At 44.6% G+C, this 144,179-nt stretch overlaps 1 protein-coding gene and 1 long non-coding RNA gene across 2 annotated transcripts; both read right to left on the bottom strand.

Annotated features, from left to right (window-relative positions):
• Window positions 1-45,167: 45,167 nt before the first annotated feature.
• LOC126106115 (shematrin-like protein 2) lies at window positions 45,168-75,462 on the bottom strand. Its single transcript, XM_049912361.1, has 3 exons — window positions 75,378-75,462; window positions 63,849-63,992; window positions 45,168-45,460 (listed from the first exon to the last, which is right to left on the bottom strand). Exons 2-3 carry the CDS (start codon window positions 63,970-63,972, stop codon window positions 45,168-45,170), a joined length of 417 nt encoding a protein of 138 aa, XP_049768318.1. The 5' UTR covers window positions 63,973-63,992; window positions 75,378-75,462.
• A 33-nt stretch (window positions 75,463-75,495) lies between these two features.
• On the bottom strand, window positions 75,496-99,372 carry LOC126106099 (uncharacterized). The gene is made up of 3 exons (XR_007523321.1): window positions 99,336-99,372; window positions 78,464-78,629; window positions 75,496-75,563 (listed from the first exon to the last, which is right to left on the bottom strand). It is a non-coding gene; the product is annotated as an uncharacterized LOC126106099 (long non-coding RNA).
• Between the last annotated feature and the right edge of the window lie 44,807 nt (window positions 99,373-144,179).

Genomic DNA, 144,179 nt, shown 5'->3' with positions numbered 1-144,179 from the left:
AAAACAAATTCTGTAGGCTGAAGAGCGGCGTAATAAGCTGCTGCCAGCCCGCCCCCTTTAGGGGGAATCGAAACCCAATAAAGGAAAAAAAAATGAAACCTCTGACAGTGGACTGGTTGTACCGGTACTGTAGTTGCTAAGACTGTATGATAGGTATTTTTCAGAGAAGTCAGTATGCTCCAAAATAAGGAAAAAAATGAAGAGTAAGCATGGGCTTTAAAATGCATACCTTAAGAGCTATGGGCACTTGTTCAGTGAGGAGATGTGTTTAGCAATATCGGAGATGAACAAGTGCTCATAGCTTCTCAGGTATGCATTTTAGAGCCCATGCTTACTTGTCATTTTTTTCCTTGTTTTGGTCCGTACTATCACCTCTGAAAGTTACCGACCCTACATTCTGAGCACCGACGGTGCCTGTAGATGTATTCCACTGCCAGCGGTATCAGAATGATTTTCCCTTGTAACTTTCGACTCATTCGTTTCCGTTTGAAGGAATCTTACCTGGAATTAATAGATTTATCCTTCTCTAACACCCTAGAAAATTTTTAACATCATCACGGGATCACCATGTATATACATACATTTACAGCCACCCGCTGTAGCGTCGTTGGATGGCATTTCAGGACATGGCTTCCTATGCAAAACTTGATCTACTAAGTCCCCTCTGTAACCTCTAGAAGTGTGTAACATGAATTGAGAAACACTCTGTATTTCGTTTTTTTTTCATTGTTATACTAAGCATATGTTTAACCATTGATCTGTGAAATGTATTTTTATGTTGGTGTCTACGTCAAGAAGAATTTCGAATAAGATTCTGAAAATTTGAAACTGATGCTTATAGGTTTTGTTAGACATATTTACGTTATGACAGTTAATTCCATATGGGCATTCGACTTCAACAGTGAACTGAATTTTGCAGTGTAATTTATGAATTTATCCGGATAGACTTTCTTTTTCTCATCTTCTTTCGTTAAACAGAAAAAGAGTGTCATCAGAACAGCGTTTATGGTGAAATAGCTTACCTTTCAGCTATGTCTGAGTTCTAAAACATTTCTCGTCAGGACTGTCAACAGACATCCACGTTACTGAACATAATGCTTGTTGTTAGACTGGGTGTAACTGTGGAACAATACACTGAGGCGACAAAGGTCATGGAACAGCAATATGCACACATACAGATGACAACAGTGTCCCATTTACAAGATATAAAAGGGCATTGCTTTCGCAGAGCTGTCATTTCTGCTCAGATGATGCACGTAAAAAAGGTTTCCGACGTGAGTATGGGCCCACAATGGGAATTAACAGACCTTGAAAGCGGATTGGTAGTTGGAGCTAGAAGCGTGTGGCATTCCATTTCGGATATCAATGGGGAAGTAAATATTCCGAGATCTACCGTGCCGACACCAAAAAATATCAGGCATTATCTCTCTCCACAGATATCGAAGTAGCCGACGGCCTTCGATTAACGACGTTTATATATATAGAGTTTGTATAAGGTTTGGATCCTAGTCGACTGGAAAACCGTGGCCTGGTCAAATGAATACTGATTTTCGTTGGTAAGAGCTGATGTTAGGGTTCGAGTGTGACGCCCATTCCTCTAGGCCATGGACCCAAGTTGCCAACAATACGAGGTGCATTCAAGTTCTAAGGCCTCCGATTTTTTTTCTCCGGACTGGAAAGAGATGGAAACATGCGCATTGTTTTAAAATGAGGCCGCGTTCATTGTCAATACGTCCCAGAGATGGCAGCACCGTACGGCAGATGGAATTTTACCGCCAGCAGCGATAATGAGAACTGTTTTAAATACTTTAAATGGCGACGTTTTCCATACTTGAACAGCGTGCAATCATTCGTTTTCTGAATTTGCGTGGTGTGAAACCAATTGAAATTCATCGACAGTTGAAGGAGACATGTGGTGATGCAGTTATGGATGTGTCGAAAGTGCGTTCGTGGGTGCGACAGTTTAATGAAGGCAGAAGATCGTGTGACAACAAACCGAAACAACCTCGGGCTCGCACAAGCCGGTCTGACGACATGATCGAGAAAGTGGAGAGAATTGTTTTGGGGGATCGCCGAATGACTGTTGAACAGATCGCCTCCAGAGTTGGCATTTCTGTGGGTTCTGTGCACACAATCCTGCATGACGACCTGAAAATGCAAAAAGTGTCATCCAGGTGGGTGCCACGAATGCTGACGCACGACCACACGGCTGCCCGTGTGGCATTTTGCCGAGCAATGTTGACGCGCAACGACAGCATGAATGGGACTTTCTTTTCGTCGGTTGTGACAATGGATGAGACGTGGATGCCATTTTTCAATCCAGAAACAAAGCGCCAGTCAGCTCAATGGAAGCACACAGATTCATCGCCACCAAAAAAATTTCGGGTAACCGCCAGTGCTGAAAAAATGATGGTGTCCATGTTCTGGGACAGCGAGGGCGTAATCCTTACCCATTGCGTTCCAAAGGGCACTACGGTAACAGGTGCATCCTACGAAAATGTTTTGAAGAACAAATTCCTTCCTGCACTGCAACAAAAACGTCCGGGAAGGGCTGCGCGTGTGCTGTTTCACCAAGACAACGCACCCGCACATCCAGCTAACGTTACGCAACAGTTTGTTCGTGATAACAACTTTGAAGGGATTCCTAATGCTCCCTACTCACCTGACGTGGCTCCTAGTGACTTTTGGCTTTTTCCAACAATGAAAGACACTCTCCGTGGCCGCATATTCACCAGCCGTGCTGCTATTGCCTCAGCGATTTTCCAGTGGTCAAAACAGACTCCTAAAGAAGCCTTCGCCACTGCCATGGAATCACGGCGTCAGCGTTGTGAAAAATGTGTACGTCTGCAGGGCGATTACGTCGAGAAGTAACGCCAGTTTCATCGATTTCGGGTGAGTAGTTAATTAGAAAAAAAAAATCGGAAGCCTTAGAACTTGAATGCACCTCGTACACTATGTCAGTTGGCGGTGGCCCCAGAATGTTGTGGGCTGTGTCTACATGGTATGTAGTGGGTCCTCTGGTCGAACTGAACCGATCATTGACTGGAACTGTTTATGTTCGGCTACTTGTACACCGTTTATAAGACAGTGTGTGCCATGTGATCGGGCAACAACTGTTTGTGATTGGTTTGAAGAACATTCTGGTCACCCAGCTATGAAACTCATTCCACATTTTTGGGACATAATCGAGAGGTCAGCTCGTGCACAAAATTCTGCGCCGGTAACACTTTCGCAATTTTGGACCGCAATAGAGACAGTATGGCTCTCTATTTCTGCAAGAGACTTCCATCGACGTATTGAGTCCATGCCGTGTCAAGTTTCTGCAGTACGCCAGGCGACCGGAGGTCCGATCCGATGTTGGGAGGTATTCTGTGACTTTTGTCAGTTCACTGTATAACCTCCAGAATCTTTGAGAGCCCACTATAAACATTTTTTCATGTTTTAGTACGTCGTCTGTCATTATAATGATTGTGTCCTCGCCGGCCGCTGTGGCCGAGCGGTTCTAGGCGCTTCAGTCCGGAACCGCGCGACTGCTACGGTCGCAGGTTCGAATCCTGCCTCGGGCATGGATGTGTGTGATGTGCTTAGGTTGGTTAGGTTTAAGTAGTTCTAAGTTCCAGGGGACTGATGACCTCAGATGTTAAGTCCCATAGGGCTCAGAGCCATTTTTACTTGACTTCTTTGTTTCGAATGGTCATTCCTGTCACATCCTTGAACATTGACCATCACTTCCGAAACGCCCTGTGTTTTAGAGTTCCAAATATTTCTAAATTACCAAGAGACACGAATGGTCATGAAATAAATATAAAAGCAAGGGAAACGCACTGATAAGCTACAACCTATTCACGAAGAAATACTTTCGAATATCTGTATAATAGCAGCTTGCCCCGCTGAAAGCAAGAGAAAAAATAGCATATTATTCATGCATAAGAAGGATATAGTCGTTTGTTTTCTATGTTTATTACGATAGGCACTGCCTTGATATACCGGGTGTTCGAGAATTTCTATTAGAAATTTCTATGAGCTATAGAGGGGAATAAGTACATAACATTTTGAATAGGAAGCCATGTCCGGAAACTCAGCCAACGACACTGCACAGCGTCAAAGTTATGTGTGCCGGCGCCTGTAAATGATTCCGTGATAACGTTACAAAATTTCTAGGATGATGGAGAGGGATAAATGTGCCAATATGAGGTAAGGGTCGCCGTACCTGAAACGAACGAGTCGAAAGCTTTAACTGAAAACCGTTGTGATACCTCTGACACTGGAATACATTAGTGGTACTGTTGTTCCTACGACTGTAGGGTATGCAACTTCAGGGATGGCAGTATAGACCAAAACAAGGAAATGATATCCACTAAACATAGGTCAGTAGCTATGAGCACTTGATCATCTTCGCTATTGTGAAACACATTTTTCTGTTGATCAAATGCTCATAGTTCTTAAGTTATGCATTGTAGCGCCTATGATCCACGCACATTTTTTCTTGGTTTGGTCCATACTGCCACCTCTGAAAGTTAACTACCCTACAAATTTAGCATAACAGGACCGGTATGTGCATTCCACTGACTGAGGTATCAGAACGGTTTTCGCTTATAACTTTCGACTCGTTCGGTAGTGTTAGAGGGCCCTTTACCTCAATTTCATACGTTTATCTTTCTCTATCATCCTAGAAAGTCTGTAACATCATCACACAATCATCCTGTATGTAAATATACATACGAGGCCGTTAGAAAAGTATCTGTCCCTTGCCTGGGACAAAAATCGGCTTACTTGGAGTGTTGGACACCTGATCAACCTCACGGTAGTTCCCTTGGGACTCCATACACTCCTCTCAGCGGTGCCGCCATTGTTGGAGGCATGCCGAGAAAGCCTCATTCAGGATGGAGTTTAGCTCGGCTGTCGTTGCTGCAGTAATGTCCTCTCTTGTCTGGAGAGTAAGGAGCTCGTTGAAGCACAGGAATCTGGTTTTTCGCCAAAAAAAAGTCTGAATGAAATGCGAGGAACGTGCTGGAGTATTGTCGTGTTGGAGGCGCCGATTTCCTGCTGACATCAAGTCTGGACTCTGCGATTTCGCCGTTTTGTCAAAATAACACCTGCTTCGGCGGCAGCTGCTGTTAGCAAAGCAGACATCTTGTCACACTTGAGGTGTGAATCGAATCACACATGCGGACATGTGCGGAAAGAGGCATGAACTTACCGCTGTCTGCTTCACGAATTTCAATTTCCAATGCATCTGGCTCACATGAAGACCACCTGACAGTCAGATTTTTATAAATTTTTATGTTTATTGTAAGTGAAGTTCAAACACAAAGATTAGTTTCTCAAAACAGTTCGACGCTATGCTCGTAATTTGTGGAGAAAATTGACCTTGAAGTTTTTCGAGAAACTTTACCTGTAATTCTCTAAAATGACTGCAACACATACAACAGGCAGCCTGGCCCAATCGGTAGCGTTCGAGAACAGTAAATTGGTAACCCATCTATCGCTGGTTCGAATCTAGCAGAGTTCTTATTACCTTTGTTCATTTAGAGTTTCTGCATCATATTATATAAAATTCATGCACATCTTCTTGTTTCTAATTGTATATGAGCCACTGAGAGCCAAAGTGGTATAACTCAATTTTTGCCACTTCTGAGATATGAAAGACTTTGTATTTCGTTTAATATAAATTCATGCTTTACAATAATTGGTTATTCATTTGATGAAATATACAAATTAAATATAATTACATTTTCTACAGACATTTCAATTATTTGTACCTTAAATTCCATTTTATCGTCCTTAAAACTTGGAGTACCACTTTTCCTTTAAGAAACTTACTCACAGTGAAAGATAAAGTGGTATAAATCAAGGGTGTTACCACCTTTCTTATAAATGTCTTGCTGAATACCTGAGAAGGAATACACTATCTTTTAATCTCCATAATTGCAATTTATTTATAAAACATAAACATAATGTGATAACAGTAAATGTGAGTGTGCCCTTATTGCTCACGTTAGCTAAAATAATTGCATAATTGTTGTTAATTACGAGAATGCTACCTACTGAGTCTGCCTAATAGCTCAGCACTTCGTTTATCTACGGATTATAGATAAATTGTTGTTTCTAAATATCGAAACTTCTTAAAATGTAATTTTCTCATGCTGATATTTGAAGAAGCTTATAATGGAGTATTTCTGTTTACTCAATTTCTCCGTCCAAAGGGTCAAAACGTCCAGATCCAGATCCCTGAGCAGGCCGGAGTGGCCGAGCGGTTCTAGGCGCTACAGTCTGGAACCGCGCGACCGCTACGGTGGCAGGTTCAAATCCTGCCGCGGGCATGGATGTGTGTGATGTCCGTAGGTTAGTTAGGTTTAAGTAGTTCCAAGTTCTAGGGGACTGATGACCTCAGATGTTAAGTCCCATAGTGCTCAGAGCCATTTGAACCAGATCCCTGAGCCGAACTTTCAGCTGTCGGTTGAGTGAAGAAAGCATGGTACACCGGTGGGATGTACGCGAGAAGTGTCATCGTGTCTTTCCTTTTCGCCTCGGGGGCAGGTCGCACAGCACTGTTGAGAGGGATGAGTTTTATGGTTTATGTACTTAATGTGAGACATCACTGCTTGTTTCGTCTGGGCCTTAACCTAGACTTCGAGGTGGAATGCAAACTTTCCTTATAAAAACAATTTCTGCTTTAATAACATTTGGGTGTTACAAATCTAAAAAAAAAACAAAACAACGCTAATACTTACTAGCACTGCTGCAATGCCTTTTTGATTTTAGAGCGTAAATAAACACGGAAAACACAGAACAAGAAGACCACGCGGCCTTGCCGCCTGACTTATCACCACTACTCTCACTCTGGCGTGGGAGGCAGAACGCATTTGGAGCTCCTGTGGGGCTCATCGTTGTACCTCCTCTCCACAGCAAATTTCCGTGCCTTGTGGGTAAACCGAGTAGTACAGCTCAAAAAATAAAATTTTTGGCTTAGACTACTTTCGTTATCAGCGGCTCATATCTCACAAAAAATTCCAGTTTTAATTACAAATGTAGATCGTTAACTATCGATATTATATAAAAAAATTGGTAAAGATGGTTACATTAAAAACATTATGAATTTATTAACAATCTTTTACAAAATATCGATAAGTGAGGATTTGCCTATGCAATGTGATGTGTTGGCAGAAGAGCCAACACCGTGTAGCTAGAGGAGGCCGAAATGCACGCGTTTAAGCTCACGCAAACTGGCGTGAGGTCTGGAACAGGACAACGTAATTAATATAGCCCATAAGGTACGTTGCTGCTGGAATACTTAACTTTAATCCATAATTGGTGTACATCGCTCTTGACGGTACATTAATAACAATCTCAATATAAACTGGTAATGGCGCCTTGCTAGGTCGTAGCAAATGACGTAGCTGAAGGCTATGCTAACTATCGTCTCGGCAGATGAGAGCGTAGTTTGTCAGTATAGCATCGCTAGCAAAGTCGTCTGTACAACTGGGGCGAGTGCTAGGAAGTGTCTCTTGACCTGCCGTGTGGCGGCGCTCGGTCTGCAATCACTGACAGTGACGACACGCGGGTCCGACGTATACTACCGGATCGCGGCCGATTTAAAGGCTACCACCTAGCAAGTGTGGTGTCTGGCGGTGACACCACACAATGAACTCTGGAATTTTGCGTTTGAAATGGAACAAGAAGTCATGCGTCGTAGGTGTCACCACCGGCGCCAACCTTGTACGAATGTTGTGAAAAGCTAATCATTTGCATATCGCAGCATCTTCTTCCTGTCGGTTAAATTTCGCGTCTGTAGCACGTCATCTTCGTGGTGTAGCAATTTTAATGGCCAGCAGTGTAGAACGAGAATGAACAAGCCTTTACAAAGCAAAATACAAAAACGTCTGCCAAGTTCTCTACTACGCTGGGAATTATGTATTCATACACCAACAGAAAATGACACTTCCAACAAAGCCAGAACATGTTTAATATTTCGTATGCATACCTTCCCGATGTATTACTTCTCGCAACCTCCGTGGCATGGAATGGACCAATTTTCTTGTAGTTTCCGACGTGATACCTTCCCATTCTCGAAGGAGAGCCTCTTTCAAAGAGGCCTTACTACGGATGTCTTGTTTTCTCACCCGTGTTTCCAGCTCACTCCACAAGTGTTCGATGGGATTCAGGTCCGGACTCTGAGCTAGTGTTTTAAGAGTGTGGAGTGTTGTTGATCAACCACAGCCGGACAATTTGAGCCGTATGTTTGGGATCATTGTCCTGTTGGAAGAAATAATTTCTAGGACGACGCAAGGCGTCAACACTCTGTAAGCTCTGTTTGAGAATGTTCATATACACAAATCTGTCCACGGTACCTTCCACAAATAATGATTTTCCGACACCGGAGGCTGACATAGAGCCCCATACCATCACTCCACCACCTCCGTGCTTCACCGTGGGTTGAATGTTGTTTCGGTCAAGGTCTGTATTCGGTCTTCTCCAGACCAAGATCCTACCATCATTGTGCACGATATTAAATTTGCTTTCATCACTAAACAATACAGTATCCCAGAAGTCTGCTGTCTTGGATACATGCTGTTTCGCGAATTCCATCCGTCACTTCCTGCTCTTTTTGCTGATGTAGGGCTTTCGTCTCGGGACGACTGAGAATGGTACGAATTGCCCTTGGAGTGATGTCCTTTCGAAAGTGGTCAGCCATGTACATATGCGGATAGTGCCGACGCTGTCGCTTTCGGGTTTTTATTGATGATTCTTAGTAGCATTCTGGTCTCTCTTGTTGTAAGCTTCTGCGGACGACCGTGTCGTTCTCTGTTTATTACTACGTGTCTGTCCTTATATCGCTTAATGATAGATTGCACAGTCGCTCGGCTTCGTCCTATGATGTTCGCAATTTCGGCATACCACTTGTGTTAAGATATTGTAAGATATTGGGCGACAACGATGATTCGTTCCGCAATGGTCGTTTCCTTCCCCTTGCGGCCCATTCTGCCGTTCCACGGTGCCCACGTACGACGTGCTGTTGCTTCACGGCCGCCACACGACTACACAAGTGTGGCAGGCACTCAGGGGCTGCCTCAGACATTTGTTTGGTTGAAAGTAGTCCGCCGTATGAATACATTTTGCCCTTATGGAACAGTTCTGGGGTATCCGACCGGGTAGCTTCGTAATTTCTCCACAATATTTCGGCAGACATATACGCCGGAATCTTTAGGTGGTTCCTGACGAATGCTGTGCCGTTCACTTCACTTCACTTCGCACAGGGCTGAGGGGTGGACCCTCTTCAGTAAACGAAGTTCTAGCGCTTATGCGCTTCTCCTTCTGAAATGGTGTGGTGGTAATAAGGGTTTACATGGTGGGTGGTTTTTTGGTCTTGGCTTTTGTGCTGGTTTTTTTTTTTTTTTTTTTTAATTAAAAGTTGAAAGGATAGTTAGAGTGATAGTGGAAGAAGTGGGAAAACGAATGGCCCAATTGACTGGCCGTGGATTACTACTAGGTTACAGATTAAAGGAGAGGAGGAGGGATAGTGAGAGATAGTGAAAGCGAAAGGCCATTATCCTGGCCTCTTCTTCTTCTTCTTCGTCTTCTTCGTAGCGGCGTCTTGATGGTGGTGGTAGTCGGTCTTGATGTGGCGGGTTGGAGGGTTGGGTAAAGAGAAAGAAGTCAGAGAGTGACAGATGGAGAAGGGAAAAAAGGAAGGGCCTGTCATGATTAGGCCAGCATTTGTGATGGTGTGGGTGTGGGGGGATGGCATGTTAGGGAGTGAATGATTTGACATATTGGGGGAGAGTTCTATGGTGTGAGGGTGAATGATAGTCATGGGGTGGGATGGCTATTGTGTGTGAAGTCATGGGGGGCGAAATAAAAGGTCAGGCCATCGAGTGGTGGCTAGTCGGTGGATACGGGTACCCAGGGATAGGATTAGGGGATTAGGAGAGTGACGGGTTTGTTGGTAGAAGGCGTTGGCTGCGGAGAGGATGCGGGTGCGAAGGAGCGGCACTTCGGCCAGGTTATGGAGCTCTTGGGTTGGGAAGTCGAAGGGGAGGCGGAGGGCACGCCGGAGAGCCCTGTTCTGGACGGTTTGAAGTCGGCGGAGGTGGGTGGGGGCAGCATTGCCCCACACCACCACCGCGTATTCAAGGATGGGGCGAACAAGGGAGGTGTACAGTCTAACAGCAATGTGTGTGGGGAGTGAGGAGGTTGGGTTGATGAGAGGGTAGAGCAGGCATAGCCTCCCTATTGCCTTTCGACGCACGTCATCGATGTGGGGGCGCCAGGTGAGGCGTTGGTCCAGGGTAACCCCCAAGTACTTCGCAGTACGAGTCCAAGGGACTGGGGTCCCAAGGACCGTCACCTGAGGGAGCCGAATGGGTATGTGGCGTCTGCAGATGATGAGGGCTTGGGTTTTGGTGGGATTAAATGCCAGACGCCAGGTCCTAGCCCAATCGGTTAGGGAATCTGTAGCCCCCTGGAGCCGCTGTTGGAGAACTGCCGCACTCCGAGAACGAGAGAAGAGTGCAGTGTCATCTGCATAGAGGGCTAAATGTACCCTCGGCGCAGAGGGCAGATCGGCTGTAAAGAGGGAGTAGAGCAGCGGTCCAAGTACGCTGCCTTGTGGTACTCCTGCCCTGATTCGTCGTCGTGTAGATTTCCCGTCTGGGATCCTAACATGGAAGGTGCGACCTTCCAGGTATGTGGCTATTAGCCGGACATGGGACACTGGAAAGCCAAGGGCAAATAGTTTGTAGAGCAGCCCCTCGTGCCAGACCGAGTCAAACGCTCTGGACACGTCGAGGAGTATGGCCCCGAAGTACTCCCTACGTTCCATGGCGTCCAGTGCCTCTTCTACAAGGCGCAGGAGTTGGTGGGTAGTTGCATGTCCCTGCCTGAATCCAAACTGCTCGTCAGGGAGGACTCGTTCTCGGGCAATGTGGATGAGCAGTCGTTTAAGGTACAGCCTCTCGAACACCTTGGAGATGGCGGGCAAGAGGCTGATGGGACGGTAGTTGGCAGGGGAACGAAGATCCTTCCCAGCCTTGGGTATGGCGACCACTTCAGCATGTTTCCAGGCAGAGGGATATTGCCTGGTTGTGAGGATGTTGTTGAATGTGGACGTCAGGATGGGGATAGTAGCTGGGGGAAGCTGTTTGAGTAGGGCGTTCGTCAGCTTATCGGGGCCACCAGCTTTCTTGGATTTGAGGTACCGCAATTGCAGTTCAACCTCCTCTTCGTTGATGGGGGTGATTTCATCCTCAGGGTCCTGGACGGCAAGGAGTTGAGGGAGGCGTGCCGTTACCAGGCGAATATGGTTGGGGTCAACGGGGTCATTGACCGGTGTGAAGTTGTGCGCGAAGGCATCAGCCAAGGCGTTGGCCTTAGCGTCTGGTTCGGACACAAAGTCATTGCCAACCTGGAGTGGGGGGATCCGTTGCCCTCGTCTCAGAAGGCTTTTTGTGAGCCGCCAAGCAGACGGGTCACTCAGGTCGATGGCAGAAATTTTGTTCTGCCATGCCTGATTGCGGTGGTCTTGCACCGCAGCCTTGATTTGGCGCTGTAGTCTATTGATGAGGCGCTTAGTTGCCGGGTTTCGAGTGAGCTGCCATTCTCGAATGATCCGGTTTTTCTCTGTGATGAGAGCAACGATGTGGGGGGGGGAGTGGACGCAGATGGTCTGGGGGTCTGTGTGGGCGGCGAGGGGTCGCTGCTGTTGCTGCGTCTAGGGCAATGGTGGTAAGGTGTATGAGGGTGTTATCTGCGTCCGTTTGATCGGCAGCAGGGATTGTGGGTAGGGCTGCTTCGACCCGTCTCTGGTAGGACTGCCAGTCAATACCGCGGATGTTCAGGCCTTCGCTCGGCGCGGTCGGAGTTCCATCGAGGTCGATGGAACAGATGACCGGCCGGTGGTCCGAGGCTAGGGCAATGCGGGTGGCAGCAGTGATGAGGTGGGGTAGACCTTTCACCACTGCGATGTCCAAGACATCGGGGGGACGTCCTCCAGAGGGGTAAATGGTGGGTTCGTGCGGGCTGATGGTGCGGGCAAGATGCCTCTCAGCGACCCGAAGGAGTCGACGACCAGATGTGTTCGTCAGTCTGCTGTTCCAGGCAGCGTGTTTAGCATTGAAGTCGCCACCAACGAAGACATCGTTGCCGAGCGACAGTAATGCTTCGTAGTCCGGTGCTTCAAGAAGGCCTCGTGGTGGTCTATATAGAGCCACGAACGTGATGGGACCCCTCACTGTGTGGACAACAACGCCAGTGGCTTCCACAGTGTTGAGTGGGGGAAGGGGTATGGGGTGGTGGCGGAGGGAATTACGTACGTACACCGCCGTGCCACCGTAGGCGGTGGGCCTGTCAGTTCTGTAGCAGGAGTAGTTTGCTACACGAACAAAAACACCGGGTTTGAGGTGCGTCTCAGCAACAAGGCAAATGTCAACCCCCTCATCTAGGAGGAATTGTCGGAACTCGCCCTGTTGTTTGTGGAGACCATTGGCGTTCCAGATCATGGCTGTCAAACCGTGATGTCTAACAGCCATGACTGTTTGGGATGGGGATGGTGATGTGGGACATGGATTGGGAGAGGGCGGTGGCAAGCTGTTGTGGGATGGTTTGGAGGAGGGAGGTAAATGTGGAGGAGTTCGCGGTGGTCAGTGCCTCGACGATATTAGTGATGATATCGCCTAGTTGGGTGGAATCAGTGGAAGGGGTGGGGAGAGGGCGTTGCTGCGACTGTACCGGTGTGGAGGAGGGGGAAGCAGTGCTTAACGCCTGCCGGTGGGGTGGGGAAGGAACAGCGGAGCGTGACACCCGCTGTGGGGAGGGGGAAGCAGTGCTTGACGCCTGCTGGGTGGGGAGGTGAGGGAAGGATGTTGTGGGGGGTTGGATGGGGATGGAGAGGAGGGGTGGTGGATAGGAGCCCAGAGGGGCGGGATGGGTGCGAGACGCAAAGAGGGGGGGGGGCCGTGGCGCCGGACCCACCAGGGCACCGGAGTAGCTGGTGCCCGGGCGGGCCGACGCCGATGTTCCTGCAAATCGCTTTTGGTTTGCCTTAAATGACTTGATTTTTGGGCAGCCCATATAACTGCCCGTGTGACTTCCACCGCATCGGGCACAGGTGGGGGGGGGGCGTCTCGGGGTTTAGAGCACTCCGAGGAGGCGTGACCACCAGCACACTTAACGCACGCACCTCGCGGGTGCAATCACCCGCGAAGTGCGCCAGTCCCTGGCAGCGATAGCATACCAGGGTCATCCTCCTGGAGCGCGGCTTCTCCATCGTCACGCTAACGTGATCGATGAGCGAGAGGGAGAGGAGGTTGCGGTTCTCCGGCGTGTCAGGAGCGGAGACAAAGAAGAGTGGGGTGGGGCGTCGGGTTCTAGGGGAAATGATTCGGGATATGACTGTAGTGGTGATGTTGAGTGATGAAAGTGCCTTCCTCAGGTCATCGCCAGAGTACACCATGGGGAGCCCTCTGACAACAACCCGTAGGCGACGGGTCCTTTTAGGGGGAGTGGAGAAACCTATGTTAAGCTTGCTAAGGATGTGGAGTGTCTTAGTAAGATCTGTGGGGGACTGGAGATTCAGGCGGAAACTTTCATCGCCTTGCCATTTTAAGCGGAAGGGGTGTTCGGTGTGGGTAGTTAGGATTTCTAGAAGCTCTTGGAGGGGTCCTTTGTGTTGTATGAAGATGGGTGGAGGGGCGGGAGGGGTGGCTGAGGGTGCGGGGGTTGGGGGAGTTGGCGGGGTGTCTGCGGCTCCATCAATAGCCGCATAGGTATTGCTGACAGGCACGTCTGACAGTGACGTGGTGAACTGGCGACGAGGTGCCGTTTTGCGCGGCACCTGGAAGCCCTCTGCGTCAACAATGGCCTTCTTTTTCTTTGTGAGTCCGCGTTCAGCGGGCTGAGTGGCCTCAGAGTCCGATGAGGAGGCCAACTGCCGCTTCCGACGTTCAGCGACCGGGCGCCGATGGTCGTCATCATATTCCATCGTGCTCTCGTCATCGCTGTCGTCGGGCGCGGCAGCCATGTTCGGGTAGAAGATGGCCTGGCGCTGCACTGGGTCGACCAGTTGGCCTACCTCCTCTGCAGCGTCTTGGAGGGCAATCAATTGCTCCTGTAGTCCCTCCTGGATGTCAGCGTCTGACATCAGAGACGGCGCAGTGCGCTCATCGTGTGCCGGTATCGGTTGGAGGGGGGGGGGGGGTACATACGGCATCCCGTATGTCCGGCATATCGAGTGGTCGGCTAGTGGGGGGGGGGGGGAGGGGGGAGCGGGATCTAGATCGCGGCGCACGCGGGCTTGTCCCACATGAAGGGGGCCCTGATGCGCAGATTTCCCTAACCCTGGGTGCCGTTTTATTGATGGCTGCATCAATAAAACTGCAACCGGGAATGGCAGGGGAGGGGCAGGTGACAGTGGATATGGTGGTTGTGGTGGTGGTGGTGGGGGTGCAGTTCATGGCGGTCAAATGCAGCGCAGTAATGTCGCCACCGGCAGCTGTCGTGGTCCTCTTCACTTGCCCAGTCGTCACCGTAGACGTGTGCGTGGTCGTTGTATGTGGGGGGCCGGATGGGGCCGCCGACGGAGCAAGCTCCGCCGGACGGCGATCCGCCACACCCGTCGCATCAGAACATACGTCTGTCTCCCGCGGCATCCCAGCTCGGAATGCTGTGCCGTTCCTCTCGGCGCCCTTTATATACTAGCCGTTACCCCCTCCACCGTTCCTCTCCTGGTGTCTTCGGTGCGGCCAGCGCGGCGGCTACTGGAGGTGGTGGGGGAAGCGGCGCCTGGGTCTGCAGTAGAGGTGGGCCAAACGGTTATTCTGGAGTAACCGTTATCACAGTTCCAGTTATTCTTTGATAACCGTTATCGTTACCCGTTATTAATAACTGCCAAGTTATTTTTCGCTAGCGAATACCGATAACTCCGACAGTTAAATAACGACATAGTTGGAATCCATCAGTTTAGTTATCAGTATAACTGCGAGTAGTGTGAAATAGCAGGAATGTCGTATGTATCGTGTCATAACCTTAGCTTATTAACTCCGGGTACATTTTAGTTGATGTTAGAACGATTATTAGTGTTTCATATTATATGTTTGTAGGTTATCGGTCGCTATTAGAAATATTATCTTCGCAGCTGCGACAGAAAGTACGCGGAACTTCGCCAAAGCACTGTTTAAGTAAAATGTTAACAACGTGCGTTTTTAAGTATGAAGTAATATGTAAACTGAGTACTGTAGGTTAAATTCGAAGCTTAATTTCTTGTGCTGCTCACATAATAGAATAAAGTGTACAGCCTTATAATACAACAAAAAATATACGTAATGTGACAAATTCGTTTACTCCTGTGCTGTAAAAGCTAGTCCTATTGGGGAAAGTGTGAGTACGCTAATCCAAGTTTTATGTCAGATTTGCAAACTGCTCGATTTCTCCAGCGACAGCATGTTTATAACATATGAAGACATGCAGATCGAAAAGGTTGACAGTGTTACATTTCTGGGACTACAACTCGATAATAAATTCAGTTGGGAAGGGCATACCACATTTTTTCATTCTGTTATTTCATAAGGGAGCATATTCTGTGGGAACTTATCAAACATAGCAAAAGTTTTTCGCATGTAAAAGCATGTAATAAAAATCGTTTGTGGTATCAATTCAAGAACATCATGTAGGAACCTGTTCAAGGAACTTTGTATTCTAACCACTGCTTCCTAGTATATTTATTCCTTTATGAAATTTGTTACAAGTATTTCCAACCAATAGCTTAATACATAATATCAGTACTAGAAATGGGAACAGCAATCTACATAAAGACCTAAAATTACTTACCTTGGTCCAAAAGGGGTCCAATATTCAGGAACATGCATTTTCAATAAACTGCCAGCAAGTCAGCAACCATTAAAAACTAGATAAGGCACGGTTTACAGTGTGTTTGAAAGACTATTTGATACAGAAGTGTCTGATTCCACCCGTCATCAATATGCCGGAAATGGCTATTTTAAGTGTGTCTATGACGTCACTACATACACATGGCAACAAACACGAAGATACATATAAATAATACAATAACATTTCCCACCAAAAATACAATCAAACCAATGGGACAACTGCGGGAAGTTGGGGGTTTTAGGGTGAGGACAAGCTAGTAAAAAAAACACACCATGATCCCAAAACACAAAATGAAGAACAAAAAGAAAAAAAAATTACAGCATTCTGCTACACCAACAAAAATCTGCAGGAATCGGACACTTCCCTTGAACAATATAGGTCAACTATAGGTGACCATACCAAAACACCAATACTCACAACTAAAAGTACGAAAATTGGAATCAGACATTTCCCTTGACCTATATAGGTCAACCTCAGATGACGATACTAAAACATCAACACACACAACTATGAAAATGGGAATCGGTCATTTCCGGTGACCTATATAGGTCCACCACAGCTACTGATGCCAAAAAACCAACTCCTACAACTGCGAAAAATAAAACCACAATCCCAAAAGTCCACAAATCAATCACCCCTACATAAATTAAATCACATTCAATACATCATAAATACACAAAACATCACAGCTAGAAAAAAAAAATTTAATTACCACCAGCATATTCCGGCACTGCAACCTAGATCGACAGCCCCCCGCCCCCACACCCACACACAAACCAACTCATAAACACCGTGCCGTAATGACATTCACACACCACAACACCTTTACGTCGAAGCAGGCGGGTGGAATCAGACGCTTCCATTGAGCCCTCCTTCTACTCTGTAGATGAATATCGTAACAGAGACTGATAGACCAGCTTAGGTAAAAATTCTGCTATATTTCAGTTTTGACAGCACTTGGTTGCAACAGTCAAGATCGGGTATTCTGTGTACGATAAATTTATTAAAAGTACGTAACTGTGTTTTATTCTGTCAGTGTACCAATTCTGTAAATATTAGCAGTTACTGTGATATATTCACATATTTTGACAATCTCCTGACAAATGATGAGGATAATAATTATTATTATATTCCACTGTATTATGTTATACTTTCTGACATGTTATTTGTCCCCCCCATGAACCATGGACCTTGCCGTTGGTGGGGAGGCTTGCGTGCCTCAGCGATACAGATGGCCGTACCGTAAGTGCAACCACAACGGAGGGATATCTGTTGAGAGGCCAGACAAACGTCTGGTTCCTGAAGAGGGGCAGCAGCCTTTTCAGTAGTTGCAGGGGCAACAGTCTGGATGATTGACTGATCTGGCCTTGTAACATTAACCAAAACGGCCTTGCTGTGCTGGTACTGCAAACGGCTGAAAGCAAGGGGAAACTACAGCCGTAATTTTTCCCGAGGACATGCAGCTCTACTGTATGATTAAATGATGATGGCGTCCTCTTGGGTAAAATATTCCGGAGGTAAAATAGTCCCCCATTCGGATCTCCGGGCGGGGACTACTCAGGAGGACGTCGTTATCAGGAGAAAGAAAACTGGCGTTCTGCGGATCGGAGCGTGGAAAGTCAGATCCCTTAATCGGGCAGGTAGGTTAGAAAATTTAAAAAGGGAAATGGATAGGTTAAAGTTAGATATAGTGGGAATTAGTGAAGTTCGGTGGCAGGAGGAACAAGACTTTTGGTCAGGTGATTACAGGGTTATAAATACAAAATCAAATAGGGGTAATGCAGGAGTAGGTTTAATAATGAATAAAAAAATAGGAGTGCGGATTAGCTACTACAAACAGCATAGTGAACGCATTATTGTGGCCAAGATAGACACAAAGCCCATGCCTACTACAGTAGTACAAGTTTATATGCCAACTACCTCTGCAGATGATGAAGAAATAGATGAAATGTATGATGAAATAAAAGAAATTATTCAGATAGTGAAGGGAGACGAAAATTTAATAGTCATGGGTGACTGGAATTCGAGTGTAGGAAAAGGGAGAGAAGGAAACGTAGTAGGTGAATATGGATTGGGGGTAAGAAATGAAAGAGGAAGCCGACTGGTAGAATTTTGCACAGAGCACAACTTAATCATAGCCAACACTTGGTTCAAGAATCATAAAAGAAGGTTGTATACCTGGAAGAATCCTGGAGATACTAAAAGGTATCAGATAGATTATATAATGGTAAGACAGAGATTTAGGAACCAGGTTTTAAATTGTAAGACATTTCCAGGGGCAGATGTGGATTCTGACCACAATCTATTGGTTATGAACTGCAGATTGAAACTGAAGAAACTGCAAAAAGGTGGGAATTTAAGGAGATGGGACCTGGATAAACTGAAAGAACCAGAGGTTGCAGAGAGTTTCAGGGAGAGCATAAGGGAACGATTGACAGGAATGGGGGAAAGAAATACAGTAGAAGAAGAATGGGTAGCTCTGAGGGAGGAAGTAGTGAAGGCAGCAGAGGATCAAGTAGGTAAAAAGACGAGGGCTAACAGAAATCCTTGGGTAACAGAAGAAATATTGAATTTAATTGATGAAAGGAGAAAATATAAAAATGCAGTAAATGAAGCAGGCAAAAAGGAATACAAACGTCTCAAAAATGATATCGACAGGAAGTGCAACATGGCTAAGCGGGGATGGCTAGAGGACAAATGTAAGGATGTAGAGGCTTGTCTCACTAGGGGTAAGATAGATACTGCCTACAGGAAAATTAAAGAGACCTTTGGAGAGAAGAGAACCACTTGTATGAATATCAAGAGCTCAGATGGCAACCCAGTTCTAAGCAAAGAAGGGAAGGCAGAAAGGTGGAAGGAGTATATAGAGGGTTTATACAAGGGCGATGTACTTGAGGACAATATTATGGAAATGGAAGAGGATGTAGATGAAGACGAAATGGGAGATAAGATACTGCGTGAAGAGTTTGACAGAGCACTGAAAGACTTGAGTCGAAACAAGGCCCCGGGAGTAGACAACATTCCATTTGAACTATTGACGGCCTCGGGAGAGCCAGTCATGACAAAACTCTACCATCTGGTGAGCACGATGTATGAGACAGGCGAAATACCCTCAGACTTCAAGAAGAATATAATAATTCCAATCCCAAAGAAAGCAGGTGTTGACAGATGTGAAAATTACCGAACTATCAGTTTAATAAGCTGCAAAATACTAACGCGAATTCTTTACAGACGAATGGAAAAACTTGTAGAATCCGACCTCGGGGAAGATCAGTTTGGATTCCGTAGAAATGTTGGAACACGTGAGGCAATACTGACCTTACGACTTATCTTGGAAGAAAGATTAAGAAAAGGCAAACCTACGTTTCTAGCATTTGTAGACTTAGAGAAAGCTTTTGACAATGTTGACTGGAATACTCTCTTTCAAATTCTGAAGGTGGCAGGGGTAAAATACAGGGATCGAAAGGCTATTTACAGTTTGTACAGAAACCAGATGGCAGTTATAAGAGTCGAGGGACATGAAAGGGAAGCAGTGGTTGGGAAAGGAGTAAGACAGGGTTGTAGCCTCTCCCCAATGTTATTCAATCTGTATATTGAGCAAGCAGTAAAGGAAACAAAAGAAAAATTCGGAGTAGGTATTAAAATTCATGGAGAAGAAGTAAAAACTTTGAGGTTTGCCGATGACATTGTAATTCTGTCAGAGACAGCAAAGGACTTGGAAGAGCAGTTGAACGGAATGGATGGTGTCTTGAAGGGAGGATATAAGATGAACATCAACAAAAGCAAAACGAGGATAATGGAATGTAGTCAAATTAAGTCGGGTGATGCTGAGGGAAATAGATTAGGAAATGAGACACTTAAAGTAGTAAAGGAGTTTGGCTATTTAGGGAGTAAAATAACCGATGATGGTCGAAGTAGAGAGGATATAAAATGTAGACTGGCAATGGCAAGGAAAGCGTTTCTCAAGAAGAGGAATTTGTTAACATCGAGTATAGATTTAAGTGTCAGGAAGTCGTTTCTGAAAGTATTTGTATGGAGTGTAGCCATGTATGGAAGTGAAACATGGACGATAACTAGTTTGGACAAGAAGAGAATAGAAGCTTTCGAAATGTGATGCTACAGAAGAATGCTGAAGATAAGGTGGGTAGATCACGTAACTACTGAGGAGGTACTGAATAGGATTGGGGAGAAGAGAAGTTTGTGGCACAACTTGACTAGAAGAAGGGATCGGTTGGTAGGACATGTTTTGAGGCATCAAGGGATTACAAATTTAGCATTGGAGGGCAGTGTGGAGGGTAAAAATCGTAGAGGGAGACCAAGAGATGAATACACGAAGCAGATTCAGAAGGATGTATGTTGCAGTAGATACTGGGAGATGAAGAAGCTTGCACAGGATAGAGTAGCATGGAGAGCTGCATCAAACCAGTCTCAGGACTGAAGACCACAACAACAATGTTATTTGTCATTCGCGATTGCCAGCGGCTATTTCCGCAGCAGTACAAAAATATTTGTTCGCTCCAGTTACTATCCTCTCTGGAAATATCACCTGGAACTACGACCTTTAACTGGAGTCACCGAGTCAGGAACGTCTAGACACACAGTTATTCCGTTACCAGCTTCCAGGTTATCTGTGGTGGTAGCCCGATAACTACCAGAGAACTAGAACTACGAGCCAATAACGATAACTGCCAGAGGAGAATACCGGTCTCTGACAGTTATTTCCATAGTCGCTCGAATTCCTAAGTAACTTTCCTTCTACTACCCGTCCAAGCTAAATTAACACGTAAGGCGGTGGCTTAAGGGAACGACCGTACTTGTTAATGCCTGTACTGCAGCTCCTATCAGCCACGGCTCGGACATTAACTTTATTTAATTGTTATGCTAAAAGTAACGAAGGCCCACGAAATAGTACACAGTTCTTATCAAAAGATGGCGCACAGTCTCACAGTTATTCCCATGGTCTATAGAACGCCTTCCAAATGCGCAGTACGATCATCGGTCAACAGATGGCGCGAGGCACTGTTGACACTAAACAGTTATTGAAATAACTGCCAGAATCAGAGGAACGGTTATCGCAGTAACCGTTACTTCTCAGTAACCGGTTATTTCTATCAGTTACGTTATTTTTTGCCACCTCTAGTCTGCAGTCTCCCTGCTGCCGCCGTCGGGGGCGGTCCTTGATCTCTGGGACCGCATCTTTCTCTCCAGGCTGAGTGCAGCTTCCAAGCCTGACTTAGCTGAAGGCCGCTGTCTTTATTAATTAGATCGTCCTGTAGTCGGATTTCGATGGCCTCTTTAGCAACGCAGTCCCAGAAGTAGGAGGATTGACGTATTTTTGTTTTTTCATACATAGCATGGCCAGTCTTTATACAATGGTCAGCCACGGCTGATTTAGTGGCCTGGCGTAATTCGGTGTGGCGCCTGTGTTCGCGGCACCTCTCTTCTACAGTGCGGACTGTCTCCCGAATGTATGATTTTCTCCACTGACGAGGAATTTGATAAACGCCTGGTTTTCGAAGGCCTAGGTCATCTTTCACTGAACCCAGTAGAGTCAAGGTTTTTGCAGGGGGTCGGAATACACATTTCACATTGCGTTTCCCCAGGATTCTACCGATTTTTCTTGAGGTGTTTCCGACAAACGGAATGCACGCCAATGACTTGTGTTCTTCTGTTTCTTCTTCTTGTTCTCTTGGCGCAGTCTGTCTGACTGCGTGTCTTATTTGCTTCTGGTTGTACCCATTTTTCCGAAATGTTGTCTCGAGATGCTGCAGTTCTGCTGGAAGGCTCTCCTGATCGCAGATCGATCGTGCCCTGTGAACAAGTGTTCCCAAAACGCCTTCATGCTGGGAGTTGTGGTGGCAACTGAAGGCATTCAGGTACAAATAGGTGTGTGTAGGTTTTCTGTATACACTGTTTCTCAGCTTGCCGTCAGGTTTCCGTTTCACCAGGACGTCAACAAACGGTAGGGCACCTTCCTGCTCCACCTCCATCGTGAACTGTATGTTGGAGTGTAGCGAGTTGAGGTGTTCGAGAAATTCATTTAAGCTGTCCCGTCCATGTGGCCAAACAACGAACGTGTCATCCACGTAGCGGAAGAAACAAGCTCGTTTTTGTTTGGCTACCCGTGGTCTAGGAGTAGCGTCGTGGGTCATAATCAAAACGTCTTCGGTCCCGGGTTCGATCCCCGCCACTGCCTAAATTTTGATAAATAATCAGCATTGGCGGCCGAAGACTTCCGGCATAAGAAGTCAGCCTCATTCTGCCAACGGCCTTGTCAAAGAGGGCGGAGGAGCGGATAGAGGTTCAGGGCACTCTCTTGTCCTAGGGGTGGGAAATTGCCCCTAAAGGCGGAACAATCAGCAATGATCAACGACATGAGGATGCAGAAGGCAATGGAAACCACTGCACTAAAGACACGTAACGTGTATCCACAGGACATGTGCCTGTAATTGAAGAAGTGTCATGATGATCTCCCCATTGGCAAAAGATTCCGGAATAGTCCCCCATTCAGATCTCCGGGAGGGGACTGCCAAGCGGGACGTTACCATGAGAAAAAGATTGAATAATCTACGAAAGGATAACTTTCTACGAGTCGGGGCGTGGAATGTCAGAAGCTTGATCGTGGTAGGGAAACTAGAAAATCTGAAAAGGGAAATGCAAAGGCTCAATCTAGATATAGTAGGGGTCAGTGAATTGAAGTGGAAGGAAGACAAGGATTTCTGATCAGATGAGTATCGGGTAATATCAACAGCAGCAGAAAATGGTATAATAGGTATAGGATTCGTTATGAATAGGAAGGTAGGGCAGAGGGTGAGTTACTGTGAACAGTTCAGTGACCGGGTTGTTCTAATCAGAATCGACAGCAGACCAACGCCGACAACGATAGTTCAGGTATACATGCCGACGTCGCAAGCTGAAGATGAACAGATAGAGAAAGTGTATGAGGATATTGAAAGGGTAATGCAGTATGTAAAGGGGGACGAAAATCTAATAGTCATGGGCGACTGGAATGCAGTTGTAGGGGAAGGAGTAGAAGAAAAGGTTACAGGAGAATATGGGCTTGGGACAAGGAATGAAAGAGGAGAAAGACTAATTGAGGTCTGTAACAAGTTTCAGCTAGTAAATAGCGAATACCCTGTTCAAGAATCACAAGAGGAGTACTTGGAAAAGGCCGGGAGATACGGGAAGATTTCAATTAGATTACATCATGGTCAGACAGAGATTCCGAAATCAGATACCGGATTGTAAGGCGTACCCAGGAGCAGATATAGACTCAGATCAGAATATAGTAGTGATGAAGAGTAGGCTGAAGTTCAAGACATTAGTCAGGAAGAATCAATACGCAAAGAAGTGGGATACGGAAGTACTAAGGAATGACGAGATACGTTTGAAGTTCTCTAACGCTATAGATACAGCAATAAGGAATAGCGCAGTAGGCAGTACAGTTGAAGAGGAATGGACATCTCTAAAAAGGGCCATCACAGAAGTTGGGAAGGAAAACATAGATACAAAGAAGGTAGCTGCGAAGAAACCATGGGTAACAGAAGAAATACTTCAGTTGATTGATGAAAGGAGGAAGTACAAACATGTTCCGGGAAAATCTGGAATACAGAAATACAAGTCGCTGAGGAATGAAATAAATAGGAAGTGCATGGAGGCTAAGACGAAATGGCTGCAGGAAAAATGTGAAGACATCGAAAAAGATATGATTATCGGAAGGACAGACTCAGCATACAGGAAAGTCAAAACAACCTTCGATGACATTAAAAGCAACGGTGGTAACATTAAGAGTGCAACGGGAATTCCACTGTTAAAAGCAGACGAGAGAGCAGATAGGTGGAAAGAATACATTGAAAGCCTCTATGAGGGTGAAGATTTGTCTGATGTGATAGAAGAAGAAACAGGAGTCGATTTAGAAGAGATAGGGGATCCAGTATTAGAATCGGAATTTAAAAGAGCTTTGGAGGACTTACGGTCAAATAAGACAGATGGGATAGATAACATTCCATCAGAATTTCTAAAATCATTGTGGGAAGTGGCAACAAAACGACTATTGAAGTTGGTTTGCAGAATATATGAGTCTGGCGATATACCATCTGACTTTCGGAAAAGCATCATCCACACAATTCCGAAGACGGCAAGAGCTGACAAGTGCGAGAATTATCGCATAATCAGCTTAACAGCTCATGCATCGAAGCTGCTTACAAGAATGATATACAGAAGAATGGAAAAGAAAATTGAGAATGCGCTAGGTCACGATCAGTTTGGCTTTAGGAAAAGTAAAGGGACGAGAGAGGCAATTCTGACGTTGCGGCTAATAATGGAAGCAAGGCTAAAGAAAAATCAAGACACTTTCATAGGATTTGTCGACCTGGTAAAAGCGTTCGACAATATAAAATGGTCCAAGCTGTTCGAGATTCTGAAAAACGAAGGGTAAGCTATAGGGAGAGGCGGGTCATATACAATATGTACAACAACCAAGAAGGAATAATAAGAGTGGACGATTAAGAACGAAGTGCCCGTATTAAGAAGGGTGTAAGACAAGGCTGTAGCCTTTCGCCCCTACTCTTCAATCTGTACATCGAGGAAGCAATGATGGAAACAAAACAAAGGTTCAGGAGTGGAATTAAAATACAAGGTGAAAGGATATCAATGATACGATTCGGTGATGAATTTGCTATCCTGAGTGAAAGTGAAGAAGAATTAAAAGATCTGCTAAACGGAATGAACAGTCTAATGAGTACACAGTATGGTTTGAGAGTAAATCGGAGAAAGACGAAGGTAATGAGAAGTAGTAGAAATGAGAACAGCGAGAAACTTAACATCAGGATTGATGGTCACGAGGTCAATGAAGTTAAGGAATTCTGCTACCTAGGCAGTAAAATAACCAATGACGGACGGAGCAAGGAGGACATCAAAAGCAGACTCGCTATGGCGAAAAAGGCATTTCTAGCCAAGAGAAGTCTACTAATATCAAATACCGGCCTTAATTTGAGGAAGAAATTTCTGAGGATGTACGTCTGGAGTACAGCATTGCACGGTAGTGAAACAAGGACTGTGGGAATACCGGAACAGAAGAGAATCGAAGCATTTGAGATGTGGTGCTATAGACGAATGTTGAAAATTAGGTGTACTGATAAGGTAAGGAATGAGGAGGTTCTACGCAGAATCGGAGAGGAAAGGAATATGTGGAAAACACTGTTAAGGAGAAGGGACAGGATGATAGGACATCTGCTAAGACATGAGGGAATGACTTCCATGGTACTAGAGGGAGCTGTAGAGGGCAAAAACTGTAAAGACAGAGATTGGAATACGTCAAGCAAATAATTGCGGACGTAGGTTGCAAGTGCTACTCTGAGGTTAGCACAGGAAAGGAATTCGAGGCGGGCCGCATCAAACCAGTCAGTAGACTGATGGGAAAAAAAAAAAAAGACAGCGGCCTTCAGCTAAGTCAGGCTTGGAACCCTGCACTCGGCCTGGAGAGAAAGTGCGGTCCCAGAGATCGAGGACTGCCCCCGACGGCGGCAGCAGGGAGACTGCAGACCCCAGTTCAGACCCAGGCGCCGCTTCCCCCACGACCTGCAGTAGCCGCCGCGCCGGCCGCACCGAAGACACCAGGAGAGGAACGGTGGAGGGGGTAACGGCTAGTATATATAGGGCGCCGAGAGGAACAGCACAGCATTCGTCAGGAACCACCTGAAGATTCCGGCGTGTACGTCTGCCGAAATATTGTGGAGAAATTACGAAGCTACCCGGTCGGATACCCCAGAACTGTTCAAATTGGAAATACGCCGGGAAAACTTCAGATCACATTTTGCCCTGTTGTAGACCATGCGGAGTGTAATATATTTTATATTCCCAGAATAGATTCATGGCATACGGGAAGCTTCATTACCAAGAACATGGTTATCTGACGCTACATCATCGTACTTATTCGTATCGGCGCTGTGGGTGATTTACTATCCCAACACAGCATCGTAATTTGTCACCACCTACTGTATGAATACTTATTTCCCTAACTGTATGTTTACAACACAAAAATCTGTTCTGCGCATTCGAATGCGCACTCCAGAGGTTTCTCTATTCTATGGGTGTAACGCGACCGAGCAGGCAGCAGCCAGTAATCAGTAGCCGGCCCCTGAGCTCATCCTCAAAGATATCCCAGGCCGGCGCGCCGCCACCGCCTGCTCCTGTTTGCGCGCCGTCTGTTTACACGGCGAGCGCCTCTGTATAGCGGACGGAGAGCGGCGGGCCGCTAACCGCTGCCTTTGTTGCCGGCACAAGTGGGCTCTTCACGCACACGCACTCACACGCACACGTGTGTAGCTCTAGCGGCCACCGGCGTCGCTCTGGCAGGCACTCCATCAGCGAAGCACTCCGTCCAACTGAAACATCCTCTCTCTGCGCCGCCAGACACACTTCTCGCTCAAGGAACAGTTCTATTCATCTGCTGATCGCTTTAGCACAGTTAGTGGACGTTATAACAGAATGCCGTGAATACGGTAGCTACCTAAAGGACGTCCTGGAACAGTATATCGGGCAGCTTACCAAACAATATCGTGACACACTAGACCGGGTAGATTACTAAAGCTTGAAATGATACAGCCCATCGTGTTGTTGTAGTCAATAACAAGAGCAGTCTGAGGTAGCTCCCCACGCTAATCTGCCCTGTGTAAGACTCCCCGCGTCTGCATAATTGCTGCCGCAGATTAAGGCCTCGAAGCGACGAAGTATCTATAATCAATTATTCAAAATTACAGTCACAATCGCATTATTTATTTCGCCGCCAACCGGTTTCAACCCGCGATGGGGTCATCTTCAGGCCAATTTACACTCTACAGTTATAATATTAGTAAGTAATCATATACGTAACCCACAAGCAATTAGTCAAAGTTACATAAATAAACAGATTTTTAAACTCATTTGGTCGCTCGCTGGAGTCGTCATCTTCCCTGTGGACGGTTGGTAACTATGCGTGGTTGGCTTTTTTTTTTTTTCCTTTATTGAGTTTCGATTCCCCCTAAAGGGGGCGGGCTGGCAGCAGCTTATTACGCCGCTCTTCAGCCTACAGAATTTGGTTTAAAAAGATGAAGATAATAAAAATTAATAACAGTTGCCTATAAAATCGGTGACTTAAAGGTAAAATGGCAGAAAATTCTGGAGCTTAAAACATAAAACACAGGGTTGATGATGCTAATAAAATACACAGGAAGCAGGAAAATAATAGACAGACAATTAAAAAGCACGGCGACAGTCTGGGTTCTGTTCGCAAGAGATAGAAAATGCACACCCAGCGACAGCATGATTTCTGTTCGCAACACTGTGGAAAGACGCCCAACACTGAACACTCACTTAAACACTGCACTAAAAAGTTGGCACGAATATGAGATACCACACCCGAAAGCAGGTGGGGGGAAACTGGTCAGATGACGGGAAAAAAAGGGGGTGAAGGAGAGGAAAAGTGAAGGGGGAGCGGGGAAAGGAGCCAATGGAAGATGAGGATCCAGAAGAGTGGTGGGGGGTGGTGAGCAGACGTGTCAGGGAGTGGGGAAGGCAGTGGAGGGGACTACAAAAGGACTCGGGCGGGGGGGGGGGAGGGGGAGAAAGGAACTAGGGAGAGGGTAGGCGGGGAGAAAACACAGGATGGAAGGGGGGAGGAAGAGGGAGCCCAGGGAAAGGACGGAGGAAAGGAGTGGGGTGAGGATCAGAGTTGATAGGAGGGATAAATGGAGGGAGAGAGGGCACCATTCGGGAGGGGGAGTTGATGGAAGCCACCTTGGGAAAGGAGATGTAGGGTGTAGAGATGGAGGGTAGGGGGCGTGGTTGGCTCTCTGCAAGAGCTTAAATAACGGCCAACAGCACGTCGGCAGACGGCAACGCCTTCCACGCCCTCCACTATGACCACGGAATCCTAGCCAAATAGACTAAGGGGCACTTGATGTACTTCTGTTTCTAATATGTTAATTTTATAACGGAGAATACACTGATTTTGAAGTTTTTTACTAATTACTAGGAACAACTTTTGTGGCTAGCAGCCAGAACACAGCGCGACAACGCATGCTGTGCAAAGATAACACCGCAGCAGAAGACCACATGGGTTGACAACAACATGGCGGAAGAATGTTTATGGTACGCCGTTACCGTAACAACGAACGCCGCGCAAAGATGGCATTACAGCAGACGACTTATATGAAGAGCCTACAATGACGACAGCGTCCCAGCCACACAGGCTAGGGGGCGCTTGATATATACTATCGCCCATGGAAACGGAGTCCCTACCAGAAAAGATATAAGGCTCTGCTCTACCACAAATGATGTGAAAAATGAATGGGACAACAGTTACCAGAATTTTAAATAATTGTAAATTTCTCGAGGTTTAATTAGTTACACACTCCTGGAAATGGAAAAAAGAACACATTGACACCGGTGTGTCAGACAACCATACTTGCTCCGGACACTGCGAGAGGGCTGTACAAGCAATGATCACACGCACGGCACAGCGGACACACCAGGAACCGCGGTGTTGGCCGTCGAATGGCGCTAGCTGCGCAGCATTTGTGCACCGCCGCCGTCAGTGTCAGCCAGTTTGCCGTGGCATACGGAGCTCCATCGCAGTCTTTAACACTGGTAGCATGCCGCGACAGCGTGGACGTGAACCGTATGTGCAGTTGACGGACTTTGAGCGAGGGCGTATAGTGGGCATGCGGGAGGCCGGGTGGACGTACCGCCGAATTGCTCAACACGTGGGGCGTGAGGTCTCCACAGTACATCGATGTTGTCGCCAGTGGTCGGCGGAAGGTGCACGTGCCCGTCGACCTGGGACCGGACCGCAGCGACGCACGGATGCACGCCAAGACCGTAGGATCCTACGCAGTGCCGTAGGGGACCGCACCGCCACTTCCCAGCAAATTAGGGACACTGTTGCTCCTGGGGTATCGGCGAGGACCATTCGCAACCGTCTCCATGAAGCTGGGCTACGGTCCCGCACACCGTTAGGCCGTATTCCGCTCACGCCCCAACATCGTGCAGCCCGCCTCCAGTGGTGTCGCGACAGGCGTGAATGGAGGACGAATGGAGACGTGTCGTCTTCAGCGATGAGAGTCGCTTCTGCCTTGGTGCCAATGATGGTCGCATGCGTGTTTGGCGCCGTGCAGGTGAGCGCCACAATCAGGACTGCATACGACCGAGGCACACAGGGCCAACACCCGGCATCATGGTGTGGGGAGCGATCTCCTACACTGGCCGTACACCACTGGTGATCGTCGAGGGGACACTGAATAGCGCACGGTACATCCAAACCGTCATCGAACCCATCGTTCTACCATTCCTAGACCGGCAAGGGAACTTGCTGTTCCAACAGGACAATGCACGTCCGCATGTATCCCGTGCCACCCAACGTGCTCTAGAAGGTGTAAGTCAACTACCCTGGCCAGCAAGATCTCCGGATCTGTCCCCCATTGAGCATGTTTGGGACTGGATGAAACGTCGTCTCACGCGGTCTGCACGTCCACCACTAACGCTGGTCCAACTGAGGCGCCAGGTGGAAATGGCATGGCAAGCCGTTCCACAGGACTACATCCAGCATCTCTACGATCGTCTCCATGGGAGAATAGCAGCCTGCATTGCTGCGAAAGGTGGATATACACTGTACTCGTGCCGACATTGTGCATGCTCTGTTGCCTGTGTCTATGTGCCTGTGGTTCTGTCAGTGTGATCATGTGATGTATCTGACCCCAGGAATGTGTCAATAAAGTTTCCCCTTCCTGGGACAATGAATTCACGGTGTTCTTATTTCAATTTCCAGGAGTGTATTTATTATGTTTTATATTACAACTGGAACAAACTTCAAAATTCACGATTTCTTGCTTAAGCATGTAACTACTGTTGGTCACCGTGGAGGGCGTTACCGTCTGCCCACGTGTTGTTGGCCGTTATTTAAGCTCATGCAGAGAGCCAACCATGCAGAGTTACCAACCGTGCACAGCCAGGGTGACCACACCAGCGAGCGACCAAATGGGTATAAAAATCTGTTTATTTATGTAACTTTGACTAACTGCTTGTAGATTACGTACATGATTACTTACTAGTATTATAACTTTACAGTGTAAATTGCCCTGAAGATGACCCCATCGCGGGTTGAAACCGGTTGGCGGCAAAATAAATCATGCGATTGTGACTGTCATTTTCAATAATTGTTATAAATAAATTAATAGCGGTTTATCTCCATACAACAATGTTATCTAAAAATTTTGACTACGTATCTACTATCGGACTTGTTTTTTATTATGGGGATAACATTACAAGCGAACCAAAAGGCCCATCGCAAAATGAGTTATAAAAAAATTTTCCCCGTTTTATCCTGCTTTAAGCTATGTGGAACAATTTGCTTTTAAAGGTCAATATCTATATTTTTTATTTTACACTGAATTAAGGACTGTCCGGTTTTCGATGTCACCGCTAAGAACTGCTCAGCTTAAAACTATATGCCTTGAAATTTATTTCTCCGATATTAATGAAATTTTAAGAGGTTATAGGCACATGTATTGTTAGTGAAAAGCTCATATTACAAAATTTTTAAATTGTCCAGAAAAAGATCGTAAGGTTATTCTAAAGTAACTGTTTATCAGGAATTCTAAAGTAACTATTTCTCAAGATAAACACATAACAGAAACCGTGTGTTTGTTTTCAAGGTCTCTTCTGTAGCTGTAAGAAGCTACAGTATGATGCGGATTTTATGAAGAGTGATATTTGAGACTGGTTGAGTGCGTGGTGAACGGTGGGAATAACAGTGGCCGAAGTGGCGGAACCAGGCGCTGCTACGTTGCCAGACACAGGCAGACCGTTTTCCGACAGCCCGGAGTTTCGCGGCAACGAGGCATTCATTTTCACAGCCAGGCACGCTGTTAATTGCGAGGTGCAGCACGGATAGAAGCAGTCTTAAATATCACTTTATAAAAAACTACGCTTTCGGTTATGTGTTTATCCCGTGCTGTTAGAAATTTACTTGAGAAAAATCGCAAGAACTTAATTCTGTGTCCTTTAAAAATTCTGTTAAGTTGGGATTTCCACTAGCAATGTATGTGCCTATAACCCATTAAAATTTCGTTAACATGGGACAATATAGCTATAGAGCTATAGAGGTTTGAGGTGAGCAGTTCGTAGCGAAGACGCTGAAAACTAGGTGTAGAGATTTGAAGCGTGCAGTTCGTAGCGAAGACGCTGAAAACCGCTTTATCCTTACTATAATACGAGTGGCATTTGAAAAGTACGTGCAAAAATAAAAACTACTTACGTGTTTGGGGTGATCCTTATTTATTTGTCGACATAGTCTCCTTTTAGACTTATACACTTCGTCCAACGCTGTTCTAAGTTGTTGATCCCTTTCGAATAATAGGAATTGTCCAAGTTCGCAAAATAGCTATTAGTTGCTGCAATCACCTCCTCGTTTGAATAAACTCACTGTTCCGCCAGCCATTTCTCCAAATTGGGGAACAAATAGTAGTCCAAGGGAGCCAAGTCTGTAGAATAGGGGGGATGTGAAACGGGTTGGAATCCTATTTCCATTAATTTTGCGACCACAACTGCTGAGGTGTGTGCTGCCGCATTGTCGTGACAGAAAATGACTTTTTTGTGGTCCAATCGTCGGCGTTTTTCTTGCAGCTCGGTTTTCAAACGGTCCAATAACCTGCACCATTTTCCAGATAGTCAATGAGCATTATCGCTTGCGAATCACAAAAGACAGTCGCCATAAACTTTCCGGCCGAAGGAATGGTCTTCGCCTTTTTTGCTGCAGATTCTCCCTTGGTAACCCATTGTTTAGATTGTTGTTTGGTCTCAGGAGTATAGTAATGTGTCCACGTTTCATCCACAGTGACGAAACGATGCTTAAAGTCTTGCGGACTCTTCCTGAACAGCTGTAAACCATCCTTGCAACACTTCACACGATTCTATTTTGGTAAAGCGTGAACAATCGCGGAACCCATGTTGCGGATAGCTTTCTCATGTCCAAATGTTTATGCAAAATATTATGTGCCCGTTCATTCGAGATGCCCACAGCACTAGCAATCTCACGCACCTTAACTCTTCTGTCATCCTTCACCATATCATGGATTTTATCAATGATTTCTTGAGTCGTAACCTCCACAGGGCGTCCAGAACGTTCAGTATCACTTGTGCCCATATGGCCACTCCGAAAATTTTGAAACCACTTATAAACTTTTCTAACAAGGGAACCTCCCCATCGCATCCCCCTCAGTTTTAGTTGTAAGTTGGCACAGTGGATAGGCCTTGAAAAACTGAACAAGGATCAATCGCGAAAACAGGAAGAAGTTGTGTGGAACTATGAAAAAATAAGCAAAATATACAAACAGAGTAGTCCATGTGCAACATAGGCAACATCAAGGAGAACGTTGGCGCAGTAGCGTCGTAGTCCCGTGGTTAGCGTGAGCATCTACAGAGCGAGTAGGTCCTTGGTTCAAGTCTTCCCTGGAGTGAAAAATTTACTTTCTTTATTTTCGCAAAGTTATGATCTGCGCGTTCGTTCATTGACGTCACTGTTCACTGTAATAAGTTTAGTGTCTGTGTTTTGCGACCGCACCGTAAAACCGTGCGATTAGTAGACGAAAGGACGTGCTTCTCCAATGGGAACCGAAAACATTTGATCGCAAGGTCATAGGTCAACCGATTCCTCCACAGAAAAACACGTCTGATATATTCTATACGACACTGGTGACGGCATGTGCGTCACATGACAGGAATTTGTTGTCCACCCACCTACCTTGTACACTTGGCGAATGGGTAAAAAGATTCTTCTACCTTGCCCGATTTAGGTTTTCTTGTAGATGTGATAATCACTCCCAAAAAACTGATGAAAACATAATAGTTTGTTACATAAACTGAAAATAAAAAATTAAACTTTTCACTCGAGGGAAGACTTAAACCAAGGACCTCTCGTTCCGCAGCTGCTCACACTAACCACGGGACCAAGATGCTCCTGTGCTCGTATTATCCTTGATGTTGCCTATCTTCCGCATGGAGTATTCAGTTTATATGTTTTGCTCATTTATTCATAGTTCCACACAACTTCTTCCTGTTTTCTCGATTGATCTGTGTTCAGTTTTTCAAGGTCTGTCCACTGTGCCAACTTATAACTAAATCTGAGGGGCGTGCGATGGGGAGGTTCCCTTGTAAGCGATGGTGCAGGGCCACCGTAATGTTTATCAAGCTTCTCTTTAGTCTCATGAGGTGGTTTTCCTTTCATAAATTAATGTTTAATTACCACACGAAATTCTTTTTCGTCCACTTTGTGACAATCACTCGACTTCCTTGATTCACACGAATGCCAAACACAAAGAAATAGACCAATATGACTGAAACTTGGCGTGAGTTCTTTCCAAAGATGCTACTAACTAAACATGACCACGATACGCGCCGGTGGTACCACCTGTCGGACTTCACACGGACTTATCAAACGCCTATATGGAGATTCGAATTTAATCTTTAATTACAACCAAACCAGTAGGCCTGTCGCAAAATGTGTTACAGCAATATTTTTCTCGTATATATACGTAGATTGGAACTTAAATAGTGGCAACACTGCTGAGACACTATGCAATGGAATCTACTGTTGTCGCTGATAGCACACGTTGTTGCCATACCTACCTTACCTCCGAGCAACTGGACTCGCCCGTCCCGCGTCACTGGGATGCGCACAATCGAGGGAAACACAGCCACTTGTGAGGGAGCGGTCTAACGTAACGGTGTCACTACGTTTTCGAAACAGGAACAGCGGAGTTGAATCAAGATTGAATGTGCCACAGGTCGTACAGCACGACAGTGTCAAAGACTTCAAGAGGCGTGTGGGGAATCGGCATTGCCCTACAGAACAGTGGCACGTTGGGTAAAAGCCTTCAACGAAGGTCGGCAAACTGTGGCAGACGTGCATCGGGCAGGGCGTCCTAGCGTCGCTGAAGAAGAACTGCATGCTGTTGCGCGTTATTGCACAGTGATCGACGCCATACGATTCGTGAGCTCGCCCACGAAACCGGATTAGCGCATACGACCGTGCTTCGCATTCTGAAGGAACGCCTTGGCACGCGAAAAATTGCATCACGATGGCTGCCGCATGACTTGACGGAAATGCAGAAATGGATGCGTTACGACGCTGCTCAGACGCACTTGGAGCGCTATGAGCGCGAAGGAGAGGCTTTCTTACGGCGTATCGTAACACTGTATGAGACATGGGACACATCGTACGAGCCGAAACTGAAACGACAGTCCAACGAATGGCGTCATTATGGGTCGCCGCGAAAGGCGAAAGTGCGTCAGAGCTCCAGTATGGTGAATGTTATGGTGATTCCCGTGTACGACTGTGATGGTGTTATCCTAACGCATTACGTTCCTCCACGGCAGACCGTCAGTGCACAGTATTACTGTTCGTTTTTGGAGCATCACCTGCGACCAGCTTTGCGAAAAATAGCAGCGACACTTTCTGCGCAACCCACCCATCATTTTGCACGACAATGCGCGGGCGCATACAGCGCAAGCTGTAGCTGCTCTGTTCGGTCGATGGGACTGGGAAGTACTGTACCATCCACCATACTCCCCGGACTTAAGTCCTTGTGACTTTTATTTGATTGCGAAGATGAAGGAACCACTTCGTGGCATTCGCTTCAGAACTGTCTCAGATATTCGACAGGCAGTAGACTGCTCCATTCGCACCATCAACAGAACAGGCTCTGATAACGGTATACTACGCCTTCCACATCGCTGGCAACGGGTTCTACACAACGCTGGTGACTACTTTGAAGGACAGTAACAGGTGCAGACATGTAACTCTTTTGAATCGGTTGTGAATAAATAGTTGCCACTATTTAAGTTGCAGTCCTCGTATACGAGGTGCATTCAAATTCTAAGGCCTCCGATTTTTTTTCTAATTAACTACTCACCCGAAATCGATGAAACTGGCGTTACTTCTCGACGTAATCGCCCTGCAGACGTACACATTTTTCACAACGCTGACGCCATGATTCCATGGCAGCGGCGAAGGCTTCTTTAGGAGTCTGTTTTGACTACTGGAAAATCTCTGAGGCAATAGCAGCACGGCTGGTGAATGTGCGGCCACGGAGAGTGTCTTTCATTGTTGGAAAAAGCCAAAAGTCACTAGGAGCCAGGTCAGGTGAGTAGGGAGCATGAGGAATCACTTCAAAGTTGTTATCACGAAGAAACTGTTGCGTTGCCTTGGTGAAACAGCACATGCGCAGCCCTTCCCGGACGTTTTTGTTGCAGTGCAGGAAGGAATTTGTTCTTCAAAACATTTTCGTAGGATGCACCTGTTACCGTAGTGCCCTTTGGAACGCAATGGGTAAGGATTACGCCCTCGCTGTCCCAGAACATGGACACCATCATTTTTTCAGCACTGGCGGTTACCCGAAATTTTTTTGGTGGCGGTGAATCTGTGTGCTTCCATTGAGCTGACTGGCGCTTTGTTTCTGGATTGAAAAATGGCATCCACGTCTCATCCATTGTCACAACCGACGAAAAGAAAGTCCCATTCATGCTGTCGTTGCGCGTCAACATTGCTCGGCAACATGCCACACGGGCAGCCATGTGGTCATCCGTCAGCATTTGTGGCACCCACCTGGATGACATTTTCGCATTTTCAGGTCGTCATACAGGATTGTGTGCACAGAACCCACAGAAATGCCAACTCTGGAGGCGATCTGTTCAACAGTCATTCGGCGATCCCCCAAAACAATTCTCGCCACTTTCTCGATCATGTCGTCAGACCGGCTTGTGCGAGCCCGAGGTTCTTTCGGTTTGTTGTCACATGATGTTCTGCCTTCATTAAACTGTCGCACCCACGAACGCACTTTCGACACATCCATAGCTCCATCACCACATGTCTCCTTCAACTTTCGATGAATTTCAATTGGTTTCACACCACGCAAATTCAGAAAACGAATGATTGCACGCTGTTCAAGTAAGGAAAACGTCGCCGTTTTAAGTATTTAAAACAGTTCTCATTCTCGCCGCTGGCGGTAAAATTCCATCTGCCGTACGGTGCTGCCATCTCTGGGACGTATTGACAATGAACGCGGCCTCATTTTAAAACAATGCGCATGTTTCTATCTCTTTCCAGACCGGAGAAAAAAAATCGGAGGCCTTAGAACTTGAATGCACCTCGTATTACCTAACAGAGAAGAAAACGAGAAAAATTTTGGTATGACTGATTTTCCGACAGGCCAATTGGTTAGGTTGTAATTAAAGATTAAACTCGAATCTCCGTAGTAAAAAATCCGGTAGTGAGGTCGTCAGTTCCTTATTCACACCCCACGACCGAATCTGTGTCCCCCAACTGTCAATGTCCAGACTTAACCATACATGCAAGTGTGAGGACGTTTTCTGAGTGTTAGACAAAAGTGCATCTTAGGTAGGACTCGGTACCAGTCCAAAAAACCACTTCATTTTAGCCGATTCAGCACCGCTGGACACTAATCTGCGAAGCGCATTCGATACGAGTACGCTCCCCTCCCCCTGTCACAGAAGCAGTGAATTATGCGCTCGCCTATCTGAGCAGGTAAATCCTGTGACTTACATCCAGTTCAACCTGCCAACTTTATTCATGTTTGTGTTCCTCTACAGTTTTCACCCCCCACCCTTCCATACAAAACCAAACTGACAATTCGTTAATGTCTCAAAATGTTTCCTATAAACTAATTCCATTTTTCTGTCAGCCTGCCGGCCGCAGTGCCGTGCGGTTCTAGGCGCTACAGTCTGGAACCGAGCGACCGCTACGGTCGCAGGTTCGAATCCTGCCTCGGGCATGGATGTGTGTGATGTCCTTAGGTTAGTTAGGTTTAATTAGTTCTAAGTTCTAAGCGACTGATGACCTCAGAAGTTAAGTCGCATAATGCTCAGAGCCATTTGAACTATTTTTTTCTGTCAGCCTCTGCCATAAATTTCTTTTCTTCTCAGTTCTGTTCACTACCTCCTCTTTAGTTAATCTATACACCCATCTACCTTTCAACATTCCTCAATAGGAAAGGTGTTCAACCTATTCAGGCTTGACACCTACTGGATGCAATTTAATCCATTTAGAGATATATTCACAAGGTCTTAAATACAAAACAATACAGTAGCGAAAATGAACCATTCTAAATATACAAAATACATATAAGTTAACTTTATCTCCTGAAATGTTGTAGGCCTACTATTCAGGTTTCGAGATATTACAGTTCTGATCAGTCGTCCTCCAGCGTGATGCAATCACTCCACAAAATTGGTCAAATGGTGTGCAGGAACAGAATTAAAACGTGTGATGTTTTTAGTGCTATGTTGCAACATCCTCAGGAAACTGATGCAGAGAGTTTAGGTTCAATTAATGGCTTTTTGGCACATCTAGTAAATTTCAAATTTATTATTCTGTTGAACACATTCGACAAAATATTTATCTTAAGCGATGTGTTGTACAACATTCTTATAGGACCAAGAAAGTGAACATTTTGTACTGTAAACAGAAAACTCGCTGCTCCATAACCATTGAAAAATAAGCTGACTGTGGTGTACAGTACTGAAGAGTTTAGAAATGAAACCACGAGTGAAGACTACTCACCATTATTTCAATCCTAAAGAAAAGTATCGACAATTTAATATGTTAGCGTCATTGCTGTGTACAATTCGCGTGATTACATTTGCAATGGAAAGGTGCCCTTCAGCGCTGGAGAGAAACAAAAGTTTCCGTCGAACTTCTACTGGAGAAGACAGATTCTCTCGTTTCCTTATTATGTCAATTGGAGCTCACCTAGTAGAAGAGTCCCGAAAAAGAAACATTTCCTTGAGGAGCTGCTTATCAAATTTGCTTCTGTAATACCCGTTTTATAAAATCTGTATTTTATGTAAAAATTTGTCCAAAAATTTTCCAGTCAAAGAGTCGATGGTTTTATTGGTATTATCTGTGTAATAAAATAAGGTGCAGCCTTCAAATTTTTTGAGAGCAGCTGGGAAAGGTCTGCTGTTCGCACTTGCCTTTCTACCTCCAGCTTCACACACGCAATCGTCGTGGGATGTAGTTGTAGTAATTTCACATTATACTATTAATTACGTGGTATTTTATTACTAATTAATCAGTTGGCATGTTTAATTTCGTTATTCACTATATCACGAGTTGTACGTTTCAGCATTTCTAATACAGAGGACGCAACACTTCGATGTGGTACTGAACCACCACTGGGTGATTTCATTAGTAATTTAAAATGTCCATTATTATTCATTATATGTGCGGAACTTGCAGTCGTTCAGAAAAAAAATCCGGATTTTTCAAATCAATCATACAGCACAGAGCGACTACTAAATCGCGATTTGCAAATTACCTCTATTCCTGTGCAGCTCCCTACATCAATCTGGGCTACAGTTTTAAATCTGGTAACGAAATTGTAAAATATTTGCGTTGACGGAGGTGGAAGCTAACGGACACTTCCTCGAAGAATTCAGTTCCGTTGATCTTGCAAAGGTATCTTCCGAAGTGTCAAGGATAAACTTGAAGCCTTAAACTAACAATCTTCTATAACATTTTGGTTATAGTAATATAAATTGATCCTGGATCTATTTATTTAAATATCTATTCTTTCAATTTATCTATTACCACTTGTGGTTTCACTTTCAATAATTTTTCTTTTGTTTTAAAATATCACTAGTTGAGAGTGTTACTGAGATGATACTGTCCATTGATTTATTATTTATTTTTTACTTTTAATTATTATATCAATATTATCAACTAATTAATTGAAAATATAATAATAATTAATGTATGACATACAACAATGATGTAATTAATAATAGAATTATAATATTCAGTGCTTCACTTATTTGTATGGCCACTGCACGCCACTGATTTTTTGTTTCTTAAAAGAAAACGACGTTCTTCTGTAAATATCTGTACATTACAAGTGAACTGTAAGTAAACTGACCTGTAACGTAAGGTCCCATAGCTCCCATGGTCCTTAGGAAACTAAAGAAACACAAATGTGATGACACTTTTCAATTAGTGCAGATCATCATGGCATAACATAGGTCCCTGTTGTAAAGGCTATGTTACAAATCAATATAAACGATACAATTCGCGCTCGTTGGCTATCATATTCGGGAGTGTGATCTTCTGTCCGCGTGGAGAGCTGCTGACGCAGCGTATGACCAGAGCCTAACATATGAATAACGACTGTATCAGAGATTTTCTGCAACTCCGCTACTGCAGCACTGCGAAGCGGCTGGCCTACGTGAACATAACGTACTGCGAAACGATTGTGTAGCTGCACATGGAGGGGACAAGCACATTAAAATGCAGTTATATTTCGGCGCTTATTGTGGCGATGTAAGTTATAGCACCAATCAAAAGTATAATCCGGAAATATCTCTTTTTCGACTTTCAGAGGATGCTGAGAGGTAAGTTAATAACGTTAACCATAACAAATACTCATTTTAGGGATGGCTAGTTACAGTTTCTGGAATGAGACAAAATGTTTATCGTTTCCACTCACTCGTAGTGTCTGCAGAACTTAGGCGCTTAGTGAGAATCGCAAATTCTTAACCACCCTTTCGTGATGTATAAAAATGTCTGTACAGTTGCCGGTTGCGGATAAGCAGTCGACATCTTTTTCAATAGGCCCTACTTAGTTTCCCACTTTAAGTGCAAAAACATGTATATATCGCTATATTTTTGTGGTCGGTCATAAGAAGTTGATGAAAGCAAAGAACCGTTCTGGATTACATTACGCTACATTACGTCGGTATAAACTAAGAGATAAAGGCAATATTTTACGGGTGGTGTAAGACGTTTTGTTGTCCAATGTGCATGCGTTATGGTTTTCTTGATAAGAGATTGTTTTCAGAATGAATCATCCCCAGGCTGTGGCAAAGCCATATTTCCGCAATGTCCTTTCTTCCAGGAGTACTAGTTCTGCAAGTTTCGCAGGAGAGCTTCTGTGAAGTTTGGAAGGTAGGAGACGTACTGGCAGAAGTAAAGCTGTGAGGACGGGGCGTGAGTCGTGCTTGGGTAGCTCAGTTGATCAAAACACAGAACATTAAAGCTGCATTATTGGTTTATATTATAAATATGGAAATTGACAGTTTTTACGGAAATGTCCTTACCGATTGGTTAAAACCATAATATAATATTCAATGGCTGGCACATTGCCCTGTTCATTTTTGTACTGTGATGTGTAAGTTTTGCAGTGAAAGACTTTTTATATAGGTCTGATCGCTTCAGATACCTAACATTCCATTAATGTCCAGAAAGTGCAGTTGGAAGGCTAGTCAACTTTGCCACATCTCTTTTCGGCCATTCTCAATTTTCTTCAGAAATTGTCTAATAAGCATATTTAATTGTTTTTTGTGCAATGGGCGTAAATCTTCCATATTTTGTATTTGGTGGCTTCCATACATTTGTGTGCTCGTAGCTAGTCTGACTGAGCTAAGAAGGTTAAAGATCAGTTTCTACCATTAACCTGTCTCTCACGGAGATGATTTCCTTGAGTACATTAATATATTAAAAATTATCCCACCAACTTTCTCATATCCTTCATAGAGAGCTATTTATGCTTCTGTAAAGATTGGAACCCATGTAATTCAAAGTGCAGTTTTTATTTACTCACGTTTGAAGTTTAAATGTCTTTAAAAAACTTTTCTTGATGTGTAAATTAATTCTTTCTGATAATTTAGTTGGTTGGTTGGTTGGTTGTTTTGGGGAAGGAGACCAGACAGCGTGGTCATCGGTCTCATCGGATTAGGGAAGGAAGTCGGCCGTGCCCTTTCAGAGGAAGCATCCCGGCATTTGCCTGGAATTATTTAGGGAAATCACGGAAAACCTAAATCAGGATGGCCGGATGCGGGATTGAACCGTCGTCCTCCCGAATGCGAGTCCAGTGTCTAACCACTGCGCCACCTCGCTCGGTGATAATTTAGTCAGTAACACAATCTTCTGTTGTATTGCTTTAACATCAGCATAATTGCATGATCAAACTGTTTTTGTTTAAATCATTTCATGTATAACATGTGTAAATTGTTAGTATAGGTGTTCTTCAATAAAAGTTTTTTTAATTAAAGAAAACATCAGCCGTGCACGGCTCCTTCGAGAAGAGTGGCGCATTCTGCGTTGTGCAACTTTTCGTTGTATGGGGTAAGTTAAACGTAATTTTTCATATCACTGAATATTACCTTGTCTCTGTTTATAAACTGTCTGTATCTTACAGTACAGTATCCTTCAGACACTGCTTTGACGTTTATAACTGTTGTAAATACTACGAAATTTCGTGCCTTGCAGCGTGGAAGGAAAAAAAAATAGAAATTCCCGCTATAAAGAAAGTTCATTTTCTCTGCGAAAAGCATTCCTACATTATAAAAGCCAATTTATGATTCTATGTTTTTGTAAATTGTATACATTAAATTGTATGGAATTGATGTTCCTTATTAAATTGTATTAATTTTCGTTTAGTACAATTTTGCATATTGCAGTTTTATAATAGAGCTCCAACTTGTTTAAAAAAAATGTTGGTAGAGCACTTGCCCGCAAAGGGCAAAGGACCCGAGTTCGAATCTCGGTCCGGCACATAGCTTTCATCTACCAGGAAGTTTCATTAATTGTTTATCTTCACTCCAGAAGGGCAAGAAGTGTCTTATAAATACCAGGAAGTACCGATGTTATGAAGAAGGATATGCAATAATTTAAGACATGTACAGAGATAAGAAGAAAGCCTCACAGGTTAAACATGATCGGTTCACGTAACGCATAGAAGGCGAAAAGGGCGTTTACAAGGCGAAGTAGCGTCTAACCTCAAAGAATGTAAAAATCGTATCCATTTTTCAATGTATTGAAATGAGTCCGGAATCCGAAAAACATCTACTATTGGCGCAGAGCACCTGAAAGTGTGCGCCAAGTACGCGGATATAATCGAAATCAGTTCTTTTTGAACTTAAACACATCCTGTTACTCTGTCTTACACGATTTTCGACTCTACTTTACGATTCTGTTACTGTGATCCTTATGTATCACACTGCACTGACATTTTATTACTATAGACTTACGTTACCAGGAAATGGGATATTACTTTGATTACATTTTCCTATTCGTATTGGGAAATTCACCACTACCTTAAATGACCAACAAAAACAGCATTAAAATTACCAAATTCTCCGTTTGTATCACAACATTCTTGTGTCACTACCAAAGAGATAAAGAATACGTAGAAAGGCTGTGACACGTTGTTCAGCGCTCCTTGCGGTGGCACACAGTACTATAAACCGCCATACCCTTGGAAGTCGTTGTGTACGAGTGACTGAAACAAGGAACTATTGCCGCATGCAATTGGCGTTCAGAACCGGCCACGTGGCGTCAGTTGCTTGCTGTGTGGTGCGATATTTGTCTCGACCGCCAAATTTACGAAATCGTTGTTAAGGATTCGATGGCAACTAAATATTTGTGACAAATAAGACTATGGCTACTGCTTGTTTCATTCGCACCAATTCAAGCTGTGCTCTTAGGTTCCTTCCTACTCACACTGTCGGAAATCGCAACATATTCGGGAATAAATAGCCAAATATTAGTGCCATGCTAGAATATAAATGTCAATGCTGCTCATTTCACTCGCACTAATTGGATTAGACTCCTGCCTAACCATAACCTTTCAATCGCTAAATATTTTGAAAAAAAAATGAAACGGTCACATATTTGTGACAAGAAAGAATATAAAGGTCATTGCTGCTTGTCTCACTCGCAGCGGCGTCGTCTTTCGCTTTTTAATCCGATCGAAGTCACGAAATAGAAGAAAGTCACACCTGTTGGAACATGCTCTTACATGCGGATGACATAGAATGTTGCAGAATACAATTCTTATGTGAATAAAAAATTGTACCAAAGTGTGTTATAAACGCGAAAATGAAAAAAAAGCATATAGCAGGACGCGAACATACTTATTTCGACTCACATCTCTAACCGCGTACCACAGAGATGGGTTACAGTTTCGAAAGTTAATATAGTTAGTCTTAGACTCTCCCAAGTACTTTTACACTTGATGTGTCAAAAATGTTCAAATGTGTGTGAAATCTTATGGGACTTAACTGCTAAGGTCATCAGTCCCTAAGCTTACACACTACTTAACCTAAATTATACTAGGCACAAACACACACACCCATGCCCGAGGGAGGACTTGAACCTCCGCCGGGACCAGCCGCACAGTCCATGACTGCAGCGGCTTACACCGCTCGGCTAGTTGACGTGTCCCTTACTGATATTTAATCATAACAAATCGTAACTAGAGTGACGTGTTTGTGATAAATCTTCAATGTACCGTTGGCCTGAAATAGCGTACTGTCTTAACACTCAAGTTACAATACGAAATACGATGAATCCTCTGAAAATCAACGAGCCTAACACGTCACGTGACCGATTTCTGATTTCAGACGAACGCCAGTCGAAAGTGGTTGTGGCTTTCTCAATTTCGTCACTCGTCATTCTAAGGTTGTTTTAAAAGCGAGATAGTACCTTTGCGAACTTGTAAGATATGCAGTTGCCGTATTTCTTTTGGAAATCATGCCTAAAGTTTGTGAGTTGTATAAGTGCACGTACAAAAGCAGTAACACTACGAATATATCTCATTTCGTGTGCGTCCAGTGTAAAAGTACTATCTGCTGGTGGTTTTGTTCATTTATGTTATATACTAGCACAGAAAGAACGTTTCTATGGTACTGAGGCGGTCACAGAAACCTCGCCTGAGTATAAATAACTCCTTTACGTGAATGTGTGAACTTATTATTTTAGGCCAAGTTTCGTAATTTCCTTCTACACTACTATGTATTTTGCCCGTTTGTTTTGCCTCCCGAAAACATGGCGGACAGTTGTTGAATTTGATTTTGTCTGGTCCCGGTGTAGTGTCTCTATGGTATTCCATCTCTTTGGTTACTAAGTGCGCGTCATTTATGACGGCGGCTGAGTTTAGGTTCGTTCTGCGCATCTGACGTCACAAAACACATCAGCCAATGAGTAGAGAACGACGTTGCCAGAGACCTACTGCAGTACAGAGCACGGACGAGTGTCTTCAGTTTTAGAAACGTTCAGTCATAGATAAAGTAACTAAACGAAAGTAATGTCTTGATAGAAGAATTTCTTTTATAGAAAGTTTGGAAAAAGCATTCTTTATACCAGATGCTTCATAGTCTGTTATTTAATTAAGCCAAACAAGCAATAAGCCTCCTAATTCAGGCGATAGCAAGGTAAGGTGTTTGTATCATTCTCACTAACTGCTTTTTCGCAGTAAAGAACAGCGGTAATTGTTTATTTCCTATTGTACTTCGACGAAACGTGAGTAATTCATAGTCATACCAACAATGTTTGTCGGTATTTTGCGTCCTAGTTTGAAGTCCTCCATGAAGGATGTTTAGCAATAGGTTGTGGCAGCGTAGTGAAAGGTTCTGAGTTCAATCCTTGTTCAGTGCTTAATATTTTCTTTATTTAAAAACGATATTGAAGTGTCTTACTTCATTAATTTTATTCGTTTGAATGTAATTTTTTGAAATTTCTAGTGGCAACTGAAATCAGCCATACGGAAAATATACGCTATGGACTTTTACATCTACAAACTTCAAAATTTCGTGCAGTGGTTTACTACATTTAATGTTGCACAATAACTGCATAGAACATCGAAACAAAATTAAGTAATTTATGGGGGGAAGGTATCAGTCAAGAAGATGTGTAAAAATCAAATTTTTGGGCCAAATAGTTTTTGTGAAATCGAATTATAAGTGTGTCAAAGCAGTCGGAACACCACGTGTCTGCACAGGCGAGCAGTGCAGTGATGACAAAATCGCGCACAGCGCGGAATGCGAGGAGCACGTCTCTGTGGCAGCGAAAGGGTTAATGCGGCCGTGGTGGCGTTACTTCATAAACTGCGCACTCCCCCCTAAACGTAAGTTTGCTTGGCGCGTGCAACTGGCAACGCAGCAATCTCCCGCGTCTGGGAAGGCATGCGTGAACCGCCAAGATAAAATAATTGAACTATAGAGCGCTTGGAGCGCTAGCATCGCTTCAGCTGTCAAAAGGTTGTACTTTTTGCCCTACAGAGATCCGCGACTGTTTGTGGTAGACTGTGGTATAACAAAGAAGAGCGGTAGTGTCGCGACTGTGTGTGTATATATATGTGTGTGTGGGGATGGGGGGGTGGGAGACTCCTGTTGTCTCTCAGCCGCCTCCCTGTGTCCATGCGACTACGGAGCAGGCAGAGAAGCCTGGTGGTGGTTGCCTACAGCTCCAGGTGGCGGTGGTGGCGCGCACGGCCCCCGACGTATCCTTCTGCGAACGCGAGCAGCGCGCCGAACATGGCGTCCGCGGTGCCGCCCCCGCTGGCCGCCCCCGGCTCTGACCGCCCCCCGTCGCGCCGCCTCCGCCGCACTCGACCGCCGCCCAGGACAATAGGCTGCAGTACCAGCGCGGGGGGAGGAACTCCGCCCCCGATGCTGCCCCCGACGCCGCCGATGCTGCCGCCGACGCCACCGACGCCGCCTCCGACGCCACCATCCGCCCCTCCAGTTCCTCCTGCGGAAACGGAAAAACAGCTTTCACATTCAGCATCGCGACTTCTGCATACACACGCGGGTGACGAAGTCATGGGAGAGCGATATGCACATACGAGGGGTGGCCAGAATGTAAGTTACGATCGGTCGGGGAATGGAAACAACTATAAAAATCCGATAAAGCTTTGCACAGATGTGTTGGGCAGTGGCTCTAATATGACCCTAGATAGCGTCGCTCTTCTCATTTCCGAGCTCACAGTGAGCGCGTAAAGATGTCTAGAAAATAGTGTCTCCCGCCATGCTGTTTCACAGAGGAAGGCTGCACTGTAGTACCTTCTCTAGATCGTCGCACAGTTGACAAAATGGTAGATATCGAAATAGATGACAGAGGGACAGAACACAATTAAAATCGCTCAAAATAGGAAAGGCCGCTGGACATGATGGGATACCAGTTCGATTTTACACAGAGTACGCGAAGGAACTTGCCCCACTTCTTGCAGCGGTGTACCGTAGAAGAGCGTAGCGTTCCAAAGGATTGGAAAAGGACACAGGTCATCTTCGTTTTCAAGAAGGGACGTCGAACAGACGTGCAGAACTATAGACCTGTATCTCTAACGTCGATCAGTTGTAGAATTTTGGAACACGTATTATGTTCGAGTATAATGGCTTTTCTGCAGACTAGAAATCTACTCTGTAGGAATCAGCATGGGTTACGAAAAAGACGATCGTGTGAAACCCAGCTCGCGCTATTCGTCCACGAGACTCTGAGGCCATAGACACGGATTCCCAGGTAGATGCCGTGTTTCTTGACTTCCGCAAGGCGTTTGATACAGTTCCCCACAGTCGTTTAACGAACAAAGTAAGAGCATATGCAGTATCAGACCAATTGTGTGATTGGATTGAAGCGTTCCTAGATAACAGAACGCAGCATGTCATTCTCAATTGAGAGAAGTCTTCCGAAGAAAGTGTGATGTCAGGTGAGCCGCAGGGGAGTGTCGTAGGACCGTTGCTATTCACAATATATATAAATGGCCTTGTGGATAACATCCGAAGTTCACGGAGGCTTTTTGCGGATGATACTGTAGTATATCGAGAGGCTCTAACAATGGAAAATTGTACTGAAATGCAGGGGGATCTGCAACGAATTGACGCATGGTGCAGGGAATGGCAATTGAATCTCAATGTAGACAAGTGTAATGTGCTGCGAACACCCAGAAAGAAAGATCCTTTATCATTTAGCTACAATATTGGAGGTCAGCAACTGGAAGCAGTTAATTCCATAAACTATCTGGGAGTACGCATTAGGAGTGATTTAAAATGGCATAACCATACAATATTAATCGTCGGTAAAGCAGATACCAGACTGAGATTCATTGGAAGAATCTTATGGAAATGCAATCTGAAAACAAAGGAAGTAGGTTACAGTACACTTGTTCGCCCACTGCTTGAATACTGCTCACCGGTGTGGGATCCGTACCACACAGGGTTGATAGAAGAGATAGAGAAGATCCAGCGGAGAGCAGTGGGCTTCGTTACAGGATCATTTAGTAATCGCGAAAGCGTTACGGAGATGATAGATAAACTCCAGTGGAAGACTCTGCAGGAGAGACGCTCAGTAGGTCGGTACGGGCTTTTGTTGAAGTTTCGGGAACATACCTTCGCCGAGGAGTCAAGCAGTATATTGCTCCCTCCTACGTATATCTCGCGAAGAGACCTTGAGGATAAAATCAGAGAGATTAGAGCCCACACAGAGGCATACCGACAATCTTTCTTTCCACGAATAATACGAGACTGGAATAGAAGGGAGAACCGATAGAGGTACTCAAACTAACCTCCGCCACACACCGTCAGATGTCTTGCGGAGTATGGATGTAGATGTAGATGTAGAAGTATGAGGGCCTGGTGAAAAATTTCGCCTGAAGCTATGCAGCCAACATTACGTAAGCCTCGTGCGGTTTCGTCTTCCAGACAATTCCCAGCCGCAGGGGCAATGAAGATGCTCCTGCACCGTTTTCAATTGTAAATGTTTGATTACCCACAATACAGCCCGTAAGTTTCTCCCTCTGAGTTTCATCTCTGCTCACATGAACCGCTGGCTATGAAGACAACATTTTGGCACGGACAACAAGCTGTAGGCCAGAGTCGAGAAATGGCAGAAAGCACTGGCGGCTGCCTTCTATGACGAGGGTATTGGAAAGTTGTTGCAACGCTACAAGTGTCTTAAGTCAGAACGGCGACTACATAGAGAAATAGCTGGAAGGTGTAGCTAACTGTTGCAAATAAAGCATTTCTGATTTTCACTGTTGTTTCAATTTCGCGATCATTCGGAACTTACTTCCTGGACAGCCTTTGTATATAGTCGGCGGTATACGAGGTATAAAACGGCAGTGCGTTGACAGAGCTGTCATTTGTATTCAGGTGATTCATGTGAAAAGGTTTCTGACGATATAATGGCCGCACGACGGGAATTAACAGAAAGCGGAGTGGTAGTTGGGACTAGGCGAATAGGACATTGCATTTCGAAAATCGTGTGCGGAGAATACCAAATTTCATGCATTACGTCTCTCCACGGGCAGGGCAGTGGCCGACGGCCTTCACTTAATGATCGAGAGCGCTGGCGTTTGCGCAGAGTTGTCAGTGCTAACAGACAAGCAACACTGTCTGAAATAACCGCAGAAATCAACGTGGTACGTACGACAACTTATCTGTTAGGACAGTGCAGTTAAATCCGGCGTTAATGGGCTATGGCAGCAGACGACCGCTAACAGCACGACATCGCCCGCAGCGTGTGACCTTATCGGTTGGATCCTAGACGACTGGAAGATCGTAACCTGATCGATGAGTCCTAATTTCAGTTGGTGAGTATAGACCCAAGTTGTTAACAAGGCACTCTGCAAGCTGGTTGTGGTTCCATAATGGTGTGGGCTGTGTTTACATCGAGTGGACTGCGCCCTTGGTTATGTTCAGCTACCAGACCATTTTCAAACACTCATGTACTTCTTGTTCCTAAACAATTGGGGAATTTTTTGTGGATGACAGTGCGCCACGTAATTGGGCCACAGTTGTTTTAAAGAACGTTGTGGACAATTAGAGCGATTTATTTTGGCCACACATATCGCCCGACATAAAGCCCATCTAATATTTGTAGGACACAATCGAAAGGTCAGCTCGTACACAAAATCCTACTCTGTCAACATTTTCGCAATTATGGTCGCCTATGGAGGCTGCATGCTAAATATTTCTGTTGGGACATTCGAACAAGTCTAGGGCACGCCAAGTTGCTGCATTACACCGGGCAAGACGGATGTCCGATACAATATGAGAAGGTATCTAATAACTTTTGCCACCTGAGTGTATATCTATATCCACACTTTTCAACTGGTGCAGGATACTTACGAAACCATTGCCCATTCTTTCCTTCCCTGTTTCATTCGAAATTGGTTTCCGGGAAGAACAACTGCGAGGAATCCCCTGTGTGAGCTACAATCTCCCCCATTTCTTTTAGTGAAATGTACACATAAAAAGTGAACCACCGAGAAGACATGGCCAGATGTCAAAGTAACTTCGTAAACATACCCATGATTGGTTGATATTTGAATGATTAGAAGTTACAAGTCTCTGTGGCATGTAGAACAGCCACCAAAGTGCATTAGGATTATTCGCATTTACAAGGGGAGGCCGCCAATTGTGAAATTCAGATCCGATTTATACTGCGCATAATAAAAGCTCATGGCCAGAGGTGTAGAGTGGCAAAGCACCAAGATGCACTTCTCAGCCGTTGTTGAGAAAATCGACAGTTAAAAGAAACCGTTGCGGTGAAACACTCTCTTCGATTAATAGTTAACTACAGCGTCGTGGCGCAGCGGTAAGCGCTCGGGTTCGTAATCCGAAGAGCGCCGGATCGAATCTCGCGCTATGCAATTTTTTTTTTAGTATTTGTTTTTTGTAATTCAAATGTGTGTGTATACACACACACACACACACACACACACACACACACACACACATATATATATATATATATATATATATATATATATATATATATATATATATATATATATATACACTCCTGGAAATTGAAATAAGAACACCGTGAATTCATTGTCCCAGGAAGGGGAAACTTTATTGACACATTCCTGGGGTCAGATACATCACATGATCACACCGACAGAACCACAGGCACATAGACACAGGCAACAGAGCATGCACAATGTCGGCACTAGTACAGTGTATATCCACCTTTCGCAGCAATGCAGGCTGCTATTCTCCCATGGAGACGATCGTAGAGATGCTGGATGTAGTCCTGTGGAACGGCTTGCCATGCCATTTCCACCTGGCGCCTCAGTTGGACCAGCGTTCGTGCTGGACGTGCAGACCGCGTGAGACGACGCTTCATCCAGTCCCAAACATGCTCAATGGGGGACAGATCCGGAGATCTTGCTGGCCAAGGTAGTTGACTTACACCTTCTAGAGCACGTTGGGTGGCACGGGATACATGCGGACGTGCATTGTCCTGTTGGAACAGCAAGTTCCCTTGCCGGTCTAGGAATGGTAGAGCGATGGGTTCGATGACGGTTTGGATGTACCGTGCACTATTCAGTGTCCCCTCGACGATCACCAGTGGTGTACGGCCAGTGTAGGAGATCGCTCCCCACACCATGATGCCGGGTGTTGGCCCTGTGTGCCTCGGTCGTATGCAGTCCTGATTGTGGCGCTCACCTGCACGGCGCCAAACACGCATACGACCATCATTGGCACCAAGGCAGAAGCGACTCTCATCGCTGAAGACGACACGTCTCCATTCGTCCCTCCATTCACGCCTGTCGCGACACCACTGGAGGCGGGCTGCACGATGTTGGGGCGTGAGCGGAAGACGGCCTAACGGTGTGCGGGACCGTAGCCCAGCTTCATGGAGACGGTTGCGAATGGTCCTCGCCGATACCCCAGGAGCAACAGTGTCCCTAATTTGCTGGGAAGTGGCGGTGCGGTCCCCTACGGCACTGCGTAGGATCCTACGGTCTTGGCGTGCACCCGTGCGTCGCTGCGGTCCGGTCCCAGGTCGACGGGCACGTGCACCTTCCGCCGACCACTGGCGACAACATCGATGTACTGTGGAGACCTCACGCCCCACGTGTTGAGCAATTCGGCGGTACGTCCACCCGGCCTCCCGCATGCCCACTATACGCCCTCGCTCAAAGTCCGTCAACTGCACATACGGTTCACGTCCACGCTGTCGCGGCATGCTACCAGTGTTAAAGACTGCGATGGAGCTCCGTATGCCACGGCAAACTGGCTGACACTGACGGCGGCGGTGCACAAATGCTGCGCAGCTAGCGCCATTCGACGGCCAACACCGCGGTTCCTGGTGTGTCCGCTGTGCCGTGCGTGTGATCATTGCTTGTACAGCCCTCTCGCAGTGTCCGGAGCAAGTATGGTGGGTCTGACACACCGGTGTCAATGTGTTCTTTTTTCCATTTCCAGGAGTGTATATATATATATATATATATATATATATATACACTCATGCATGTGCATGCTAAATATTTCAGGCACACTTTATCCCTTTCACATCTGTGCCTGCCATCCGGGAACAAGCAATGGACTCCACGGTCAGTGAAGCATGGATTGCTGATGAACAGTGTCCCATTCCCTTCAGGGATGGATCTCCTTTGTGCACTACCCTGGATTACCATTTTCGGCGAGTGTGGAGGCACCCTGAGGAGGTGCCGTTCTTTCAATCATTTGCAGAGCCATAGCGGTAGTACTCCTGGCATAGCAGTATGGGGAGCCATTGCGTGTTGTTTTAGATCCTGGCAGGAAGTGACTGAGTGAGCTGACTCCACAGAGGTATATCATGGATAACCTGTGCCCTCGTGTGTTATCTCTCGTACAACAGTTCTGTGGTGCCGTTTTTCAACAGGACAATGCTCGTCCACTCATGGTACGTGTCCGTCTGAAATGTACCAGGGGGTATACGAAAGAGACATATTTTTTTAACTTATTTATTCACATTTTAAGCATAAACCTTCAATCCACTTCAAGATACTCTCTACTTGCACCAATAGACATGGGCAACTTTTTATTCCACTTTTAAAAATAGTGTTTAAATTCATTTTATGTAATGATTGACAGCGTCTTCGTCGCTTTCGTCTTCATCTTAATTAAAACAGAAAAAGCCTTTCCTTTCATACACTGTGTGATCAAAAGTTCCGGACAACTCGCTGAAAACATCCCAGAGGTGTTCTATATATATATATATATACACTCCTGGAAATGGAAAAAAGAACACATTGACACCGGTGTGTCAGACCCACCATACTTGCTCCGGACACTGCGAGAGGGCTGTACAAGCAATGATCACACGCACGGCACAGCGGACACACCAGGAACCGCGGTGTTGGCCGTCGAATGGCGCTAGCTGCGCAGCATTTGTGCACCGCCGCCGTCAGTGTCAGCCAGTTTGCCGTGGCATACGGAGCTCCATCGCAGTCTTTAACACTGGTAGCATGCCGCGACAGCGTCGACGTGAACCGTATGTGCAGTTGACGGACTTTGAGCGAGGGCGTATAGTGGGCATGCGGGAGGCCGGGTGGACGTACCGCCGAATTGCTCAACACGTGGGGCGTGAGGTCTCCACAGTACATCGATGTTGTCGCCAGTGGTCGGCGGAAGGTGCACGTGCCCGTCGACCTGGGACCGGACCGCAGCGACGCACGGGTGCACGCCAAGACCGTAGGATCCTACGCAGTGCCGTAGGGGACCGCACCGCCACTTCCCAGCAAATTAGGGACACTGTTGCTCCTGGGGTATCGGCGAGGACCATTCGCAACCGTCTCCATGAAGCTGGGCTACGGTCCCGCACACCGTTAGGCCGTCTTCCGCTCACGCCCCAACATCGTGCAGCCCGCCTCCAGTGGTGTCGCGACAGGCGTGAATGGAGGGACGAATGGAGACGTGTCGTCTTCAGCGATGAGAGTCGCTTCTGCCTTGGTGCCAATGATGGTCGTATGCGTGTTTGGCGCCGTGCAGGTGAGCGCCACAATCAGGACTGCATACGACCGAGGCACACAGGGCCAACACCCGGCATCATGGTGTGGGGAGCGATCTCCTACACTGGCCGTACACCACTGGTGATCGTCGAGGGGACACTGAATAGTGCACGGTACATCCAAACCGTCATCGAACCCATCGCTCTACCATTCCTAGACCGGCAAGGGAACTTGCTGTTCCAACAGGACAATGCACGTCCGCATGTTTCCAGTGCCACCCAACGTGCTCTAGAAAGTGTAAGTCAACTACCCTGGCCAGCAAGATCTCCGGATCTGTCCCCCATTGAGCATGTTTGGGACTGGATGAAGCGTCTTCTCACGCGGTCTGCACGTCCAGCACGATCGCTGGCCCATCTGAGGCGCCAGGTGGAAATGGCATGGAAAGCCGTTCCACAGGACTACATCCAGCATCTCTACGATCGTCTCCATGGGAGAATAGCAGCCTGCATTGCTGCGAAAGGTGGATATACACTGTACTAGTGCCGACATTGTGCATGCTCTGTTGCCTGTGTCTATGTGCCTGTGGTTCTGTCGGTGTGATCATGTGATGTATCTGACCCCAGGAATGTGTCAATAAAGTTTCCCCTTCCTGGGACAATGAATTCACGGTGTTCTTATTTCAATTTCCAGGAGTATATATATATATATATACGACAAACGACTTTCAACAACTTACTATATGCATAATTGTTGCAACTGATTGCCGGGAATTTTATATATATATATATATATATATATATATATATATATAAAATTCCCGGCAATCAGTTGCAACAATTATGCATATAGTAAGTTGTTGAAAGTCGTTTGTCGTGGAAAAACTGGCGACTTCGAACATCATTATGTTTTCCGCAAACAAAGTTGCATTTCACAAATGTTATTAATTGTCTTCGTAATGTTAACCATGTATAGTTAACGGAAGACGTAGAAACGATATTCCGAAACGAAAAAGTATAGCGTAAGTCAAACGTTCGAATTAGACTAGAGACCCCACGAACACAAATTTGCTGTGGCAGGTATGAAATATAAACTCCGTTACTCGCTCGTTACACTTGAAGGACAGATGCTGAATGGGTCGAAACTAGCCGCCTTATAACAGCGTAGTTGCCTGCTAACTTCGAAAGAAGGTAGATGCGGTCCCTAGCGCAACTTATAACATCGTCGAAAATCAGTGCGGACGTGAGAGCTTTGGTACATCCTGTTAAACAAACGGAAAAATGGAGGCGGTACAATTGGAGAGCGACCCGCCTTCACCAACATGCATAAGCAATTCATTAATAGTTTATATATATGTATATATATTACAGAAAACTAATAATAAAAAAAATTGCATGGCGCGAGATTCGATCCGGCAACTTCGGATTACGAACCCTAGAGCTTACCGCTGCGCCACGACGCTGTAGAAAAATTTTTTATCGTAGAGAATATTTCACCACAACGGTTTCTTTTAACTGTCGCTTTTCTCGACAACGGCTGAGAAGTGCATCTTGGTGCTTTGCCACATTACACCTCTGGCCATGAGCTTTTATTACGCGCAGTATGAATCGAATGTGAATTTCACAATTGGCGGCCTCCCCTTGTTAGTGTTGTTAGGTGTACCTCACGTAAGGTGTACGAGGGGCGTGGACAGCGTCAGACGTTGAGGGATCACTTTTAAGGACACGGAGTTGCCGTGCACTCGTGTGAGACAGCGTTATCAGCACCTGGTAAAGTGTGAATGGGGCCTCACTGTGGGTGTCGATTTGGCCAGCTGGTCGAATCTTCCAGTATCGAAATTTGTGGAGTATCCTGATGTGATAGTCGGAGTGGACGGGAATGCGAGGGCAGGCATATTAGTGTCGAGGTTCTGGTGGACCACGTCTGACGACCACAATGGCACAGAGCATCAGGCACACTTTATCCCTTTCACATCTGTGCCTGCCATCCGGGAACAAGCAATGGACTCCACGGTCAGTGAAGCATGGATTGCTGATGAACAGTGTCCCATTCCCTTCAGGGATGGATCTCCTTTGTGCACTACCCTGGATTACCATTTTCGGCGAGTGTGGAGGCACCCTGAGGAGGTGCCATTCTTTCAATCATTTGCAGAGCCATAGCGGTAGTACTCCTGGCATAGCAGTATGGGGAGCCATTGCGTGTTGTTTTAGATCCTGGCAGGAAGTGACTGAGTGAGCTGACTCCACAGAGGTATATCATGGATAACCTGTGCCCTCGTGTGTTATCTCTCGTACAACAGTTCTGTGGTGCCGTTTTTCAACAGGACAATGCTCGTCCACTCATGGTACGTGTCCGTCTGAAATGTACCAGGGGGTGCACGAAAGAGACATATTTTTTTAACTTATTTATTCACATTTTAAGCATAAACCTTCAATCCACTTCAAGATACTCTCTACTTGCACCAATAGACATGGGCAACTTTTTATTCCACTTTTAAAAATAGTGTTTAAATTCATTTTATGTAATGATTGACAGCGTCTTCGTCGCTTTCGTCTTCATCTTAATTAAAACAGAAAAAGCCTTTCCTTTCATACACTGTGTGATCAAAAGTACCGGACAACTCGCTGAAAACATCCCAAAGGTGTTCTATAGGGTTCACGTCAGGACTCTGTGCAGTACAGTCCATTACAGGGATGTTATTGTCATGTAACCACCCCGTAGCAGACCGTGCATTATGAACAGATGTTGGATCGTGTTGAAAAATGCAATCGCTATCCTCGAATTGCTCTGGAACGCCGATTTCGTGCCAGGTCTCACTGACCGACATCGATACCTCTCCTCAGTGCAGCACTCCGTGAAGAATGGGGTGCCATTCCCCAAGAAACCTTCCATCACCTGACTGAACATATGCCTGCGCGAGTGGAAGCTGTCATCAAGGCTACGGGTGGGCCAACGCCATATTGACTTCGAGTATTACCGATGGAGGGCACCACGAACCTGTAAGTCATTTTCAGCCAGGTGTCCGGATACTATTGATCACATAGTGTACCTTTGTCATTTGGCCCCATGGCAGGGAGAAGCTAGATGATTTTCTGCAACATCTGAATTCACGCCACCCGAATATAACATTCAAAATGAAGCTGGAAAAGGATGGACATCTCCCATTCCTGGATTTATTAGTCAAGAGGAAGGCTGATGGCACATTTGGGCACAGTGTGTACCCCAAACTGACACACACTGAATTATATCTGCAAGCCAACAGCTGCCACCATCCGGCACAGAAGAACGGAGTGCTCAAAACTCTAGTCCACAGAGGTGGCAGATGTGTCACAAATTGGCATTTGATGGAGCGATGGGTGTGTTACGTGTGCGTTTAGTAGCTAATGTGAGTCAGTTCTGACGGCTCAGGGATGATTTAGTACGAAATATCAGGCTAGAGTGCCAACAGACAAAACAAGCCGTGGGTGATCCAGCACATTCCATAAGGCGGGCTGCTTATGTGGAGCGAAGAAAAGAACTTCAACAGAGGAGGACGAGCGTGTGTGGAAATCGAGACTGAATAAGTCCAAAAGGCACCTGCGAGCAGAGGACTGCAGATGTCTCGGTCAGCTGACTGACGCATTATGTGCAATCATCTACTTGTAGAACAGTGCCAACTGCAGTTGTTACACTTGTTGAGTGCTTGGGACAATGATCTTTTCTTCCTTAATGACTTGCAACGGCTATTGGAGTAAAACCGTTTTTCTCAGAACTTAGTTTCCAACGATGAAGTCACGTTTTATGTGTCTGGAAAGGTGAAGCCCAGAACATCCACACGAGACATTCGTGGTTCACCTAAAGTTAACGTTTTTTGTTCCACGTCCTCTGCAACAGTTTCTGGACAACTTCTCTTTGGGAAGAAAAATGTGACTGAATGTGCGTATTTTAGCCAGCTGCAGCAATGGCTTCTGCCAAAATTACTGCAACAGTCTGCACCAAGGCAGTGCTCCACCACACTTTCTCCCCACATCCATGATCATCTCGTCAGTGCCGGACTGCCTCGGCGCTGGCTTGGTATGCTTCCCACCGTGAGTCTCCTCTTGACTAGTGGTTCACAAGGCGAACTGAGATAGTGCCATGTTACCAAGTGAGGTGGCACAGTGTAAGCACACTGGAGTCAGGTTCGAGAAGATGACGGTTTTGCTCCTGCTGAAGGCATGGTGTACCCGTTAACGGGTCACGGTGCACATCTCAAATACTTGCATCGAGTGGGATGTAGTTACACACTGTGAGTGTGGAGAGGTTGGCTCTACTCATCACGTTTTCAGACGTCACCTTTATCAGGAAGAGAAAGACTGGAGACAATTAGACTGTCACCTGCAAACAATTGTAAACGACCAAAACTTGTCAACTACAGTCAATATGATAGCACATCGAATATGTAAAAGGCAGCTGCTTAACTTTCAGTCTACAGGAACAAGTGGGCGCTCTGAATATCAAAAAATGCGAAACGTCACAAGAAGCATTTCCTCAATCATAGGTACAGATAGGCACCTATAAATTTAATTAAGCCGGCCGCGTTGGCCGTGCGGTTCTAGGCGCTTCAGTCCGGAACCGCGCTACTGCTACGGTCGCAGGTTCGAATCCTGCCTCGGGTATGGATGTGTGTGATGTCCTTAGGTTAGTTAGGTTTAAGTAGTTCTAAGTTCTAGGGGACTGATGACCTCAGATGTTAAGTCCCATAGTGCTCAGAGCCATTTGAACCATTTGAACCAAATTTAATTAAGAGGAACGTCATATACAGGGTGTTACAAAAAGGTACAGGCAAACTTTCAGGAAACATTCCTCACACACAAAGAAAGAAAATATGTTATGTGGACATGTGTCCGGAAACACTTACTTTCCATGTTAGAGCTCATTTTATTACTTCTCTTCAAATCACATTAATCATGGAATGGAAACACACAGCAACAGAACGTACCGGCGTGACTTCAAACACTTTGTTACAGGAAATGTTCAAAATGTCCTCCGTTAGCGAGGATATATGCATCCACCTTCCGTCGCATGGATTCCCTGATGCGCTGATGCAGCCCTGGAGAATGGCGTATTGTATCACAGCCGTCCACAATACGAGCACGAAGAGTCTCTACATTTGTTACCGGGGTTGCGTAGACAAGAGCTTTCAAATGCCCACATAAATGAAAGTCAAGAGGGTTGACGTCAGGAGAGCCTGGAGGCCATGGAATTGGTCCGCCTCTTCCAATCCATCGGTCACCGAATCTCTTGTTGAGAAGCGTACGAACACTTCGACTCAAATGTGCAGGAGCTCCATCATGCATCAACCACATGTTGTGTCGTACTTGTAAAGGCACATGTTCTAGCAGCACAGGTAGAGTATCCTGTATGAAATCATGACAACGTGCTCCATTGAGCGTAGGTGGAAGAACGAAACTAAAATGAGCTCTAAGATGGAAATTAAGCGTTTCCGGACACATGTCCACATAACATCTTTTCTTTATTTGTGTGTGAAGAATGCTTCCTGAAAGTTTGGCCGTACCTTTTTGGAACACCCTGTATATAGGGTGTTTCGCGTAGGACGTAACACCCCTATTATTCCGGGGGCGATTGCACGTATCGACAAGTGGTGTTCGGCGAATCATAGCCAACTATGGGGCACATACTTTGGTACATGCACAATAATCACAACGTTTATATTGACCGAGATAATGAGGCAAGTCATGTTTTTTAAATTTTTCGCTAAACTTTTTTACCATCATTCGAATGCTCTGGAAAAGACGCGTATAGTGATGTAACGCATGCTACTATTGTGATTCAAACTTCGCTTAAAAGACGCTGGGAAATATTGTACGATTGAAGGTCGAGGCGGTCGGAAGCGGCTGCAGACTGTAAACGCTCCTCGCGCGACCCGCAGGCCGAGTTGCCGTGCTCTGTGCAGCCTGCACGGCCTACGCTACGTAGGTACATCCTCATCCGCCCTCTTTTAAGCAAAGTTTGAATCACAATAGCAACATGCGTTACATCACTATACGCGTCTTTCCAGAGCGTTCGAATGATGGTCAAAAAAGTATAGCGTCCCATCTAAATTATCTCGGACAATATAAACGTTGTGATTATTGTGCATGTACCAACGTATGTGCCCCGTAGTCCGCTATGATTCGCCGGAAAGCGCATGCCGATACGTGCAACCGCCCCCGGAATAACGGGGGTGTTACGTCTTACGCGACTCATCCTGTATATGTATGTAAAGAAAAAAAGATTGCTACGGCTACCCACAGGGGTATGCGTAGACTTCAGGATTGAAAGCGCACACACACACACACACACACACACACACACACACACACACACACACACACACACACCAATGTGGGTGATGAATAGTGTAGCAACAACAGGTTTAGAAGTAGCTGTAGCTAGCAAACTTGAAGTTGTTCAGGAGCTGCCAGTAACACATCTAGTAATGTAACATGGAAGTTATTCACATGGAGCTTGAGTTGATTCCTTTTATTTTATAATCTTTTGATTTATTCTTATTTTCCAAATATTTCGTTACTACATCTACGTCTACATCTACATTTATACTCCGCAAGCCACCCAACGGTGTGTGGCGGAGGGCACTTTATGTGCCACTGTCATTACCTCCCTTTCCTGTTGCAGTCCCGTATGGTTCGCGGGAAAAACGACTGTCTGAAAGCCTCCGTGCGCGCTCTAATCTCTCTAATTTTACATTCGTAATCTCCTCTGGAGGTATAAGTAGGGGGAAGTAATATATTCGATACCTCATCCAGAAACGCACCCTCTCGAAACCTGGCGAGCAAGCTACACCGCGATGCAGAGCGCCTCTCTTGCAGAGTCTGCCACTTGAGTTTGTTAAACATCTCCGTAACGCTATCACGGTTACCAAATAACCCTGTGACGAAACGCGCCGCTCTCCTTTGGATCTTCTCTATCTCCTCCGTCAACCCGATCTGGTACGGATCCTACACTGATGAGCAATACTCAAGTATAGGTCGAACGAGTGTTTTGTAAGCCATCTCCTTTGTTGATGGACTACATTTTCTAAGGACTCTCCCAATGAATCTCAACCTGGTACCCGCCTTACCAACAATTAATTTTATATGATCATTCCACTTCAAATCATTCCGCACGCATACTCACAGATATTTTACAGAAGTAACTGCTACCAGTGTTTGTTCCGCTATCATATAATCATACAATAAAGGATCCTTCTTTCTATGTATTCGCAATACATTACATTTGTCTATGTTAAGGGTCAGTTGTCACTCCCTGCACCAAGTGCCTATCCGCTGCGGATCTTCCTGCGTTTCGCTAAAATTTTCTAATGCTGCAACTTCTCTGTATATTACAGCATCATCCGCGAAAAGCCGCATGGAACTTCCGACACTATCTACTAGGTCATTTATATATATTGTGAAAAGCAATGGTCCCATAACACTCCCCTGTGGCACGCCAGAGGTTACTTTAACGTCTGTAGACGTATCTCCATTGATAACAACAAGCTGTGTTCTGTTTGCTAAAAACTCTTCAATCCAGCCACACAGCTGGTCTGATATTCCGTAGGCTCTTACTTTGTTTATCAGGCGACAGTGCGAATCTGTATGGAACGTCTTCCGGAAGTCAAGGAAAATAGCATCTACCTGGGAGCCTGTATCTAATATTTTCTGGGTCTCATGAACAAATAAAGCGAGTTGGGTCTACAACTTTGATTCTGCTGTTTTTTCTCTAAGTTTGCGGCTTTATTATTAAAAACTTACAAAAAAATTATGATTCATAGTATTGCTCATCACTGGCCACTACATTATCCCATCTTTCGGATAGAATACGAATCCCGTGGCGGAAGAACTGGGCGTCTTTTGTGCGGATCCATGAATCGATTCAACTTTGCACTTGTTCATATGAACGGAAGTGCTGGTCAGCCAGACTGTATGCCACTGATCAATAAAGGTGGTAGTCAGAGAGAGCATCCTATGGAGAATGCGGCGGGACGTATAGCACTTCTCATTTCAATGTTTCGATGTATATTTTGAAGGGTTTTGCGACGTGGAGTCGAGCACTGACCTGCTGCAAAATTACCTTTACGTGTCTGTCGCTGTATTGTGGCCGTTTGTATTTCAGTGCTGGGCTCGAACGCATCAGTTGCTTTCGATAATGATGTCCTGTGACTGTCTTCGACTTTTTCAGTAGCTACGAAAACGTTCTGTCTTCCACCGCCATGCCGGTCTTCGACATCAGAATCACCATTCTTAAGGCGTTGAAAACATTCTCTGCTCTTTGTTCCACTAATAGTTCCCTCGCCATTGGTCAAACCCACTATTTTAAGAGCCACAGCCGCAGATTTCGTCATGTTTAAGCAGAAAATTAAAACTTCCCGCAAATGGCGAGAAATGGGTACGCAAGTTGACGTACTTAATCGAGAATAACCTTATGATGCATTCACATATCGACTAATATTTTTATGGGGTTATGTTTACACATGCCTAAACTTATTGTATTACACCTACGACCAACCATCTGAATCACACTTGCCGCTAGTGCCGTCTACTGCAAAATGGCGGAAGCAAAGTTGTAGACCTAATACATTGTTCATTTCTGAGGAAGAGGATGTGGAACAAAAATGGAAAAAATTCAGAAACATCGTCCAGTACGCCTTAGATAAGTTCGTACCGACTAAGGTCCAAAGCGAGGGTATAACAATCATGTACGAAAGGTACTACGGAAACAAAGAAAGCTTCATCATAGGTTTAAGAGTAGTCGAATCATAGCTGATAAGGAAAAGCTGAACGAAGCGAAAAAGAGCGTAAAAAGAGCAATGAGAGAAGCATTCAACGAATTCGAACATAAAACATTGGCAAACAATCTAAACAAGAACCCTAAAAAGTTTTGGTCATATGTAAAATCGGTAAGCGGATCTAAATCCCCTATTCAGTCACTCGTTGACCACGATGGCACCGAAACAGAGGACGATCGAAGAAAGGCAGAAATACTGAATTCAGTGTTCCGAAACTGTTTCACTGCGGAAAATCGTAACACGGTCCCTGATTTCAGCCGTCGCACGGACGCCAAAATGGAAAATATTGAAATAAACGATATCGGAATTGAAAAACAACTGCTATCACTTAGTAGCGGAAAAGCATCCGGACCAGACGAGATACCCTTAAGATTCTACAGTGATTATGCTAAAGAACTTGCTCCCTTTCTATCAGCAATTTATCGTAGATCGCTGGAAGAACGTAAAGTACCTAGCGACTGGAAGAAAGCGCAGGTCGTTCCCATTTTCAAGAAGGGTCATAAATCAGATGCGAATAATTATAGGCCTATTTCGCTTACGTCAATCTGTTGTAGAATAATGGAACATGTTTTGTGTTCTCGTATTATGACGTTCTTAGATAATACAAATCTCCTTCATCATAACCAACATGGATTCCGCAAACAGAGATCATGTGAAACTCAGCTCGCCCTATTTGCCCAAGAAATTCACAGTGCCGTAGACACTGGCGAGCAGATTGATGCCGTATTCCTGGACTTCAGGAAGGCATTTGATACGGTTCCGCACTTACGTTTAGTGAAAAAAATACGAGCTTACGGAATATCGGACCAGGTTTGTGATTGGATTCAGGATTTCCTAGAAGAAAGAACACAACATGTCATTCTTAACGGTTCAAAATCTGCAGATGTAGAAGTAATTTCGGGAGTACCGCAAGGAAGCGTGATAGGACCTTTATTGTTTACAATATACATAAATGACTTAGTTGACAACATCGGTAGCTCCGTGAGGCTATTTGCAGATGACACGGTTGTCTACAAGAAAGTAGCAACATCAGAAGACTCGTACGTACTCCAGGAAGACCTGCAGAGGATTAATGCATGGTGCGACAGCTGGCAGCTTTCCCTAAACGTAGATAAATGTAATATAATGCGCATACATAGGGGCAGAAATCCATTCCAGTACGATTATGCCATAGGTGGTAAATCATTGGAAGCGGTAACGACCGTAAAATACTTAGGAGTTACTATCCGGAACGATCTGAAGTGGAATGATCACATAAAACAAATAGTGGGAAAAGCAGGCGCCAGGTTGAGATTCATAGGAAGAATTCTAAGAAAATGTGACTCATCGACGAAAGAAGTAGCTTACAAAACGCTTGTTCGTCCGATTCTTGAGTATTGCTCATCAGTATGGGACCCTTACCAGGTTGGATTAATAGAAGAGATAGACATGATCCAGCGAAAAGCAGCGCGATTCGTTATGGGGACATTTAGTCAGCGCGAGAGCGTTACGGAGATGCTGAACAAGCTCCAGTGGCGGACACTTCAAGAAAGGCGTTACGCAATACGGAGAGGTTTATTATCAAAATTACGAGAGAGCACATTCCGGGAAGAGATGGGCAACATATTACTACCGCCCACATATATCTCGCGTAATGATCACAACGAAAAGATCCGAGAAATTAGAGCAAATACGGAGACTTACAAGCAGTCGTTCTTCCCACGCACAATTCGTGAATGGAACAGGGAAGGGGGGATCAGATAGTGGTACAATAAGTACCCTCCGCCACACACCGTAAGGTGGCTCGCGGAGTATAGATGTAGATGTAGATGTAGATTGTTGTTGTTGTGGTCTTCAGTCCTGAGACTGGTTTGATGCACCTCTCCATGCTACTCTATCCTGTGCAAGCCTCTTCATCTCTCAGTACCTACTGCAACCTACATCCTTCTGTATCTGTTTAGTGTATTCATCTCTTGGTCTCCCTCTACGATTTTTACCCTCCATGCTGCCCTCCAGTACTAAATTGGTGATCCCTTGATGCCTTAGAACATGTCCTACCAACCGATCCCTTCTTCTAGTCAAGTTGTGCCACAAACTTTTCTTCTCCCCAATCCTATTCAATACCTGTTCAATAGTTATGTGATCTACCAATCTACATATACAATACAAAACATTGTACATATGTCACCATGACTATTGAATATGTACGACCTGTTTAGAATTTCCTGATAACGGGTCTAAAATTCGTAGCAATAAATGGAACTGAACTGAATGTGCAAGCACCCAGATTTCCCTAAACTGCTCTAGTCAAATCCTGGGATCATTTTGTTGAAAGGGCGCTGCCGATTACTTCCACATCCTTGACCCAATCCAAGCTTGTCTTCCATCTCTAGTGGCGTCGACGTCGATGGGATGTTAAACGTAATTCTTCATTGCCTTTAGCACCACGTTCTTGTACTGACGCTGGCCGCATCGCAAAAGCTTCCATATTGAACAACTCTAAGAAAAGTTAAAATCTTGGAGAGATATCCTATCGCCTGACACGTGTCATTTTTCTCTCTGTAGTTTCCGTGCAGTCGTCTTCTGAAACGCCAGTGTCGCTCAGGTCCAGCCCTGTACTGCTACGTACTCACCACTGGAGCGGATGGCGTGCACCACGAGGCAGACGATGTAGCCGGCGAAGGCGAGGAAGGCGAGCGCCGTCACGGAGCCCTGGAAGATGTCCGCCATGCCCTTCTGCTTGCCCTTCTTCATCATGCCGGCGCTCGGACCGTAGCCTGCGGAACGCCAAACACTGCCCAACCACACAGCAATCACTGTACACATACAGACACACACACACACACACACACACACACATATTCGGGGTACACCGCATACGACAAGTGCCGTATGTGGTATTGTCTGGCAACTTGTAATCATGCAAGTATCTTTATGGCTCTGTTTGCCATCATGTTTCAGTCACACAAATTTTTTCACAATAGTTTCATTACAACAGTTGGCAACGCGTAAGCATCTCGTAATGCTATTGTAAATATAACACTGCCATTAATCTGTATATTTAAATTTTTTTTGTTCTGTAATAATTTTGAAAAATTAAGCAAATACTATAACGAGAGTAAGATTTTGTTAAGTGTAGTTTATCTGTTTAAAATAACCTCTCTGAAGTAGATGGAATAAATGTATAAAAACGTATTTTGTAGATAATTACGTAATATTTCAAGTACAATTGTAATTAATTATGCCAATTTTATATGTATATGCTGTCATGCAATTGTAGATGGTACATACTTAGGGTTTTTGTAAGCAGAAGTGTAAATTGAAAAGTTATAGGGATCATAGGTAGAACGGAACTCGGTTCTATGGTGGAATGGGAAAGGTGGTGGGGCGCGCGAGTGAGAATTGGCGCGCAAGTGGCTCACACAGTCGGTAGCTGCACTGCAAGTGGTGAACACGCATTACGTTGGTCAAGCACTAGGGGCCCCGAATTTACCTGCAAGACTGGGTTTTGGCCTCGGACGTGTTCTACACGACTGGTGCAGTACGGCAATAAATTAATAGCTCAGAAATTTGCAATTTTATCGTCGCCACCAAGAGAAAGACAGAGCTAAGTACATCAAGAGCCGTACCTGCGCAATGTTACTACGCAGCACCGCCTCACGCCACCTTCGACATCAGTAACAGGCAAAGTACTTTATTTAGAGGTGTATCGCATTATGAACCATCCATCTTCAATCAGCAGAATATAAGTGTTAAATGTACCTTTGTGTTTAACCGTAATTTTCCTATTTCATTTACCTCAGTAGGGTCCTTACCTAAACGAATTTATTCTGAGTATCCTGATGTTTATTGAAGCTTGAATAATAGTAAATTACTGGAAATAGTACTGTTTTGGTAGTAAATTCTGAAAATCATTATTAAATACTAAAGTTTGCACGTATCAGTTTAAGGACCACCTCTTTGCGTGACCATGAGGATAAGTTTTCAATAGCATTTCTGAAAGTAAAGTAACAATTGTTTAACTGCAACAATCTTAACAGCAATTGTTCGTGTTGCTTCTCCATGTCAAAGAAAGCCAGACAAATATTGGTGTTAGTAAAACGTTAACAAATAACAGTCCTGAAGAAATGAAATTTAGTCGTGTTAAATAATAGTTTTGATCATATGAATGATAGCTACAAGTTTAATATTTTTTTGTATCCTTGTTGAAACATATGTGTGTCTTCTTTAAATAATTACTAAAGTATAGTGATAAATTCCAGAAGTAACAGAAAGTGGGATTAATAGCACTTACTGCCAAGTGACCGTAGTAAACAGAAATTAAGTGGTTGTGTTTAAATTACGAAGTAAGTGAAAGTATTTATTTATTCAGTGTCGAAAATTGACTTCATCTTTTTGTGTAGACACTGTGCCCGATTTGGGCTGGTGGCCGTTTTATTAAGCGAAACAGTTTATTGTTATAACAGGCTTTGTCTGATAAAAGGTTTCCAGAAGTAATTATTCTCACTGCTTTTCCCACAAACTGTATGATTCGGTGAAAAATAGTTCGATACTTTACCATTAGGCTGAACACTGTTAAAATCTCTCTCAGAGAGTCGATGGTTTGGAGTGTTAGTGCTGCGTAATTTTGTGGTGGTGTTCCCGCTGCTACTTACTACACAGTTCTGACATTCCGAATCGCGGATCCTCCGTCTTTACGGTGGTAGAACTTAAACGTTCTGGTACCGTATTGACGATGACACGAAAGAACCGTTGCAATCTGACTGGTAACAAAAGTGAGAGGGGCGTCAGAAAACGCCTTATACTAAGCGTATGCCACCTAGAGGCAGTAGTAAGAATCCAGCAGACTACAGTTAGTATCCTGGAGCGTGCTGTTACCAAGCAAGTAACTATGGAGTGTTAAGTGTTATGCACATTTGTGAATTATACTGTTTAAATAACTGTTTGCACTTTGTTTTATACATTGTTAGAGAGACTATGTTATCTGAAATACTAAAAAGCTATGTAAATATTAACGTACATGGTCATGGCTTTAGTATTCAGTCAGAATCATTAGGCACATCCCCACAGATGCCTTTAGGCGCCAAATTTACCGCCGGTTTACATATCACGAAGAGGTTCTAGGAGAAGTAGTGCGTACATTTTTTTAGTGACGCACGCATCTACTAATTAGCAGTCTGTGGTTGAATTCTGAGCTTATTAGCGGGGATGGTCCATGTTGAACTAGATATAAATGCTGCTCGTATTTCTGCAGTGCATTATTTAAGCAGCGGTAATCCACTGAAGGAAAGAGGGTGTAATTAATCGTTACTTCTAAGCTCTTGTATGTTGGGTAATCTTAGATTAGATTAGGTTAATTATTCATTCCATAGACCCACAAAAGAGGAGATTCTGCTGGGTGTGGAACATGTCAGATAAACACATTAAGAATGAAATTAGAAAGACTTGAGTTTCATTACTTTTAATGATCCTCAGTCAATAAACATTAAAATTATGTACATGAATTAAAATTAAACTTCTAATATTTACAGGTTTAACTTACATCTGTTTTTATTAAATCCATCATTCACACAGTAGCTAATTACTTGGCTATTACAACAAAGTATTGCCAAAAATTAAAGTAAATTATTCATTTCAGTGATCCTCAGTTAAGAACAGTCAAATTATGTACAAGATTTAAAATTAAACTTCCACTATTTGCAGACTTAAGACTTACATCTGCTTTCCATACATCCGTCATTCACACAGTAGGTAGTCACTTGGCTGTTACAACCAAGTATTGTCAAAAATTAAAGTATAATAAATTGTCATTAAAATGTTCTATTGCACTTGTTGAGAAATTCATGGATTGAATAGAAGCAGTTGGCCAACAAAAATTCTTTTAAATTATGTTTAAATTGTGCCTTGTCTCAAACTAAACTCTTAATGGTTGCTGGTAACTTATTGAAAATATGCTCTTGCTGAATACTGGACTCCTTTCTGGGCAAGAGTAAGTGATTTTAATTCTTTATGTATATTGTTCTTATTCCTAGTATTGATACTGTCTACCAAGCAGTAAATTGGAAAAGAAATGTATTATTTACATCAAACTTCAATAAGGAATAAAAATACTGAGAAGCTGTGGTTAGTATGCCCATTTTTTTAAATAGGTTTCGACATGATGTTCTTGGATTTACACTACACATTACTCTTATTATACGCTTCTGTACTCTAAACATTTTTTTCGGTTTGTGGAGTTACCCCAAAATATGATACCATATGACATAATGGAGTGAAAATAGCAAAATATGCTAGTTTTTTTATATTTGTATCTCCTATGTCTGACATCATTCGCAATGCAAACACAGAGTTGTTTAGGCGCTTCAGCAGTTCCTTAGTATGTTGCTCCCAACTGAATTTATTATCAAGTTGTAATCCCAAGAATTTTAAACTCTCAACTTCATCATATTTTATAGACACACTAGAAGGAAATCTCTTGGAAGCTCTGAAATGCATGTAGTGCGTCTTTTCAAAGTTCAGTGACAGTGATTTGGCTATGAACCACTTATTAATGGCAGTAAAAATTTGATTAGCTGCCCTTTCTAAATTTATATTTGATTTACTATTTATTGCAATGTTTGTATCATCTGCAAATAAGACAAACTTGGCATCTGGTAATGTAACAGATGACAGGTCATTAATATACACAAGAAAAAGTAGTGCACCTAGTATGGAACCTTGGGGAACACCACATCTAATTTCTTCCCACTCAGATGATGTCCGATAGCCTACTGCTGAAGTGTTACGTGATGACACCCTTTATTTTCTAGTAGTAAGATATGACTGAAACCACTTTGCAGCACTACCAGTGATGCTTTAATATTTTAATTTACTTAGAAGAATGCTGTGATTCAAACAGTCAAAAGCCTTTGACAGGTCACAGAATATGCCAGTTACCTCTAATTTGTTGTCTAATGAATTAAGGGCATTTTCACTGTAAGTGTAAATAGCCTTCTCAATATCAGACCCCTTAAGAAACCCAAACTGTGACTCTGACAGTATGTTATTTTCACTAACATGCTTAAGTAGACGCTTGAACATAACCTTTTCAAAGATTTTTGAAAAAGCTGGCAAAAGTGAGATCGGTCGGTAATTTGACAGCATTTCTTTGTCCCCTTTCTTGTGGAGAGGTATAACTTGAGCATATTTAAGCCAGTCCGGGAATGTTCCTGTGATAAGTGATTTATTACACAAATAACTTAAGATACGACTAAGCTCACATGAACACTGTTTTATTAACTTTTGTTGATATGTTGTCATAACCACTAGAATGCTTTGATTTCAAGGACTTTATGACGGTTTCTTATTTTCTGGGTGAAGTAAGTGTCAATTCCATTTTACTGAGATTGCTTGTGTGCACTGGTCTCAGATATTCCAATGCATTATTTACTGACCCTGACAACCCCATGCTATCAGTAACAGAGTCAAAATACGTGTTTGCAACACAATATGCGTTTGTTACCAGGCTTTCATTTATTTTTAGAGTTATTTGTTCCTCCTCATTTCTGGTTCTACCTGCCCCTGAGTTAACTATATCCCATATAGTTTTTATTTTATTGCTGGATGTCTTTATCTTCTTCTCTTAATGCAGGTGTTTAGATTTCTGGATAACCTTCTTCAATATTTTGCAATAATTTTTGTAATGAGCTATAATGCTAGTATCAAAGGTGTCCCTAGATATCAGACAGAATTTCCTTTATATCTCACATGATATCTTTATCCCTTGTGTGATCCATGGTTTCTTATTAGCCTTCTGCTTAATTTGAGTTTCCTTCAGGGGAAAACAATTTTCAAATAAGATGCCAACTTTATTAATGAATGTTTTGTATTTTCCATTTGTGTCTTGGATGCTGTAAACATCCATCCAATTACTTTGAGCAATCTCCTAAATTTCTCAGTTTTTGACTGTTTTATTGGCCTTCTGTACTCAGTTCTGATAGATGTTTTACCCTGAAAATTTTCAAAATTTAATGTTAGGTGTTGCATGTCAGATAGCCCATTTACTACTGGTTTTGTAATGTGGTTTAGTTGCCTAGAATTGTCTATAAAGATGTTATCAATGGCAGTCTTGAACATTTGTATACCCTAGTTGGGAAATTTCCAGTAGAAATTAAATTGAATGACAATGTAACTGATTTCAGTAACTGTTCACTGACGGTGTTTTTCGGGACATCTATATTAAAATCACCACCAACCACTAGTTCTTTGTTTTTTAATTTTAGATGAGATAATAAATCTTCAAGACCGTTTACAAACAAGTTGAAATTTCCTGAAGATGGTCTGTATGTGGCTACTATTATAAAGGACCTATTATGAAATTCTATCTCTGTTGCACATGCTTCTAAGTGCTGCTCTAAGCAAAATTTATTAATGTCAATATTCTTAAATTTCTAACTGTTTTTAAAAAATGTGGCAACTCCTCCTTTCTCCACTGCTGTATCAAGACGCGTTATACTTGATAAGAATAATACTGAAGTAACGACGTCGCTTCAGACCACAAATGTATGCTACTGATTTTCGTTTTGTGGCATTTCTCACGAGAGCCTTGAAGATATCCCACCACCAGTGCAAAGGATGAAAGTATATTTTTCTATTTGTGCAGTCAGTTTAATGCGGACTTCATACAAGTAAGACTTGACTTCATACCAGTAAAATTCATTGTTCTGCAAAAGCCATGATCTAACTGCTGTTTAAAAATAAGTAATTTACATGTGAGTATTGTTTAAAGCAAAACTTTCCTTCCATCTGTTTATTTACGTACTGTGTCTCAGTGTTCTTTTTCCTGCCAAGCGTATATTGCAAATCTTGCAGTTCCCTGCTATTTGATGAGCAAGATGCATGAGACACTTCGAGAAGAATATAATAATTCCAAACCCAAAGACAGCAGGTGTTGACAGGTGTGAAAATTACCGAACTGTCCGTTTAATAAGTCATGATTGCAAAATACTAACACGAAATCTCGACAGACGAATGGAAAAACTGGTAGAAGCCGACCTCGGGAAAGATCAGTTTGAATTCCGAAGAAATGTTGGAACACGTGAGGCAATACTGACCCTACAACTTATCTTAGAGAATAGATTAAGGTAAGGCAAACCTACGTTTCTAGCATTTGTAGACTTAGAGAAAGCTTTAAACAATGTTGACTGTAATACTCTCTTTCAAATTCTGAAGGTGGCAGGGGTCAAATACAGGGAGCGACAGGCTATTTACAATTTGTACAGAACCAGCTGGCAGTAATAAGAGTCGAGGAACATGAAAGTGAACCAGTGGTTGAGCAGGGAGTGAAACAGGGTTGTAGCTTACCCCCGATGTTATTCAGTCTGTATAATGAGCAAGCAGTAACGCAAACAAGAGAAAATTTTGGGGTGGGAATTAAAATCCAGGGATAAGAACTGAAACTTTGAGGTTTGCGATAACAGAGTAAAGGACGTGGAAGAGCAGATGAATGAAATTCACAATGTCTTGGAAGGAGGGTATAAGACGAACATCAACAAAAGAAAAACTAGGATAATGGAATGTAGTCGAATTAAATCAAGTGGTGCAGAGGGAATTAGATTAGGAAATGAGACACTTAAAGTAGTAGATGAGTTCTGCTATTTGGGGAGCAAAATAACTGATGGTGGTCGAAGTAGAGAGGTATAAAATGAAGGCTGGCTATGACAAGGAAAGCGTTTCTGAAGAAGAGAAGTTTGTTAACGTCGAATGTAGATTTAAATATCAGGAACTTTTTCTGAAAGTATTTGTATGGAAGTGAAACGTGGACGATAAATAGTTTAGACAAGAAGCGAATAGAAGCTTCAGAAATGTGGTGCTACAGAAGAATGCTGAAGGTTAGATGGGTAGACCATGTAACTAATGAGGAGGTTCTGAACAGAATTGGGGGGAAAAGGAATTGGTGGTACAACTTGACTAGAAGAAGGGATCGGTTGATAGGCCACGTTCTGAGGCTTCAAGGGATCACCAATTTAGTATTGGAGGGCAGCGTGGAGGGTAAAAATAGTAGAGGGATACCAAGAGATGAATACATTAAGCAGATTCAGAAGGATGTAGGTTGCTGTAGTCACTTGGAGATGAAGAAGCTTGCACGGGATAGAGTAGCATGGAGAGCTGCATCAAACCAGTCCCTGGACTGGAAATATTTACCACCCAAATTATTAAAAAAAACTATATGTAGCAGTTTCTGGACACCAGGTGAAGAGGATTAAAGATATTGTGACTTTATATCATTCTCAGTAGTATATGCATTGGTAGGTTTCAATGTACACAGTTTCATGAGCTATAGTGTGTGAGAGAAACGTAGTTTTCTGTTCACTTAAAGTCTATGACAAAGTGATATTTTATCTTGAAAGTGTAATTCTTGAAAAAAGTGATATGTTATTCATAAATCTGCTATAATATTCGTAAACTAGTGTTTTACTTGAAAGAAATACGAATTTAATGTTTATAGATACACATTAAGAAAGCAACCAACAAACACAGTAGCTAAGCATCCTCAATATTTATTAGGTTTTATTACTATATTTCACTATACGTTTTAGTAGGTAATTTATGTTCCTGAAAGTGATATTTTGTATGGATTAAGTGCTGATATTCCCACTAGACAATCTCATGTCTATGTGTTAGTTCATACAGTTACGTGACTGTCATACAGTCTTCTGTTATCCTCTGCAGTTTATTTATACAGTAATAATTATTTTCAGAATGAGATTTTGACTCTGCAGCGGAGTGTGCGCTGATATGAAACTTCCTGGCAGATTAAAACTGTGTGCTGGACCGAGACTCGAACTCGGGATCTTTGCCGTTCGCAGGCAAGTGCTCTACCAACTGAGAAGGTAGAAGGCGAGGTACCGGCAAAAGTAAAGCTGTGAGGACGGGGCGTGAATCGTGCTTGGGTAGCTCAGTTGGTAGAGCACTTGCCCGCGAAAGGCAAAGGTCCCGAGTTCGAGTCTGGGTCCGGCACACAGTTTTAATCTGCCAGGAAGTTTCAGTAATTATTTTGTTTATTTAAAATTCCTGTTATGTGATAGTGTACTCGTTCTGTTTACTAGAAAGCGATCATAAGTGAAAATTGCTGAGCACCTATTACATGCGACTGTCCGCCCAACGCCGGCCGAAGTGGCCGTGCGGTTAAAGGCGCTGCAGTCTGGAACCGCAAAACCGCTACGGTCGCAGGTTCGAATCCTGCCTCGGGCATGGATGTTTGTGATGTCCTTAGGTTAGTTAGGTTTAACTAGTTCTAAGTTCTAGGGGACTAATGACCTCAGCAGTTGAGTCCCATAGTGCTCAGAGCCATTTTTGTCCGCCCAAATTAAACGAGTGCGATTGGCGATTCGGCCATTTGCAGGAGTTAGGTATTCCTTATCAGGACAAATCCGGGTGGGGCATTGCAAACTGACATTGGTACTCGTGGGGCGGGCTCCAATCGCCACATGTGCTCTGATCCATTCATCGGACTGTGCTGGGTGAAGCATCAGTTTCAGCTGAACTATACAGATGACTTGGGACTGGGCTTGGAAACAGGTCCGAGACACTCGTTACGCCATTAGTCACTTGAGAGCACAGTGTCAGCATCGTGTGACCACACAGCTGTGCTGGAATCCAGACTGGAACCTCAGAGAGCGTGACGGCAGAGCACCGACTCACCAGGCCACGTGTCCTGTTGTCCGTAGCTCGTGGTCTTCCGTTCGCGTTCCCGCTTCCCGAGCACGGGGTCCCGGGTTCGATTCCCGGCGGGGTCAGGGATTTTCACCTGCCTCGAGATGACTGGGTGTTTGTGTTGTCTTCATCATCATTCATGAAAGTGGCGAGATTGGACCGAGGAAAGGTTGGGAATTTGTACGGGCGCTGATAACCGCGCAGTCGAGCGCCCCACAAACCAAACATCATCATGATCACGTGTCTGTTGCGGCCTCAAGGTCTTTACTACAGCTGGCTGTTGCAGTATCTGTTTTCTCGGAGAGGTTGGTCCTGGACTGATTTCTTTTGAAGTAAAACGCCTATTCGTTCATTGGTCGAACTTCCTTGTGTGACAATTAACGAAAACAGCTATGATATTCCAAATAACATAACACAAGAACACATACAGCTAATGTGCATATGACAGTATTTATGGGATGCTTCCTTCACCAGCCTCAAGTACTAAGCTGGACAGCCACTCTCAACTCCCCTAGTTTGGCTAAACCTCATGTGCCACCTGTCGGAGTCCTAAGAGTGGGCCGGCACTGGTTGCTGTAGAGGGCCGGTCACACACAGCTCTTGCAAGTAGTGTAGTAGAGCGGGCTCTGGCACCAGACTGTCTCATCGATGGCGCCATCAAGGTTCAAGGCACCTTCTTGCCCTATGGGTGCAAAACTGCCCCAAAAAGGCAATGATCAACGGCATGAGAATGCAGAAGGTAGTGGAAACCACTGCATTACAGACACATAATGTATATCCACTGGATATGCAGCCTCCAATTGAAAAAGTATCATGATGATCTCTCCATCGGCAAAAGATTCTGGAATTGTCCTGTACAGCATCTCCAGGAAGGGACTGCAAAATGGTGAGACGACTAAGAGAAAAGGACTGGATAACCAACGAAAGAATAACGTTCTATGAGTTGGGGTGTGGAATGTAAGGACTTTGAAGGTTTTAGAGAAAATCTGGAAAACGAAATGCCGGCCGGGGTGGCCGAGGGGTTCTAGGCGCTACAGTCTGGAACCGCGCGACCGCTACAGTCGCAGGTTCGAATCCTGCCTCGGGCATGGATATGTGTGATGTACTTAGGTTAGTTAGGTTTAAGTAGATCTAAGTTCTAGGGGACTGATGATCTCAGAAGGTAAGTCCCAGAGTGCTCATATTAATTTGAAAGCGAAATGCAAAGCCTCAGTCTAGATATAGTGAGTCTGTGAAGTGAAATGGAAAGAAGACCATGAGTTCTGGTCAGATGAGTGTACGGTAATATAAACAGCAGCAGAAAATGGAACAGGAGTAGTATTCGTTATGAACAGAAAGGTAGGACGGAGTGTGAGTTACTGTGAACAGTTCAGTGATGGGGTTCTTCTCATCAGAGTCAACAGTAAACCCAACACCGATGCTAAAGGTTTAGGTGTACATGCCAACGTCGCAAGCTGAAGATGAAGAGATAAAATGAGAATATTAGGATACTGAATGGGTAATACAACACTTAAAGGGAGATGAGTCATGGAGGATTGGCCTGCAGTTGTAGGGGAAGGAATAGAAGACAGAGTTACAGGAGAATATGGCTTTGGTGCTAGGAATGATAGAGGAGAAAGAATAATTGAGACAGATGGAAATGGCGAATACTCTGTTCAAGAATCAACAAGAAGAGGAAGTATACTTGCAAAAGGCTGGGAGATACAGGAAGATTTCTGTTAGACTCTATGACGGCCAGGCAGAGATTCCGAAATCTGATGTTGGCTTGTAAGACATACCTACGAGCAGATATAAATTCAGATCACAATTTAGTAATGATGAAGAGGAGACTGAAGCTTAAGAGACTAGGCAGGTAGTGTCATTGAAACTTCCTGGCAGATTAAAACTGTCTGCCGGACCGAGACTCGAACTCGGGACCTTTGCCTTTCGCGGGCAAGTGCTCTAGCAACTGAGCTACCGAAGCACGATTCACGCCCCGTCCTCACAGCTTTACTTCTGTCACTACCTCGTCTCCTACCTTCCAAACTTTACAGAACCTAGGTTCGCAGGAGACCTTCTGTTAAGTTTGGAAGAAGGGTTCGCAGGAGAGCTTCTGTTAAGTTTGGAAGCTCGGAGACGATGTACTGACAGAAGTAAAGCTGTGAGGACGGGGCGTGAGTCGTGCTTGGGTAGCTCAGTAGGTAGAGCGCTTGCCCGCGAAAGGTAAAGGTCCCGAGTTCGAGTCTCGGTCCGGCACACAGTTTTAATCTGCCAGGAAGTTTCATATCAGCGCACACTCCGCTGCAGAGTGAAAATCTCATTCAGGTAGTGTCATTGCAAAAATAAATGGGATACGGAATTCGTGGCGGGCCGCATTAAACCAGTCGCAAGTCTGATGACTCAAGAAAAATAAAAATAAAAAAATCGTGGAGAAGATATTTCCCGGTTCCATGTGAGAGAATGGCGGACGGACAGGAGCGCCAGCTTACCGTATCCGCCGCCCCCGGCGCTGCCGCCCCTCCTGGCAGCCTTTGGGCCAGGCCCGCCGCCCACCAGCGCCTCCGCCACCGGGCCGTCCCCGGCCGCCACCCCCGCCGCCCCCGCCGCCTCCGCAGGAGCGCCATGCTCCATAACGGGTTCGGTCCCCGACGACTCCGCCGCCGTCCCTTCGGTTGCTGAAACAGTGCAGAAAGACCAGGTCTGGACTCGCAGGGCACTCGTTAACTGCGTTACTGAGTCAGGTCTCTCCTCCGGCTGCGACTTCTACATCTACATATATTCTCTTCAGCCACCAAGCGGTGTGTAGCGGACGGCACAATTTGCGCCGAAGTCATGTTCCCCCCCGCCCCCCCCTCCTCTTCTGTTCCACTCGCGGATCGCGCGAGGGAAATCGACTGTCTGAGCGCCTCAGTGCGAGCTCTAATTTCCCTTATCTTTGAGTGGTGATCATTGAGCGATTTGAAAGTTGGTGGTAATAATATATGCTCTACTTCCTCGGGGAAGATCGGATTTCGGAATTTAGTGAGCAGCCCCTTCCGTTTAGCGAGCCGTCTATCTGCAAGTGTGTCCCACTTCCAACTTTCTATGACATCGCGATCGCTAAATGTACCAGTCACGAATCTTGCCGCTCTTCTTTGGACCTTATCAATCTCTTGAATCAGACCCAACTGGTAAGGGTCCCATACAGACGAACAATACTCTAAGACTGGACGAACTAACGTATTGTAAGCTATTTCCTTTGCTGAAGGACTGCATCGCTTCAGGATTCTATCAATAAACCGCAATCTAGAGTTCAGCTTACCCGTTATTTGTGTAATCTGATCATTCCATTTGAGATCATTTCGAATAGTCACACCCAGATACTTGACGGATGTTACCGCTTCCAAAGACTGGGCATTTATTTTGTACTCGTACAGTGATGGGGATTTTCGCGTTGTTATACCCAGTAGGTTACACTTACTAATATTGAGAGATAACTGCCAGTCATTACACCACGCATTTATTTTCTGCAAATCCTCATTGATTTATTCACAACTTTCGTGTGATACTACTTTCCTGTAGACTACAGCATCATCGGCAAACCATCTAATACCGCTGTCAATACCATAAACCAGACCGTTTATGTAAATCGTAAAAAGCAGCGGACCTATTACGCTGCCCTGGGGCACACCTGAAGTTACGCTTGTTTCTGTTGAAGTCACCCAGTTCAGGACGACATACTGCTCCCTGTCTGTTAGAAAACTTTCTATCCAACCGCATATGTCATGGGATAGACCGTAAGCGCGCAATTTTTGTAGCAAACGACAGTGCGAAACAGAATCGAACGGCTTTCGAAAGTGGAGAAATATGGCATCTACCTGGGAGCCGGTATAGAGAGCCTGTTGTATATCATGCAAAAAGAGGGCCAGCTGTGTCTCGCATGACCGCTGTTTCCTAAAACCGTACTGGTTTCAGGAAGAAAGAGAAGACCCAATGACCCTTGTCAGATGTAGCGCTGAGAGGGTTTCGTACAAACTTAATTATATTGTAAGTAGGCCGTTTATGTTTTCTTATTGGCAACGTTACGTAGCGCTCTGTGTGCTAGTTTGCATTGTTGTCTGCCATTGTAGTGTTGGGCAGCGGCAGCTGGATGTGAACAGCGCGTAACGTTGCGCAGTTAGAGGTGAGCCGCCAGCAGTGGTGGATGTGAGGGGAGAGATGGCGGAGTTTTGAAATTACATATATTACGACTTGTGATGATATTAAGGTAAATACATTGTTTGTTCTCTATTAATATCTTTCATTTGCTAACTATCTCTATAAGTAGTTAGTGCCTTCCGTAGTTTGAATCTTTTATTTAGCTGGCAGTAGTGGCGCTCGCTGTATTGCAGTAGTTCGAGTAACGAAGATTTTTGTGAGGTAAGTGATTTCTGAAAGGTATAGTTTAATGTTACTCAGGGCCATTCTTTTGCAGGGATCTTTGATAGTCAGATTGCGTTGCGCTAAAAATATTGTGTGTCAGTTTAAGCACAGTTTTGTATAAATTGTTCAAAGGGGACGTTTCAATATGTATAGATGATAATAACAATTTCGTGTGTCTCAGTGGCCCGACTCAAGACATTCTATTGGATGCCACTACCCCAGCTGTCGAACCAGGAAGAGGGGATCTAGAGTTAAACGTGGAGACCCAACCGCCTGTAGTTTCTGGAAGCTCCTCACATAGTTGAGCGGTGAAGGCTACATTACAATGAAGACTGAAAAATTCGTGCTCTGACCGAGGTTCGATCTCACCAGCTCTCAGTTTCCGGGCACAAGCTTCATGGCTTTTTTAACGTTATTTTTCTCGGAATTTGGTCTCGGTGGATGTCACGTGATACCCGATCGAGGGGATCGATAAAAAATTCACTGAGTTTCAAAACGTTCTCGACCGATTTATTTCAAATTTTTACACGGTACTCAAACATTCGGACAGACTTAGGCAGATAAGCTGCATATTTTTCTAATTTTGTAGTATACTCATACATATGCAATGCATAAAGGGAGACTGGTTGGTACCAAAAATCTCGCGATTTACTTCTGATTTTTACATGATACTCTGCAGAAAATATATATATGGGGAAGAAGAAGGAGATGGACAGAGAGGGGGGAGGGAGGGGCTATGCACGGGAGATGGCGGGAGGTGGAGATGTACGGAGAGGGAGAGAAGATCATCAGAGAACGGGAGCAAGAAATTTACGATGTGTATGCAATTCCCACACATATTTATTAGTTACGAACGTTACCTTATCCGCTAATTTGACATAATTTTTCAGCTTGATATCTCTATCCGTTTCTGAGAGAAAGCGCTTTTCAAAGGAGCACAGGCAAACAGCGAGGTTGACGGACGACAAAGTGATCCTGTTAAGGGTTCCGTTTTAACCGACTGAGGTAAGGAACACAGAAAATGGTAGTATATGACGTTGCAGAACGAAAGTAAGCGGGAAACGCTAGCCTCTTGTGACTGACGTTGACGCCGCGTCGGTTTGGACGGAAAGTAAAGCCCTTCGAAACTTGCTCCGCGCACCCTCCGCGACACACCGACCGCCGCCTACACTACCTGTGTGCTGGGAGACCAGTGTTCTGCGCACGCGCAGCAACGCGTCCAGTGGCAGGTCGCTGAGGCCCTGGAGGGCTGCCGCGTCCAGGCCGTCCACGTCCGCGTCTTCAGCGCCGCGCGTCTCCGCCGCCAGCACCATCACCAGCAGCAGCATGGCACACTCCCCCTGAAGAAAAATTAGACAGATGTGAAAATTACCCAGCTATCAGTTTAATAAGCCACGGCTGCAGAATACTAACGCGAATTCTTTACAGACGAATGGAAAAACTGGTAGAAGCCGACCTCGGGAAAGATCAGTTTGAGTTCCGAAGAAATGTTGGAACACGTGAGGCAATACTGACCCTACACCTTATCTTAGAGAATAGATTAAGGAAACGCAAACCAACGTTTCTAGCATTTGTAGACTTAAGGAAAGCTTTTGACAATGTTGACTGGAATACTCTCTTTCAAATTCTGAAGGTGGCAGGGGTCAAATGCAGGGAGCGAAAGGCTATTTACAATTTGTACAGAAAACAGACGGCAGTTATAAGAATCGAGGGACATGAAGGGGAAGCAGTGCTCGGGAAGGGAGTGAGACAGGGTTGCAGCCCCTCCCAATGTTATTCAATCCCTTTATTGAGCAAGCAGTAAAGGAAACGAAAAGAAAAATTCTGAGTAGGAATTAAAATAAAAACTTTGAGGTTCGCCGACGACATTGTAATTCTGTCAGAGACAGCAAACGACCTGGAAGAGCAGCTGAACGGAATTGAGAGTGTCTTGAAAAGAGGATATAAAATGAATATCAACAGAAGCAAAGTGAGGATAATGGAATGTAGTCGACTTAAATCAGGTGATGCTGCGGGAATTAGATTAGGAAATGAGAGGCTTAAAGTAGTAAATGAGTTTTGCTATTTGGGGATGATGGTTGAAATAGAGAGGATATAAAATGTAGACTGGCAATGGTAAGGAAAGCGCTTCTGAAGAACAGAAATTTGTTGGCATCGAGTATAGATCTAAGTCTCAGGAAGTCATTTCTGAAAGCATTTGTATGGACTGTAGCCATGTATGGAAGTGAAATGTGGACGATAAATAGACAACACAAGAAGAGATTAGAAGCTTTCGAAATGTGGTGCTACAGAAGAATGCTGAAGATTAGATGGGTGGATCACATAACTAATGAGGAGGTATTGAATAGAATTGGAGAGAAATTTGTGGCACAACTTGACTAGAAAAAGGGATCGGTTGGTAGGGCATGTTCTGAGGCATCAAGGGATCACCAATTCAGTATTGAAGGGCAGCCTGGAGGGCAAAAATCGTAGAGGGAGACCAAGAGATGAATTCACTAAACAGATTCAGAAGAATGTAGGTTGCAGTAGGTACTGGGAGATGAAGCACCTTGCACAGGAGAGAGTAGCATGGAGAGCTGCATCAAACCAGTCTCAGGACTGAAGAGAGACAGAGAGAGAGAGAGTAAACAGCAGTTACTGACAAGTACGAAAATTGTCGAACTACCAGTTTAATAAGCCATGGTTGCAAAATACTAACCAGAATTCTTTACACAAGAATGGAAAAACTAGTAGAAGGCCGACCTCGGAGAAGATCAGTTTGGATTTCGGAGAAATGAAGGATTACCCGAAGTGATATCGATCCTACGACTTACTTTAGCGGACAGGTTAAGGAAAGACAGACCTACGTCTATAGCACTTGTTTGACAGTGTTGACTGGAATACTCTTTATGAAATTCTGAAGGAAGCAAGAGTAAAATAAAGGGACCGAAAGGCTATTTACACCTTTTACAGGAACCGGATAGCAGTTATTAAGGTCCAGGGGCACGCAAGGGAAGAAGTGACTGAAAAGGGAGTGAGGCAGGGTCGTAGCCTATCCATGATGCCATTCAGTCTGTACACTGACCAAGGAGTAAGGGAAACAACAGAAATATTTGGTGTAGCATTAAAGTTCAGGGAGAAGTAATAAAAAGTTTGAGGTTTACCAGTGACATCATAATTCCGTCAGAGACACCGAAGGACCTGAAAGAGCAGTTAGAGTATTTTGAAAGGCCGATATAAGATGAACATCAACATAAGCAAGACAAGGATTATACAGTGAAGAGCCAAGGAAACTGGTACATTTGCACAATATCGTGTAGGGCCGTCGCGAGACGCACAAGTGCCTCAACACGACCTGGAATGGACTCGACTAATGTCTGAAGTAGTGCTGGAGGGAACTGACATCGTGAATCCTGCAGGGCCATCCACAAAGCCGTAAGAGGTGGAGATCTCTTCTGAACAGCACGTTACAAGGCATCCCAGATAAGCTCAATAATGTTCATAACTGCGGAAGTGTTTAAACTCAGAAGCGTGCTCCTAGAGCCACTCAGTTCCAGTTCTGGAAGTGTGAGGTGTCGCCCTGTCCTGCTGTAATTTACTGAGTCTGTCGGAATGCACAATGGACATGAATGGACGCAGCTGATCAGGCAGGGTGCTTATGTATGTGTCACCTGTCAGAGTCGTATCTAGATGTATCAGGAGTCCCAAAGGACTCCAACTGCACACGCCCCACACCATTGCAGAGCCTCCGTCAGCTTGAACAATCCCTTGTTGACATCCAGGGTCCATTGATTCATGAGGTCGTCTCCATACCCATACACGTCCATTCGCTCAATACAATTTGAAACGAGACTCGTCCGACCAGGCAACATGTTTCCAGTCATCAACAGTCCATTGTCGGTGTTGACGGACCCTCGTGTCGCGGAAAGCTTTGTGTCGTGCAATCGTTAAGGTACACGAGCCCATATCGATTATGTATCGTTGAATGGTTCACACACTGACACTTGTTGATTGTCCAGCACTGAAATCCGCAGCAGTTTGCGGAAGGGTTGCACTTCTGTCACGTTGAACAATTCTCTTCAGTCGTGTTCGTCCCTTCTTTCAGGATCTTTTTCCGGCCGCAGCAATGTCGGAGTTTTGACGTTTTATCGGATTACAGAAATTCACGGTAGACTCGTGAAATGGTCGTATGGAAAAATCCCCGCTTCATAGCTACCTCGGGGATGCTGTATTCCATCGCTCATGCGCTGACTATAGCACCACGTTCAAACTCACTTAAATCTTGATATCCTGCCACTGTAGCAGCAGGAACCGATCTAACAACTACGCCAGACACTTGCTGTATTTTATTGATTTCGTCGTCCTGAGCTCCATATTCTGTCTGTAATACATATCTTTGTATTTGAATACGCATGCATATACCAGTTTCTTTGGCGTTTCAGTGTAGAATGTACTCGAATTATATCGGGTGATGCTGAGGCAATTAGAGTAGGAAATCAGGCACTTAAAATACTAGATGAGTTTTGCTATTTGGGGAGCAAAATAACTGATAACAATGGCGAGAACGTTTCTGAAAAGAAAATTGTTAACATCAAATATAGATAAAAATATTACGAAGTCTTTTCTGAAAATATTTGTTTGGAAAGTAGTGAGACGCTGTGATAACAATTTCAGACAAGAAGAGAATAAAAGCTCTTGAAATGTGGTGCAAAAGAAGAATGCTGAAGATGTATGGGTGGATCACGCAACTAATGAGGAGTTACTAAATAGATTTGGGGAGAACAGAAATTTGTGGCGCAACCTGACTAGAAGAAGGGATTGGTTGAGTGTACACATTCAGAGACATTAACGGATCACCAGTTTAGTACTGGAAGGAAGTGTAAAAATTGTAGAGACCAAGAGATGCATACTGTGAACACATTCAGAAAGATATAGGTTGCAGTATTTATTCGGAGATGAAGCAGGTCGCAGAGGATAGAAAGCTACATCGAAACATTCTTCGGACTGAAGACCGCAACGATAACATGTAGTAAAAATATGCCCTGCACAAGTTACTCACGAGGCAGACGGGAGCAGCAGCCGATATGGCGTCTGTACGTCCGAAGGATGTGGGTGTGGCTCACGTTAGGCCAGTAGTTAAGTCCGGTGCTGATTGATGTAGCTGCAAAGTGCGTTAGGCCAGAACTACTTAGTCGAGTAGTTGAGTGTATCTTCTTGGTGTACTCCATCTAGCAAAGTAATTGCAGACAGTCTAGAAAATATACAGGATGAAATCAGGTAGATGTTACAGGGATGACGGAGATCGTAAATGTAGCTTTTTGAGGTACAGAACCATGGCCTGGAAACGACCAAATCGAAAGATATAAACGAAAATACTTCTAATAATTCTTACAGTGGACTTCTTCCATTGCATGTTCTTTGATTTCCATATTTGCGAAAGAGGTAATGCGGATGAAAACAAGAAAAAAATGTCAAGTACACATGGGCTCTAAAGTGCATGCCTTAATAGCTACAAGATCTTGTCAACAGACGAGATGTGTTTCACAGTAGCAAACATGGACAAGAGGACAAATCTCTTAAGGTATGCACTTTAGAGCCCAGCTTTAGTGAACTTTTTTGCTTATGTATTGGTCCATACTGTCACCTGTCAAAATACGGACAGCTTTCGACTCGGTCGTTTCCAGACCAGTGTCCCTTACTTCTCATTCATACATTTACCTTTATCCATCATCCCTGGAAGTTTCTAACATCATCACGGAATCACCCTGTATAGTGAATATTGGAAACTGAAAAAATAATTGGTAGTGTTCCGAGAATTAGTTATGACATGAACGTCCGCAGAATGAAATGCACATGAAGGACATCAGGTGATGCTGAATGAAACAGATTAGGAAATCAATTAGTAAAAAATTTTAGGTTTGCTATTTAGACAAAAAAGTAAGTGAGAGTGGTAAAAGCAGAGAAAATATGAAACGCTGACTATCAATAGTAAGAAAAGCATTTCGGAAAATCGGAAATTTGTTAAAATCAAACTTAAATTTACGTGTCAGAAACTCTTTTCTGAATGTATCTGTGTGGAGAGCATCCTTCGATGAAAGTGAAATGTGGACAATAAACAGTTAGAACAAAAATAGGATAGAAGCTTTTGAAATTGTCACAGGAGAATGCTGAAGATTAGGTAAGTAGATTAGATAAAATATCAGTTTTGGTTATTGATAACTTGATACCAGTGCCTGAGTTTAATTTGTACAACACCGAAGATGACCACTATGTGATTGAAAATCGATTCTGCTATCAATAAAACATCAATATTACGGCCAACGCTGACTTTCCTTTTAATTTACCATATATGGTCGTTGTGCACATAGCATTCCATGGAGTCGCCAATCAATCCAATAAAACATCTTTTGCCATCATTGCTACACGCAAAGGAAACAACAACTGTTCACTTTTATCAGTCTTCAAATAGGTAAGAAAATCACTTCACTTTACTTCATCAGACGCCCTTCCCGTGAAGCTCCCTTATAACACTAAAAGAAATGGCCAACAAATGGAGAACAAAAATTGATAGCAAAAATAGTCAAAAGTAACAAAAAAACAGTGTAAAATAGAAATTTTTAACGTGTTTAATATCTACGTTTAACGTTTATGAGAAGTAAATGGAACAAAGAGGAGGAAGGAGGAAATAGATACAGATACGGGGGAAGGAAATAGACCGAGAGAGGAGGAAAGGAAAGTGGACAGAGAAAGGAGACAGATAGAAGGAGGACATTTCGTAGATGAGCGGAGACAGGAGGATGAAGAGATGGCAGAGAGAGGGGTGGAGCAGATGGGGACAGAGAGGGGAGGCACAGACGGACAGGTAGTGGGAGGGGGGGTGGAGGGGCAGGAGCAGATGGACAGGTAAGTGGAGTCTCCCATGTGACGAGCTCCTACTACCATTCCTCATCCAGAGTTTGTTAATTCATGTCGTGCAGCCGTAATCATGCCGGAAACCTTTTCACATGAAGCACCTGAGTTCAAATGACAGCTCCGCCAATGCACTGCCCTTGTATATCGCTGTCCCATGACTTTCTTCACCTCAGTGTACTACTGGCCCTCTCGTATTGCAGTCCCCACTACTTCTACCTCCATATCTCGAGACTTCTGCAGTAGGGTCCGCGTTTCCTCTCGCGAAGCAGAAGTATTGCAGACAGTCTGCTCAGAAACTGTTCCGGTTTTACCGCAGGAGCAACAGCTGTCAGATTTGGTCGTAATCTGGGGCTCCAAAGTCTGCTGGTTGTGTAACACTCAAAGAGCCTACTGCAATCCACTGAAAACACGAGATGGGACAGTGAGCTAAATATCCAAATTCTGAAAATTATACGAGAACCATTCTAAAATAAACGAAAAAGTATGGCAGTCTCCTCTCTGTGAACCCCCTAGCTCGTATACAAAGGGTGCTTGGTTTTTTGGTTTTATTAAAAAAAAATGCTGTTACGTGTTTGGAAAAATTCATTTGATCTCAACACATTTGTGGGTTGCTGTTATAGCTTCTTTAACGGAACAATTTCGATTGTGCTGCAGACCACTCATCCGGAAGCCATTGTGGCTTCCTCAGTATTCAGAAATCGTCTTCCCTTGAGATGTTTCTTGAGATTTAGCTTTAGGAAGTGTAAAGGCACCAGACGGACAGTTCTGACGTTGCAGCTGATAATGGTATCAGAACTAAACAAAAGTCAAGACATATTCATAGGATTTGTCGACCTGGAAAAAACGTTTAACAATGTCAAATGGTGCAAGATGTTGGAAATTTTCAGCAAAATAGCACTAAGCTATAGGTCTTAATTTGAGGGAGAATTTTCTACGTTTGGAGTAAAGCAGTGTATGGTAGTGAGCTTCAAGGATTCTCGATATAATTTACAGGACGTGCATGATAGAGACCTACTACCTTACGCACATGGAACTGAGCGCGAGATAGATTACAATATGAAGATGATATTTGTTCTTTCTGACATGTCCGAAAGAACAGATACCATCTTCATATAGTTAAGGCTAACCGGCCATTGACCTTCTTCTTCTGTGCTGGATGCACAGGCATTGCCCGAACTCTTACGGGACTCGGTAAGATTGTCTGCCGCGAGTAATGAGTGTAATGGGCAAGGGCACTACGAATGTAGTGTGCGGACATTAAGTTGGGAATGTGGGGCTCATGGGGAGCGTGTAAGGGATAAGTCCCTGCAGTCGCACTGTCCTCTGTGCCCACGGTGGCTCAGATGGATAGAGCGTCTGCCATGTAAGCAGGAGATCCCGGGTTCGAGTCCCCTATCGGGGCATACATTAACAACTGTCCCCGTTGATGTATATCAACGCCTGTCGGCAGGGTACGGTCTTGATTTAGTTTCCATTTCATAGATTACAGTGATTTGAAGAGAAGCTGTGGGTGGTAGTATAACTTGTAACACTGCTACGGACTTGGAAGACGTAAGTAAATTTGAAACACACTGTCAGCTTGATGATGCACAGCAAACTACGGACTTGGCCTGAAAATTTGTAGATGAGATAAATCAACTTATCCCAGCGTTTAGTAAGGAATTTGTTTTCATCTCAGATCATTCGGCGTTTGAAGAGGACACGCATGTGAAAGGAACTCTGTAAATTAGAGGTAGTGAAAAATTATATTAAGATTAACTAACATCAGTGTCTTAATCCATTCGTATACAGTTACGCCAACTGTTAATATGGATAACAAATTGGCTGAAAGGTTATTTATTGTGCTGTCAAGAAGTTGTCTTCTTTGAAGTGTGCTTGACCTTCCAAGGGCAGTAAGAAATATTTACGTCACAGGAAGCAAGAGTGGGAAAATGGGCGTAAGAGAACTACAACTATGGTATGATAACTGCTTTTGGCCAGCAGCTGCTCAAAATAATCTGCTTTTGCTTGATTCCTGGTCTGAGTATGAAAATCATATTCCTTTAGAGCAAAGTATCCCTCCTGAAAAATGCATGACATTGCAGTTCATTCCACCTGGAGCCACCGGAGAAATTCAGCCTCTGGACGTTTGTTTCTTCCGTAATTGTAGAACACATTATCACACTATCTGCAACCACACTTTAAAGGATAGTCAGTTTCACGATACGCCCCACGATACACTGTTTCGTAATCGGTTGCATGCGATCACATTCCGCCAGTTGTCATCACCCCATTACACCAATACGATTCTGAATACATTCTTTAAGAGTGGATACCTAGCTGGAAGTCCTGCACACAGTTTGTAACTTCAAAAATGGTTCAAATGGCTCTGAGCACTATGGGACTTAACATCTATGGTCATCAGTCCCCTAGAACTTAGAACTACTTAAACCTAACTAACCTAAGGACAGCACACAACACCCAGTCATCACGAGACAGAGAAACTCCCTGACCCCGCCGGGAATCGAACCCAGGAACCCGGGCGTGGGAAGCGAGAACGCTACCGCACAACCACGAGCTGCGGGCACAGTTTGTAACTGCCAAGGATTTCTCCTTCGATCTTGATTGTGCGAACCATTCTTATTACTGTGACGCGCCGTTTTTCATTCGGTGTTCATGGTGCAAGTTAATGGTTTGTTTCGCACATTTGTTCAAAGTCGACGATGTCCGTCTTGTGAAGTGTAATACGAGGGATACCCGGAAAGTAAGTTCCCATCGGTCATGAAATGTAAACCACTGTGAAAATTTAATAAAGCTTTGCACATATGTGTTCGACAGTGTCTCTCGTATGCCCGTCGGTTACATCACTTCGCTCTTCTCATTTCTGAGCGCATGGTGAGCACATAAAGATGAGTAGAACATATTGTCTCCCGCCAAGTAAGAGGTTATGGTGAGAGATTTCGCCCGATGTTATGCAGCCCACATTACAGAACTGCCATACGGTCCCTACTTTGTGACAATTCTCGGTCACAATCTGCAGGGGCAATGAAAATGCTCTGGCGGCGTTTTCGATGAGAAGTGTTTGATCACTCACACTATAGCGCATAATTGGCTTCCCCTGTATTTCATTTCTACTCACATTAACTACTGGCTATGAAGACAACATTTTCGCACAGACAACGAGCTACAGATGAGCGTAGAGAATTGGCGGGAATCACAGGCGGCTGCCTTCTATGACGAGGGTACGACATGTGTATAAGTAGGAGTGGTGACTATGTAGAGCAGTGGCTGGAAGCTGTAGCTAACTGTCGCAGATAAAATATTTCTGATTTTCGAAGTGGTTTCCATTTCGCTATCAATCGGAACTTACTTTCCGGATATCCCTCATACATACTGGGTGCTTCAAAAATGACCGGTATATTTAAAACGGTAATAAAAACTTAACGAGCAGCGATAGAAATACACCGTTTGTTGCAATATGCTTGGGAAAACAGTACATTTTCAGGCAGACAAACTTTCGAAATTACAGTAGCTACAATTGTCAACAACAGATGGCGCTGCGGTCTGGGAAACACTATAGTACGATATTTTCCACATATCCACCATGCGTAGCAATAATATGGCGTAGTCTCTGAATGAAATTACCCGAAACCTTTGACAACGTGTCTGGCGGAATGGCTTCACATGCAGATGAGATGTACTGCTTCAGCTGTTCAATTGTTTCTGGATTCTGGCGGTACACCTGGTCTTTCAAGTGTCCCCACAGAAAGAAGTCACAGGGGTACATGTCTGGCGAATAGGGAGGCCAATCCACGCCGCCTCCTGTTTGTTTCGGATAGCCCAAAGCAATCACACGATCATCGAAATATTCATTCAGGAAATTAAAGACGTCGGCCGTGCGATGTGGCCAGGCACCATCTTGCATAAACCACGAGGTGTTCGCAGTGTCGTCTAAGGCAGTTTGTACCGCCACAAATTCACGAAGAATGTCCAGATAGCGTGATGCAGTAATCGTTTCGGATCTGAAAAATGGGCCAATGATTCCTTTGGAAGAAATGGCGGCCCAGACCAGTACTTTTTGAGGATGCAGGGACGATGGGACTGCAACATGGGGCTTTTCGGTTCCCCATATGCGCCAGTTCTGTTTATTGACGAAGCCGTCCAGGTAAAAATAAGCTTCGTCAGTAAACCAAATGCTGCTCCCATGCATATCGGCGTCATCAATCCTGTGCACTATATCGTTAGCGAATGTCTCTCGTGCAGCAATGGTAGCGGCGCTGAGGGTTTGCCGCGTTTGAATTTTGTACAGATAGAGGTGTAAACTCTGGCGCATGAGACGATACGTGGACGTTGGCGTCATTTGGACCGCAGCTGCAACACGGCGAACGGAAACCCGAGGCCGCTGTCGGATCACCTGCTGCACTAGCTGTGCATTGCCCTCTGCGGTTGCCGTACGCGGTCGCCCTACCTTTCCAGCACGTTCATCCGTCACGTTCCCAGTCCGTTGAAATTTTTCAAACAGATCCTTTATTGTATCGCTTTTCGGTCCTTTGGTTACATTAAACCTCCGTTGAAAACTTCGTCTTGTTGCAACAACACTGTGCTCTAGGCGGTGGAATTCCAACACCAGAAAAATCCTCTGTTCTAAGGAATAAACCATGTTGTCCACAGCACACTTGCACGTTGTGAACAGCACACGCTTACAGCAGAAAGACGACGTACAGAATGGCGCACCCACAGACTGCGTTGTCTTCTATATCTTTCACATCACTTGCAGCGCCATCTGTTGTTGAAAATTGTAACTACTGTAATTTCGAAAGTTTGTCCGCCTGAAATGTACTGTTGTCCCAAGCATATTGAAACAAACGGTGTATTTCTATCGCTGCTCGTTTAGTTTTTATTGCCGTTTCAAATATACCGGTCATTTTTGAAACACCCTGTACATCCCATAGAAGGTTGGTCTCTGCACCTCCGGAACACTCGTTTTCTCTCGCCCTTCTGATGCACATGGCGAATTACTATAGTCCGATCCATGAACGATGGCGGTTCGCGCACGTCGAGGCACGGAAGGGGACTGCATTGTCGACGACTCCAAGCGACGGCTGCGGTTCGCGTACGATGGTGCTTTCTGCTTGAAGAAAGCGTGTATCCTGCAAATTATGTCTCACTCTCGCTTATGCTGAATTCATCACTTATCACCAGCAATGGACAAATGGAAACGAGCGTATGGCATCGTTGGCCTATAAGCGCCTATTCGGGGAAATTCGGCCGCCAAGTGCAGGTCTTATTTTAGTCGACGCCACATTGGGCGAGTTGCACGCCGGTGGTGAGGATGAAATGATGATGAGGACAACACAACATCCAGTCCCCGAGCACAGAAAATCTCCAACACGGCCGGGAATCGAACCCGGGCCCGCTTACATGCGAGGCGAGGACGTGACTACTCAGCTAAGCAAGCGGATAGCGTCAGCGATGACAACTCGCAACAGATGGAGTAGAAAGTCGCTAAGCAACTGGCAACGGTCACATTTAATGCTCGTATTGTCTGCGACGTTCACAGCGAAGCGCTCAGAACACTACTCAACGCTCATTTGCTGCCTGAGGACGTGTAACGTAGGTGCGCCGAACAAGCCCAGAAGTTGCGCAGAACAAGTCCAAACTCGAATGCCATCGTCCGTGACTCCAACTATAGCAGCTAATACTTTTTCTTTCATAATTTTTAACACAACACTTTCAAACGAGCCTTACTAAAGATTTCGACGTCGTAGTCAAGGAGTTCCTCGTGAGATTTTCGCTTATAACTTTCGACCCGGTCGTCTCCGAACCCCCTGGATGTGGACCGGACATTAAACTCAGTCTTGCTTGCTTTGTCTGCGGACGAGAGCGTCTCATATCAAACTGATACATTTACCTTTGCCCACGCGCAGTGAAAATATGTAACATCATCACGGAATAATTCTGTACAATAAAGCACTGTCTGGCGTTCAAACTATACTCCGTTCACCGTGAGAATAAACCTGATGCAAAAAAACACAAACGTGATGATTGGTCAGAAGCCGTAGCACACGTATACTGGTGTTGTTACGCTCTTGGAAGCAAGTCCTAGTTATGTATTACGTATCTCATCACTTACGTACCATAAATGGAACTTTAAGATATGCTAATGTATTAACAGCCATCAACGTATTTCTTTATCGCGATGTAGCTATGTAGTTTTCATTTCAAAAATCGTGTACAGTCAAATTCTCTGTACTGTTGTGCTCTGATTGTCGCGCAGTTAATACGCTTTATGAAAATGGCCGAGGCTGTTTCTTCTGCGTAGTGAAAAACGTGTGTCGAACACGCTACAAAGTGCCGAGAAATACGTTGTTCTTAACGTATTTCATAAATTTACAGAAAAAGTCGGCTTTGAAGTTCTTCGAGAAAGTGTATTTAATACAGTTGACATGCAAAGATACAATAGATGTTTAGCGGAATCGATAGTGTAGTAGACTGATTATTTGGTGCAGTTCATGACTCACCGGTGGAATACTCTTTTTTTCGATTTGAAATACAACATCTCGTAATTGTAAAATTTTTCATAATATTACTAATACAGTTCTCCTCGTTCCTAATTACTTATTGCACGCGAAATTCATGTTCTCATTTCAAATATAAATTCTTAATTATCAATATTTTATGAAATATTGTTAATAAAGGTTGCCTTAAATAAGAAAACAACTTTTTAGGACAAAAATGAAGAACCAAGTACTCTTGATTTGTAGGGTGTCCATTGTTTTATACCAAAGATGTACTCCTATACGCCTGCCGGAGTGGCCGAGTGGTTCTAGGCGCTTCAGTCTGGAACCGCGCGACCGCTACGGTCGCGGGTTCGAATCCTGCCACGGGCATGGGTGGGTGTGGATGTCCTTAGGTTAGTTAGGTTTAAGTAGTGCTAAGTTCTAGGGAACTGATGATCTCAGAAGTTAAGTCCCATAGTGCTCAGAGCCATTTTTGTACTCCTATACGAACCAAAGTTGGTTCAAATGGCTCTGAGCACTATGGGACTTTAGCACTACTTAAACCTAACTAACCTAAGGACATCACACACATCCATGCCAGAGGCAGGATTCGAACCTGCGACCGTAGCGGTCGCGTGGTTCCAGACTGAAGCGCCTAGGACTGCTCGGCCACACCGGCCGGCCGAACCAAAGTGAAAAGTGTCGTAGAAACATGAAAAACAAACCTTTTCAAGGCATCGAGCACACCTTGGAAACATGAAAAACAATCATTTTTCACAGCATCGAGTACACCATACAAATGCTGCATTTTTACATTTCCCACTGTACCGTTACAATATGAACCCAACAGAACTGATCTGGAGGCAAGTTGCAGGATGTGTGGCGAAAAATAACAAGACTGTTAGGTTGCCAGATGTACTAGAACAGATGACAGTTGGAGAATTGAAATAATAAATGTCGTCTGACTAGGGCCTCCCATCGGGTACACCGTTCGCTGGGGTCAAGTCTTTCGATTTGACGCCACTTCCGCGACTTGTGCGTCGTTGGGGATGAAATGAATTTCTCTGATTCGGCTAAAGAAGGAGCTGAGAGATTGCGAGACAACTGATTGTGAGAGGCACCCACATGCCTTGCTCACACTGTGGCATCAAGCAGTCAGGCCTGCAAGATGAGTGGTCTGCCAAGCGAGTGGACTCATTCTTATTTATCGAGTAACATCAACTCTGGTACTCACAATTAAGTTACAACTTATTCTTCTGTTTGAATATTACGCAACGGAAACGGAAACGCACATCTGACTATTAGTAATTTACACAACTCTGACTGTTCACTACGCACTGGCAATACCACATTTTCTTTCATATTTAACGGCTTTGATCAACACGTGGCCATCGCACTGAATATGAATGGCGCACACATTATAAATTCTGGGTATCGTGACAACATACTATTCGAAGGAAAAGGCCACCAATCTTTTTCTTTTCACTATCCTATTTATTCCGATAAATTCTATAACCTAAACACACAAATTCTATAACCTACAACAATAATACATGAGAAATTCCGCCCAGTGGGCATGGCTTTACATTGGTGATTCTCTATCTTATGGTCTCGTAATTGTTTAACGCTACAGTGCACTTTCTGGATAGGATGGTGGATCTTTTGCTATATCTCACACTTCGACTTTCACACCCATCATCACGAAAATTTCCTCCAGACCGAGTGGTACAAAAAGGAACATGCATAACCCACTGCCTCTGAAACTATCTTATTACTCTCCCATGCCAACCACACATATTTAAATTTCATGAAATACATCACACTGGCAACATACAATATAAAGAATAGTCACAACGTTATAATCACATTACTTTCAGCTTTACCACTTCAATTAGTATTTATCCCAGTTTCACACGACACTGCCTCACTTCGTAACTTTTCTTTCCTACTATGAACTCTGGAGGATATATGCACGTGTTCCTGTGCAATGCAAGCCAAGTGGCGTTGCTGGATAGACGGCTGACTCACCTTGCTTCTCTCTCAGAGTATTATAGTTTGAATCAAGCGTCACACGGAAACATAACACGCAAAGTAATATTAAGAACATATTCATCACACACGCGAGTCCTCAACAGATACTATGGACGAGTACTTCTCTTTATCCTTTGTCTCATACACAGATTGAGACTCACACAGTACTCACCACGTGGAAGTACTCGTCTCTAATTTCAAGTCCTGCACACGCCATTTCTTAAATATTTCCAACTTATAGCACACACGCTAGGCACTCGGAAGTATTTCAACTTATTGCTACACTTGATTTCATTGTGACCGTTGGTCACTTCCGAAGATTACTACAATCCCCTTCATATTACCTGGCTGACATTTAATTCTCCCCACAAAAGTTCCTGAAATAGAGAAATTATTATTCCAAACTACTCTTAAGTATTTCACATGCATACCATGTCTCCACTCTTTTGTCTTTACGGAGCACACCTAAGCCAAGTCTTACCAACACTAGATCCAGCGGCAGAGTGCTGAAACGTGGCCGTTCTTCAGGTCATCTCGCACCTCTGTCGAGGTGGGGGAAGACCATGCTACCGTATTGGTCAGCCACATTTCAGGCGCTGAAAGCTCCGGTAACTTTGGTTCCACCAAAGGTGACCAAAGGATCGTCTCAAAGATGATATATATTCACATTCACTATCTGCGGTTAGCAGACGAGCATACATTCATTCATTTCGCAGATCTCACCAAATTGGATGTAGGGATTTATTTTGTGGGAGTGCACATGTGATCAATTAAATAAATAGTCATTCTTTCCTACACTGGTATCCGGCTTCGGTATTAAGTGAAATTGAGTTATTATTACAAAAAATATGTTGTTCTGACACGAATAACGAAGAATGTTGTACCTATTTTCAATGTCGGGCGGTACTGTACCCTTTCAACTGTAATCAATACCTTCAGTGACTTCAATATTCCCAATACGGTGAAATCGGTGCAGTATGTTTTGCATCACACATAGGTCGCTCAGAAAAATTACCCCGTGTTTAAGTTAGGAATTTTCATCACTCTAGTTTGTAGTTAGGTGGGAACGAGATCATTTTATGCTTTGCATCTGGTCACCTAAGAGCTGTGCGGTAGTGCTGGAGCTTAGCCGACTATTATTCCATTCTCTTTAAAAATCAAATAACATTCGAAACTATGTTGCTTCTCTGTTCGTCTCTTTTCACGTCTGAACTGCAACTGCTCCCATCATTACAGGTTAGTTCGACCAGCGGTCTGGCCAGTACTGTCTAAGTTGAGTCCGCCTGTAAAGCTGTAGTCCCGCTCTATCGCTGTTTGCACCTGGCTGAAAATGACTTACAAGTTCGTGGCGCCCTCCTTCGGTAATGCTGGAATTCAGTATGGTGTTGGCCAATCCTTAGCCTTGATGACAGCTTCCACTCTCGCAGGCATACGTTCAATCAGGTGCTGGAAGGTTTCTTGGGGAATGGCAGCCCATTCTTGACGGAATGCTGCACTGAGGAGAGGTATCGATGTCGGTCGGTGAGGCCTGGCACGAGGTCGGTGTTCCAGAACATCCCAAATGTGTTGTATAGGATTCAGGCCAGTCTATTACAGGGATGGATGTTATGGTCATGTAATGACAGGCCGTGCATTACGAACAGGTGCTCGATCGTGTTGAAAGATGCAATCGCCATCCTCGAATCACTCTTCAATAATGGGAAGCAAGAAGGTGCTTAAAAGATCAGTGTAGGCCTGTCCTGTGTTAGTGCCACGCAAAATAAGTGGTCCAAGCCCCCTCCATGAAAAACACGACCACAACGTAACACCATCGCCTACGAATTTTAGTGTTGGCACTACACACGCTGGCAGGCGACGTTCACCCGGCATTCGCAATATCCACACCCTGCCATCGGATCGCTACATTGTGTACCGTGATTCGTCACTCCACACAACAGTTCTCAACTGTTCAGTCGTCCAATGTTTACGCTCCTTACACCAAGCGAGGCGTCGTTTGGCATTTACCGGCTTGACATATGGCTTATGAGCAGCCGCTCGGCCATAAAATGCAAGTTTTCTCACCTCCCGCCTTACTGTCATAGTATTTGCAGTGGTTCCAGATGCAGTTTGGAATTCCTGTGTGATGGTCTGCATAGACGTATGCGCCTATTACGCATTACGACCCTCTTCAACTTTCGTCGCTCTCTGTCAGTCAACAGACGAGGTCGGCTTGTACGCTTTTGTAGCTGTACGTGTCCGTTCACGTTTCCACTTCACTATCACATTGGAAACAGTGGACCTAGTGGTGTTTAGGAGTGTGTAAATCTCGCGTACAGACGTATGTCACAAGTGACACGCAATCAGCTGACCATGTTCGAAGTCCGTGAGATCCACGGAGCGCTCCATTCTGCTCTCTCGCGACGTCTAATGACTACTGAGGTCGCTGATACAGAGTACCTGACACTAGGTGGCAGCACAATGTACCTAATATGAAAAACGTATGTTTTTGGTGGTGTCCGGATACTTTTGATCACATGGTGTATATGCGTGTAAGGCAGCATAAAACGTATCCTTATGATAGTACTTGACTATACTGGACAGAGCTTGGCTTTCGGTCCACGTGGGACGACATCCAATGATATCAAGCAAACTCGGAAGAATACATGGTGTTGTTTACATCTGGTTTATTCTTTTGATGAACAGAGTATAACATGTTCAAATAACTTACGGGTTTGCTGCCAGGTGACGTTGTCGAACGCCGCCGATATTTCGATAGGAGCACACCCTGCCATTCTCAAGGCACAAATGCAAGGAAGAAAAAATGTGCAAGCAGATTTAATACCTCGGTTCACGGAGGAGAAACAAGGAAGACACCACACAGAACAAGTGTCAACACAACCAAAGATAACCAACATCAGAATATCGATAGTTACTATTAATCAACAGGTGAGGTAGCACTAATCTGTCCCTCTGTTTTTTGATGAGAGACAGAGCCGGATTCCAAGCAGCATTTAAACAAAATCCACCATCTCTGTTAATAAGGTTGCTTGAGAGTCTGATTTCAACAGCTTCCTTAATAGCGCTATCCCAATAGCTGGACGTGCAAGCCAGAATCTCCATGTTGTTGTACGAGGTGCATTCAAGTTCTAAGGCCTCCGATTTTTTTTCTCCGGACTGGAAAGAGATAGAAACATGCGCATTGTTTTAAAATGAGGCCGCGTTCATTGTCAATACATCCCAGAGATGGCAGCACCGTATGGCAGATGGAATTTTACCGCCAGCGGCGAAAATGAGAACTGTATTAAATACTTAAAATGGCGACGTTTTCCTTACTTGAACAGCGTGCAATCATTCGTTTTCTGAATTTGCATGGTGTGAAACCAATTGAAATTCATCGACAGTTGAAGGAGACATGTGGTGATGGAGTTACGGATGTGTCGAAAGTGCGTTCGTGGGTGCGACAGTTTAATGAAGGCAGAACATCGTGTGACAACAAACCGAAACAACCTCGGGCTCGCACAAGCCGGTCTGACGACATGATCGAGGAAGTGGAGAGAATTGTTTTGGGGGATCGCCGAATGACTGTTGAACAGATCGCCTCCAGAATTGGCATTTCTGTGGGTTCTGTGCTCACAATCCTGCACGACGACCTGAAAATGCGAAAAGTGTCATCCAGGTGGGTGCTACAAATGCTGACGGACGATCACATGGCTGTCCGTGTGGCATGTTGACGAGCAATGTTGACGCGCAACGACAGCATGAATGGGACTTTCTTTTCGTCGGTTGTGACAATGGATGAGACGTGGATGCCATTTTTCAATCCAGAAACAAAGCGCCAGTCAGCTCAATGGAAGCACACAGATTCACCGCCACCAAAAAAATTTCGGGTAACCGCCAGTGCTGAAAAAATGATGGTGTCCATGTTCTGGGACAGCGAGGGCGTAATCCTTACTCATTGCGTTCCAAAGGGCACTACGGTAACAGGTGCATCCTACGAAACTGTTTTGAAGAACAAATTCCTTCCTGCACTGCAACAAAAACGTCCGGGAAGGGCTGCGCGTGTGCTGTTTCACCAAGACAACGCACCCGCACATCGAGCTAACGTTACGCAACAGTTTCTTCGTGATAACAATTTTGAAGTGATTCCTCATGCTCCCTACTCACCTGACCTGACTCCTAGTGACTTTTGGCTTTTTGCAACAATGAAAGACACTCTCCGTGGCCGCACTTTTACCAGCCGTGCTGCTATTGCCTCAGCGATTTTCCAGTGGTCAAAACAGAGTCCTAAAGAAGCCTTCGCCGCGGCCATGGAATCATGGTGTCAGCGTTGAGAAAAATGTGTACGTCTGCAGGGCGATTACGTCGAGAAGTAATGCCAGTTTCATCGATTTCGGGTGAGTAGTTAATTAGAAAAAAAATCGGAGGCCTTAGAACTTGAAAGCACCTCGTATTCCATAGGATGACCGGTGACAAGGCAATGTTCTGCAATGGCGGATTTGCTCGGCTGTTGTAAGCGTGTGTGACGCTTATGTTCAATACACCGGTCTTCCACAGTCCTGATTGTCTGACCAATATATGACATGCCACAACTGCAAGGAATACGATAGACCCCAGCCTTACGCAAACCAAGATCATCTTTTACGGACGCCAACAGGGCCTTAATCTTAGAAGGTGGTCGAAAAACACATTTCACATTATATTTCCGCAAAATACGGCCAATCCTGTTGGGAATGCTTCCTGCGTAAGGGAAAAAGGCCGTAGACTTAAGTGGCACTTCGTTGCTATCGTCACTCACCCGTTGCACAGAAGGCTGATGGCACAACGCACGTTTGATCTGCCTCTCACTATAACCATTTTGACGAAAGGTGACTTCGAGATGTGATAGCTCAGCTGCCAGACTTTCAGGGTCTGAGATAACGTGGGCCCTGTGAACCAAGGTGCGAAGTACTCCTTCACGCTGAACTGGATGGTGACAACTATCAGCCCTCAGATACAAGTGAGTGTGGGTGGGCTTCCTATAAACAGAATGCCCCAACGTACCATCAGTCTTCCTTCTGACCAACACATCAAGGAAGGGAAGGCATCCATTCTTTTCCACCTCCATAGTGAACTGAATATTCGGGTGGATTGAATTCAGGTGTTCCAAAAACCGGTTTAAATTATCACTACCATGAGGCCACACAACAAAAGTATCGTCTACATACCTGAAAAAACATGCAGGTTTCGAGGTCGCTGACTCCAATGTACGTTCCTCAAAGCCCTCCATAAACAAATTGGCCACAATAGGTGATAACGGGCTTCCCATTGCAACTCCATCAGTCTGTTCGTAGTACTCACCATTGAATAAAAAGTAAGTGAAAGTCAGCACATGTCGAAACGAATTTGTCAACTCGACACCAAACTTAACCTCAATTAGCTGCAACGAATCAGAGAGAGGAACGCAGTGAAAAGAGAAACCACATCAAAACTGACTAAAATATCAGAGTCATTCAAACGCAATCCCTGCAATCGACGTAAGAAATCTGCAGAGTTCTTAATGTGGTGTTCACACCTACCTACTAGTGGGCTCAACAAACTAGCAAGATGTTTAGCCACACGATATGTCGGAGCACCACTATTAGAAACAATACGCCTCAACGGGACAGCCTCTTTATGGACTTTAGGGAGGCCATATAATCTAGGTGGTACAGCACAGTAAAAATTAAGACTCTTGAAAGTCTCCTGTGACAAAGAACGTTTCTTCAGGAGGTTTTTTGTCTTTCTCTCAACACCCTTAGTAGGGTCAGCACCGATTTTGCGATACGCCGAATCAGAAAGTAGACACTGCATCTTTTGAATGTAATCCTGCTTGTTTCTCCTCTGTGAACCGAGGTATTAAATTTGCTTGCACATTTTGTCTTCCTCGCATTTGTGCCTCGAGAATGGCAGGGTGTGCTCCTGTCGAAATATCGGCGGCGTTCGACGACGTCACCCGGCAGCAAACCCGTAAGTTTCCAGAATGAGATTTTCACTCTGCAGCGGAGTGTGCGCTGATATGAAACTTCCTGGCAGATTAAAACTGTGTGCCCGACCGAGACTCGAACTCGGGACCTTTGCCTTTCGCGGGCAAGTGCTCTACCATCTGAGCTACCGAAGCACGACTCACGCCCGGTACTCACAGCTTTACTTCTGCCAGTATCTCGTCTCCTACCTTCCAAACTTTAAGTTTCATATCAGCGCACACTCCGCTGCAGAGTGAAAATCTCATTCTGGAAACATTCCCCAGGCTGTGGCTAAGCCATGTCTCCACTATATCCTTTCTTTCAGGAGTGCTAGTTCTGCAAGGTTCGCAGGAGAGCTTCTGTAAAGTTTGGACGGTAGGAGACGAGATGCTGGCAGAAGTAAAGCTGTGAGTACCGGGCGTGAGTCGTGCTTCGGTAGCTCAGATGGTAGAGCACTTGCCCGCGAAAGGCAAAGGTCCCGAGTTCGAGTCTCGGTCGGGCACACAGTTTTAATCTGCCAGGAAGTTTCAAACCCGTAAGTTATTTGAACATTGGATTCGCCGGGAAAAGTGAAGGTCTCACAGAGTATGACATGATGGTGGCAACAGTTGAACCTGTTTTCCTTTAGCTGTAAGTACGTAACGCTGCTTCGGCCTGACGGCCCGGCGCTGGCTGCGCTACTCACGCGGCGCTGCGTGCTGGCTCTGCTGACTGTGCTGACTGCTGCCGCTGACTGCCCGCTCTGCTGCTCTTGCTCCTCGCTAGGGCGAGCCACCCCGTTGCCGTGCGACGCGGTCCGGCGGCGAGGCAGCGGCCGTCGTTCTGCTCTGGCGGCGGTGCGTCTGCTTCCGGCGGGCAACGCCCTCCCGCCAGGCGAGGTGACAACGCCGCCTGCCCCCGTGTACCGTGCAGTAGCGATGGGAAAACCGACCGCTTAGAACCGATTCCGGTATTTTAATTCTGAATTACGAATTAAGGGGCTCCGGAACGCCCTATACTTGCAATCTTAAAATAACGCTTATAAATTACATCTTTCCTCACAAAGTATTTGAGGTAGGAAGTTGAATTTTTTACAGATTATTTATTGGAATATGGGCTACAACTTAACACAGGGATTTTACAAAATTTTAGTTCAGTTATTAAAGATGATTTTTTTTCAATTGTAATGAAAATTCACAACATTTTTTTCCAATTTTTTATTTATATATTCAAAAATATACAGTTTTTTGGAAAAAGGCTGTGTTAAATTATGCAGAAGGTACTGTGTAACATTTACTGAAAGTTTGAAACAAATATGTTTGGAAGATCCTTAGAAAACATGTAATTAGTATGAGAAAATAAAAGTTTTGGGAATCGAGCGACAAAGATTGGATTAACTTTTTAGTGCATTCCAGGTCCATAGGATGGATTATCTTCATCCTCTGCAAACTCCTCCTCCAGCTTCCTCTTGTTCCTCCTCCTGTTTACTCTTGCTTGTATTTCTAGACTCTTTACAGCCCTGTCTGCAGCCCGAAGGCGTTCCTTGTCTAAAGCAAGCACCGCTCGTACCGTGTTAGAACCTATCTTCATTCCCATATTTCTAAATACCTTGCACCTTACAATGTTGCCATCATTGAAAGTCGCAACAGCATCATACACACCAAAGTGAAGTGTTTCTATTCCAACAAATACAGTCTTGGGGATTCTCGACCATATAACACTATTTACACTTTCATTGGGGTTTTGAGTTTTTCCGTGAATACACTTTTTCAACAGTTCAGGTGCTGCTAAGTCTCTGAAAATAGGTTTTATCACCTCCATTATTGCATGAGGCAGACTATGCTTACGAGTGTACACTTCACCAGTTAGCAATCCTTTGTTATATTTACACCAACTGTCTTCTTCTTTGGGACACAAGCTATGTTGGGGATTTTCATCGGTTGAAGAAGTATGAAAAAAAGAGCCCAAACAGCCTTCTTCATTTCGTCGACACTTTGTGTATTTTGCCTAATAGCCATTCCATAATAGTTCTGTATTTTGTCAATTACACTGTCAGTTAACCTTCCCTTCCCATCCAACCCTTTACCATCACTGAGTTTTTGTTTTTTGTACGAAGTTTTCAGTCGCCGAAGTCTTGTTCCCATTCGCTTCTGTACGTGTCCAATACACTCAAATTATAATTATTAGTAATAATAATAATAATAATAATAATAAATTATAATTAATAATAACACCATTTGACAGCAGTTTAACAGCGCCACAGTGGGTCACGCCCATGTAGAACACATTTCAAAAAAAATTTTAAAATAGTTGTAGTCTTCGGAATTGAATAAATTATATATCTATTAAAAGGTAATAGTCTGCAGATTCAGAAAACGCAAAAAAGTAAAAATTGAACTTTTCATGATTTTGAGCCTTTCCGGAGCCCCTTAAGTCCAAGAAGCTGCTTCTATTTTCAGATGTTTATTTAATCGCGACAGGCCTGTTTCAGCACTATTGCCACCATCAGGCGATCTATAACATCGCTGGTTACTGACTCGAGCGTTTTTTTACGTCTTTTAAAGTTATTTTTATGACGTAGCTTTCGTAGGCTATATTTGTTGGAAGTTGTGGTGTCACCGCCAGACACCACACTTGCTAGGTGGTAGCCTTTAAATCGGCCGCGGTCCGTTAGTATACGTCGGACCCGCGTGTCGCCTCTATCAGTGATTGCAGACCGAGCGCCGCCACACGGCAGGTCTAGAGAGACTTCCTAGCACTCGCCGACTTTGCTAGCGATGGTTCACTGACAAAATACGCTCTCATTTGCCGAGACGGTAGTTAGCATAGCCTTCAGCTACGTCATTTGCTACGACCTAGCAAGGCGCCAGTACCAGTTACTATTGATACTGTAATAATGTACAGTCAAGAGCGACGGTCATCATTAACGGATTAAAGTTAAGTATTCCACCAGCTACGACCGTTTTTCTAAAGTCTAAATTCCTTGTCCTGTTCCAGACCTGACGCCAGCCTGCGTGCCTTTCGGCTTCGTCTAGTACCCGGTGTTGGCTCTCCTGCCAACCCACAACAGAAGTTATAGCCTGAATTTTATTTGCTGTGTCCTTACACGACTTATATCGAGCTCCATTATTCAAAAATAGTCTTAATCGCGTTTATTATTATTATACCGCCAGCCGGTTTCAACCCGACGTAGCGGTCATCTTCTGGGCGTTTACACTGTGAAATTATGGATATCCGTCAGAAAGACTCCATTATACAACAGCTAAAATTACGTAAATTTGAAATATGTTACCCACTTGTCGACTGCTGGTGGTGTCACTCCTGTCTACATAAAGGCAGGAAACTATGCGAGACTAACCCTTCGTATGGGCTTAAATAGCGTGCTGAGGTCACGTGAATAGACGGAAACACCCCCAGCGGCGATCAACGGCATTTAATACAGTTTATTGTATGTAATTACTATTCACGTTGGTTTAACATAAATTTAAGTGACAGAAAATAACAGAAAATGGAACCATTCCATTTAAAAAGAGTTACAATTATAGTTTTATTATAAAATAATAACAAATGTTCCGTAGTCAACTCGTAAAATTCGTAAAAGTATATCATATTATATGCCATAATATAATCATCATCATCATCATCATTTAAGACTGATTATGCCTTACAGTGTTCAGTCTGGAGCATAGCCCCCCTTATAAAATTCCTCCATGATCCCCTATTCAGTGCTAACATTGGTGCCTCTTCTGATGTCAAACCTATTACTTCAAAATCATTCTTAACCGAATCCAGGTACCTTCTCTTCGGTCTGCCCCGTCTCCTCCTACCCTCTACTGCTGAATCCATGAGTCTCTTGGGTAACCTTGCTTCTCCCATGCGTGTAACATGACCCCACCATCTAAGCCTGTTCGCCCTGACTGCTACATCTATAGAGTTCATTCCCAGTTTTTCTTTGATTTCCTCATTGTGGACACCCTCCTGCCATTGTTCCCATCTACTAGTACCTGCAATCATCCTAGCTACTTTCATATCCGTAACCTCAACCTTGTTGATAAGGTAACCTAAATCCACCCAGCTTTCGCTCCCATACAACTAAGTTGGTCGAAAGATTGAACGGTGCACAGAGAACTTAATCTTGGTACTGACTTCCTTCTTGCAGAAGAGAGTAGATCGTAGCTGAGCGCCCACTGCATTAGCTTTGCTACACCTCGCTTCCAGTTCTTTCACTATGTTGCCATCCTGTGAGAATATGCATCCTAAGTACTTCAAACCGTCCACCTGTTCTAACTTTGTTCCTCCTATTTGGCACTCAATCCGTTTATATTTCTTTCCCACTGACATTACTTTCGTTTTGGAGATGCTAATCTTCATACCATAGTCCTTACATTTCTGATCTAGCTCTGAAATATTACTTTGCAAACTTTCAATCGAATCTGCCATCACAACTAAGTCATCCGCATATGCAAGACTGCTTATTTTGTGTTCACATATCTTAATCTCACCCAGCCAGTCTATTGTTTTCAACATCTGATCCATAAATAATATGAACAACAGTTGAGACAGGTTGCAGCCTTGTCTTACCCCTGAAACTACTCTGAACCATGAACTCAATTTACCGTCAACTCTAACTGCTGCCTGACTATCCATGTAAAGACCTTTAATTGCTTGCAAAAGTTTGCCTCCTATTCCATAATCTTGTAGAACAGACAATAACTTCCTCCCAGGAACCCGGTCATACGCCTTTTCTAGATCTATAAAGCATAGATACAGTTCCCTGTTCCACTCATAACACTTCTCCATTATTTGCCGTAAGCTAAAGATCTGGTCCTGACAACCTCTAAGAGGCCTAAACCCACACTGATTTTTGTTGTGTCTAGACAAGACAGCCTAGACACAATGAGAGGAAGCCGAAAGGCACGCGCTTAAACTCACGCAGGCTGGCGTGAGGTCTGAAACACGATACGTAATGAATGCTATAAAGAAAAGTACGTAGCTTCTGGAATACTTAACTTTAATCCACATTTGTAGACCATCGCTCTTGATGATACATTAATAGAGAATCTTAATATCAATTGAATACGGCGCCTTGCTAGGTCGTAGCAAATGTAGCTGAAGGCTATGCTAACTATCGTCTCGGCAAATGAGAGCGTAATTCTCAGTGAACCATGGCTAGCAACGTCGGCTGTACAACTGGGACGAGTGCTAGTCAGTGTCTCTAGACCTGCCGTGTGGCGGCGCTCGGTCTGCCATCACTGACAGTGGCGACACGCGGGTCCGTCGTATACTAGCGGACCGCGGCCGATTTAAAAGCTACCACCTAGCAAGTGTGGTGTCTGGCGGTGACACCACAAGGAACATCCAATTGGTCCTCAACTAATACTCGCACTTTCCTTTCAACAATACCTGAGAAGATTTTACCCACAACGCTGATTAAAGAGATACCTCTGTAGTTGTTACAATCTTTTCTGTTTCCATATATAAAGTAAAACAATTTGTGACACACAAAAACTGGTGTCGTCTTGTATTATAATATACCTGTTCGTACATTTACGTAGAAAAACATTTGACTCAATTTATTAAAACGGCTGATATGGAAGGACTACAAAGCACTCTACTCCTTGTGGTGAGGACGCCGTTGCCATGGATTATAGAGCGTATATCAGGCGCCCTCTAGTCTGTGTAGCGAGGACGCCGTCGTCATGGTAGCAGTTGGTGTGTTCGTATGGTGTTATCTTTGCTCTCGCTTTATTTTCCCTTATTAAGAAAACATAATTACTGACAAACTTCAGAAATTCAAACTCCCATATAGCATTTCCCTCAAAAATACATATAATGAAAACAGTTACCAATAAAGGGTGACTTAATGACACTTCAAAATTAGTGCCAAGCTAAGAGCCAGTTACTTAACATGATAGAACCACTTACATAAAAAACTACAGCGGAAATACTGATCTTTAAAAAGGAATGTTCACGTGCTCAGACGTGTTAATAAAAGACTACTAGAAAGAGGAACTCAGCAGATGCTATGCAATTTAAAGTTTAGCCAGTTGCCAGTCGCTAATATTTAAGAAAACAGATTCGTATAAGAACAGGTTACATACAATATATATTTATATATCTACCAGCTTAACCCGACTTGGCGGAAGGAAGGTAAATACTAAACTTTGGGAGGCGGTATGTGAGCAACTCCCGGTAACGGCCAGGTTCTTGAACACTGCCGGGCCTAGACCTCGGACGACATTTCACTCCCCGCCAAGGCGCTGCCACAATCAAAGGTTTTTGCGAAAAGCAAAGATAGCTTAGCTCATCCACAATCGATCTCAACGATACACGAACAAAACAACACTGGCGTCAGTTCGCCACGGCTCACTTGGCCCATTTCTCACAAAGACATTCCAATAACTCTGAAACTTAGAAACACTCGGCAGAACCTTTGACTCGATATATGGGTAAGCGTGTAAAGGAACACGTTACACTACTTGACAAATTCGCAACTTTGACCTGAAGCATTTTACACATGGACAACTGTATTAATAGAGTGCATGCTTTGAAAACGCCAACATAAAATCATTTGATTACAAAAAACACAGAGCACTAGTAAAACTTCAAAGAAAACTTTCAAATAATGGCCACCATTTAACTAGACCAACTGAACTCTTACACACCATGTTAAAGTTTGACTACGGAAGTCCCACCATAATAATAAAATTTAAATGCCTCTGAGTGTGTCGGTCAACAAAACATAATTACGATCACTTACATCATATGACGTACACAATACAAAGGAGCGGGTTCCACCGCTTCTCTTCAAATTTTGTTCCCAGTGAAGTCACAGAACTTGTATCTCCAAGCTGCCCGTGTCGCCAAAACCCCGGGCAACTCCACACCACAAAATATGTATAACGGTCATCAGGTCGTTCGGCAGCCGTTGACACTCGTCTCCCAGCGAATGTCACGAGATCTCGAGGATTACCCATCGAAGGCTAACAACCCAAATCCCTTCGCCCGCCAACCCGGAAGATAAGACACGCGAAAAGCAAAGATAGCTTAGCTCAACCACAATCGATCTCGACGATACACGAACAAAACAACAGCGGCGCCAGCTCGCCACGGCTCACTTGGCTCATTTCTCTAATTCCTGTCGAACTGAAGAACAGAAATGCCTAATAACCATTACGAATACCAAATCTTAGAGCCTATATCACTATTGCAACAAATGAGAAATATTTACCTTTTCTATTATACCTACACCAACGGATGGCTTGGGCCTCTCTGACTTTTAGAAGAGCAACTGTCTCATAAATACAGTACCAATGCCGCCAAAACATGCACTGCCATACTAACAGCTACACACAAATTTCAAACGAAGGTAGAAGGGAGAAAGGCTCAGTAGCGTCGTCTCTTGTTATTTGGCGGCCTTCTTTATTTCCTTGCACGTCTGACAGACCCATCCCATCTGACACACGCCTAGAATGGCAGTTTAGTATTGTAGATTTGTATAATAATTATGTATAATAATTATGTGTTATTTATGGTTGGTTGTTTATGGAAATAGAGCAAGCGAATAACTGCAGTTACTTGGGAAGTGTAATAATGGATTATATGTATTACTCAACAGAAATTAGGAAAAGAATTGCAATTGTAAAAGAAGGATTCAAAAGGAAACATAAATTACTTTGTGGACCTCTAAACAAAGATCTGAGGAAAAGACTTACCAAATGTTACATCTGGAGCATTGCACTACATGGTGCGGAGACCTGGACATTGATGAAAGAAGATTGGAAGCACTAGAGATGTGGATATGGAGAAGGATTGGAAGACCGAGTAAGGAATGAAGAAGTATTAAGAAGAGTTGGAGAAGAAAGAAATATGCTGAAAGTTATCAAAAAGAGAAAACGGAACTGGATTTGACATTGTCTGAGGAGGGACTGTTTATTGAAGGAAGGAATAGAAGGAATGGTGGAGGGAAAAAGGGGAAGAGGAAAAAGAAGATATCAAATGCTGGACAATATAAAATGATAACATTCAAAAATGAAAAGAGTGGCTGTGGACAGACAAAAGCAGAAGAGGCTTAACAAATGACAAGACCTGCAGTAAGGCAGAATACCATACTACTATGGCTGCTCAAAGCATAAAAATACGTAAAGACTTACTACAGGTTACGTGAAGATTTTAGAGACTTTGACACGTCGAGCCACGATATTTGGTAACGGCAGCAGTCGAACAAGGAGAACCGGCACGTGTGTCTACATTGGTCAATTTCTGCCCAACGTGAAAAGCAGAGATCAATGACCGAAGAGTCAGTGGCCGTCCTAGAAACTTAGCGACATTGGCAAAAACACCGAACAAATACCTCCGACAAACGGGCGTGTGGGGGTCCTTTGAGCAGGTCCTTCGAGGGGCGAAAGAATACACGAAGAACCGTCGCGTGGACGGACAGACCGATGGTTGTATGCTAACGGGGACCTACAAACGACGGAGAGGCTCCGTCCTCGCTGCAGCCGCAGTGGTCCACAACCCCACACCGATTACCGCAGTCCACTTCACCCCTCCCCTGCCCCACACCGAACCCAGGGTTACTGTGCGGTTCGGCCCCCGGTGGACCCTCCCAGGGAACATCTCACACCAGACGAGTGTAAACCCTATGTTTGAGTGGCAGAGTAATGGTGATGCACGCCTACGTGGAGAACTTGTTTGCGCAGCAATCGCCGACTTGGTGTAGCTGAGACGGAATAAGGGGAACCAGCCCACATTCGCAGAGGCAGGTGGAAAACCGCCTAAAAGCCATCCACAGTCTGGCCGGCTCACCGGACCTCGACACAAGTCCACCGTGCCGGGGACCAGGCTCTCATACCCACTCCGGAAAGCCGTGCGTTAAGACTGCTCGGCTAACTGCGTGTGCAGACCGAAGGTTAGTCAGCGAACGTTATACTTCGCTATAACGACTTAGCCGCTACTCCTGTTCGACAGTAGAAGATGCCGGTACCGCGCCAACAGGTCAACGCAGAAGGTGCTACCCAGATGTCAGCAGAAAGAACGTGTGGTACTTACCCAGGGGGTTGGTGAGGACGAAGGGACTGCGGCCTCACCTGTGAACCTAGAGGTTGATGAACTCCGCCAGAAGACGCCGAACGTGAGGGTCGCTGGTTCGATTCCGGTACGGTACCATAGCTGCTTGTTAAGAATGCAATGAGCGAACTCACAAGGAGAAGACCGCGCCGCCGCCACAATGGGTCACGGGTACAGCACTGAATGGAAGAATACGCAGCATGGCGCTCCGCTGCAACACGAGCCATCGTCGCATCAGCGGTCACCGGAACCTGCACGCTATGACTCCGCCGCTCCGCAGCCGCGGGGAATTGAGTGAGTTAAAACACATTGTATCACTCTGTTTGTTTAAAGGGTCTTATGTCTCAGTAAATGACTGTTAGTGGAACCACCAATGTTTCACACTTATGCTCTGCGCCAAGGAAAGAGTCCATTCCACCGCCCACAAAGTGTAGTTTTTCCTCCCGCGATCCCTGACAAAATACAGGGTTTGTATAGAAAGTAATGAGACTGAGCTTGTGAATCAAAATTTATTGTAGATATCGCTACAACCGTTTAGTATTCTTCGACGTATGACCCCTGAGAGTCAACATGCAAGATTTCCAAGCTTCAAACGCTGCAGCGAACGCGGAGTCCGGGATGGCCTTCGAAGCTTGAGCTCCCTCAGGGTCCCATGACGGTGTCCTTTCAGGGAAGCTTTTAGCTTTGGGAACAAAAGAAAATTTGGCGGGGCCACACCGGGACTGTAGGAGGGATGGGGAATCAATGGAATCCCTTTCTTGGCCATGTAATTGGCCACCATGAAGCAGGTCACGTTGCAGCTTCCAGTCATGGCTGGCCTCACGCGATGGACCCTAGCTTTCTGTCTCTTGAGCTCTTAGCAATAAAAAGCACCGTTGACAGGTCGGGCTTGTGGCAAAAACTCGTGATGAACCACGCCCCTGATGTCGAAAAACACAATCAGCATGGCTTTCACGCTCGATTTGCTCATGTGAGCCTTTTTTGGACGTGGGGACGCCGCGATGTGCCATACGGCACTCCTGGGCTCTGTCTCCAGGTGGTACTGAAACACCTAGTTTTCGTCTCCGGTGATAACGTTATCTAAATATTCCGGATCAGCTTCAAGGCTCTGCAGATTGTCTTGGCAGGCGCCCACACGTGCTTGCTTCTGAATGTGTGACAAAATCTTCGGGACTATCTTGGCGCAGATCTTCCTCATCGACAATTCTTTGGTGATGATGTTGTGTCTGAGGCCATCTGCTATCATCCTGACACTCATCCAACGATCGGTGTTCAATAAAACGCGCATACGGTCGATGTTTTCGTCAGTTTTGCTTGTTGATGGGCGACCAGAGCAGTCCTCCTTCTCTACGCTGTCCCGGCCCTCTTTGAAGCTCTTCACCCACCTGAAAACTTCGGGTTTCGACAGGCAATCATCGCCATAGGCTTGCCGACACATATCCAACGTATACTCGATTTTCCTAGTTTCACACAAAACTTGATGGCCTAACGTTGCTCGATCGTGTGCGGCGTGTTGAGACGTGTCCATTCAATCCACGATGCTGCTGAGACAAGAGCCCGCAGCCGACTGCCACGCCGAGCGTTTTCAGCCAGACCGCCCCCCCCCCCCCCCCCACCAGCACCACCGCCATCACCACCATGTAACGTTCCCTGGCAGCACACACACACTATTAATAAAATGAAATGACATGTAATTGTACTATGTACGCCGCTATGAAGCAATTTCTATGTACTGTAATTGTTTAACAAAAAACATTATTTAATTTTGTATAAAGGACGTACGCTATTATTGTGATATTTTCTGTAATAATATTCTCGATGTATTTATGATTGTAATATTTCTATACTCATAATGTAATTACGAAATATGTTAATATCTGCGATGAAATAATGTAAAATATAGCCACAGAGGAAAATAATGATGTAAGATTACAAAGAGATATTAAAAATCAGCAGTAGTACAAAAAGCATTACATAATATGCATTCTTTGTCGTCTTCCTCGAGAGCTGAGAGCAGGCCCCCACAACCGCTCGAGTGGTCGACTGTGAAGAGCGGACAAATTGAATAGCTGGGCGGCGGCCATTAGAGTGGTAAACTGACGCGCTGAGTTCTAATGTTTATACATCGCTTTTGGTTATAAAATGCCTTCCCTTGAGTTAGGTCACAAAGATAATGCCTTATTTAAATACGTTACTACAATATACTTTTTAATTTATGAACAAACAGCAACTAGTCACTGTTTATGAATTTATCTTACGTACTACATGGAATCTGCCGTAGCTAAAAGTTATGTACTCGACCCTTAGCATTTTTCGTAGTTAAATTTACGATAGATGTACGCAAAATGCATCAAAATACTCGAAGATTTGCCCACTATATTAATAGATATTTTTTGACTCTATCTTGCTTTAGATTTTACGACGAGAAGTGCGTTATATATGGCATAGTGCTTTGGCAACTCACGACCAAATTATCAAGTTTCAACCTAACCTAGACCATGGAAACACAACCGATCAGCCAACTTTCTTCAAAATGATCAGAACATATAAAATGGTATTCTGTCGGTCGGAAATCTTGCCTCCTGACAGCGTGAAACCATTTTTGTAACAGCTGTGGTTTTGAGAAAGGAAACCTGCAAATAGATGCACAGACATTGTGATAATACCGTGTTACAAAGACATTTATTAAGCAAGTGCACTGACATACAAAACAACTTAAAATATCCACATACCTGTGAAATGTAATATTCGTTCCTTTATCGAATTTATTTGTACAATTAATCGCTGCACAGCTCTTCACCATTGTACTTCTTTTGATTGGAACGTACAGACAGTAGAATTACGTGTAAAAAATATACAACGTTGAATCAGGGTCTTCATAAACAACAATACTACACAACACATCAGACTACAACCACTATAATGGCGTCCAGGCGAACGTTCAAATTATCCCGCGATTGCAGCGCCATAACTGAGTCTAGTTATATTTTTACAAGGTCTTTGGCTGAGAGAGAGAGGAACCTGTGACGTAGCATTATATGAATGAGTAGACTTCTTTTGTCTGTATATATCTTTAGCCGCCATTAGAGGAGAAATTATAAAGGTGTGTAATTTTAATAATTGTTATGGTCTAAATACATTATAATTTATCAAAATTGTGTATTACTAATGTAAATTAGCATGCCCATGTCATCTATAATATTTCTTTAAAGAATTTCCAGCATTTTTAGCGATTATCGTTGGTGTTGCTGGGCTGTGCCGCGACCGAGCGATTTGCAGCGGCGGCACATTTAAAAAATTGTTCCGCTATAAAATTAACCAAACCCGTAAATCGGGAGCAGGTAAAATTAGCAGTGAATTACGAAATATGTTTCTTTTACAGCGATCCAGGGGCTGACGGAATTTATTACTGGTTTTGCATTTGTGCATTCATAGGCGGATAATTAACGTTGAAGTTGTTAATCTGTTGGTTCTTTCAATTTCTAAAGCAAATAACTTAAACGTATAGTGAAGTGTGTTTTGTCGATGATAATTAAACGTTCAGGTCGGCTTGGCAATATTTAACCATTTTATGCTAACAGAGACAGTCTTGTGTTCCATAGTTAAGCCGGGAAAGAATTCAGTAAATATTTAAAAAACCACTGCATTTAGAAAGTGTGTGCCAAGGCCGAAATACGTAAAAAATTTAATTTATACAATTTTCAAAGTCATAAATGTTATTAATCAGTTTGTATGAATTCATCAGCATGAGAGGGTTGCTAAGATTCACGTAATTTTAAATGTGCTTAATTCTGTCTAAATGAATTTTTATTACCACACGTAAATAAGGGGTTCTACAACAAAGTTCGTACTGAAAGAGTAAATAACAAAAATATTTAAAGCCATTTCTTCCCCATTTTCATCCATTCACATTTTTACATAATAATTTTTTTTTCTCATTAAACTGGCGCCCAACGTGGGGCTCGAATAAGCAGTGGCCACAAAATACCCATGAGGTAATTAGGGAATTATTGTAGTCGAACTTTGTTGGAGAACAATTAATAATTTTTTCATGTATTGTATGTATTGCCTAACCAATATTGTGTGGTAATACCTGTATATGATTTTTTGCATGAGAACACTATATACCCAGAGGCAAGCTGAAGAAGAGAGCACATTATATCAAAAAATTAATTACCTACCACAATACCAGGGGGCAGCTGCACCCAAGATAGATCACCAAAGGTAAAGCTACAGTGTAGTTGTCCTGTGGGTATTAAAGTAGCCTCAGTGCGGTGTTCTCGGATCATTAGTGGCGTGCTTGTTGTTAGTGTTCTTTTTTTTAAATAACAGGACATTTGAGTAGTTAGTCATCGTAGTATATAATAAGTGTGTTTCAACAAATGACCATTTCTTGTGTGACTATGTCAGTGAAACCTGAGTGTTAGGATATTTAGTTCAGATTTTGTTTCTTTTGTTGACTATGGTTAGATTGCGTAGTCAGAAAAATATAAACATGGATAATGAACAACAGTTACCAAGCAGTGATACCGAGTTAGAAAGTGGGGCACAAGGTAATGTTAGTGGCGTAGTTCAGGAAGTACAATGTGAGAATCTGGGGGCAGAAGGGCAAGAAATGTTGCCACTGCCAGCCAGTGATTCAGTTGAAAGTAAAAATACTGTGCCACCCACAAGCACTAGACACAGACCAGAGAGTGGTGAGGTGTCAGAAGCGCAACCATTAAGAGCTATGTTCGAGCGCATGCTCAATTTCCAAGCTACGTTTATGCATGAACAAGCAGAGCGTGATCGATGCCAGCATGAGAGAGATTTGCAGTTAATGCAATCTTTGGAAGCTATGCGAAGTGAGATTGTTAGTTTGAGACAAAACTATGAAACCATACCCAAAGCGGTGCAAGAACTGAGCGAAAGAGTAGATAATATCCAGGTCGCTAACGCCAGTATCGTAGATGAAATCAGTGTACTGGCTAACAGGATGGAAAAATTAGAAATTGACACAAATCAAGCAATAGAGCAGAAAATGTCCTAACTGGCGAACAAAACTGAAAAGGAATTTACGAATCAGTTTCCCTCCCCCCCCCCCCCCCCTCTCCGTATCCCCCCAGCGAAAGCATGTTGCGAAGTACAATCGCGTCAGCAAAAAACCAGTCTCATTACTTTTTATACAAACCCTGTAATGACCTTTTCTCCCCTCTTTCACTGACGCTCAGTATCTAGTATCACTAAGCCATGACCCACTACAGTGACGCTACCGTGACAACAGAGATCTCTTGGCGCCTCCAGCAGTTGAGGGTCCCTAAATATGCTGGAACTAGACGCCTGTCGTCCAGATTAGCGGAGTATTTTTCCCACTACCCCAAAACCTCCACCTGGCTAGCCGCGCAGACTATCGCTTTGCTTCCCGAGCGGGAAGGAGTGCCAACCCCCGGCATGAATCCCCCTGGAGGGTTAGTGTCGAGGTCCAGTGTGGTTTTCCATCTGCCTTGGCGAATGTGGGCTGGTTCCCCTTATTCTGCCTCAGTTACACTATGTCAGCGATTGCTGTGTAAACACTCTCTGCTCATAAGTGTACACCATAATTACTCTACCAGGCAAACATTTGGGGTTACGAGTTGTGAGGTTGTGAACCACTGAGGGCTACAGCAGGATGAAGCCTCTCCATCGCTTCCAGGTCGCTGCTTTAGTACACAATACACACACCCTAAAAGCTTTACTCCTCAAGCGGTTTGCATCTGTTATTTCATAGATCAGAACGTATTAGCGAGTTATCACACCCATATGTACAGACAACATCACAGACCTGCATCCTGTGACTCCTTGACAGAATTGGTAGCCCTTTCGCACAGATGACAGCAGAACTTCTTATTTTGTTCACCATGGTGGAAGGAACGGGCAGGGTTTCCGCAAATACCCTCAATTGAAACGTGTAGTGGAATTTTCTGATGGACATCAGATTAGCCATTCACTGTAGAAATCATTTATTGCACAACTGTAGTTTCTGTCTGTGGTTCATCTTCAAGTGGTACTTGTATACATATACCGCTTGACGTCTTGAGACGTGTACGTGTATAAATTCTAACATGTTTTGAAGCAAAATCTTTTGTGTTACCACTTGAAATCTGCAGTATTAAAATAAATAGTTTGTACAGTGTACGGCGAAAATGATGTCCTTTAGAAAATTCTGCATGACTGAACCGCGACGATGAGAAGTTAATCAGCACAGTGGAATGTTTGAAGATTCCATTCCGCTGCGTCCACTGTGAATTGAACTTAATTGTGCCCCTCTGTTTATTCATCTTGAGGTGTTAAGCTGGCCAATTTGAATACTTCGGACGAACGTTAGTGGTAAATTGCCGTTTGTGACTACAGCGTCTTAAAGTGTTTTTTTCTTCTTTTTAATTATATTCGACGGAGCACCTCGGTGAGTTATTAATAACGACAGAGCAACACGAGGTCCCTAAACTTTTGAGCGGCTACACATCCCTAGCCGGGATTCCACGCTGCTTTACAAGTCGTAAAAACAGTTGCAGCTCGCTGAGTAACGGCTGCCGCGGGCGCGTGTATCAATCCGGCGAGTGTGTGCGTGCGGCTGGTCGAGACGCGGGTCGAACAGGCCGCAGGTAAGGCGCCGGGCAGAGGCGCCCTGCCGACGGCGGGGAACCCCCGCCGCGCGGCCACCCGGCGGCCATGTTGGCGGCCCGCGGAGGTGTCGCCGCGCCGTGGCGGGTGGCCGAACCGGCCGCGCCGCGCCTGACGCACGACCCGCCGCGGCCGTAAAGCAAGCGGGACCGTCCGAACGCGCGCCACGGAATTATGCTTTAATTGACAAAACACTTGTAACGGAAACCGCTTTCCGGGGAACGCGCGTCGAGGGGGCGCGCTTTAATGAGTTTCTGAAACGGACAACAGCCGCTTTCGGAAAATATCAGCGCCGTGAGAAAGAGTGGTGATAGGCATCGGTTGCGGCGGGCGGTCGGGCAGAAAAAGTCGCCCCCCGGGCTCGTACGTCGCGGCAGGGGGCGCGCGCGGTCAACGACTCCCGGCCAGCCGGCCTCGCGCTTGCGCCGTGGGACCGCCGCTAGCTGGGTCCTCTCCGCGATCCGTCCGCGACGGCGAGATAACGCTGCTGGCGTTTCTATCACCGCCGGGTTTCGGCAGCGCCAGCTCTCCCCGAGTGCTGGAAACAGCACGCGAGGTGATACACACCGGTTAACAACCAGTTCCCACTGCCATCTATTTATGACGCTGTTTTCTTCATCTTATATCCAACTGTAGCGACACACGAGGCAATAGCTCGCTCTCTCCCTCTCTCTCTCTCTCTCTCCTTATTGCTCCAGCCTACATCTACATCTACATTTATACTCCGCAAGCCACCCAACGGTGTGTGGCGGAGGGCACTTTACGTGCCACTGTCATTACCTCCCTTTTCTGTTCCAGTCGCGTATGGTTCGCGGGAAGAACGACTGTCTGAAAGCCTCCGTGCGCGCTCGAATCTCTCTAATTTTACATTCGTGATCTCCTCGGGAGGTATAAGTAGGGGGAAGCAATATATTCGATACCTCATCCAGAAACGCACCCTCTCGAAACCTGGACAGCAAGCTACACCGCGATGCAGAGCGCCTCTCTTGCAGAGTCTGGCACTTGAGTTTGTTAAACATCTCCGTAACGCTATCACGCTTACCAAATAACCCTGTGACGAAACGCGCCGCTCTTCTTTGGATCTTCTCTATTTCCTCCGTCAACCCGATCTGGTACGGATCCCACACTGATGAGCAATACTCAAGTATAGGTCGAAAGAGTGTTTTGTAAGCCACCTCGTTTGTTGATGGACTACATTTTCTAAGCACTCTCCCAATGAATCTCAACCTGGTACCCCCCTTACCAACAATTAATTTTATATGATCATTCCACTTCAAATCGTTCCGCACGCATACTCCCAGATATTTTACAGGAGTAACTGCTACCAGTGTTTGTTCCGCTATCATATAATCATACAATAAAGGATCCTTCTTTCTATTTATTTCGCAATACATTACATTTGTCTATGTTAAGGGTCAGTTGCCACTCCCTGCACCAAATGCCTATCCGCTGCAGATCTTCCTGCATTTCGCTGCAGTTTTCTAATGCTGCAACTTCTCTGTGTACTACAGCATCATCCGCGAAAAGCCGCATGGAAATTCCGACACTATCTACTAGGTCATTTGTATATATTGTGAAAAGCAATGGTCCCATAACACTTCCCTGCGGCACGCCAGAGGTTACGTTAACGTCTGTACACGTCTCTCCATTGATAACAACATGCTGTCTTCTGTTTGCTAAAAACTCTTCAATCCAGCAACACAGCTGGTCTGATATTCCGTAGGCTCTTACTTTGTTTATCAGGCGACAGTGCGGAACTGTATCGAACGCCTTCCGGAAGTCAAGGAAAATAGCATCTACCTGTGAGCCTGTATCTAATATTTTCTGGGTCTCATGAACAAATACAGCGAGTTGGGTCTCACACGATCGCTGTTTCCGAAATCCATGTTGATTCCTACAGACTAGATTCTGGGTTTCCAAAAACAACATGATACGCGAGCAAAAAACATGTTCTAAAATTCTACAACACATCGACGTCAGAGATATAGGTCTATAGTTGTGCGCATCTGCTCGACGACCCTTCTTGAAGACTGGGACTACCTGTGCTCTTTTCCAATCATTTGGAACCTTCCGTTTCTCTAGAGACTTGCGGTACACGGCTGTTAGAAGGGGGGCAAGTTCTTTCGCGTACTCTGTGTAGAATCGAATTGGTATCCCGTCAGGTCCAGTGGACTTTCCTCTGTTGAGTGATTCCAGTTGCTTTCCTATTCCTTGGACACTTATGGACCACTGCGTTGTGGCGGAGGTCTCTTTCAAAACCGGCGCCAGGGCAACTGTGATGCAACACGGGCCATAGGTGACAAGGGTGAACTACGGTTAGATTGTGCAGCTGTGTACAGGCCAACACACATGAAACTGTTGAGCGACTGCCCAGATATATGATTAATTTGGTCTTAACTGTTGTGAAAACAAGACGTTATAGCGTCCCCAGCGAAATAATAATAATAAAAGACTTAAAAGGCAGTATTTATAAAGAAGAGACATTTAAAAATTGGGTAATATACATTTACTCATTTATCCGTATTGTAATAATTTCTCTGTGTAAGTTTCGAGGGCAAAGAAATATAACAAAATGATCTAAAGAGACGACAAGATACGCTCTTTTGTTAATTTTTTAGTCGTCTTCTCTTCTCCTCTTGTCTTGATTGCGTGTATAGCCTATCGGTAAACTGAAGAGCGAGCGCGCTAGTCCCCACTCTGCCCACCCTGCCACGTCACAGGGCGCTTCTACAGGCTGTTCCACAACGTAGTACAGTTCCTGCCGCGGCGCGCGCTTTAAATCTGTGACGACGCAGTGTACAGATACGTCCCGTCTGCGTTTATTTTTATACAAATGCGTTGAGAGTATAAGGAAAACAAAAGACGATAGCTTCTTGGAAACAAAACATTGTAGAGTATTATTAACATAAGAACGGAAGTCAGGATTCTACTACAAACATAGATCCGAATGCCTGTACATGTGAATGTATGTTCCTCTATTCGTAAGACGAACCAGATATAGTACAGTCAGTCTGTAGAATTTAAGACTTGTTCTTATTTTGTGTTTCTACTAAGAGGTAGAAGTTTTCTTTGAAGGGCTGAATTAAAACTTAACAATTCTTGCAACACGAAGAGTGTTTAAAAAGTAACCAGAAATTTATAATTACGTGTGTTGTATTAGTTCGATTCGCACTGCCTTTTTTGTCATGGTCTTCGAAAACATGTCTGAAAAGTATTTCCAGGTAAATCCCATTTCACGCAATGTCTTGTGTAAAACATCTTTCTGCAACGAAAATGTATTTTTTGTTTCACGCCAGTGAGTAATTTCCGTAATGTGGGCATTATTTTTTAGTTCATGTAAAAGTCCTCCATCGTTTGCCGAATGACCGATTTTGTGAAACTGTCTATAACGATGGGTTTCCTCCCTAAATTATTAGTTTTTCTTCGCGGCGATTCCAATAAACCATGCGCCTTGTTTTTCGCGTTCCTTCCTTATGCGTCCTATTTTGGCGAGGATGACGTTTGCATAAACTGCAGCCCTTTGATTGGGACTGGTAATATTAGCCAACAGTTCTTTTTGTGTACCCTCCTTAACACAAGCTGTAACAACGTTAGAGACGATCGAACGCTCGTTCTGCGCAAATATCTCCTTCGTATTCTGCACATTTTCTTGCAATGCAGGACGATTATCCATCACTTCCGGATACTGAAGTATATCAGTGAGTACACAAAGTCAACTGATTGAGATTGGCAACTAAGATCTCACGAACAGAAACGACGTATATCACTGCACGCCGAACTACACCGCTAGCAGGGTAACAGGTAACTGATTGTGGGTTGCCCTGTAGGCCAGTGGCAGGGTTCTTCCGGGAAACGCCACTTCCCCCACCAAAGGTGCAGCTCGCTCTTGAGTTGACAGACAGACTTTAGACGGACATCTTGCGTGTGCTGGCAAATGTAAGCATATTTGTACTAATTAAGCAGATAATATATTGATTTAATATTATTGTTCACTTTTAATTTGTAAGAGGTGATCCCGATTTCATGTCCGCCTTCCTTGAATTAACCTGCATTCGAGTAATTTACAGTTCAACAATCGCAGCGGCCGATGCAGCCAACGACGCCATTACGCGGCGATATTAACTTATGAAAAATTAGCGGAAGCGAAAAACTCGCCCGCTATTAACATAATATTGATTTTTCTCCACAGCCGCCCGACGCTGCAGAAAATACGTAGCTTTAAGATTCTTATTGTCAGTGCAACATCCGAGAGCCAGAGCCAGGACTCTGACTACAGTGCAGTGGTTAACGGAGGTAAGAAGAAATACTCTCGAGCGTGTGTGGGCCGCAATTGTAATTAAATACTAAAGATTTTTTGCCTTAAAATGAACTGACTAGCCGAGGAAATTAATATGAAAAGTTTATTTCTTTCTTCAACTTATATGTTCATCCTTTAGGATTCAGCGAGTCTAACATTCATTAACGTAACAAATAATTTAAGATTAATTATGTTAAAAAGGAGAACCTCACAAAAGCATTTAATCGTAAATCACCACGTACGTCGGCAACAAACAATAATAATAATAATATATTAAATTACGACGGCCGACGGACGTGAGAACGTGTTTGATAGATATTATCTATCGTGTAACTGCTGGATTGTTGCAAGGCGCAGTATTCGAATTCGGGTTAATTCGAAAATTTCCATGAAATGCTACGACAATAATACTAGCGGAAGGAGATTTGTAACTGAGTTTGAACAACTTTCAGAATATAATTCGCCTTTCTTGCGAAAAAAGGTAATTAATGTCACCTATTTTAAGACTGAGTCAAATCCATTCTCGATATGCTGCTAAGGTCTATAGAGATTCGTAATCTATGGACACCGATTTGTTCGGTTATTCAGTTTACAATTCAAAGATTTATTTATTTACTTTGTAACAGATTAACTGCCACTTCAAAAATTATCCCTTTCAAAAGGTAATTCATTAGGTACCTCTTGACTCAAGACGCACAGTAATTTATCTTCTTATGTAGTGTAACTTGTACTATAATTGTTATTAATATATGTGTTATACTTTGTTCTATGTACTTGTGGTGGAGCTAGAACTAGCAGCCAGGTTCATCCCTGATGAATTTCTCCTCATTGGAGAACTACGGGCGGCCAGGCACTTCAGTCTGGATCCGCGCGACCGCTACGGTCGCAGGTTCGAATCCTGCCTCGGGCATGGGTGTTAGTTAGGTTTAAGTGGTTCTGAGTTCTAGGGGACGGATGACCTCAGCTGTTAAGTCCCATAGTGCTCAGACCCATTTGGACCATTTTGAAGAACTACGTACATGCAGGAAAATTTAATATTCTCAAGCTACTACGCCTCTGTGCCAAATGACTCAAGTAGATCTCAAACCACCGCAGAATGTAGTATGTATTACTCGCGCAAACAGAGTTGACACTCGGCTCGCTGGCTGATTGGAACGACTGTAAATGGGAAATGCCTTTACAGTCGCTCCCACCAGCCACCGCGCCGAGTATCAACTTTGCTTGCACGAGTTAGAGTAGTATTAACAAGCGCTTGCTGTACAACACTCTCCAGGAACTTTTGTTCCTCGTAAGGTGATTAGATCAAGAGTGTTCTTCATAGGAGAGTGATATTATTAGGAAGATTATCGATTTGAGATTTAGTTTTTGGGTTACGGTCAAGACTACATCACACTATAAGATGCAGCGTGAACACAGTTAAACGTTAATTCAGTCTGTTAGTGAGAATTTCGAAGTGGGAGATACAGCGTCCTAAACCCCTGTTGTAATGGATCATCTTGCAGAGCTTTAGAACCAGTTAAAACGTTTATCTCCTACACCTGCAAACGTCTCTACCAAATTACCTAATTTTGAAACTACACTACTGGCCACTAAAACTGCTACACCACGAAGATGACGTGTTACAGACGCGAAATTTAACTTACAGGAAGAAGATGCTGTGATATGCAAATGATTAGCTTTTCAGAGCATTCACACAAGGTTGGCGTCGGTGGCAACACCTACAACGTGCTCACATGAGGAAAGTTTCCAACCGATTTCTCATACACAAACAGCAGTTGACCGGCGTTGCCTGGTGAAACGTTGTTGTGATGCCTAGTGTAAGGAGTACACATGCGTACCATCACGTTTCCCACTTTGATAAAGGTCGGATTGTAGCCTATCGCGATTGCGGTTTATCGTATCGCGACATTGCTGCTCGCGTTGGTCGAGATCCAATGACTGTTAGCAGAATATGGAATCGGTGGCTTCAGGAGGGTAATACGGAACGGCGTTCTGGATCGTAACGGCCACGTATCACTAACAAACGAGATGACAGACATCTTATCCGCATGGCTGTAACGGATCGTGCAGCCACGTGTCTATCCGTGAGTTAACAGATGGGGACGTTTGCAAGACAACAACCTTCAGCAGGAATAGTTCGACGACGTTTGCAGCAGCATGGATTATCAGCTCGGAGACCGTCGCTGCGGTTACCCTTGACGCTGCATCACAGACAGGAGTGCCTGCGATGGTGTACTCAAACACGAACCTGGGTGCACAAATGGATCCAAGGTTTTGTCTACAGAATCGTGATGGTCGCATCCGTGTTTGGCGACATCGCGGTGAACGCACGCTGGAAGCGGGTATTCGTTATCGCCATAGTGGCGTATCACCCGGCGTGATGTTACGGCGTGCCATTGGTTACACGTTTCGGTCACCTCTTGTTCGCATTGACGGCACTTTGAACAGTGGACGTAACATTTCAGATGTGGCTCTACCCTTCATTCGGATCCCTGCGAAACCGTACATTTCAGCAGGATAATGCACGACCGCATGTTGCAGGTCCTGTACGGGCCTTTCTGGATACTGAAAATGTTCGATTCCTGCCCTGGCCAACACATTCTCCAGATCTCTCACCAATTGAAAACGTCTGGTCAATGGTGGCCGAGCAACTGGCTCGTCACAATACGCCAGTCACTACTCTTGATGAACTGTGGTATCGTGTTGGAGCTGCATGGGCAGTTGTACCTGTTATTATGGCCAGAGGTGGTTGTTCTGAGTACTGATTTCTCAGGATTTGTGCACCCAAACTGCGTGAAAATGTAGGCCTAATCACATGTCAGTTCTAGTATAATATATTTGTCCAATGAATATCCTTTTATCATCTGCATTTCTTCTTGGTGTAGCAATTTTAATGGCCAGTGGTGTATGCATTCGGAAACGCAGACTGGGAAAGAATTTGCCATTTTGCAGAACGATTACTAATATGTCATCCGGTTGTGAAGATTTAATTGCAAGCAAGTTTAACGAACAGCATACACCGTTCTGAATGTAATTAGAGGAGTGGGCGAAAGCTGAAGAGAATAAGTGATCTATTTGGTTAACAAGGGAATAGAGAGGCTGTAGCTAATTTATCCATAGCTGGTGTAACGCCAAGTGATATCGATCAGTGGACATGAACACCAGTGATACATTTCAGAATGCTTATCTTCATGTATGTCCTTTGCTTTGTTGTTCAGGTGCTGGTGCTAACTAGCCGTGTTTGTAATCTGTGTTTTAGTGTAAGTATATTATCTCGCAAGCATGGATCTTTTTCTTTCTCGCCACCATTTCTATTCACGTAAGGTAGGTAGCTAAAATGGTGACCCCCGAGGAAGAACTCCAATCATGTCTAACAACACCGACGGCGGTACGATGAAGTCGGAGACAGAAGAGCAACCTCAGAATGCAGCTAACAGGACGCCACAGAAGAGGCATGCTCTTTAAATTAACCTACAATCTTCAAAAATTAAGATAGGAACTTCGGAAATGTTAAGCTTCCTACCTTCTGGACGAAACGACCACGCATATGATTCAGGCAGGTAGAGAGCGTATTTTTGCAACATGGCTCCCTAGCAACATTCGGTAGGTTTCGTTGTGTGGGGGAACATTCGGATGAGGCACAGATTACGCAAGCAGAGGACTTGTTAAGTTCACAGAGTTATGAGATTCTAAAAGCGGGTTTAATTGACTTTCGAAAGACGTTCGACTCAGTTCCGCACTGTCACTTGCTCCAAAAAATGCGCACATACGGTCTACCCGATAACATATGCGATTGGATAGAAGGTTTTCTAACAGACAGGGAGCAGTATATCGTCCTGAACAGGGTGACTTCAACAGAAACAAGCGTAACTTCATGTGTACCGCAGGGCAGCGTAATAGGTCCACTGATTTTTACGATTTACGTAAACGATCTGGTTGATGGTATTGGTTCAAATGGTTCTGAGCACTATGGGACTTAACGTCTGTGGTCATCAGTCCCCTAGAGCGTGGAACTACTTAAACCTAACTAACCTAAGGACACCACACACATCCATGCCCGAGGCAGGATTCGAACCTGCGACCGTAGCAGTCGCGCGGTTCCGGACTGAGCGCCTAGAACCGCTAGACCACCGCGGCCGGCGTTGATGGTATTGACAGCGGCAGTAGACTGTTTGCCGATCATGTTGTAGTCTACAGGAAAGTAGTATCACACGAAAGTTGTGAACGAATCAATGAGGATTTGCAGAAAATAGATGCGTAGTGTAATGACCGGCAGTTATCTCTCAATATTAGTAAGTGTAACCTACTGAGTATAACAATGGGAAAATCCCCATTAATGTACGAGTACAAAATAAATGCCCAGTCTTTGGAAGCGGTAACATCCGTCAAGTATCTGGGTGTGACTATTCGAAATGATCTCAAATGGAATGATCAGATTACACAAGTAACGGGCAAGGCGGACTCTAGATTGCTGTTAATTGATAGAATCCTGAAGCGATGCAATCCTTCAACAAAGGAAATTGCTTACAATACGTTAGTTTGTCCAGTATTATTGTTCGTCTGTATGGGACCCTTACCAGTTGGGTCTAATTCAAGAGATTGAGAAGGTCCAAAGAAGAGCGGCAAGATTCGTGACTGGTACATTTAGCCATCGCGAGAGCGTTATAAATTTCATAGAAAGTTTGAAGTGGGCCACATTTGCAGATAGACGGTGCGCTAAACGGAAGAGGCTGCTCACTAAATTCCGAAATCCGATCTTCGCTGAGGATGTGGAGCATATTATATTATAATCACCAACCTTGAAATCACGTAATGATCACCATTCAAAGATGAGGGAAATTAGAGCTCGTACTGAGGCGTTCAGACAATCGTTTTTCCCTCGCGTGATCCACGAGTGGAACAGCGGGGGGGGGGGGGGGGGGGGGGGGGGGGAGAGGGCGGGGGGGGGATATGACTTTGGCGCAAATTATGCCCTCCGCCACACACCGTTTGGTAGCTAGTGGAGTATATATGTAGATGTAGATGTAGATGAGTATTCTTTAACTCCAAAGCTCGAGTACAGACGTTGGAGTTACAAGGCGTGAGTCATCCGTCCTGACTCCAAGACTCATCTTCGATGATGTACTGAAGAAAGACACTCTTCTAGTACTCGTATATTTAGTGAAAGTATTTGACAATGTTGGTTAGGATACACCCTTTGAAGTTCTGAAAGCATGAGGGGTAAAATACATGGATTAAAGGTTCTCTACAACTTTTGCATTAACAAGACTGTAGACAAAAGAAAGGAAGGAAGGAAGGGTAGTGTTTAACTTCCCGTCAGCGTCGCGGCTACTAAAACCCGATTAAAATTATGTGATAGTTTGCACTTCATTTATTTTAGCTGGTTCACAGAGAAAAGACGATAAACCACACAGACTGAGTCAAGTGGAATTGAATGATCTCTTTATATATTTTGACCTGTCAAAGAAGAAGGCAGAAATTTTTGGGCCTCGACTACAACAATGGAATCTTCTCGAAAGTGATGTCACAGTCTCAGAGTACAGTTAACGTCACATGGAGCTGCTTCCCTTTCTGGAGAATAAAAACAATCTTGTTGTTTGCTGCTACATTAATGGCTTGATGAAATCTTTGAATTTGAACCATGATCCAACTCAATGGAGGCTATTCATAGACTCCTCCAAGATTAGTTTGAAAGCTGTGTTACTTTACAATAGCAACCGTTTACCTTCTATTTCCATTGGTCATGCAGTTCACATGATGGAGACATATGCAGATATGACAGCCGTCTTGGACTTAATCGGATATCATGAACACAAATAGAAAATCTGTGTTGATGTAAAAGTCATTGCCATACTCGAATGCGAATGTGGTACACAAGATGTTGGTGCTTGTTATTTATGTGAGACAGCACAGATTGGAAATCGCGTTATATTGAAGCAGACTGACCTCCAAAAAATCTTATTCCTAGCGAGAAAACTGTCGTTCCCGAGCCTCTCGTGGACCCAAAAGTTGTTCTTCTTCCATCCCTGCATATCAAGCTGGATTCGATGAAAAATTTTGTCAAAAGTATGAACCAAGAAGAACGACCTTTAAGTACGTAAGAGAGAAATTTCAGAAATTAAGTGATGTAAAAGTTCAGGAAGGTATTTTTATCGGCCCACAAATTCTAGAATTTGTAAAGGATTCTGCATTTGACCAAGTTTTGGAGGGGAAAGAAAGGGAACTTGGGAAATATTTTTAGGCAACAATAAGTACACTCATTTGGTAACAGCGCTTCTGCAAAAATATCATAGCCTCGGATGCAACATGTCCCTTAAAATCCATTTTCTCCATTCCCACCTAGACTTTTTCCCTCCTAGTTGTGGAGCTATCAGCGATGAACATGGAAAAAGATTCCTTCACGACATTTCTGTTATGGAACAACGATATCAGGGCCACTCGAATGAAGCAATGCTTGCGGATTACTGTTGTTCTTTGTGTAGGGATGCTCCGGAACTCCGTCACAAGAGGTAAGCTAAAAGACGATAGCCTCAAGCAGCCACCACAGCATTCTCTTCAGACGCAACCATCTGCGACGTATTATTCCAGCAATTTAGAACTCTTCAAATACAACTACCATTTAAAAAAATTCAAATACACTTTCAATGTTGTTGGCATATGTAATTAAAATGTTTGTTTTTCTCTTAATCCGTTAATATTAAATGTTTCCACCTAGTGTGAAGATAGTGACTGTTCTCGAAAGAACAGATACCATTGATGACCGTGCAGCTTCTCTAGAACAAATGATAATTAATTGAAACCCTCCGCTGCCGACAGGTGTTGTTGATATACCTCGATGTGGAGAGCTGAAAATGTGTGCCCCGACCGGGACTCGAACCCGGGATCTCCTGCTTATACGGTAGACGCTCCATCCATCTGAGCCACCGAGGACACAGACGAATAGCACGACTGCAGGGAATTATCTCTTGTACGCTTCCCATGAGACCCACATTCCCAAGTCCGCAGCTCGTGGTCGTGAGGTAGCGTTCTCGCTTCCCACGCCCAGGTTCTCGGGTTCGATTCCCGGCGGGGTCAGGGATTTTCTCTACCTAGTGATGACTGGGTGTTGTGTGATGTCCTTAGGTTAGTTAGGCTTAAGTAGTTCTAAGTCCTACCGAGCGGGGTGGCGCAGTGGTTAGACACTGGACTCGCATTCGGGAGGACGACGGTTCAATCCCGCGTCCGGCCATCCTGATTTAGGTTTTCCGTGATTTCCCTAAATCACTCCAGGCAAATGCCGGGATGGTTCCTCTGAAAGGGCACGGCCGACTTCCTTCCCAATCCTTCCCTAATCCGATGAGACCGATGACCACGCTGTCTGGTCTCCTTCCCCAAACCAACCAAGTTCTAAGTTCTAGGGGACTGATAACCATAGATGTTAAGTCCCATAGTGCTCAGAGCCATTTGAACCACATTCCCAACTGTCCACAATCTACATACGTAATGTTCCTAATACATATTAGCCCATCCACTCATTACTCGTGCACACTAAGGTGACGATTCCCGTAAGAGTTCGTATGTAGATTGTGGACAGTTGGGAATGTGGGTCTCAAAGGAAGTGTGCAAGTCCCTGTAGTAGCACTATTCATCTGTCTCCTCGGTGGTTCAGATGAATAGGGCATCTGCCATGTTAGCAGGAGATCCTGGATTCGAGTCCCGGCCGGGGCACACATTTTCAGCTGTCCCCATCGAGGTATATCAACAACATCTGTCGGCAGCTGGGGTCTCAATTATTTATCATCCAGCTAGTGTGTTTCACAGAAACTAGAGCTACGGAAAATTTTTCGTTGCTATAGTTTTTCTCGACCCAAAATTAGTAAAAATTGACTCATAAAGTTGAGGGGATATTCAAAAATTATATTTTTGCTGACCACTGTTATCTCCTTTACGTGGAGATTCTGCAAAGCAGTATCTTCGTAGAACCGTGTGTAGCCTTGGAAAGTCTTGAACCCTTCTCCTTTGTAGCTGTTATTGATAGAAGGAAAAAGAATATGTACTCTGAAGGAAATGACGTAAGCATTTTATCACTGACTGTCTTGTATTTGTTTCAGTGGGTGTGCAGATGCGAGTTACGTCGTAAGTTGATAGCCGAGGCCTACGAGAAAGACAGGCTACGGCGCGTACGTCACGAAGGTAGTCCTGCACTCGCTCGCTCGCTCAAATCAGCAGACAAACTACGTTTCTACACCTGTTAACTCGTAACTAGGCGTGTCCGTACAAACGAAAACTAAATCTTCTGCTGGAATCCGCTATTATGGAGTCTTACTGTTATTAATCATATAATGATGAGAAGTTCATGGGCCTACTTACAATTTTCTTGCGGCCGTACTGGCGAACAATAAAATAAAATCATACTAAAATGATTATCAGTTGCATCAGGCAGCATGTAATGAGTACTGTTAAGCAGGAGAGACCAAATGCTATAAACAAGCAGTTATACCATTTATATCGAGTATTGATCTTAAATTAAATTTTGCTGTAGTACTGTTAATCAGTAAGACTTCATAATAGCGGATTCCAGTGGAAGATGCAGTTCTTGTTAGTACTTACACGCCCAGCTGCGAGTTAACAGGTTTAGAAACGCATTTTGTCTGCTGAGCTGAGCGAGCGAGCGAGTTCAGGACTACCTTCGTGACGTACCCGGCGCGGCCTGTCTTTCTCTTGGGTCTCGTTGTTAGCAGATCCTGGAGTGTCCCAAAAGCCTTCAGGCGCTGACGCCACACTGCAAAACACGGCTGTCGGGCTGGTTGCCAGCATAGCCCCTGCGACTACACGACTTTCCGGATCCGCCATTTGAAGCGCGAACCGCAGAGAGCCTTCACATCATGGAGGTAAGAATAAGGGGAGATGGCGCTACGTATCCCAGCCGTACTACGTTTTGAAGCCATGGGGGCGTGGCTCGCTGCCATGACACTCTGACCAAAACAATGCCAGTGTGCTATAGCGCTGCGTGTATTACAGTCGCTAATTGCACAATATATCCATGTAACGTCATCAGATTGGTTGTTTCAAAGTTTTTGTTTAAAATAAAATCTCGTAAAGGCGAAATTCCGCATTTCTTCTGATTAAAAATAGTTTTTAATGTAATATTACGAATAGCTAGCCTTCAATGTAAACGATACAATTTTGTTAATTCAGTAATAAACGTGTATCACAAACTAAATAATAGAAACTGAAAACTAAGTTAGCTATACCCTCCCTCCAAAACCCCATAAATACATCTTATTTGTAATACGTACTGGGACATTTCAGTTATGTTACACCACTGGGAAACACTGTTCATTACCACCAATATTTACTGAAATACGATACATAGAATGGCAAATCTACACAGTGTCCTGTTTAGGCCTATACTTTACTCCAGTTAATGTAGTGTTAGCTTTTAATTTGGTACATGATGAAGACAAAGTGAGTTACTCAACACTTCGATTATCGACGATACGTACGTATTATACTGAAACGTGAACTTGAAAACTAAGAATTTAATTCTTTGAATTAACATACCTTTTGCAAATGTTTTGGGTGTGTAGGGAAAACTGATGGTACAGCATTTTCTCGGAGCCTTACTGTTTAAAGGGAAGTTCGGTCTATGTCCTCTTCTCGGAAATGCTGAGAACATTTAGACGCACGCCAATTCTTCCTCCTCACAGCATTCTCCCACAGAGCTTGCCGACTTTCATTTTTAGGAAATCTAAAATCATACAGGAGAAAAACACGCTATAGTGCAAGTACCGATGTAGCACACGTTCATTCACAATGAAGTTGTAAAATCACACTTAACGAGACAACTTACACATGAAATGTTATTTCCTTCGATTTCGCATCACAATCAGAACGATTCGTACATCCGAACACCACACAAGTCACCATAATAGCGCAAAATCCTTCCAAAAGCGAGCGACAAGTCTATGCACACAAGCTTACAGCAGCAATGTTTTGGTCGGATTGAGATGGCTACCCTCGGCTTCACATAGCTTCACAGCTGTGACGTCACGGCGTCTCCCTCTATTCTTACCTCCATGCTTCACATACACCGGACCAAAGCACAGAAGGCGTGTAAATCTGCAAGAGAGGTCGCTCATGCCACGAACGTTCCGCTGCATCCGCCGATGTCAAGTGCAGCCAGGAGGAAGTGTACCTCCGCCTTGCGGGTATTTAGGACAGCGCCTGCGACGATCACGGCATGCACCCCCTCCTCGACTGTTTCCCTCCCATTTCCTTCCCTCTCCGGCCCACTTCGGCGTCCCCCTCCCCCCATGCCCATCTCCCCCCTCTCCCCCTTTTCTCCCCTTCTCCCTCGTCTCCATCCCCCTGGCAGATCATCTACGTTTGTTCATCGTCATCAGAGTGCTACTTCAGTGTTTCTTTTTGTGCTGCTCTCCCGCGACGCCAACAGCTGCGATTTTAATTTTATGCTGGATTTGTACGCCGTGTTACTGTCAGTGATTGTTATGTGCTACGCCGCCCATCGCTACTTCGCCTTTTGTTTCTTTTAATCGTCACAGTGTGTGGTTTTTTGAGTACAGTTTTTAGCTTTTTAGCATCATCTTACAATCACCCCCTTTTTTACGTTATCTTCCATTATGTTTCCCCTTTTATACATCTGTTTCGCCGTATTTCCTCATTTATGTTGTCTTTTTAAATGTCTCCACGTCTGCAGTTACTGTTTGTCTCTTGGCTGAAGAGCACAGCATATGCTGCTGCCAGCCCGCCACGTACGGGCAATTATGACGCAGCCAGCCGAGAGAAGAATGCCCCGGATCCAGCGCCGCCTCGACCACACATTGCCTTCGCCGCCAAAGGACATCGACAATGTGCTCGCGGGCCTGTTGGTATTCTCTCGGACTCATTTTGCAAGACTGTAGAAACTGTGAACTCGTACAGATTGTAACGTACGTTTACTGTGTTTACTGCGCCCCTCAGGCGTCAGCTGAGATATGTGTGTGAAATCTTATGGGACTTAACTGCTAAGGTCATCAGTCCCTAAGCTTACACACTACTTAACCTAAATTTTCCTAAGGCCAAACACATACACCCATGCCTGAGGGAGGACTCGAACCTCCGCCGGGACCAGCCGCACAGTCCATGACTGCAGCGCCTTAGACCGCTCGGCTAATCCCGCGTGGCCAGCTGCGATAGATACCGGGAAAACCTTAAGGGAACCTTGAATACTTGGAAGTTGTGGGGAGTACGGGCAGGCACCATTTCTCTAATAGAAGTTTTTTTTTTACCTTTAAAATTTCACAACTTTATTAATTTCATTTTAAAATAGTAAGTGAACAGTCGTTATCATGAACACCAAGATCCTCAATATGTAGTTTCTTAATGAAACTTGCTGAAGCATTATTTAACCAACAATCTCTGGAATAACAACAGATCAAAGAACAGCTCTCAGTATCAATTTGCAGCGGTTAAAATTCAAAATCCCTTTACAAGCAAAGGAAATAATACAAATTTCGTAATGCGAGGTTAAATAAAAGATTCTAACGCCACGTGGAAATACCAGAATTTTGCTAGACATCACCTGTGATCACCAAAAGGCAATAAAATATTGATCACAAAATTTTAATTAAAACACCAAATTAAATGCAATAAAATCTGATTACTATCAACGCACACTGAAATCCCCATAGCCTCTATGATGCGCAGCGAATCACAAAATATTTTCCTTCCTATTAAAGAATTTTCACCATAAACTTCCGTACATGTGATGCATACGACACCCAACGAATTATGACAAATAATTAAGCATAAATGTTATAAATAATCAGGTATGTAAATTCATCTTTTCCTTTCAAAATAAATCAAAGAGCACACAAATCAACTCTTAAGCTCAGTGGTTACATCCGTTAAAAAAAAATACACATTACATAACGTTTGATTTCGTTGTGGTCATGACGTGTGGTGTGCCGTGCTATCCTTCAGCGTCACATGCGGCACGGGAAAGATTTTCCACGATGTACAAAACGTTAACAGTGCGCACCCAACGTACACGAATTGCATACTGCAATTATACGTCGATATGCAGGCGGCTCGCAAATCTTAGAACGGGCGAGGAAGTAGGTGCGGTACTACTGAACACTTCGATTGCACTGCACCGCACCAGACACCTGAAAGATGGGATAGAAAAGAGACAAACCAACAACTGTTGGAACACAACCTCACAAAGGCATTAACAAAATATTTGGAGCTTTAAACTCCTGGGAGGGCCACATCAAACCACAGAATGACGTCCCAAATTAATTATGAAAATACTATCGGCGATTTCGCCACGACAAGTAGAACCGTAAAATACAATAAGAAGTGAATTGCAATTAACACGATTCATAAGCGTCCGACTGAAAAGCTCCACAGCCTATCTTTCCATTGAGAGGCACCCACATGCCTTGCTCATACTGTGGCATCAAGCAGTCAGGCCTGCAGGATGAGTGGTCTGCCAAGCGAGTGGATTTGTTGTTATTTCTCGTGTAACATCAGTGACTGAATATGAGCTCTAGTACCCACAATTAAGCTACAAATTGTTCTCCTGTTTGAATATTACGCAACGGAAACGGATAACGCACATCTGACTATTACTAATTTACACAACTCTGATTATTCACTACGCTCTGGCAATACCACATCTTCTTTCTTACCCAACGGCTTTGACCAACACGTGGCCATCGCACTGAATATGAATGGCGCACACATTATAAATTCTGGGTATCATGACTACACACTATTTGAAGAACAAGGCCACCAGTCTTTTTCTTTTCACTATCTTTTTTATTCCGATAAATTCTATTATGGTTCAAAGATAACCTAAACACACCGTTATATTTTGTACAACAATTACATATGAGAAACTCCGCCCAGTGGTCATGGCTTTACATTGGTGGTTCTCTATCTTATGATCTCGTAATTATTTAACGCTACAGTGCACTTTCTGGATAGGATGGTGGATCTTTTGCTATACCTCACACTTCGACTCTCACACCCATCATCACGAAAATTTACCCCAGATCGAGCGGTACAAAAAGGAACATGCATAACCCACTGCCTCTGAACCTATCTTGCTACTCTCCCATGCAAACCACACATACTTAAATTACATGAAATACATCACACTAGCAACAAACATAACAAAGAATAGTCACAACGTTAGAATCACTTCACTTTCAGCTTTCCCACTTCAATTAGTATTCATCCCAGTTTCACACGACACTGCCCCACTTCGTAACTTTTCTTTCCTACTACGAACTCTGGAGGATATATGCACGTCTTCCTGTGCAATGCAAGCTAATTGGCGTTGCTGGACAGACGGCTGACTAACCTTGCTTCTCTCTCAGAGTATTAGAGTTTGAATCCAGCGTCACACGGAAACATAACACGCAAAACAAGATTAAGAACGTATTCGTCACACACGCGAGTCCTCAACTGATACCATGGACGAGTACTTCTCTTTATCCTTCGTCTCACACACAGATTGAGACTCACACAGTGCTCACCACGTGCAAGTACTCGTCTCTAATTTCAAGTCCTGCACACGCCATTTCTTAAGTATTTCCAACTTATTGTACACACGCCAGTAATTCAGCTTAACTTTAGCACTCGCAAGTATTTCAACTTATTGCTACACGTGGTTTCACTGTGACCGTTGGTCATTTCCGAAGATTACTACGATCCCCTTAATATTACTTGCCTGCCATTTAATTCTCCCCCAAAAAGTTCCTGAAATCGAGAAATAATTATTCCAAACTACTCATAAGTATTTCACATGCATACCATTTTCTCCACTCTTTTGTCTTTACGGAGCACACCTAAGACATGTCTTACCAACACAAGATCCAGCGCCAGAGTGCTGAAACATGGCCGTTCTTCAGGTCATCTCGCACCTCGGCCGAGGTGAGGGAACACCATTCTACCGTATTGGTCAGCCACATTTCAGGCGCTCAAAGCTCAGGTAAATTTCATCTCTTTGGTTCCACCAAAGGTGACCAAAGGGCCGTCTCAAAGATGATCATATGTTGCACATTCACTATCTGCGGTTAGCAGACGACCATACATTCATTCATTTCACAGATCTCACGAAATTGGATGTAGGGATTTATTTTATGGGAGTGCAAGTGTGACCAATTAAATAAATAAATTGTCATTCTTTCCTACACTGGTATCCGGCTTCGGTGTATTAATTGAAATTGAATTATTATTACAAAAAATATGTTGTTCTGAGAAGAATAACGAAGAATGTTGTACCTATTTTCAATGTCAGGCGGTACTGTACCCTTTCACCATTATTACAAACACTTAACAGCACCTCCAAAGTTCGTATGTGCACACTACCAGAGTGTCAAATTACTCGTTATGACTGTAGATAAGAGAGTTCAACACGCTTGGGGCCGACTTAGGTTTCTTAACTAGACAAGCAATGATTCGGTCCCTCACTTGGATCCACCTTCGATCCAAAACAGTCATTTACTTTAAAGCAGCTAAATAGATGACGGTGTCGATATCAACGCTCTCCTCCCAAGCAGCGCTCTGACTGGAGACTGCAGTACCGAAGCAAAGCTTACACCACTCACAAGTCTGATATACGCGCCACCAACGTGTACCTTTTTAGAATTCTTATGTTCACCTCATACGGCAAAACTGCCGTAATTCTTCGTCGGAATCCAAGGGCAGAACCATGAAATCACTTGTCAGCCCTTGAATGAGCACACGATGACCGCCATCGGGACAACTCCGGCCCTGCACGCTGGGATCTTGGAGCCCACGGCGATCCGAACCCAACCGACTGCTTCTGCGGGGCCCACCGACCAAGCGGCCGTGCCCTCCGACACCGACGTCGCTACTCACGCGCAGTCCGGAGCTAACTCCCAGCAAGCCCCTTCTTCCTCGTTCTGTCCGCCTCGCGGCCCGCGGGAACCCAACTCGCCTTAGATATGCGGCGACCGGAGACTCCAATCCGATCTCGATTTTGACATCGCGGCGAGTACTGACAAGGCGGGTGATTTCAGAAATTAAAAAAAAAATTTAATAGCGAGCCGTACAATGCGCTCCGCCTAAGGAGCGCAACGACTTAAACATCGGGTGGTCAAACTAGTGGAGAACGAATTCTGTAGAGGCTTTCATTGCGTTCTTTTCTCAACCAAGACTTGAATTCCAAGTATTTGTGTTTAGTTGTGATCTTATTTCCCTTTTAGGACCTTGGTATAAAGTTTCTTACTTGTTTGTGACGGTCAACGAAGACCATTTGTGCTGAATCCATTGCGTTCTTAAATACACAGTTCGTGTGTTTCTTGCAGAAGTGTTCAGAGTCCAGAGTACTTCAGATACAATATAAATTAGACATTTGCCCTGAAGGATCGACAAGAAGTAACTGACATTTCATTTTTAGAATTTCCTTTTTTCGTTGCTACCTACGTTCTAGGAGCTTCTTGACAGTCAACACACCGCCAAGCCGCGACGCCAAAACACAAATGTCGCCGCCCACAGCAGGTGAAGACGTTTCGTCGCCGCTGCCGATTACTCGAACCGCACACATCTCCGTTCAGCTCTGCACAAACGTCAAACAAAACGACCGCACCCCCCATGTGTTTCGCGATGGATTCCCTACCTAGTACTGCTTTGTCAGAGCCATCTTTGCTTGTCAAATCGTTCAAATGGCTCTGAGCACTATGGGACTTAACATCTGAGGTCATCAGTCCCCTGGAACTACTTAACCTAACTAACCTAAGGACATCACACACATCCAGGCCCGAGGCAGGATTCGAACCTGCGACCGTAGCAGTCGCGCGGTTCCGGACTGAAGCGCCTAGAACCGCTTGGCCACCGCGGCCGGCTTTCCTTGTCACCAACAGGGACTGGGAAACGTCGTTTTCCTAAAACGGAAGTAACACTACTCTTCGATACATTTCACAGGGTGGGCATATCATTTTGGTTTTTGTAATTTATCGATGTGCTCATCAGACAGAGAGCATGTTACGCTACTGTTACACAACCTTTGATCTTGTAGTGGCACAGTCTTTGCCTCTGTGTAATCTGAACCATTCTTAGTCGAAGTGCGGTACGTGATGGACGTATTCAGTAGTGCTGTGTTCATTTTTGATTGTATTGTTAGATGAAGAAAGATTGTCTGTAAACTACAGCAAGGATGAATATATGTACATACGAAAAGGTCAAAAGAATATATATATATATATATATATATATATATATATATATATATATATATATATATATATATATATACACTCCTGGAAATGGAAAAAAGAACACATTGACACCGGTGTGTCAGACCCACCATACTTGCTCCGGACACTGCGAGAGGGCTGTACAAGCAATGATCACACGCACGGCACAGCGGACACACCAGGAACCGCGGTGTTGGCCGTCGAATGGCGCTAGCTGCGCAGCATTTGTGCACCGCCGCCGTCAGTGTCAGCCAGTTTGCCGTGGCATACGGAGCTCCATCGCACTCTTTAACACTGGTAGCATGCCGCGACAGCGTGGACGTGAACCGTATGTGCAGTTGACGGACTTTGAGCGAGGGCGTATAGTGGGCATGCGGGAGGCCGGGTGGACGTACCGCCGAATTGCTCAACACGTGGGGCGTGAGGTCTCCACAGTACATCGATGTTGTCGCCAGTGGTCGGCGGAAGGTGCACGTGCCCGTCGACCTGGGACCGGACCGCAGCGACGCACGGATGCACGCCAAGACCGTAGGATCCTACGCAGTGCCGTAGGGGACCGCACCGCCACTTCCCAGCAAATTAGGGACACTGTTGCTCCTGGGGTATCGGCGAGGACCATTCGCAACCGTCTCCGTGAAGCTGGGCTACGGTCCCGCACACCGTTAGGCCGTCTTCCGCTCACGCCCCAACATCGTGCAGCCCGCCTCCAGTGGTGTCGCGACAGGCGTGAATGGAGGGACGAATGGAGACGTGTCGTCTTCAGCGATGAGAGTTGCTTCTGCCTTGGTGCCAATGATGGTCGTATGCGTGTTTGGCGCCGTGCAGGTGAGCGCCACAATCAGGACTGCATACGACCGAGGCACACAGGGCCAACACCCGGCATCATGGTGTGGGGAGCGATCTCCTACACTGGCCGTACACCACTGGTGATCGTCGAGGGGACACTGAATAGTGCACGGTACATCCAAACCGTCATCGAACCCATCGTTCTACCATTCCTAGACCGGCAAGGGAACTTGCTGTTCCAACAGGACAATGCACGTCCGCATGTATCCCGTGCCACCCAACGTGCTCTAGAAGGTGTAAGTCAACTACCCTGGCCAGCAAGATCTCCGGATCTGTCCCCCATTGAGCATGATTGGGACTGGATGAAGCGTCGTCTCACGCGGTCTGCACGTCCAGCACGAACGCTGGTCCAACTGAGGCGCCAGGTGGAAATGGCATGGCAAGCCGTTCCACAGGACTACATCCAGCATCTCTACGATCGTCTCCATGGGAGAATAGCAGCCTGCATTGCTGCGAAAGGTGGATATACACTGTACTAGTGCCGACATTGTGCATGCTCTGTTGCCTGTGTCTATGTGCCTGTGGTTCTGTCAGTGTGATCATGTGATGTATCTGACCCCAGGAATGTGTCAATAAAGTTTCCCCTTCCTGGGACAATGAATTCACGGTGTTCTTATTTCAATTTCCAGGAGTGTATGTACATACGAAAAGGTCAAAAGAACATATATATATAGCTGAGAGAAAAACCACCCCACTTCCCTGAACAATGCATTGACATTCCTGCTAATTAAGCTATCTGGTTTTTACAGAAATTCTCTGTTAACATCATACTCTTTTTAAATCATTGTTCGCTTTTTTAAGTATTGTATTGTTCAGACCAATGTTGTGTGTGAAAATCACGCGAAGTTTTACTCTGTCTTTCTGAATACATAAAACTCCTCCCGAACAGGCCGTGAAGGCCCAACGGTACTGACCGGCCGCCGTGTCATCCTCAACCCATAGGCGTCACTGGATGCGGATATGGAGGGCCGTGTGGTCAGCACACCTCTCTCATGGCATGTATCAGTTTCCGAGACCGGAGCCGCTACCTCTCAATCAAGTAGCTCCTCAGTTTGCCTCACAAGGGCTGAGTGCACCCCGCTTCCCAACAGCGCTCGGCACACCGGATGGTCACCCATCCAAGTGCTAGCCCAGCCCGACAGCGCTTAGCTTCGGTGATCTGACATGAAACGGTGTTACCACTGCGGCAAGGCCGTTGTCATCTGAATACATTCTTTATTCTAAAATCGTTGTTTTCGAATATTATTTCATACGAAGAATTACTCACCGATCCCACTGCTTATCATTACGCATTACCAAATTGCACCGTGTGGTATGCAACAGTTTGAATATAGTTTGGAAATTTTATTTAGAAATAGGAATCTAGCTTAGCCGCTGCCTGTGTGCTGTTTGCTGTTGTGCTTTAGAGAAATCTGCAACAATGCTGTTAAGACACGAGAAAGTGTAAATTTTGATTTGGGCCAGGTAATTTTGTTACTTGAGTTGCGCATTTAATATAAGGGCAATTTGTATTCAGACCAGTTACAGTTCAGTTCAAATTAGGTCCCTTTTAGTCAAAGGTTAGCACACGAAATTAAGCTGGATAACAGTTTCTGGGTAGATAGTTTTGGTAATACTTAGACCTTTTGTAGAGTGGGAGGTAAATTTGTGCTAAATTTCATACAGAAACACACAGTCGGGAACTCACAATTCAACACAGCTGGGAAATGTCGATACTTTCATGTACCGATTTCTATAACCACTTAACGTAGATAGAAACCACCAATACATGTAGCATAGCTTGAAAATATCTATACTAATATGTAGCGATTTTTAAAGTCACAGTTTAATCGAAAAATTGTAGTTAATTTTTTGGTGAAATTTAAGCTGTTTCGTTACAAGTGCCACTGAGCAGCTGTTTAGTCCGCCTTGCCGCAGTGGTAAAACCAGTTCCCGTCAGATCACCGAAGTTAAGCGACGTCTGTCTGGGCTAGAACGCCGACGTGCGACCCTTCATTCTGCCGAGAGTTGTTGGCAAGCGGGGTGCATTCAGCCCTTGTGAGGCAAACTGAGGAGCTACTTGATTGAGAAATAGCGGGTCCGGTCTCGTAAAATAATATGGAGCCAAGAGAGTGCTGTGATGCCCCTCCCTATTCGCATCCAGTGACGCCTGTGGGCTGAGGAAGACACGGCGGCCGGTCGGTACCGCTGGTCCTTCATCACCTGCTCGGGCAGAGTTTAGTTTGTAGACTCTCTGAGGGGTTTCGACTTTGTTTGCACCTACTGACAGGAGCACCGGCAATGTACACTCCTGGAAATGGAAAAAAGAACACATTGACACCGGTGTGTCAGACCCACCATACTTGCTCCGGACACTGCGAGAGGGCTGTACAAGCAATGATCACACGCACGGCACAGCGGACACACCAGGAACCGCGGTGTTGGCCGTCGAATGGCGCTAGCTGCGCAGCATTTGTGCACCGCCGCCGTCAGTGTCAGCCAGTTTGCCGTGGCATACGGAGCTCCATCGCAGTCTTTAACACTGGTAGCATGCCGCGACAGCGTGGACGTGAACCGTATGTGCAGTTGACGGACTTTGAGCGAGGGCGTATAGTGGGCATGCGGGAGGCCGGGTGGACGTACCGCCGAATTGCTCAACACGTGGGGCGTGAGGTCTCCACAGTACATCGATGTTGTCGCCAGTGGTCGGCGGAAGGTGCACGTGCCCGTCGACCTGGGACCGGACCGCAGCGACGCACGGATGCACGCCAAGACCGTAGGATCCTACGCAGTGCCGTAGGGAACCGCACCGCCACTTCTCAGCAAATTAGGGACACTGTTGCTCCTGGGGTATCGGCGAGGACCATTCGCAACCGTGTCCATGAAGCTGGACTACGGTCCCGCACACCGTTAGGCCGTCTTCCGCTCACGCCCCAACATCGTGCAGCCCACCTCCAGTGGTGTCGCGACAGGCGTGAATGGAGGGACGAATGGAGACGTGTCGTCTTCAGCGATGAGAGTCGCTTCTGCCTTGGTGCCAATGATGGTCGTATGCGTGTTTGGCGCCGTGCAGGTGAGCGCCACAATCAGGACTGCGTACGACCGAGGCACACAGGGCCAACACCCGGCATCATGGTGTGGGGAGCGATCTCCTACACTGGCCGTACACCACTGGTGATCGTCGAGGGGACACTGAATAGTGCACGGTACATCCAAACCGTCATCGAACCCATCGTTCTACCATTCCATTCCTAGACCGGCAAGGGAACTTGCTGTTCCAACAGGACAATGCACGTCCGCATGTATCCCGTGCCACCAAACGTGCTCTAGAAGGTGTAAGTCAACTACCCTGGCCAGCAAGATCTCCGGATCTGTCCCCCATTGAGCATGTTTGGGACTGGATGAAGCGTCGTCTCACGCGGTCTGCACGTCCAGCACGAACGCTGGTCCAACTGAGGCGCCAGGTGGAAATGGCATGGCAAGCCGTTCCACAGGACTACATCCAGCATCTCTACGATCATCTCCATGGGAGAATAGCAGCCTGCATTGCTGCGAAAGGTGGATATACACTGTACTAGTGCCGACATTGTGCATGCTCTGTTGCCTGTGTCTATGTGCCTGTGGTTCTGTCAGTGTGATCATGTGATGTATCTTACCCCAGGAATGTGTCAATAAAGTTTCCCCTTCCTGGGACAATGAATTCACGGTGTTCTTATTTCAATTTCCAGGAGTGTATGTGTCTCAGGGGTCCTCAGTCCGTCAATCCGTCGATCGCTATCGCCTAGTCGATCGCCACGTCTTTATGAGCCGATCACTCAAAATCTCTTCAAATGAGTTTCTTTTTTTTCTGTTTTTTTAAATATCAGTTAATTGAGAACGAGACTATGGCGCGGTATCTGTAGGCGGTCATTCTGAAAATACTGTCTGTGTCCGCCTCTTTCGTCTCCATGTGCATTTCACCGTCTTTAACGCTCGCACCATGCAACAGTCTTTCCTCCTGTATCGTGAGGTTACTGCTCGCATTGTGAGCGGGGGCTACGGAGAAAGCATTGAGATGCGGTGTGCAGTGCGGGGAGAAAAAACTCTGCCTCCACTAGGTAACACACACGTCCGTTTTTGAGCGTGCACGAAGCAACGGTATGCACGACGGAGCAAACAGCTCGCTTTCAAAATGACATTTACTTAAAGTCAGAACAGAATGAAGATAAGTTTTGGAAATTAGTTCTTGTAAAAACCAACACTAACATTGATAAAAGTGGCATCATATTATCGTTTTCTGGATTGATTTATGTATGGGAGGCAGCGTTTTGAGGAATGAACATAGTGAGAACTAAGCGTATAAACAAACTGAGTGGTCCTCATCTTCCAGGCTGCATTAAGTTTGGCTCTGACAAACTACTCAGCATACTGTAAGAAAGATGCCAATGATATCCAGAGTCAAGTATCTCACTAAAGTTTTTCAACATTCGTGATGGTATTTATTTTAATATTTTTCACATGTGTAATGTCTTGAAAACTGAGTAGCAGGCCTACATGATTTGATGGAGAGAAAATTATTTTTAAGTATTTGCTGTAATTAAAATGTTTAATATTCGCTACAGTGTTCTTTTGTGCTTAAACATTTATGAATTTTTAAGTCAGTAGATATCTTGATGGACTAAATTGCACGTAGTAGATTTCAAGCATAAAAAAAGTTGAGCACCCCCGGTCTGTCTAAACTGGAACGCCCACCCTTGCCGATCTTCCACCTGCACATCTACAATTTGCTCTCCAGGACACCACAGGTGACTACCATGAATGCACGCACGCAGGTGCAGTCCACACTATAGCCGTCATCCTGCCCCCGTTCATTTCCAGACGCCCAGGGTCCTTCCCTCCTGATTGTGTGCTCCAGTGCCGGATCTCCTCCAGTGTTGCCAGTTCACCTTCTTGAGCAATGTCCTGGCCTTTCGGCCCTAAGCGCCCATTTTGGGCGAATAGGACCTAGAATCCTGGTCCAGCGAGTTTGACAGCACCACCTCCCACCCCCCACCCACAAGAATTGCTTGGACCATGGTGATGGCTAGTAGGCAGCACTGCTGCAATCTGTGAGCACAGCCAAAGAAGGTGTGGCCCATCACGTCAGGTGCTAGCTGCTGGGATCAGCCGCTTGAGTACACTTATACTGCACAAAACACTCGTGGATGCTGACTACATTTGTTGCCAGTCGTGGGCGATTCCTTACGACAGAAGACACACCGAGGAACTCGGAGCGCCATCATGCTAATCGACTCCGTACACATCTACTGTAACAGTTGTGTTACTAAATGTGACACTTCTGTCACTCAATGTAACTGGGTTTTCTCTTTTGATGCTGTCAATTGTCAGGATGAGCATTCTAAAGCATTCTGTCAGGGTGAAAATATTAAATAAATTAACTTTTCTCTCTTAACAACATGTGGGCAGGGTGGGTTCTTCCTTGGCTCGGGTATGAGGTCGAATGAAACATCATTTTTACATAAGATAACTTTTATTGAAGATTTGTACAACTGTATCTTACGGGATGTTCTGGTTCGGAGAGCGGCAGCTGTGTCGTTTACGTAGCCTTCTGCTGCGGCAGCGGCGGCGGCGGCGGCGGCGGCGGCGTCTGATTACGCGTAGCGGTGTGTATCTCGTGTCACCGTCTCGCCCAGCTGACCGGAGACGCGCAGCGCGAGGTGGCCCGTTTAATTATTGCGAGCGACGTCGTGCATCGGATGGTGATACCTTGAATGTGGCGTCCCAGTGTTTCTCTTCTCTAAGCGGCCGCGTGTGTTGTGCGTCGGCCAGCAGAGCGGCGCGGCGGGGGAAGGCCAGTGTCCCGGACTCGAACCACGGACTCCCGCGTGCCAGTCTTCGGCTGTCAGGTCTTCATCCCAGCTCACAGGTGACTGCTGAAGTGAGGCCGTCTCCTTCCCGTCCTCACGAGTCACCCGGGTACGTAAAGATCAGACTTCAAATACCTTTTAACTTCTGTCTTCTGGCGCCGAGGCTGCTGCTTGCTATTCCATTACAGCGGCGGACTTGGTGCGTCTGTGCATGATGTAGTCTCTTCTTGCATGACGGTCTTCAGCACCGAAACTAACTTAAAACAACTGCTACGCTTCTTCACTTCTTCGTCTTCTTCGTCGCTCGTCTCCGTCTTCGTCTCCGTCTTCGCCTTCGTCTTCCTCTCGTCTTCATCTGCCGGGCCCACTGCGTCTCGCGTATTTATTCACTTCAGTTTACTGGATGTGAACGACTTCAAGGCCATTGCCTCTTCTGTCACGTTGAAAAGATTCTCGAAGATTCTTCTTAACGTCGGTCATTGGCTCTTGGAATGTAGGCGAGGGCCTTTGCTCACATGCGACAACTGAGAAACACGTGAGCCGGTCGGGCGATGCCCTGACGGCTGAATCGACAGCGCCCGCTTATGTGGAACTTGCTGACTTCACGGTCATTGTCTCTTCTGTTCTGCTGTTCGGCCCGCTGAATGCCAGTATGTAACTCTCTAAACTAAACCAAGTTTTTCATTTATATTCTAATTTCTACTTCACTTTGATTTCACTAAATTATTTACTTAAGTACCACTCAACACTACTTGTAAGGGTTGCGGTGGTTTGGTTTTCGCTTATTCTAGAATTGAGAACAACTGTGTGAGGTGAAATGACAAGTTTAATGTCGCAATATTTCTCAACAAATTACAACTTTTCGTAGAATTTTCAACTTTCCAACTTAAAAACAGCGCAATGGATAATGCATCTTGCCAACATCAAAAAGTGAAATAAGTTTATACACAACATTGTTAAATATTAACGTTCTGAAAGCACATTAATCCTAAACACAATATTATGGAAGTTTAATTGGAAGTTTCTTTACATTAATCCTAAGCACAACAATATGAAAGTTTAATTGGACGTTTCTTTACAAAACTGCTCCTACGCATACGTTATGATGTTGGTCAGTACTACGAAAATCGTCCGATTCCGATTCAAAGTTCGGTACTATTTAGGATTTCAATCAAGTCTACGGTGGATGGTTAGTCAAGTGACAAAGTGGAGAAAACAAAACACTATTTCAGAACATGTTTTGGGTTTCTTTGGACAAAAAATTAAACATATATCTAACGGTAAACCTAAAATAAGTAAAATAGAGTACCTCCAGTAGTCACAGGTTCCCTTCGCTGTCGTAACACATCACATATATTCTGTCATACTTTGTAAACAAATGTGACGTCTGGAACCTATTGGGTGCAAGAATCGTATAGCAGAAGAGAAAACATTATCGCAAACTACAAAGAATATACATCGTAACAACATTGTTACAGAATATTTTTTATTAAGGATTTGGAGGTGTTTGTTTTGAGTTGTCGAATACATGCGTTGGAATAAATTCTTCAGATGGTATATAAATCCGATTTTGACAAGTTAAAAAAGCTTAAATTTTACAAACTTTAAGTACAATAATCATATTTGCTACAGCAGTAAAATTATACATTAATAGTAATTTTGATTGGCATTATAGATTGGTATGAAAGGCTAGAGGCAGAGGGAGAGAAAGAGAAAGTGATAGGGAGAGAGAGGGTGGAAAGAGTGATTGTATGAGAGCAAACTTTACATGGCAAGTGGTCTTAAGATTATATCTGTTACATGTAATAACTGCCTAAAGGTTGAGGTAATACATTGGTTATGCTTTAAAATATGCAGATGGATGTACAAATTGTGCCAGTAGTTGTACATATAGTTTCAAGCTGACTAGGGGTGCAAGCTGATGCTGTGATGATATATATGTAAAGGAGGTCAATCTCTTGTACTCTTGGCAGCTGTTATCGCAACATAACTAGATATTCATGGTAAATATTAAGGTATATATATATATATATATATATATATATATATATATATATATGTATACTCCTGGAAATGGAAAAAAGAACACATTGACACCGGTGTGTCAGACCCACCATACTTGCTCCGGACACTGCGAGAGGGCTGTACAAGCAATGATCACACGCACGGCACAGCGGACACACCAGGAACCGCGGTGTTGGCCGTCGAATGGCGCTACCTGCGCAGCATTTGTGCACCGCCGCCGTCAGTGTCAGCCAGTTTGCCGTGGCATACGGAACTCCATCGCAGTCTTTAACACTGGTAGCATGCCGCGACAGCGTGGACGTGAACCGTATGTGCAGTTGACGGACTTTGAGCGAGGGCGTATAGTGGGCATGCGGGAGGCCGGGTGGACGTACCGCCGAATTGCTCAACACGTGGAGCGTGAGGTCTCCACAGTACATCGATGTTGTCGCCAGTGGTCGGCGGAAGGTGCACGTGCCCGTCGACCTGGGACCGGACCGCAGCGACGCACGGATGCACGCCAAGACCGTAGGATCCTACGCAGTGCCGTAGGGGACCGCACCGCCACTTCCCAGCAAATTAGGGACACTGTTGCTCCTGGGGTATCGGCGAGGACCATTCGCAACCGTCTCCATGAAGCTGGGCTACGGTCCCGCACA

This window comes from Schistocerca cancellata, chromosome 10 (genome assembly GCF_023864275.1).
Source record: "Schistocerca cancellata isolate TAMUIC-IGC-003103 chromosome 10, iqSchCanc2.1, whole genome shotgun sequence".
Taxonomy (NCBI): Eukaryota; Metazoa; Arthropoda; class Insecta; order Orthoptera; family Acrididae; genus Schistocerca; species Schistocerca cancellata.
Note: the sequence above shows the minus strand (reverse complement) of the source record. Positions and strands in the feature narration are given on the sequence as shown.

What these genes read in the sequence shown, in the direction of transcription:
- LOC126106115 (XM_049912361.1), bottom strand. Translation starts at nt 63,972, where the DNA reads ATGATGAAGAAGGGCAAGCAGAAGGGCATGGCGGACATCTTCCAGGGC. An exon ending in GCACGCCATCCGCTCCAGTG is followed by an intron (nt 45,461 to 63,848) that starts GTGAGTACGTAG and finishes CCGTTTCCGCAG; the next exon opens with GAGGAACTGGAGGGGCGGAT.